General features: G+C 37.5%; 11 protein-coding genes and 1 pseudogene across 51 annotated transcripts; 7 read left to right on the top strand and 5 right to left on the bottom strand.

Moving 5' to 3' along the window:
- The first annotated feature begins 9,393 nt into the window (after window positions 1–9,393).
- LOC103989009 (3-oxo-Delta(4,5)-steroid 5-beta-reductase) lies at window positions 9,394–10,875 on the top strand. Its single transcript, XM_009407733.3, has one exon. It carries the CDS (start codon window positions 9,455–9,457, stop codon window positions 10,667–10,669), a length of 1,215 nt encoding a protein of 404 aa, XP_009406008.2. The 5' UTR covers window positions 9,394–9,454; the 3' UTR covers window positions 10,670–10,875.
- A 4,435-nt stretch (window positions 10,876–15,310) lies between these two features.
- LOC135585360 (protein DWD HYPERSENSITIVE TO UV-B 1-like) lies at window positions 15,311–29,393 on the top strand. 17 transcript variants are annotated; one of them, XM_065188374.1, is made up of 12 exons: window positions 15,582–15,653; window positions 16,915–16,981; window positions 18,253–18,341; window positions 18,425–18,495; window positions 18,598–18,657; window positions 18,836–19,092; window positions 19,926–21,378; window positions 21,564–22,010; window positions 22,085–22,279; window positions 26,137–26,193; window positions 27,429–27,491; window positions 27,570–29,393. In XM_065188374.1, exons 7-12 carry the CDS (start codon window positions 19,996–19,998, stop codon window positions 27,618–27,620), a joined length of 2,196 nt encoding a protein of 731 aa, XP_065044446.1. In that variant the 5' UTR covers window positions 15,582–15,653; window positions 16,915–16,981; window positions 18,253–18,341; window positions 18,425–18,495; window positions 18,598–18,657; window positions 18,836–19,092; window positions 19,926–19,995; the 3' UTR covers window positions 27,621–29,393. The 17 variants fall into 17 exon arrangements, with proteins under 17 accessions (XP_065044435.1, XP_065044436.1, XP_065044437.1 ...); XM_065188373.1 differs by having other exon boundaries at window positions 18,591–18,657; XM_065188370.1 differs by having other exon boundaries at window positions 18,425–18,507.
- LOC135676797 (MFP1 attachment factor 1-like) lies at window positions 28,531–29,393 on the top strand. Its single transcript, XM_065188381.1, has one exon. It carries the CDS (start codon window positions 28,531–28,533, stop codon window positions 29,128–29,130), a length of 600 nt encoding a protein of 199 aa, XP_065044453.1. The 3' UTR covers window positions 29,131–29,393.
- A 2,947-nt stretch (window positions 29,394–32,340) lies between these two features.
- Window positions 32,341–41,636, bottom strand: LOC135676794 (protein IMPAIRED IN BABA-INDUCED STERILITY 1-like). 3 transcript variants are annotated; one of them, XR_010514428.1, is made up of 10 exons: window positions 40,628–41,547; window positions 38,477–38,761; window positions 38,050–38,367; window positions 37,693–37,920; window positions 36,249–36,346; window positions 34,375–34,489; window positions 33,817–34,290; window positions 33,575–33,707; window positions 32,672–32,856; window positions 32,341–32,597 (listed from the first exon to the last, which is right to left on the bottom strand). XR_010514428.1 is itself a non-coding variant. In XM_065188362.1 (9 exons), exons 1-9 carry the CDS (start codon window positions 40,988–40,990, stop codon window positions 32,831–32,833), a joined length of 2,031 nt encoding a protein of 676 aa, XP_065044434.1. In that variant the 5' UTR covers window positions 40,991–41,636; the 3' UTR covers window positions 32,341–32,830. The 3 variants fall into 3 exon arrangements, 2 of the variants coding, with proteins under 2 accessions (XP_065044434.1, XP_065044433.1); XM_065188362.1 differs by having other exon boundaries at window positions 32,341–32,856; window positions 33,575–33,698; window positions 40,628–41,636; XM_065188361.1 differs by having other exon boundaries at window positions 32,341–32,856.
- Window positions 41,637–46,661: 5,025 nt separating this feature from the next.
- Window positions 46,662–53,773, bottom strand: LOC103989004 (probable leucine-rich repeat receptor-like protein kinase At1g35710). 2 transcript variants are annotated; one of them, XM_018827046.2, is made up of 12 exons: window positions 53,552–53,773; window positions 52,223–52,370; window positions 51,235–51,306; window positions 50,463–50,534; window positions 48,192–48,263; window positions 47,980–48,123; window positions 47,604–47,684; window positions 47,457–47,528; window positions 47,266–47,337; window positions 47,072–47,143; window positions 46,893–46,987; window positions 46,662–46,836 (listed from the first exon to the last, which is right to left on the bottom strand). In XM_018827046.2, exons 1-11 carry the CDS (start codon window positions 53,634–53,636, stop codon window positions 46,897–46,899), a joined length of 981 nt encoding a protein of 326 aa, XP_018682591.2. In that variant the 5' UTR covers window positions 53,637–53,773; the 3' UTR covers window positions 46,662–46,836; window positions 46,893–46,896. The 2 variants fall into 2 exon arrangements, with proteins under 2 accessions (XP_018682591.2, XP_009406000.2); XM_009407725.3 differs by having other exon boundaries at window positions 46,662–46,987.
- A 7,016-nt stretch (window positions 53,774–60,789) lies between these two features.
- LOC103989003 (uncharacterized) lies at window positions 60,790–77,396 on the top strand. 5 transcript variants are annotated; one of them, XM_018828321.2, is made up of 3 exons: window positions 60,792–61,033; window positions 61,723–62,657; window positions 75,442–77,396. In XM_018828321.2, the coding sequence occupies exons 2-3, from the start codon at window positions 62,516–62,518 to the stop codon at window positions 77,037–77,039; spliced, it is 1,740 nt and encodes a 579-aa protein (XP_018683866.2). In that variant the 5' UTR covers window positions 60,792–61,033; window positions 61,723–62,515; the 3' UTR covers window positions 77,040–77,396. The 5 variants fall into 5 exon arrangements, with proteins under 5 accessions (XP_018683868.2, XP_009405999.2, XP_018683866.2 ...); XM_018828320.2 differs by having other exon boundaries at window positions 61,712–62,657; XM_018828323.2 differs by lacking the exon at window positions 61,723–62,657 and having other exon boundaries at window positions 60,790–60,984.
- Window positions 77,397–78,380: 984 nt separating this feature from the next.
- On the bottom strand, window positions 78,381–82,588 carry LOC135677802 (SNAP25 homologous protein SNAP33-like). Of its 2 annotated transcripts, none has more exons than XM_065190205.1 (9): window positions 82,525–82,588; window positions 82,345–82,431; window positions 82,214–82,255; window positions 81,033–81,262; window positions 80,697–80,953; window positions 80,367–80,460; window positions 80,165–80,286; window positions 79,996–80,093; window positions 78,381–78,740 (listed from the first exon to the last, which is right to left on the bottom strand). In XM_065190205.1, the coding sequence occupies exons 4-9, from the start codon at window positions 81,160–81,162 to the stop codon at window positions 78,641–78,643; spliced, it is 801 nt and encodes a 266-aa protein (XP_065046277.1). In that variant the 5' UTR covers window positions 81,163–81,262; window positions 82,214–82,255; window positions 82,345–82,431; window positions 82,525–82,588; the 3' UTR covers window positions 78,381–78,640. The 2 variants fall into 2 exon arrangements, with proteins under 2 accessions (XP_065046277.1, XP_065046278.1); XM_065190206.1 differs by having other exon boundaries at window positions 80,697–80,944.
- Window positions 82,589–89,629: 7,041 nt separating this feature from the next.
- Window positions 89,630–95,042, bottom strand: LOC135676793 (uncharacterized). Of its 2 annotated transcripts, none has more exons than XM_065188358.1 (5): window positions 94,424–95,042; window positions 94,295–94,331; window positions 91,648–91,808; window positions 91,292–91,555; window positions 89,630–91,184 (listed from the first exon to the last, which is right to left on the bottom strand). In XM_065188358.1, the coding sequence occupies exons 3-5, from the start codon at window positions 91,799–91,801 to the stop codon at window positions 89,764–89,766; spliced, it is 1,839 nt and encodes a 612-aa protein (XP_065044430.1). In that variant the 5' UTR covers window positions 91,802–91,808; window positions 94,295–94,331; window positions 94,424–95,042; the 3' UTR covers window positions 89,630–89,763. The 2 variants fall into 2 exon arrangements, with proteins under 2 accessions (XP_065044430.1, XP_065044431.1); XM_065188359.1 differs by having other exon boundaries at window positions 94,895–95,042.
- Window positions 95,043–97,546: 2,504 nt separating this feature from the next.
- On the top strand, window positions 97,547–105,155 carry LOC135585536 (uncharacterized). 8 transcript variants are annotated; one of them, XM_065188352.1, is made up of 11 exons: window positions 97,548–97,793; window positions 98,221–98,438; window positions 98,708–98,822; window positions 99,441–99,530; window positions 99,708–99,893; window positions 99,978–100,145; window positions 100,796–100,906; window positions 103,564–103,642; window positions 103,734–103,822; window positions 104,697–104,832; window positions 104,908–105,155. In XM_065188352.1, exons 1-8 carry the CDS (start codon window positions 97,623–97,625, stop codon window positions 103,621–103,623), a joined length of 1,119 nt encoding a protein of 372 aa, XP_065044424.1. In that variant the 5' UTR covers window positions 97,548–97,622; the 3' UTR covers window positions 103,624–103,642; window positions 103,734–103,822; window positions 104,697–104,832; window positions 104,908–105,155. The 8 variants fall into 8 exon arrangements, with proteins under 8 accessions (XP_065044425.1, XP_065044424.1, XP_065044422.1 ...); XM_065188350.1 differs by having other exon boundaries at window positions 103,560–103,642; XM_065188356.1 differs by having other exon boundaries at window positions 97,549–97,793; window positions 99,978–100,097.
- An 830-nt stretch (window positions 105,156–105,985) lies between these two features.
- Window positions 105,986–117,201, top strand: LOC135585338 (protein RIK-like). Of its 4 annotated transcripts, none has more exons than XM_065188348.1 (13): window positions 105,987–106,273; window positions 107,061–107,122; window positions 107,255–107,295; window positions 107,507–107,605; window positions 107,720–107,754; window positions 107,831–107,906; window positions 112,285–112,413; window positions 112,486–112,572; window positions 112,886–112,976; window positions 113,065–113,182; window positions 113,657–114,179; window positions 116,248–116,581; window positions 116,674–117,201. In XM_065188348.1, exons 1-13 carry the CDS (start codon window positions 106,206–106,208, stop codon window positions 116,805–116,807), a joined length of 1,797 nt encoding a protein of 598 aa, XP_065044420.1. In that variant the 5' UTR covers window positions 105,987–106,205; the 3' UTR covers window positions 116,808–117,201. The 4 variants fall into 4 exon arrangements, with proteins under 4 accessions (XP_065044421.1, XP_065044420.1, XP_065044419.1 ...); XM_065188347.1 differs by having other exon boundaries at window positions 105,988–106,273; window positions 107,061–107,167; XM_065188346.1 differs by having other exon boundaries at window positions 105,989–106,273; window positions 107,061–107,295.
- Window positions 117,202–120,495: 3,294 nt separating this feature from the next.
- Window positions 120,496–133,772, bottom strand: LOC135677516 (tRNA (guanine(26)-N(2))-dimethyltransferase 1-like; annotated as a pseudogene).
- A 673-nt stretch (window positions 133,773–134,445) lies between these two features.
- LOC135585330 (protein DROOPING LEAF-like) lies at window positions 134,446–138,105 on the top strand. 6 transcript variants are annotated; one of them, XM_065190199.1, is made up of 7 exons: window positions 134,446–134,717; window positions 135,759–135,893; window positions 136,132–136,228; window positions 136,326–136,374; window positions 137,497–137,572; window positions 137,655–137,735; window positions 137,821–138,105. In XM_065190199.1, exons 1-7 carry the CDS (start codon window positions 134,499–134,501, stop codon window positions 137,884–137,886), a joined length of 723 nt encoding a protein of 240 aa, XP_065046271.1. In that variant the 5' UTR covers window positions 134,446–134,498; the 3' UTR covers window positions 137,887–138,105. The 6 variants fall into 6 exon arrangements, with proteins under 6 accessions (XP_065046271.1, XP_065046275.1, XP_065046274.1 ...); XM_065190203.1 differs by having other exon boundaries at window positions 134,468–134,596; XM_065190202.1 differs by lacking the exon at window positions 134,446–134,717 and adding an exon at window positions 134,765–135,088.
- The last annotated feature ends 4,258 nt before the right edge of the window (window positions 138,106–142,363 follow it).

Here is a 142,363-nt window from a genome sequence, read left to right as displayed (position 1 = left end):
ATCAAAAAAGTATTCAAAATTTTTGATTCTTGAATGACCGTTATTTTCGAATCCCAATTTCTAGAAAGCGATCGTAAAATCTTATTAACAAGTTCAAAATTAGAAAAGTATTTGCCAAAAGCTTTTAAACCATTGACGACATCCATAAAATAAGTGTACAAGTCAATAATGGTTTCGCTCGGTTTCATTCGAAATAGTTCAAAATCGTGCATTAAAAGATTGACCTTCGAAACTTTTAATCTACTAGTGCCTTCGTGAGTGGTTTCAAGAATGTGTCAAATTTCGAAAGTCATTTCGCAAGTAGAAATCCGATTAAACTCGTTTTTGTCTAAGGCATAAAATAGCGCGTTCACAGCTCTAGCAATTAAAGAAAAAAATTTCTTCTCCAAAAATCATTCCATTTGCTCATTAGTTTAGAAGATTTTTTTAAGTCATTTTCAACAATACTCTGTAGATTTAAATCTAGAGAAAGCGAGAAAACTCTCATTCGAGTTTTCTAATATGCATAGTCTATCCCATTAAACAAGGGACGAATGAGAGAGTGACCTTCTTGAAAGCCGAAAAGAGTCATTTCTCTTGGGTGTTAAACCAAATAAGAAATACGAGGCTCTGATACCAATTGTTAGGAAAAGAGTTGGCACTAAGAGGGGGGGGGGGGAATTAGTGCAGCGGTAAAATACATCGGTTCTGAAAACTTTTCATACGATAAAAGCCAAACTCGGAAATACTTAACTTGAAAGCGTGTTCGTAAATGTATTGAAAGCAGTAAGCAAGTAAAATGGTTTGCAGTAAAGTAAATTGCTCAAGACGAAATGCAAACCAGATTTTAGAGTGGTTCGATCGTCATGACCTACATCCACTTCGTCGATTCCTCTTCCGTCGAGGCCACTGGCATCCACTATTAGTCTTTCTTCAATAGGCAAAGACCAATCACCTTTTACACCCTTTTTCTCCTTTTCACGGGTTTAGGATATAACCTTTACAAGCACACACACTCCTCCTAAATAGAATTCTAGACTTAAATTAGAGGAGGGGATTTCTCAAGTGATTGCAACAGCGTTTCTTCACTTTTAAACTCTCTATGCTTATGTTGTGTTAACCAGGAATGAGAGGGGGTATTTATAGGCTTCAAGTTGATTCAAACTTGGAGCCTAAAAATGTCTCATCCCGGGTTTCCTAGGTCCGAGCGGTACCACCGCCTGTGCTAAGCGGTACCACTGCCAATGTCAGTCTGACACTGACACTGACACTGCACTAGGCAGTATTGTTGAATCTCGGATTTTGATGATGAAGTCAATTGTCATTTGTTGTCTAATCTATGTGTTGAGATAAGTGTGCAGGATTAACTACGATGAAAGTAAGACAAGCAGCAGGAGTTGCGCCGGAGTCAAGTTCATGATCACGTTGGGAGTTCGAGAGTTCGACGGAAGTTCGGACGGTCGTCGGAGGTTCTGCGGGAACAGATCCGAGAAGTCCAAAAGCTTGCCAAGCGAAGCTCGTCGAAACTCGCCAAGTGGATCGTCGCAAAGTCCAGGAGTTTGCCGGAAGTCCGCAGGAGCATCACCGAGGATTCATCGGGTGATCGACGGAAGTTCGCCGGAAACTCGCCGGAAGAAGCGATTGACGCACCGAAGCAAAGCTGCAGAAATTGTCTTAGATTTAATCGTAGTTAGCACGTTGATTAAGTTGGAAAATGGGAGGTGATCCCATTAGCTTAATCTTGGGGCAATTGGGCCCCTGAAAGATTGAAATTGGGCCGAATGGAGCTAACCATTCGGACCCTGATTGCACCAGGAGGTGCAACCGCCTAGGCCAGGAGGTGGCACCGCCTGGGCTAAGTCTCCCAGCGAGACTGGGCGGTGCAACCGCCCCAGCCAGGAGGTGGCACCGCCTGAGCTCAGTCTTCGAGCAAGACTGGGCGGTGCAACCTCCCTGACAGAGAGGTGGCACCGCTTGAGCTCAGTCTTCGAGCTCTGGCAGAGAGGTGCAACCGCCTCAGTCAAGAGGTGGCACCGCCTGGGGCTCAGTCTCCGAGCCAGACTCAGGCGGTGCAACCGCCCCTGACAGAGAGGTGCAACCGCCTGGGCTCAGTCTTCGAGCTCTGCCAGGCGGTGCAACCTCTCCAGTCAAGAGGTGCAACCGCCTGATCCCGGAATTCCGGGATTTGATCGTTTTGAGCTCCAAATTTGAATTGGGTTGGGGCCTATAAATACCCCACCCATTCAGCACTGAAAAGATACAGACCTACACCGAAATCTTGATCTTTTCTGTGATTCTAAGAGCTCAAAAGTGTTGTAAAGCCTTTAAGTCTCCTCCTTCTGTTCTTCAAGTTTTGAGTTGTAAAGTGAGGAGAGAAAGGTCTGTAAAGGTTGTCTCCTGAGCCTGTCAAGAGGAGAGAAACTGTAAAAGGGCAGTTGGCCTTCGCCTATTGAAGGAAGGCCTCTAGTTGACGTCGGTGACCTCGTCGGTGGAGGAAGCCAAAAGTGGAGTAGGTCAAGACTGACCGAACCACTCTAAATCTCTGGTTTGCGTTTATTTTGAGCACTTTATCATTACGGCAAACCTCCTCCATAACTACTGCTCTCTGCGCTTTTACGAACAAGTTTCTAAGTGTTGTTCCTTCCGAATCTGCATTCAGACGTAAATCGGTGTTTTCGTACATTACAGTTTACGTTTACGTTTTGATTCTGCAAAACTGTCTTCTGCGTCTTCACGAACAAGTTTCTAAGTGCTGATCTTTCCGAATCTGTTTTCAGACGTAAACCAGTGTTTTCGTACGATATTTACATTGCAGTTTACGTTTACGCCTTGATTCTGCAAAACTGTCTTCTGCGCTTTTACGAACGAGTTTCTAAGTTCAGATCCTTTGAAACTGCGTCTAGACGTAAAATTGCGTTTAGACGTAAAACTGTCCAAACTGTGTCTAGACGTTTTAGACGTAAACTAAGTTTAGACGTAAATCTGCGTTTAGACGTAAAACTACGTTTAGACGCAAACTACGTTTAAACGTAAAACTACGTTTTAGACGTAAACTGAGTTCAGACGTAAATCTGCGTTTAGACGTAAATCTGCGTTTAGACGTAAAACTACGTTTAGACGCAAACTGCATTTAGACGTAAATTGTGTTTAGACGCAAACTGCGTTTAGACGTAAACTGCGCTTAGACGCAAACTGGGTTTAGACGTAAATTGCGTTTAGAAGTAAAACTGTGCTTAATCTTAAGTAATCTTAAACTCGGCTTTTACATCGAAATTGTTTTTATCGAACGAACGCAGCTTTCATTTTTAAATCACTGAAAGATTTCCGCTGCACTAATTCACCCCCCCCCCCCTCTTAGTGCTCTCGATCCTAACAATTGGTATCAGAGCAAGGTTAACTCTCTAACGGATTAAAACCCAAGAGAGATGACATACGCCGGAAACCAAGAAGGGCATTCTATTACACGTCCACCCATGTTTAGTGGGACGGACTACACCTACTGGAAGACCCGAATGAGGATCTTTCTTATTTCTATGGATTTTGAACTGTGGAACCTTGTCGAAAACGGATTTTCAAAGTCTTCTCTTCCAATGATCGATTGGAATGAATTGGAGAAGAAGGCTTTCGCTCTTAATGCAAAGGCTATGAATGCCTTATTTTGCGCACTTGATAAAAACGAGTTTAATCGTGTTTCAACTTGTGAAACTGCATTTGATATTTGGCACACACTCGAAGTGACCCATGAAGGCACAAGTAGAGTAAAAGAGTCAAAAATCAATTTGCTGTTATATTCTTTCGAACTTTTCCGGATGAAACCGAGTGAAACCATTGGCGACATGTTTACCCGTTTCACGGATGTCATCAACGGTCTAAAAGGACTCGGAAAGAGCTTTTCGGATTTTGAGCTTGTTAATAAGATACTAAGATCCCTTCCTAAGAGTTGGGATCCTAAAGTCACTGCTATTCAAGAGGCAAAAGATCTGCGCAACTTCCCTCTTGAAGAACTAGTCGGGTCATTAATGACCTATGAAATGACTTGTAAAGCTCATGAAGAGCAAGAAGATATCCTTCCAAAGAACAGGAAGGATATGGCACTCAAAACTTCTGAATGCCACTTGAGAGAAAACTCAAGTGATGAGGACTGTGATGATGACTTGACACTTCTAACAAGAAAGTTTAAAATTTTTTTTAAAAGAAACAAGTTTAAGAATGATGAAAAAAATAAACTTGAACCCAAGAAGGACCAAGTAATCTGCTATGAATGCAAAAAGCCGGGACACTACAAGAGTGATTGTCCCCAAGTCAAAAGGAGAACTTCGAAGAAGAAGGCGCTTCAAGCAACATGGGATGACTCGAGCGCATCCGAAGAAGAGGAGTCCAACACCGAGCAAGTTGCTCATTACGCCTTAATGGCCATCAAAGATGAGGTAACAAATTTAATAGATGCAGATTTATCATTCGATGAATTATTAAATGCTTTCCATGAATTGTTTGATGAGTGTAAGACTATCAGTAGTAAATACAAATTGCTAAATGATAGTCTTATTTGTAGTTTCGATAAGTTAAATGCTGAACATCATGACAATTTAAGCCCATGCATAAAATGCCATGATCTAGAAACTCTCCAAAAAGAAAACCTGCTACTTAAGGACACCTTGAAGAAATTCGAGGTTGGTAGCAAGTCATTAAACATGATCCTTACAAACAAGGGTCACGTTCCCAAAAGAAGTGGAATTGGATTCGTGAGGAGTTCTCACCAAAATCCAACCACCTTCATAAAAGGCTCCATCTTACATGTTCAACACCAAAACAAATGCAACTTTTGTTGCAAATTTGGACACAAGACACATTGTTGTCCATTCAAGAAAATAAGTCCAAACAAATTGATTTAGGTTCCTAAAGGAACCATGACAAATTCTATGCAACATGATAGAAAATGTAGATCTATTTGTGAGGCACCCAAAAGCAAATGGGTACCTAAACATCATCCTTTCTTGTAGAAAACTAAACCATCGCAAGCTAGGAGCAAGAGATGGTACCTTGATAGTGGATGCTCAAGGCATATGACCGGAGATCCATCAAAAAGGGGGAGATTGTTGAATCTCGGATTTTGATGATGAAGTCAATTGTCATTTGTTGTCTAATCTATGTGTTGAGATAAGTGTGCAGGATTAACTACGATGAAAGTAAGACAAGCAGCAGGAGTTGCGCCGGAGTCAAGTTCATGATCACATTGGGAGTTCGAGAGTTCGACGGAAGTTCGGACGGTCGTTGGAGGTTCTGCGGGAACAGATCCGAGAAGTCCAAAAGCTTGCCAAGCGAAGCTCGTCGGAACTCGCCAAGTGGATCGTCGCAAAGTCCAGGAGTTTGCCGGAAGTCCGCAGGAGCATCACCGAGGATTCATCGGGTGATCGACGGAAGTTCACCGGAAACTCGCCGGAAGAAGCGATTGACGCACCGAAGCAAAGCTGCAGAAATTGTCTTAGATTTAATCGTAGTTAGCACGTTGATTAAGTTGGAAAATGGGAGGTGATCCCATTAGTTTAATCTTGGGGCAATTGGGCCCCTGAAAGATTGAAATTGGGCCGAATGGAGCTAACCATTCGGACCCTGATTGCACCAGGAGGTGCAACCGCCCAGGTCAGGAGGTGGCACCGCCTGGGCTAAGTCTCCCAGCGAGACTGGGCGGTGCAACCGCCCCAGCCAGGAGGTGGCACCGCCTGAGCTCAGTCTTCGAGCAAGACTGGGCGGTGCAACCTCCCTGACAGAGAGGTGGCACCGCCTGAGCTCAGTCTTCGAGCTCTGGCAGAGAGGTGCAACCGCCTCAGTCAAGAGGTGGCACCGCCTAGGGCTCAGTCTCCGAGCCAGACTCAGGCGGTGCAACCGCCCCTGACAGAGAGGTGCAACCGCCTGGGCTCAGTCTTCGAGCTCTGCCAGGCAGTGCAACCTCTCCAGTCAAGAGGTGCAACCGCCTGATCCCGGAATTCCGGGATTTGATCGTTTTGAGCTCCAAATTTGAATTGGGTTGGGGCCTATAAATACCCCACCCATTCAGCACTGAAAAGATACAGACCTACACCGAAATCTTGATCTTTTCTGTGATTCTAAGAGCTCAAAAGTGTTGTAAAGCCTTTAAGTCTCCTCCTTCTGTTCTTCAAGTTTTGAGTTGTAAAGTGAGGAGAGAAAGGTCTGTAAAGGTTGTCTCCTGAGCCTGTCAAAAGGAGAGAAACTGTAAAAGGGCAGTTGGCCTTCGCCTATTGAAGGAAGGCCTCTAGTTGACGTCGGTGACCTCGTCGGTGGAGGAAGCCAAAAGTGGAGTAGGTCAAGACTGACCGAACCACTCTAAATCTCTGGTTTGCATTTATTTTGAGCACTTTATCATTACTGCAAACCTCCTCCATAACTACTGCTCTCTGCGCTTTTACGAACAAGTTTCTAAGTGCTGTTCCTTCCGAATCTACATTCAGACGTAAATCGGTGTTTTCGTACATTACAGTTTACGTTTACGTTTTGATTCTACAAAACTGTCTTCTGCGTCTTCACGAACAAGTTTCTAAGTGCTGATCTTTCCGAATCTGTTTTCAAACGTAAACCAGTGTTTTCGTACGATATTTACATTGCAGTTTACGTTTACGCCTTGATTCTGCAAAACTGTCTTCTGCGCTTTTACGAACGAGTTTCTAAGTTCAGATCCTTTGAAACTGCGTCTAGACGTAAAATTGTGTTTAGACGTAAAACTGTCCAAACTGTGTCTAGACGTTTTAGACGTAAACTAAGTTTAGACGTAAATCTGCGTTTAGACGTAAATCTGCGTTTAGACGTAAAACTACGTTTAGACGCAAACTACGTTTAAACGTAAAACTACGTTTTAGACGTAAATTGAGTTTAGACGTAAATCTGTGTTTAGACGTAAATCTGCGTTTATACGTAAATCTGCGTTTAGACGTAAAATTGCGTTTAGACGCAAACTGCATTTAGACGTAAATTGTGTTTAGACGCAAACTGCGTTTAGACGTAAACTGCGCTTAGACGCAAACTGGGTTTAGACGTAAATTGCGTTTAGAAGTAAAACTACGCTTAATCTTAAGTAATCTTAAACTCGGCTTTTACATCGAAATCGTTTTTATCGAACGAATGCAACTTTCATTTTTAAATCGCGGAAAGATTTCCGCTGCACTAATTCACCCTCCCCCCCCCTCTTAGTGCTCTCGATCCTAACAGGTATCACCGCCTAGCAACCTACCACTGGGCAATACCACCACCCAGACTGGTGGTACCATCGTTTGGCACCTTGCCAGGGGCGATACCATCGCCCAGACTGGCGATATCATTGCCTGATACAATCTCAGAGACTGTGCCACAATGGTGTCACTTCTTGGGTCATTATTTGGGCCTTTTATTGGGCCTAACACAATCGTTACATGAGCCAAACTAGCTCCTAATTAGGTTGGCCCAAATCCAAACCCAATTATGTGCTAATTATGAAACTCAAGGCATATACTAAGCTAAACAAGTCCCTAGGTCTTGGTTTCTTCCGACGATCTCCCGGCAATGTTCCAACGGACTTCCGGCAAGCTCCTGGACTTCTTGGCTGGTTCCTGCAAAACTTCCGACGAATGTCTAGACTTCCGACGAACCCTCGAACTCCTAACGAAATTGCGTCCTTGACTCCGAGACTTCATTTTGCTTCATGTCTTGCTATCGTAGTTAATCCTGCATATGTAAAATACACTTTGATCTAGACAATTATTACTAAGCATGAATCATGTTGTTCGGTATGTCATTAGTCCATTGATGCTTCGTTTGATTCTAAGGCGCATCGTCCTCTCTTGTTGCCTATTGCCCAATCGATCAGTTGACTTCATAACTCCAATATTCTTAGCGTAATATCTGCTCTTCTTAGCCCGATGCCTGAATCCATGGCCCAAAGCCTTCTGTCGATACGTCAACTGATCCTCTGGCTCGACGTCCAATCTTCTAATATGTTCCATCGACCCAACATGATTCTTCCTTCTTTAATTGTCTCATTTGATTGAAGCATCCTACATCACTAAAAACGCAGATCAAATCATAAATACTTATCAATTGATTTCATCATCAAAATATGAGATTCAACACTGCTTAGTATTGTTAATATTTTTTTAATTTTCAGTATAGTCTCCTAATGGCACTAGTCCATATTTCAATAGCGAGTAGACCTTTTTCTATTGTTAGATAGAGCGAATGAGATATATTTTTAATATTACTATATATTTTTAATAAAATCTATAATTATTTTTGACTTATAATTTGATGGATAAATACATGTGAAAAGACGTTCCTTTAAAAAAAAGTCCATGACATAAGATAAGATTAATCTCTCCCACACAAACTCTCCCACACATATAAGATCAGAGTAAATTAACATTTTATAATCTCTCATTTAAAGTTTGATTTTCTAATCAAAATCAATTATGCTTTAGAACCAATTTTTTCATGGTACCAATTAATTATCGTATAGAATCAAATTTATGCATGGTGCACTTGAGGTATAAGATAGTGATGGTAGTAATTTCGGACTTCTCACTATATCCAATTATAAAAAATTTTAATATTATTTAAAATAATCTGATTCTACGAAATAATTTTGAATTTATCGATTCAAAATCACTAACTTAAAATGCTTAAACGCAATACGATGATACACCTATTTAATTCTTATAAATCAATACAAATATATTTTTCAGAACCCTTGAAGGCCATCCATCCATCCCATCCTCTACTATTTGGTCATTGTAATGTGTATTCTACCTGTAGTTATGTTGGCCAGCGTCCTTGCTAGTACATCTTTTATATGGAGCACATTTTCTATAAATATTCAGAATTATTGATGATAGTGGCACATTTTAGTTTATTTTATGAGGAAAAAATTAATTAGTTATATATAATTTGTATGTTTGTCTGGTCAAATTTTAGTTGATTTTTAAATAGCATTAATTCATTTAATAAACCTAGTCCAACCAAGCCCCAAATTGTGGTGGGATCAACATGGTTGAACCAAACCTTCTACCTAAAGGTTCTAATGTTAAATATCATTTTTCTATTTTTTTATGTTATATATTGACTATAAAAAGAAGGAATGCTTCTTAGTAAGATTAAGTGGTTGGCAATATTTTTAACAGATTTATCCCTTTTTTATATAGAAATTTTTTTTCATTAAAATCATATAATTCTTGTATAATTTCAAAAACAATAGTTAAGTAAATACTTTCTTTAGATGGAAAGAATATTATGCATTATGCTCTGATATTTTGGTATTATTATACTGCTATTATGAATTAGGTGGCATTGATATGCAAATCGCAAAGAGTTAGGGATTGATATGCAAAAGAGTGTCTTTATTTATTTCGCCATCCCATGATTCATTCTATTCACTCTGCCCTCGCAAGGAAGTAAGAAGAAAGGGCTCAGGAAAAGCGACAAACGCTTCGTCGGCATGAGCTGGTGGTGGGCAGGCGCCATCGGTGCGGCGAGGAAGAAGCTGGATGACGATTTTTCCGCTGCTGCCCCCAGGCACCAGAGCGTCGCACTCGTCATCGGCGCCACCGGCATCGTCGGCTCCTCCCTCATTGGCATCCTCCCGCTCCCGGACACCCCCGGTGGTCCTTGGAAGGTCTACGGCGTCTCCCGCCGACCCCCTAATCCCAACGTCGTTTCCTCCTCCGCCTCCTCCGACAGCGCCGACATCAACCCCATCCGGCACATCCAATGCGACGTCCTCGACGCCGCCGACGCTGCTGCCAAGCTTTCCCCCCTCTCCGACGTCACCCACATCTTCTATGTCGCCTGGGCCAGCCGCTTCACCGAGGCCGAGAACCGCACCGCCAACGCCGCCATGCTCCGTAACGTCCTAGCCGCCGTCCTCCCTTCCGCCCCCAACCTCCGCCACGTCTGCCTCCAGACCGGCCGCAAGCATTACATCGGCCCCTTCGAGTCAATCGGAAAAATTTCTGCCCACGACCCGCCCTTCCACGAGGACCTTCCCCGACTCAACGTCCCCAACTTCTACTACGACCAAGAAGACATTCTGTTCGACGAATTGTCCAAGAGGGACGGCGCCGTAACCTGGTCGATCCACCGCCCCGGAACCATATTTGGCTTCTCCCCGACTAGCCTCATGAATATAATCGGTACCCTCTGCGTATACGCGGCCATCTGCCGGAAGGAAGGAGCCCCTTTGAAGTGGTTCGGCAGCCGGACCGCGTGGGACGGCTTCAGCGACGCGTCCGACGCCGACCTCATCGCGGAGCATCAGATTTGGGCAGCCGTCGATCCCTACGCCAAGAACGAAGCATTCAATTGCAGCAATGGGGACGTGTTCAAGTGGAAGCATTTGTGGGCGCTGCTGGCGGATCAGTTTGGATTGGAATCTGTCGGGTATGAAGGGGAGGAGGGCCGGTTCCAGCTGGAGGACGCCATGCGGGAGAAGGAGTTGGTATGGAACGAGATTGTGGCGGAGAATGAGCTGGTGCCGACGAAGCTGGAGGAGGTGGGGACTTGGTGGTTCGCGGATGCAATTCTTGGAGTCGAGATGCCGCAGCTCGACAGCATGAACAAAAGCAAGGAGCACGGTTTCTTGGGGTTCCGCAACACGCTAACGTCTTTCAATTCTTGGATTGATAAGATGAAGGCTTTCAGAATCGTTCCTTGATGCCTCTATTTCATGCATTCCTTGCGGTTTAGTTTGGTTTGCACATGCTGTGGCCAGGCATCAGTCTCTCATCATGTTCTCAGGTATTGTTGTTTCGGTTCTTGCTAGTTCTTGTTATCGTCAAAATATTGCTGATTTGATTATGGAATTGTACTTCAAACAATAAGAAACTATGGAAATAAGCAGGCCTTATTGGTGTTGATCTCTGGTTTTGGAGGTTATGTTGTATCTATTAAAAATATTGTTTCCTGTTGGAAGTCATAGCTTGTAATTTATATCAGACACTTTTCCTTCAAGAAAATATTTTACTGCATTGTTTATCAGAACAAATTACCTATTCTAATGCTCATCAATTCCTCTCAAGTAGTACTGTACCACTACATATATGTATGTATGTATGTATATATGTATATATACATATGTATATATGTATATACAGTTCATTCCCTGATATAAAGAAATCCAGTGTAAGTCATCTCCCTTTTTTGAATCTAGCTCTGCAAAGTTTTAAGTACAACCAATGCAACTTGAATAACTTTCTTCCAGAACACTAGCATGGCTTGTAGGGACTACATATTGCCTCGGATCATTGTCTCATCTTTTGTTAGATTACTTCTAAAAGCATCATAGGTTTGTCCCTGAATGTTCCGACTTTTGATGGCCAGTAATTGAGAATGCTTGGTTCTTAAGGGGCTCTAAATTTTGCTGACAGGTAGTTGAATGCTTGTAAGTTATTTTTGAATAGGTTATTTATAATTGGTAATGTTTGGGGTCGTTCACTCTAAAGCCACATTGACTGGTACGAATACTAGCATGTGCATACAAGATGCATTAACCCCCAAGAGTAAAAAGTGTGGTAAATATAGCTTTAAAGAAAACAGAAAATTTTGGAAGAAAAAGAAATCTAGGAGTTGGGCAATTGCTAGTGAAAGGAAAAAGTCTTCTGATTGTATGTTCTGCTATCATGCCAATCATGGACTGCAGAGTAACCAAGGGAAGAAAAGTATTTTACTTGAGTAATTCTCTATTAATTTTTTTAAAAAAGTAATTGGAATACTATTTTTTGCTATTCAGCTTATGTACTGACTCCACCATTTTCCATGCAGTTTATTGTTATGGTGGTGTGAGTTTTAGTAGACCTTAATTTTTCTATTATAGGAGAACATGTCACTTAAGAATTAGCTTTCCCTTGTAAGCATATCTCCCAAATCATCATTTATTGTGTTATATATTCCTGCAGTCCGTGTTTCTGGTTTCCCTTCTTTTCTTTTTTACAAATTCTGTTTGTCGACCATGTTGGCTTATTGAATTCTAATGTATTTTGTTATTGTTAGTTGTCTGTAGGTTTTATATATGGAACATTCTGTTCAGTTGTTTTTCATGCTTAGCTAAGATCCTTCCTATTTTATCAGTTGTTTGTGGTCACTAATGACTACCAAAAAAATTTAGGTTTCCTATTGCATTTATGATTTCATCATTAGGATCTAACAGTCTAGAGCTTCTTTTAATTATGTATCTATGGAGATTCAGGCCCTCTGCTCTTAAACCTCTTTGTCCTCATAGCTCTGGTAGGGTGGAAGAATTTTTGCTAGGATGAATGGGAATTTTTCCACACATACATACATTTGGTTTGGTATTTTAGCGTTTAAGTATTATGTGATGATCAGGTCCTTATCTATTGAACGGACTTTGTTTCAAGTGCTCCTTTTCATTTAATATAGGTATATTATTCTGGCACCTGGGCTTTCATCTTTACAGTTTTTCTGAATGATTTAACAAAGTTTTAAGGCTGTTATAGCTCTTTCATGATACTTTATAATAAAACATGGGCATTATTGTTTGTTGTTTCCTTTTTTTCTCCATCATTTCTGGTTTCTATAAAAAAGTTTTATCTTTCATGATACTTTATAATAAAACATGGGCATTATTGTTTTTTGTTTCCTTTTTTTCTCCATCATTTCTGGTTTCTATAAAAAAGTTTCATCTTTCATGATACTTTATAATAAAACATGGGCATTATTGTTTTTTGTTTCCTTATTTTCTCCATCATTTCTGGTTTCTATAAAAAAGTTTTATCTTACGTCAAGATCAGACGTTTAGCATAAGATTTAATTGTAGATCATGTAATCTTTTAGATACTATATTCAGTATTCTATTCACACTGTACTTTTGTGTCCCCATGTTCACCTATCACCTGTTGTACCTTCCTAGTTAATGACACAAAATTTGAATTTACATCTTCAAAATAACATATGAGCATCTAGAAGTCAATTTCTCTGAAACAATTTGTGCCAACAACCAGTGCAATTTCGTCAGGGCCATTATCTTCCTCCAAGTGAGCTGAAGAGCATCAAGCATGTCGCTAGAGTTTTCTTCATATGCGCGATTGTTGGTACAAGTTCAAGCTCCTCTAGGTTTGTATGTCCTTAGGCCTCCGAGTAATTCAATGTGATATTTCTCTTGAGACGTTTGTTCTCTGAAGGTTCTACATTTATTCTTTCTCCACAAGAAGTTCTTATCTAGTGAACTCTTTCTGATTCTGGGCTGCAGCAACTCTTTCTGCATGCATTCCTGCACATTCTTTTTCCTTGATTTCTTTAGAGTTTTTGGAAAGAAGAAAAGTTTTGCATCATAATAAACATTCTATCACTTGTGATAATGTGGCTATGTTGTATTAGGGATTTCTCATGCTGATTATTTTATTTTGATATTTGTATGTCTTATTCCTCTGCATATCTCATTTATAATTAAATGATTTTCATATGGATCTTTGAATGGTTATAATTTACAAATTGGTCAGATTGTATTTTTCATGTCAAACCTTTAATATTATTATTTTGATAAATTTATCTCTAAGAACCATGGTTTTAAAAGGTTCTTAAGATCATTCCTCATGAACATTTATAAATTCCTGCCTCAACACTAATTTTATATGGGTCTTGTGATTGGTTAAATATTTGGTCTTTTCTTTTCCCAAACTCTTTAACTTTATTCTATTACATTTATTAGAGTGTATGATTTTGTATTACGTGGTGGTTCAATTTGTTTAAATTTCCAAGTTTGAGGTCTAGAGTAAGTAGATGGACATTAGGACGCTAAAAAGAGTTTTTAACTAAAAGCTGTGGAATGTTTTTCTTCCTATGGTCTAAAATCTTCATATTTTCTCTACGTGATGCCATGGCTAACTAATATATATATATATATATATATATATATATATATATCGTAAAAAGTTTTTAACTTTGAGAGTTTCCTTTATAGTACATCAACTTTGAAAATTTTAATTATTTTGTCCTATTGGCCATGCCCTTCACCTAGTCTTTAGCCATGCTCACGCCTCATCGATCATCCTCCTCCATTGCATCGATTGTCTCTCATCATCGGACTAGCCCAATAGCAGAGACACAATGACCTCGTTGGATTAGCAACAAAGGAACAACCTCCGCGACCTCATTAGAGTAGCAATATAGGTTGTAGGTGACAATAAAAAATAATTAATGATAAGAAAGGGACGTGAGAAGATTGTGTAACCCCTCTACTACTAGTGATGGAGGTTATGAGTCAGGGTTGTGTAACCTCCTTACGAGTAGCAATAGAGGTTATAAGGGACAATAAAAAATCACCCCTCCTTTCTCGCTCACAGCAAACGATGTGGGGAGTTGTGAGCCATGGCCACGGAGGTTATACCTTTATCGCTAGGTTCAACAGGGTTTGACTTGACCATTGCACCTATGTCGCTAGGTGGATCCAGTGGAGAGACTTGCTAAAATATAAGGGAGGTCATTGGATAGAAATGATGACGAGTGTGATAGAGGTGACGATGAGTCCAACTGAGACAAAGGTAAAATGAATCTTTTTTATGAAACTAGGAACACTTTTATGAGTAATTCTCAAAATGAGAAGTTTTTTTTTTTTTCAGGATTTTGTACACATAGTTTCCATAGAGTTAACCCTATTGGATTAGCACATAATGTACATATTAAGTCAACCATGAATTGAAAATTAATATCATCAATAAACTCAAAGAGTTTAGACGAGGGAAAATGGTTGTAAATACTTGTGTTTCACTCGTCCTCGGAAAACAATTTTCCATTTGGAGTATTTTGATCTACCAAGTTTGTTCGAACCATATTTGACTACTCTTTAATTAGGCAGCAAACGGATTCAGACAACAAATGTACGTCTGAATCGAATTCGGTGTCGTAATGTCTACACCAACTACGTCTAATTAGACTACTCTGTGTCTACACCAACTTTTGAGTTAATATTATTCCAAACAAGTATCGAGAAATTAGAAATAATGTTGTGTTAATCAAAATCTCTGTCTGTCTGTCTCTCTCTCTCTCTCTCTTCTCTCACCGGTACGAAGTAAAAGCTTTACTTTATTTTTATATTTTATTTAATTTTTATTCAATAAATAAACTCGGAAAAATAGCATGTGGGAAACTAATCCAATGTTTTTGAATCGGTAGAATTTCTTTTATTAATGAATCAAAATTAATTTGGCCAAACTGTGTTTCGGAAATGCTTTTATTATTTTGAAAACTGATACTTTCTTTAATCATTTTGGAAATGAGGTGCAAAACTCAATATTTAGGATTTTCCTTAGAAAATCGCCATTATTATGACGATAATGACAATAATATGCCATTATTATTATGATAATGACAATAATAAGAAAACTGATACTTTTCTTGCTCTTCTTCCGCGGCTGCCACCGTGCACTTGCTGCGTCCGGCCCACCAAAGAAGATACACAACGCATGTGCACAATGCGGAAGTCAGCACCTGATGTTGATCTTTGTGCTTATCCATCCCTCCCACCTCTGACAGCGAAACCTCCTTCCAATCATTCTTCTTGTGTCTTTCCCTCCCCGTTTCGAGCTCGTCGTTTGCTCGCTCGCTCACTCCCTCCGTCGTCGAAGGTAGAACCAAGGAGGCGAACGGATCATCATGGCCTCGGATCTCTCTCAGCTAGAATCAAGGTTCCCTCTTTCTCAATCCTCGCTTCATCTTTTGGTCTACCTCAGTAAACTCTTGTCACAAATGCGGTCTTTCTTGACCAGTTTGGTTCGGATTTCGGCTACATGATTTGGTTGTGACCCTCATGGCTGTCTTGTTCCTGTTTCACCTTGCCTCTGGCTTTCTCTTTTGAACAAGCAAACTTGATTAGTACCATTTGCGAGAGTCTGGAACGAGCGGAAAATTAGGACGACGAAATTACTCGAAAAAGAGTTGTGAGATTGCGATCTGGCTGTGGCTTTCTTATCAATATAAGTCTGGATGTTGGACATTGGCCTTCTTTTAGACCCATAGAGAACTTGGATGATTGATATAGCATTTTTCGTTTACGTCCTCAAGTGTAGTGCTGTTTACAAGTCTTTGCATAGATCATAGCATTTAGATAAACAAACACCTACTTGGTTATATTTCTGGTCACCCAGTTGGAGTGTGCCTGACTTGTAAGCATGAGACCAACTGTGGTATCAGTTGTTATTGCTGTGTTGTTCAAAAGGTTTTGTTTTGGGATACCCTCATTTGCATTATATAACATAGTACATGATTACATGCCGTATCTTCTGTGACTGGATATTAACATGGTACACCATAGTGCAGATTGATGCTGTTTATGATGGATGCAGCTGCCTTGAATCAGCATGTCATCTTGTTATCGTGTCATTAGGCCGGTGTAGAGGCTGTCTTGAATATAGCTTGTTTATGAGTCAGTATAATCATATCATCTTGTTTATGTGAAAATATTGTTGGAATATACCTACAATACTATATGTTCAACATATGACATTCTGTCATTATGTTGTTCCTGATTTCAAACTCCAATTGTGCTGATTTCTGCATGGAGAATAAGTGTCTCAAATATAGCTTTACTTTATTTTTCTTTTAAGTGCTTTTTGCCAAGCATTTGTCTTGTACTTCTGCTCTACCATAATATGTTTTTCTTTTTAACCAATACATCCTTGATGCAAGGGCCTGTGGTATGTTCTCTGAAGAAATATTAAGCATTTTGATTGTAATCAATATTCTTAATGTCCATCAGTATTAGTTGTGAACTTTCTCATTTTAGTATCTCTTGTGACATGTAAATGTATCGACAATCAAGTTGTTTTACACTTTTTTACTCCGGTTATATGCAAGAAGTAAAGATTTATGAAGCATTTACTTTTGGTTCTTGTTTTTTTCATATTTTTCAAGTGTTTAACTTCATATTTGACTATTTTTGTTCTTAAGGTACTGTAATGCATGCCAGAAGCAGGAGGTTCTACCTAATTCTTCAATCTTATCGTGTCTATCAAAAGTAATTTTTTCCAATATATTGGATGTATTTTATTTGCATCTTGCGTTTGAATGCTTCAAACATTATTTTATTGTCTTGTTTTTATCTTAATGGGTGTGCAATTTGTAGGCACTATAGATGTAACTTCAAATCATTTTGGTTAGTTGGTAGAGGCTTTCTGTGTGGGTTCAGGGGGATAATATCCAGGGTTAGCAGTGATTCTCTGATTTTCCTGGTCTAATACATAATACAGTTTTGAATATCCCATGTTCCAAGCATATGGTGAGATGGAGCTGGGATGTACTTCACACTGCTCTATGGTATACTACAGATCAATCATTTTCCTAGCTACTTGCCTTAGCAAGTTGGCCAAGGAGTATCTACTTCTTTCTTAGCAGTTTCTGCTAGCGTGGTGTGATTTACCAAAGATCCAGTTGGTTCAGCTACTTGCAACAGAAATTGCCATTAAAAAATGTGTAATTGGTGAACACCATAGGGCAATATTTAAATTTTTTTCTTATTTTGGTTACATAAATTTATGAAATGTGATGGATCATTTCTTAATCTTTTAGAGTTTTAGGTTAACACATGATAGTATTCATTTCCTTGTCTTGGAGAAGGGCATAAAAGTTAACTTATTTGAGCTTAATTGGGTGAATTACACTTTTACTCTGCTGTCTTCTAAAAGTTGTGATTCATTTAATTGAAACGTCATGAAAGTGTATGTGAAGCTATTGGCCACCTTGAGAAAATAAAAAAATATGAACTTAGAATGTGTTTTTCATACTTAAGTTTTAATAACAGAGTGGATGAACAATGGATAAGTGACAGCCTTTTTCTGGAATCCACCATCCATGGACTTTCGGAGCAAAGCAAAGTCAAATGCTTCTATAACAGTTATGAAACTAGTGTCCTTTCTTTTGTAATGTTAAGCAATATATGATTTTCCATTTGAAACACCAACCATGCAATGATGAGACATACTTCTGTAGTGATGCATACCAAAATTTAGATACATCTCTTTAGACAACTGGGAGTTTGTGCTTCATGGTTTACTTGATAATTTTCTGTTATTTGGTCATATACATCTTTCCCCTTGCTCTTCAATTTATGATTTCAGTGAAGAGTTCTGATCAACACATCCAACCCTAATGGGGACAAGCCATGTTTCCTTGTGCCACTGTCTTCTCCAAGTCATTGGTTGTATGCATAATCAGACTAGTATACTTATGTAATTTGCATGTCCTGATTCAAGAGTACCAACGTTTCAGATGTTCTATCACCTCTTTCAGGCTTTTGGCAATAACAGTTATGTCCAAGCTGCTTTCTTTCTATCTTTGGATATGGTTACCTATTCTAAGTATCCTTTCCCGGATTTGAGGTTAGTGTGTCTTCATCTTGATATTTCATATGGTGAACTTCTACTAATCTTATTTACAAGCTTGCTCAAGCCATTAGCTGCAGGGTTGTTACTTGTTAACTGGGGGAACCTGAACTGTATAATGGAACTTCTTTTTGGTGTCTGATACAACAATGTATGAAACTAGGTATCATCCTTTCTGTCAGATAATTAGGTCATAAAAGTATCTCAATACTATTATCTGTAAACCATTGACATTCTTATACTTAGTCCACAGATACACTTTGCATACTTTGAGGCTTGAAGGTTCAAAACCTTATTAAGATGCAGAATATGAGTAAGTCCAAATTTGGTTGATCTGATAGAGAAAGGTTTAACTCTGTATTTGTCTAATCAGTCAAAAGGGATAAAACTTGAAATTGGTTTAAGTTGTTATCTGGTTACATATTTTTATTCATCTTTTTTCCTTTAGGTCTTGTGCTATGTAAGGTCTAACATTTACTACTTTGCTCAAGGTGAAACATCAGAAAGTGCACTTTGAACAATGCTCTTTGGAAATCTTGATTGACAATTTGACATTTTCCGACATTCCTCCACTTATAGATACTTTATCAGGAATCAGTTCATCTGATGTTGATGCAGTTGATGTAAGTCAGAAATCATCTGATGTTTCAATAGATGGGGAATCTCTACTACTGTTACTTCGTGCAGTCAACCATAAGCTTCGGGCTGTTAATTTCATTAATTCATCATTTTGGAAAGATGTTTTGCGGTATGTTGCTTAATGTTCACCAGATTCTTTTTGACATTAAAGGTCTCTAATAACATTTGATCACGTAACAATCATCTACAACATTTTCTTAAATGCAATTGTAACTGTAATGACTATTAGTAAAGGGTAAAGGATATTGTTTTTAAGTAATCGAGATCCACCATTTTCCACTATGACAGTGTTATGCAACTTGAATATATACCATTATTTTGTGAATCTAATTCTGCCAGATATAATAATAAGTTTTTTGATTTTCAATGATACTGTCATGTGACTTAACATTGTTTTTTCTTTCTTTTGTTGAAATATTGATTTGAGCAATAATGATAACTATTTTCAGTTATTTTCACTATAATGTCTAATAATGAACGGGCATGCCTCTAAATATTTGTTCATTAAAATTGTTGCTCAAAATGAGCTAGAGGGCTGCTAGCAACCTGTTATAAGCATTAGAACTGGTTAGTCCAGTTTTGAGTTATATCCATTATAGTGGGCCGTTCTACAACCGTGATACCAGAACAAAGGTTATTCATTTGCTAAGAAGAATGAAGCTTACTGTTGTCAGTTATGCTATTGCGGATCTCATAATTTTTAAAAACCATTTGGAGATATCTTGCAGAGGTAAGATTCTGTGTTCACAAAAACGAGGAAGAGTCCATTAATCAACTATGGAAATACCACCACATTGTTCTATAGGAGGGTTATATGTTGTTGTTTTAAATGTTGTCTTCACATTATGGCATTTCTTGAACTTGATCTAAACTAGGTGAAATATTGCATGTTAAACATTTTCTATTCGCTGACATAATTACTCTACTCTCCATTGCTTCTAGTGATATTTTCCAGAGAGGTACAACGTGCCAGGTTTTGAACTTGCGCTTCTCTCCTATTCGGAAGCTCAACATGACAGGGAAATTCATGGAATTACACACACTTAATTTGGATTTTAGTGTTCATTTGAACAGCTTCCACATCAATTGTTTTAGTTGTATGCCAAAGCTGATGCGGCTCTCAATGTGTGAAACAAGAGTAGCCAATCTATGGATAACAAGTGCTGCACTATCAAAACTTCGTTCTTTGGTTGAACTTCGCTTTCAAACTTGTTTGTGCTGCTTTGATACTGGGCCATGTCCAACATCTGGTGGAGTGATCAGACTGGGAAATGAGAAGATTTTCTCTGATAAGCAACAATTTTCTTCCTACTTAGGATCAAGATGTGTGGATAATGATGACATGTTAGAACAGACTATGGAACACTCTACAGATGACACTCTTGGTAGACTTTGCTCTGATAATCTGTCATTTTTAAATCATGATTCACTGAAAAGCACTACTCAGGTGTTATCAGATGAAAGTGATTCAGAATTTTCAAGTGATACAAAAGAGGTTGACAATTTGAGAAAAATATCTGATCCTGTTATTGAGTTTAATAACCAGGCCAATTCAAATGTCATAGTAAGCCCATCGAAACATTCTACACCATCTAGCATTATTTCTTCAGTACCAACTCTTATTCCAACTTTTGAGGAGGTAATGTCTTCAAGTAGAAGACTAAATGATAGTAACTCTTTTATTGGGCATGCAAATGCTGATGAATTTTGTTGTCAGCATAACTATATTGATAATTTCACTATCACTGAAGAATTTTCTAAAGATGAAGGATCTTTGACTAATAGTCTGAAGGTAAAAAATGTTACAATGACCTCACTGAAGAATCATATTTCTAGTCATCCTTCACCAATTTGTTTTGAGACATACTACAAAGAATATATGATAACATCACTGCCAAATTTATTAGTTTTAGATAATTTGCCTATTGGAGATGTGGAACGGGAGCAAGCCAAATTAGTCTTTAAGAGATATTTTGAGCGTGCACCATATAACAGACGAGGAAAAGATTCTGTTGTCAGTATCGTTCAGAGGCGTGAAATCAGCAGTGGTGTTTTCTTTCAGAGATCTTCTAAAGTGAAGCAACGGTATCTTAGAGAAAGTAATCACTCATTCCTCAGGTCACTTTCTGCTGCTAAAGTAAACTCATCTCCACAGCCTCATTCACATTCAATTTCCAATTTTAGAAGTGGTCCAAGTGAAGAGACAAAGAGCTTTCGTCCAAGACAATTTGAGTACCATCCTACAGACCCAAGACTTATGGTATTTGGAACACTAGATGGGGAGCTTGTGGTTCTTAACCATGAAAGCGAGAAACTTGTTGGTTATCTTCCATCAGTTGGTATGACACTAAATAGCATTTTAGGCCTTTGCTGGCTTAAGAAGCATCCATCTAAGGTGAGCTGACTACTGGTGAACATAAATCTGCTGCTTTTAAGGTTGATAAATATACCATGTTTTCCCTATCTTTTCTTGACAATATTTACCTGCTTTACCCACACTGGCTGTATCTATATCATGTTCATGTCCTAATTTTTCCACATCACTGACTTGTCATTTTGGGTTTATGCTGTTAACTCTAGCTCATCGCTGGTTCGGATAATGGTTCTTTGCAAATGTATGATGTTTGTCGAATGCTGTCAAAGGTCACTGATCGATATTGCAATATGGATGCTTCTATGCACACATTTGATGATTTTGAGCAGTTAACATCTGTCCATATAAATTCAAATGATGAATATATTCTTGCAAGTGGATTCTCAAATCATGTGGCGCTCTATGACATGTGCAGTGGAAGGCGTTTGCAAATTTTCAAGGACCTTCATAAGGAACATATAAATGTTGTCAAGTTTGCCTACCATTCACCCACTTTATTTGCCACTGCATCCTTTGATAAAGATGTCAAGATGTGGGACTTAAGGCAAGGTACGTCACAGCCTTGTTATACAGCTTCAAGCTCTAGAGGGAACGTGATGGTTTGCTTTTCTCCTGATGATTACTATTTACTTACATCAGCCATAGACAATGAGGTAAACTTGTATGACACATTCGGTTACATTATGCTTTGCAACCATATGTTGATGATCTTAGCAAGTTTTTCCAGGTTAAGCAACTATTGGCTGTAGATGGAAGACTTCTGACTTCATTTGACATTACTTCTACTGGAAATGCTCAAAATTATACTCGATCTTACTATATGAATGGAAGGGATTACATGATAACTGGAAGCTGCGAAGAGCATGTTGTACGCATATGCTGTGCTCAAACTGGAAGGAGGCTTAAAGATGTTCATCTCGAGGTTATTTAGAACTGCAAATTGATCTTTCATCTCTCTAGCTTATCATGGGCCATCTGTTTACTACTGGATCTGAATTTTTCTCATGGTTTTGCATAATAAGAAAAAAGCATAGTACAACCTCCAAATAGATTCATGGTTAGATTTTAATGACTTGTATTGTTGGTGATCTTTTGTTGTCATCCTGAGGGCTTAACACTAGTATGTGACCTGATAAAGGGGCATCCATCTTAAAAATAATGGATTATAATTGAAAATGCTTGATGCTTTACATGCTGGTGGAGTTGATTTCTCGAATTAAAGTTTCTTCGGAAGTTTGTTTGCACCTTGAAAACTGTTGCGTGTGGTCTGCTAGAGCCTATTGTTTCTCCTTCAAGGTTTACATATTTGGTTGCTAGTGCTGCTACATGGATTTATTTGTTTCCTTTGTTATATCTAATGTCAACTCCATTATGGAGTTTATTAGCCATCGTAAATTTTCATGTTCAGTCTCGTTGGTCCTTAATTCCAACTCTTCTTTATCATTTTTGGGTCCATTTCTCAACTTAAAATTGCATTTCCTCTATTATGCTTATATGTGCACTTAAGACTTAAGAGTGTGGTTTGTCCTTGGTCAATCTAATATCATATTAACATCTTTAAGAGGAAAGTCCAAATAGAGGACTCAAATTATTAAATGTGATCTATATACTCTTTAGGTTATATGATGTTCATTTGCCCATCCATTATCTTGACCAAAAATATGAAGTCTAAACTTTTGCATCACTTGATGGATGATACATGGATTTGTAATCTTATAATTTATCAATAAGGGTAAATTTTAGAAGGTGCAGAACCAAATTAACATTTATATAGTTGATTTTCAAGTTGGCCATGGGCTTATGGACTTACCAAGAATCTCTTGTTTTTTAGTTGGTTGACCTGAGACTAAATTTATATGCGAAAGACAATTAAAGATCCAAATCACTACTTGATGCATTGGTAAACATGTTTGTGTTAGTCTATTATTTTAGTATAAATTACACCATTAGTCCTTAAAACTAGTGCTGGATGTCAACTGGGTTTCTAAAATCAATTTGTGCCCATTGACTTCTCATCATGATTTATCATTTCAATCAAATCCTACTATTAGGATCTATCAACAAATTTTGACTGAAAGCTGATATTAACCCATGACAGAACTTAACATACCAATCTAATAAAAAAATCAATTATAAATTGTCTATTGTGTACCATATCGGGCATGTTGGATGATTTTTCTGCTAATATTTGTGTTACGTTAAAAAGTCAAGTCCAACTGCGCAGTCAGATCAACTTTGCGTCAAGGCTTGTGAATGGAAGCTAATGAAAGGACTTGATCAAAATATAAATTATAGTTAAGGGAGTCAATTGGCACCAAATAAAGTTTTAAGGCTCAATTGAAGTTTGCTCTATGGTTCAAGCACTCTATATATAGTCTATCCTGATTTTTAATATAAGGCACTTTGGAGGATCTGAAACCATATTTGTGAATTATTGGTTTTCAAATCAGTGATACTCTTTAGATAAAAGGAAAACTCTCTTTTTTTGGGCAACCTAAGACTAAGCATGCTATATATATTTATTATCTTGTGGATTCTGTATAAAATGTAAGACTCTCTTTAGATCAGGAAATCATATCTTGTGGATTTTGGGCAACCTAAAACTCTCTTTAGATCAGGTGCTATCAAAGAGAAACAATAAAATGTATTAGAGGGGTAAGTACTCCATTGGTAATTTATCGAATGTAACTGCATGCATCTCCTTTGGGCATATATTTTTTTTGAGAAAATTTTGATCTTTCAAAAAGATCATGTCAATTGCTTATATACAAAAAGATATATATGTCAAGACATAGTTATGATTTAATTGCAGGGCATCCTGGTAAATCAAATGTATACTTACCATGTCACTCTAAACAAAAGAACTTAAACATATAATTCAAAATTAATTGTGTAGATGCTAACACTGAGTATGTCTTCCTGGGTGGGTTTATATGATGATATTGCTGATGGAGAACATATTTCATATTGCTTGGTACAGTTCTTACCAACGATCGCCATTTCACTCGGATTGGTATGGGATGGGCTGTACATACCAATTCGAGCATAGACTGGTACGTGGACTGCCCCCTGTTTTGAGCGGTCCTCTTCGACCCATTAAAACAGATTCCACTCCAACTCGTTTACACATTTAGGTCTTGTGTTTGTGAGCCTTCTTCGCTCGAATGCGAGCGCATCTCGCCTTGCTATCACCCATCCCTGCCACCGTCTATCATTCGCCGTGCACCGTCAACGCGGACGTTCCTACTTCTTTTCTTCTCCTTGCTCTTCTTCCTCCTCTTTTTCCTCCACCGCATCCTTCCTCTTCCTCTTCCTCCATCACCTCTTCTTCCTTTCTTTTCCTTCTTAATCCTCTTACCCCTACTTTTTCCTCCACCATTTCCTCTTCTCCTTTTCTTCCTATTCGAAATACCAGTATGTATTGGTGTAAGATTTGTCGGTATTAGTACTGACCAGTTTGTACCGGTCCGATAGATCACCAAAATGGGTCAGGTATTGAAATCAACGATCCTTGGTTCTTACTATCTTAATGTCTAGAGCTACATCACATTGGATAGAGAAAGCATAGCTTAGAGGATTAATTAGATCAACCCTCATTTGATGAATTTCATCAATTAACCAATTTGGAATGCTGGAACCAGTTAAAAATAATAAAAAAGGTTAACTAAAACTAGACATTGTGTATGGGATCAATCCTGACCGATAAGATGAGTTGAAGCTGACTGAAACTTCAAGGTCTACCTATCTTGGTCACAACTCAAACTGTGACTGTTGCTGATGGTCCAATATTGTGACCAACGAGCCAAATCCGGTAACCTTTCCAATATGTTAATTGACAAAGCCAAGTTGGACCCATGAAAAATTGAATGCATGAGAAAATATGTGGATCTTGCCATTCCCTCTATTTTTCCCAGTTTATTGTGAATAGAACTCCATTTTATGTTCCCCTATTACAAGTTCCCACCAGAGTCTTTCCTTCATACCTTCTTGCAATGCATCATCATAAATTAGTGATTTGAAATTGCAATCTCCAAATGCAGGATCCTAATAAAATATTTGCAAACACAAAGTTCCAAACAAGGCTCCCCTCATTTACAGAAGTTGCATATTCCTATGCATGTTTTACCTAACACAACTGCATTTACAAATGTAAGGATCCAAATAGCCCCTAAATGTTTACTCTCTCATGTTTTTTAGCAGCTTGATTAAATTTAGATGACTATGAATCAATTTTTTGTGATGATCTTACCATTTTTCTTTCAATTCCCTACTGCTAATACTAACTGGAAAAAAAATCTTCTTTTTTGTGCAATTTTCTGCTTTCAGTATCAATGCAGGTCTAGCATATATAAAACTTAAACATCCTCTGTAATGTTCCTTTTTATTTATGGTCACTTTGTGTAATTTTGTTAATCTCCACCTCAATCTTATGCAACTGTTGCCTTAAGTTAACTAAATAGTATCTTGAGTAATATGCAATCAGATTAATCATGTATTCTTAATTTTTTTTTTAAAGTAATATCATTGGCTTGTTTCTGATATATTTTTTGTCTGTTTAATTGACAATTGAATCCTGACTCATTATCTGGAATTCTGGATTAATATTATTGTACTCAAATTATCTGCAAACCTAGTGTCTTTGTTTGGATAATGGATGGCATATAGCATGTCACATGCTCGACACTCTTTGGTGATATCAAGCCTTACTGAGAAGGCTTAACAATCATCAATTTTGCTCATGAAACTGTACTAAATATAATAATTGCTCACTATTTGCAGGGACGGGGTTCAAAAAATTCTATATTCATACAATCTTTGAGGAGTGATCCATTTAGGGTGAGTATTTATTTAGGTCTTAAGCAAATAGTTTGTCTGATGTGACTCCTGAAAAATGGTAAATTCTCACTTGACACTTGCCATCACATTTAAAACTCTGTTGTTGCTTTGAAACATAATTTTTCACTCTTTCCTTAAAATTTTAATCATCTGCACCTAAGAGTTCACTGGAATTATGTTGACAAAATAAAACTGCTGATGTGTTCTTTCAAGTGAACGACATCAGGAAATCCTTATGGCGTATTAATTTACACTAATTAGTTTCATTATCATGGACAACTTAAATCCCTTTTTACACAGTGTAACAGCCTTTGTTTCAAGTTCTACCAATCCTACTTGGGAACTTATTAAATTTTTTGTTATTTCTCTTATGTGACTTTTTAGTTCCGGCGCTTATGTTGGTCTAAGTTGTGTGAATGGTTGCTTGAGTTATTAAATCTTAACAGTTAATGTAGAGGTTGTATGGCACAAAATTTCCAAATTAGTACGATGGTCACTTCCTGATGAGGAAAATAAAATCTATTTCTTCTTTCTGCAACCATATAAATCTTTGAGGTCATGTATATGTTGAAAATTAAGTTTAAGTTATTGTTCACTTTGCTGTCTTTTGCTCTTAGTTTATCATCACTTCTTGGTAGTGTCAAACTGTCAATGCTGCAATTGGGAAGCAAAAAGTAGAGCTTGGGGTATAGAGTGATCTATAATTCTATATATAAATTGTTTTTCCGAGAGGTTGGAGTCTGAGCAGGACCAAGATGCCCCTACGATGAGAACAAACTATACTAGGATTATATTAGAATTTATATGATGACCACGCAAATAAATTAACATAGTTAATCAATTTTCATATGAAGATCATTCTTTTTTTCAGATTTTGAAGACAGTTCATTCCTGCATGCTTGAGATTGTAGGCAGTCCGATAACAGCTTCAGTTTATGATTGCTTCATAGTTCATATTACAAACCATAAATTGTCAATCTAACTGCAGTGAAAGAGCTTGTTCTCTCTAATCTTCATTGTGATAGAATATCTTCTTTCTAGGTGCAAAACATACCCTTACAAATTATATAATTTGTGTCAATGAAGCCAAATATGAAACCACAGAACAGCTTCAGTTCAACCAGTTTGAATTTGCATGAAAATTTTATGTATTTACTTAACAAAATCCATGGATGTTCTACTAGATCTTATTTTTATCTATCTATTATAATGGAGTATCTTCCTGTCCAATGCAGGCTTTTCACATGAGTATTTTAGCAGCTCATTGGCACCCATTTACAAAATCAGAGATCATAAAGGTACTTCAATTTTTTCTTTAGTTGCTACCTCGTCTGGCCAAAATCTGCAGACTCCAGCTATTTTGGAATTCTCTGCAGGTGAACTTGTTGCAAACTGAAGAATGCATCGAAGAAAGCACATCCGGTTAAAGTGCTCTAATGCTCTAGTTCCGTCACTGGTGAAGGGTTGATCATTTGATGATAACTTATTTGGAAGATGAATATTGCCTTGTCAAGCAAACTGAATTCACTTCTGGCATATTATGGCAAATATCTCAGGCTCTTTGAGCCCTTTCCTTCATGGGCTCTACTCCATAGTTGTATAATGTGTGGAAAGATTGAATACTTTGTGTACATATATGTGTTTCAGATAGTGCTATGGTCTAAATCGTGCTTCTTGAAATAATTTTGAGATGTAAAAGATTGTTGATCAACCAGAATATGAACTCGTTTGTTTTGAAAACAATTTTGAGATGCCATTGAACCAATTACTGGGGCATTGTTCTCTATAGGTTCTTCAAACATGGAGGTTATGTGAGTACAAGAAACTGTTAATAGCTCAGCTGATGAATCCTCATTCCTTTGTCACTAAAGATGCAGCAGTGGTGCGTTGGGTTCCAATTTGTGTATAATCTACAGCAAGGAAGAACTCAAACTACCAGTGTTAGAGCTGTGGAGGATTCTTCTCCTGCAAATTGAGAAATGCCTTGATTTGAATTTTTGTTTGAAGTTAGATTGTTAGACATGCCACAGGTGATCTTATGTTTCATATTTGGCCAACCAAAATATGTTTCATAGTTGTATCAGCCTCTATCTAGATTTTGTTTCCATCCTTTCATGAAGATGTTGGTTCTGAAGGTAAATGGTAGAAAGATGGCAGCTTCTCACGGACATTCTATCGAACACCTGCTAAAATGCCTGAGGACCGCTAACCAGTGGAAAGTTGCGGTTCCCTGTTTGGTGTCTCGGACGACGCAGTTGAATCCAGTGTCGGAAATATTAGCTTTGTATTTAAGCGGCATTCGCCCCTTTCCTGTCCGACCAAACCCTCGCCGGGGAGATGGCTGAAGACAGCGAAGCGACAAAGCACGGGTCCGGAGAAGCGCCCGCAAAGGGAAGCAACGAGGCAGAGGCCTCCGCGACGCCCCCTCCGCCTCCGGCCTCCAGGCTCCCATCCGTCTCCCTCAACATCTGGCCGCCGTCGCAGCGGACGCGGGAGGCGGTGATCCAGCACCTGATCGAGACCCTCACCTCTCCATCCCTCCTCTCCAAGCGCTACGGCGTCCTCTCCCTCGACGAGGCCTCCGCCACTGGCCGCCTCATCGAGGAGGAGGCCTTCGCTGCCGCGGCCACGGCTGCGGCTGCGGACGGCGCCCACGCCACCTCCGTCGACGAAGAGGTGGAGATCCTCCAGATCAACTCGAAGGGGATCACCGCGGCCGCGGACGGCGCCCACGCCACCTCCGTCGACGAAGAGGTGGAGATCCTCCAGATATACTCGAAGGGGATCAGCAAGCGCGTGATTGAGACCGTCAAGAAGAGAGGTTCATCCGTGGACGGCGCCGCCAAGGTGACACCGACGCCCGCCGATTCTGACGCACCTGCCACTGCTGCCGGTGAGGAAGCCTCATCTCTCGAATCAGAGACTCCACAAGCTTAAATTTGGGCTCTGGATACTATATCATGGTACTCTTTCCTTTTCTGTTTCTTGAGTGTTTGTTACATTGTTCTCAGATGAAATGCTTGTCTTGGTCTGGAATTTTTAGTTGGTGGTGTTGTCGAGGATGATTGCATTTTGTGGATCTGTAGACTTGCAATGCTGCATTGAATTGCTATATGGTGATGTTTAGAGTTTATGACATAGTACTGCTACTCTATATCAACTAAATAAAACTAAGGGAGAATGTTCAATCTCTTCCTCTCTCTGGTTGGAGTAGATAAAATTGGGGTACTGAAACTTTTAATCTTGTCTCTGTATTTATATTTTTTTTTTGTTGTTGCTGCCTTTCTATTTTTGGATCTACACCAATATTTGTTTTTTTTTTATAATTTCAGTATTTATAGCATTGCCTGCTTTTATTTCTGTTCTTATCCTATTATTGCTGTTATGTTTTTAAATAGCGAAAAGACTACATCATTTGATTACTAGGGAATCAGATATTACATTGGGGTTATTACCAAAGTTGATTGGGAATTCACTATCCCCACTTAGAGCTAATCAAATTAGCTCTTGCAAAGTTAGCCATGACATGAGCTGTTGTTTAAATGTCGTCGGATAATAACAAAAGTTGTAGGAAATAGATTGACATAGCAGTTTAATGTCGTGTATTAGACTAGAAATAGTCAGTCCATGGGCATGATTTATCCTCCTTGATCCATCTGATGGCTAGTTGAGAGTCAGATTTGATGATCAGGTTTTTGGCTCCTAATTGCAGAGCCCTCTCGAGGCACTCTCTAATTGCCCGGCATTCCGAATGAGCCGTAGAGGAAACCATGATGTGTTTGCATCCTGCAGCTAGTATAGAACCATTAGGAAGTTTTAATAAATAGCCTGAACCAGCTGGCTGGGTTTTAGAGCTGAATGAACCATCACACGCAAGGGTGTGGAACATTTGTAAGAAGGTTCATAACCATTACTTGCATATCTTCATACTATGTTCAGATTATAATTTCTCCTTTTGTATGCTTAGATTTGTCTAACCAGCAAGTGGGACCTAATCAATCTAGACGTAGCTGCTTATGTAAAGTAGAGGAAACCATGATGTGTTTGCATCATGGTTTCCTAACCAGCAAGTCGGGCACTCTCTAATTGCCCGACATTCCGAATGAGCCGTAGAGGAAACCATGATGTGTTTGCATCCTGCAGCTAGTATAGAACCATTAGGAAGTTTTAATAAATAGCCTGAACCAGCTGGCTGGGTTTTAGAGCTGAATGAACCGTCACACACGCAAGGGTGTGGAACATTTGTAAGAAAGTTCATAACCATTACTTGCATATCTTCATACTATGTTCAGATTATAATTTCTCCTTTTGTATGTTTAGATTTGTCTAACCAGCAAGTGGGCCCTAATCAATCTAGACGTAGCTGCTTATGTAAAGTAAAAAAACTCGCATAGTGAAACAAGAAGGGAGTAATAAAGAGTTGACTGCAAAGATAAGAGACTAAATACAGATTACTATAAGATCTGAAGTTACCTCTAAATTTATTGAAGTCGTATACATCCTAGATTTTCGACTCAGTGTGACAGCTTAAAGACTCTGTTATGTAATATTTGACTCAAAAGTGGGAACTCTTGTTAGCTGAAACTCAACAATGTTGAAACAAAAAAAGTGTAAGGAATACCCACCTAAGGTATATCCCATTTCACTTATTCCATCTACCTTTAATTGACACCACTTAGCCGCCCAAGCACCCTATCTTTTTGTTATCCACCTACATTTTAAAATCATTTTTGGCAAACAAATAAGTCCCTATAAATTTTACCTGCTAGGTATCTCAGCTGTACATCCTTGGTCATTGCAGTGTCCATAAGTATAATGTGCCTGAGATGGTTGCTTGGACCATCCCAAATAATGTGGCACTTGTAGGGGAAGCAGCTATTCACTTATCCCTTGCTAGTATCGCATTTCTTGACAAAATCAACTCGATCAATGTTTCTGCAGCACCAACTAATGTCTCACTGGCGTTCACTTGAAGAATTTTTGGAAATGGTGTATTAATTCTTCTAAGAAGCAAAAAACCAAAATTTACATAATCTTCCCCACTCATGGACCAGTAGTGCTTCTAGGTTCAATCCAAAGCTGAGACACTCACTCTACCATGAAATGAATGGTTCATTCTAACCATAGTGATTATTAGGTTGTATTAAGTGCTGTGCGAGAAATTAAGATCCATCTTGTTTTTGTCGTAACGAAAAAATTCACTCTGGAAATATTAGTTCAAGATGGGAAGCTAGAGGTAGAGGGTATTGTTGTGTTCTAGGTAAGGTAGCAGCAACACCAAGTTAGGTAAGAGATTCTGAAATATTTCTAAATGGTGAGAAGGGTACATGCTATTGGCCACAGTTAGAAGAATGTTTTTTGGTAGTCAACCTAGTTTATTTTTTACCCATGAATAGTTTTGTGGCTGCTCCATTAATCCCATCAGTCTTTCCACTCTATTCTTATTTATCTGCACGCTTAGTTGAAGAAAAGATATCTGATTTTGTGCAGTTGTGAATGATATTACATACAAGGCAACAATCTCAAACATCAATGGTTGAACATTGTACATCTATGACAGCTGTTGTCTGGTTTTGCTCTTCCTGTGCCAGTCTCTTCTGTTTTGGTTCAATAATCTCATCTTGCTTTACATATTTGAAACCGTTTATGCCCTCATAAAAAATCTGAAATCTGTAGAAGATTTATCAGTTGCTGGTAGTTTTGTTTAGATTTATCAGATGAGTTGAATCTGAAAGCCTAACACACTTCTTGCCAGGAACTACAAATGGCAGTGAAAGCCTAAAAACTCATAGTCCACTCATGATTTTTTTGGTTACCATAATTGCTTCCAATGCTTACTAAGATTCTTTGCTTCAGGTTTCTCTGGACTACTTAGGTTAATCAATGCTAGTCACAGTGATCAATTACTTCAAATATCTTTAAAACTTCTATTATCATAACAAAGTTTTCAAAGGGCATCAATATTTATGATAAGCTGTGATCTTAGGTGGTGTTTATGCAAAATATCCATTCCTATTACATAAAAGACTCAAACATTAAATATTTCCAAAGCCATAACTAACATATTGAAAACAATGTAGACTCAATTCCCGCACTGATGATGATGATGCTGAAAACAAAGCCTACTTTATATCTCTCTATGTATCCTTAAAGAAATTTAATCTCCATTTGAAGCATTAGGAACACAGAAATGAAAGAATACCTTTGGACTTTTCTGAAGAAAAAGGGGCTTCAGAGTGACCATTAAAATGATTCAACATGAAATTTTCTTGACCATATGCAAAAAATCAGCAAGTGATAGGCTAACGGCTAAACAGCTACTAAAAAATTCTGTACAAGATTGTTAAAGGAATTTTACATTCATGGCATTAGCTCAGTGCCCAGCAACAACCCATTCAATGAATCTGCATGAACGAACTATTTATTATTCTTCACCAAAATCAGCAGGCAATATACTTGAGCTAAGAACAGACGCTACCTTTCATTTTACAATCATCTCATGGCAAGAATAGCTGGGAGAAGCTGTCTGTCAAATCTAATTTTGTTTCTGCAATTAGCCAAGGCGTTGCTTGACATAGGTGATACTTTTTGTCTGTCCTGGGGCTTCTTCTCCTACATAAACAAACACCTTTGCCATCTACTTTCTTTGTCTTCTCCCTGCAACTGCAAATTAAGCTGTCAGAGCCAAGGAAAATAACAAGTTGTTTCACATGCCATCTAAACACTCCAATTGATCAACAAACTTGTGTATGTATAAACAAGATACTGAACATTCCATTCTATTAAGATAATTAGCCTTCTCAGTCAGAGTTCTTCACAAATTTAATCAAGCAACAGAAATTTCATGAGAATCTTAAGTTGGAAATGTTTCTTCTGTGGATCAATTGTCCAGTCCATATGGGAGCATAAGTTGTGGAATGGTCGAAGAGGGAAGTAAAAACAGTTTAAATATACATTTTTCTACATCCAGATCGACTATAAGTCGTCCAAGAAGACTCAACTGGAATAAGTAAAAATTCCAGAGGTGTTCAAGTCTCATACTGGAAACAAATAGTGAACTAAGTTGAAATATTATTCTGCTTCACACTTGTGTATTCAGTATCAACAAGGATATCACACCTACGAATGGGTTAGATCAATATCAAAGTTTGCAAGATACCCATCTGGTATGGTTCAATATAAATGGTATTTACCGGTCGAACGGTCTTTTTCTCAGGCTTTTCGTTTTAAGCTCAGCATGTAATTAAACCAACACATGATACATCAGCACAGTTTAGACTGGTATCAGTTTGGGCCAAGTCAAGTACTTAAAAGAGTTAAGGACCTTGATCATAATATTAATTGAATGATGAAATGAGACGAATAAACTAAAATGGCAGACCTCTTTGAAACCATGATCTCTGAACTGCTTGACGAATGTAGCGTTCATGCTTCTGCAGAAGCTCGTCAACCTTGTGAGACTGAGAAAGCAGAGGCCCTGAGAACTCAACTCTGTCTCCTTCATCCTGACGACCCTGAGCATTTTCAAATTAGAAGAAACAGCAACATAAACAATAATCATCGCTGACAGACTAAACATGCAAGCTAAAACAAAGCAAGGAAAGTGTCACATCCAACTCCTACCAAAAAATTACGTTTTGCTGAGATCGGATCTCCCCTGAAAAGCACTTTGGAGAAGTCCTGAGAATGGTGTATGTCGGATGAGTCAAATGAATCTGGGCGTCCTAAAGTTGCCCACTTCTTGAGAATCTTGCATTTTGCTTGTTCATATGTGTCATGGCCTTTGGAGCCAGCACTGGTTTCATCTGCATCTCCGTTCTTGTGCGTACCGAGTTCCAGAACAGCTTTATCTGGCACAGTATTGGATGGATCTACAGCACCAGAAACATGGCTTTTCGAGCTAGAACTACTGTGAGATCTATCATATGCACAAGCTTCTCTCTGCCTTTTAGCCCATGCAAAGCCACTAGAAGCAGAAACATCCAAGGGACCCGAGAAAGCAGCATCCTCTTGACTTAAGAGTCTGGCTTCACCATTTACTCTAATGTGTTCTTGTTTTACCTTGGACCTCGTAACTCCATGACGATTGACCTGTGACTGTGTACATGAAAAGCAAACACATGAAAATAAAATCCACCAACTATCCTAAAACTTAGTTATGGAGTAAGATGAGAAAAGGACCTCTTGGCTCTCTGCTATTTTGCCTGGTGCATTACTTGGTTCTCTTGAAGCTCTATATGCCCCTGGTTGTCTTGTTATGGCTTCTGGCCCATGCCGTCGTCTTTCAATCCTTCTCCTGAAAGGACAACACAAACTGATCAAAATGGCTGCAGGAAAATGAGCTCTCTACATTCTTTGAAACATAGATTCCTCTTTTGAGGCTAAGGATGTAGATTTGTAAACAGAAAGTCCAGCGTTGAGAACCATATCAGCTTCTGTAAAAGTGATACCAGCTGAATTAAATATCAGATGTGATTGGCTAGATCAATGATTTTGAATGGTAAATCTATGAAGAATTGCAGATAATGGCCTGAAACTAAACCTACACAGAATGGGAAATGTCTGTTCTTTTCTAAGCGGACAGAAGTTTTGCTGCCTAGGTGACAACTATTTGGGATAATGTTATAATATCCCAACTATGTGGTAATGACAATGGCAATAACAGCAATAACAGCAAGGCCATGATGTCTGAACTATTTGGGGGCTACATATCTACGTGAAGCTGTGGTCCGACAAAACACTAAAACGCAAGTCATAGGAACCTAAATATTTGCCAATCAAAACAGTAAAATTGAGCTTTATAACCTCTTGGAAATTAAGACTTCTTTCATTAACAAGTAAGCATGTAAGAAAGTCATTGAGGCCAAAACAGATTAACAAATATAAATCGCTCCAGAACCATCAATTGTTTGACAAAAAACAGATAAATTAAAGCAAATTGACAACTAAAACAACCTTGATTATAGATAATAAGAAAAGATCAACAATCATTCAACATCAAGGAGTACAGTCCAAAAAATAATAACCATAAGATTAAATAAGGTTAAAAATTTCAGTCAGATCCTAGTTTATACACCTTGTTAGACTGATACGGTACCGAGATATAGGATGGTATACCATCTTGTACCACCTAGTATCATTGAGAAAATATTTAAAAGATAATATCAATTGGTACCAAGCTATATAGACTAGTACTGGTTACTGGTTGGACTGATAAATAATAGTTGGTATGCACCGTTCTGGCCGACATATGAAACCTTGATATATGTAAATCAAGGAAAAGGATATATAAGAGCATATAACATAGTAACTATGGAAGAATAGATACATAAGAAAAAAAATCAAAGAAAGGGATATAGAGCATGATATAAGAAACCTAGTTGTCGGCGGAGAATAATGAAGAAAAGATATAAGCAATAACAATGAAAAGAAGAGAAAAAAATTAAAGATTAGCAAATCGCATGACAAAGAAAATTAAGGACTGGGAAAAAGAAGGAAACAATTAAAGAAAATTTAGTAGTAGTAGTAGCAGTAGTAGTACAAGAAGAAAACCACACCTTGTCTTTGTTATTGATGGCTATCATTTGCCATATGTAAAGAAGAGAACACAAGAAACAAGATTAGCAATCAAAACACAAAGAGAGCTGCCATCTTTTTTGTTGATAGCTACCATTTTCCTTATGAACTAATGGTGATTGGGAGAACAGTGGTGGTTGCCCAACTGAACATAGAAGGAGATTGCTTTTCTACCTAGTTCTCTCTCCCAATGACCAATGAAGATAGGGAACAAGGCAAGAGCCCAATGAGATTTTGGATGAAGTGAAGCATGAGTTGCCTTCTCTAAACAACTTCTCTAATCACCAAGATTCTGAATAATGAGAGATATGTGGTACCATAGAAAAGGTATAAACACATACAATTAGATGAAATTGTCACTAGCTGGCAGCCAACAAGACAGCAGCCTCGTTAAGTCCTTGGTGGAAATTTGACAATATTAATTGTGTTAATTATGATTCAGGATATGATGTCTGATGTAAGTAGTTAATTAAGATTACCTGTGTGACTCCTCACGACTCTTTGCATCGATCTCTTTATTAGGTGGATATTTTGGCAAACTTGAAGGCTCATAGGCATAAGGCTTTGTTCTGAAATACTGAAAGCATATGGAGGAAACAGAATAAGAACGATCATTAAAATAGGAGAACAGTTAAGATAGAGATCTAGAAGAAAAAATGGGAAATAATGCAAATTACAACACAAGAAGCAGTAATCATTATCATCGATATTTTTAGATGGAAATGACCTAATCTGATGAGTATTCAGTTAATAAATTCTTTTTTCTATTTTTTCTCTTTTTGACAAAAAGGTGCTGCAAAAGGCTAATATCATTCTAGCAAAATACTGCCCACAGAGATACAATGAGCTATCTTGATTCTTTGGTCACCCAGAAAAGAAATCCTTGTGACATCTTAAGGCTCAGTTGGTCATATAATCTACAAGATCACTAGCCTAGTAGTAAACATGATCAATAAGCATTTTACACAAAAGAAAACAGATGTTTATGTATCATCTGCACAACTCTATACATCCTCAAGGTACACTAACTTCTTTAGGAAATTTGGTAGCAATATGATGCAAAACAATGCAATCTATTTTTCCTGTCTTTCTACTATCTTAGCTTGAGATTCTGCACTGTAATATAAATCCTCCTTTTGTGTCGTTTATGAATCATTAACTCGGAGAGGAGATGAATTTCTTGGACAATTGGATCCAGTGGTACAATAAGGAGGAAGGAATTTTATAGTCTCGTTTAATTTAATGGTAGGACTACATGGACACAACCAATATTCACATGAAGCTGAGCTCTCTAACTGTATTTGATTCGATTGTTGAAACTTCTTGGACCTTGGTCATGTTTGCATATGATTCCTAGTATCATAGGATATTTCGTGATTTATCTGTTGAAATATCTAATTACCATTAATATCCTCAAGAATTCGCATATGATATTAACTTTCTGTACTGAAGTAGCCATGTAGGACTCACTAACTCACAAAGTAAATTCAACCACGGCAATGTTGTGGTTTGGCAGATTAGAACAAGGTTGTTTAGTTATACCTATATGAAAAAAATAGCAACAAGAATGGCTAAAAAATATCACAGAGTGTGTGGGAATGTTTAAGCTATCTGAATGGTACTGACTTCAATGTTAGCCAGCTTAGAGTAATGAATTTTCTTCAAAAAAATATTTCCCTTCAATTTGTATATGGCTTTAAGTTTTAGTTATTTAGTATGATTAAATTTGAGGAAGAAATATATTAATGGGAAAATAAATCTGACATGAAACAGAATTTGATAAAAATGTTATCATTGTGGAAGAGTAGCAAATTAAGAAAAAACACAAAGTTTGACTAATATAGCAAGACACTAAAATGGCATGCCGACACTATGTACGAATCAGGACAACTCATGTGAAAGCATTTAATATAATATATGCACCTCAGATGCAAGAGCAGATGAAGCAGTGCCACGCTTGTAAGGCTCAACAGACAGAAAAGTTTCTAACAAATTGATAGCTGTTGCTGGCAGATTCTTGAACATATCCTGAAGACAACTCTCATAAGGATGATGAGGTTTGAATATTGTAGCATGGGGCAACTTGGACTTCTTCCAGTACTCATCTGGAGGGGAACCACAAAGCTTGAATATTTTATGTAATTGTTCAACCTGATAAAAAGAGGGAAAAAAAGGGTCCCATGTCATCAACGAGAACTACTGAATCATGACATATTCATGGTTCTACTCAAAAAAGATAACTGCCATGATCTTTTAATGGCAAGTGAGTCACATGATTACCTCAGTTCTTCCTTGCAGAATTGGTTTCCCAAGGAACATTTCTGCAAATACGCAACCAACACTCCACAAATCCACACTCACTTCATAGTTTGTTGAACCCAACAGTAGCTCAGGAGGACGATACCATAGTGTCACAACACGGCTAGTCAGTGGTTGTTTATGTTTGGTACTGCAGAAATTTGCCAGACCAAAATCAGCCATTTTGAGAACTCCATCATTATTTACTAGAAGATTTGCACCCTTGATGTCACGATGTATTACACCATGTAAATGGCAATGTTCAAGTCCAGATAGCAGTTGCTGCATGTAGCACTTAACCTACAATTCATCAACAGACAATCAAATGCAATATGCATCTCAGTCCAATTGACTATAATGAGAGAGATAAACAAAAAGCTTTTATGGCTAAATTATCACATGGACAAACCTGTGCTTCACTGAACTCAATGTCAGGACAAGCTGACAGCCCAGCAAGATCATGTTCCATGTACTCGAATACAAGATATAGACTACATGAGAGCCGAGAAGTTATCAGTCCTTCGAGTTTCACAACATTTGGATGGTCTAGTCTCCGTAGTATCAATATTTCTCTTGCCATAAACCTAACACTCTCTGGCTCAAAATTGTCAAACCGCACCTTTTTTAAAGCAACAACCTTTCCCGTGTCAAGATCTTGTGCTCTAAACACACTGCTGTAGGTACCTTGTCCAATCTTGACATGCAGTAGACAGCAAACAAAATTTAGCCAGAAAATGAAGCAAAAGTAAGCACCAACTTCAGTGAAAAATATAGCCATGAGATTATTCAAAGATAGGCCCAAAAACACAGGTCATTTGTTACATATAAAAGGACACAAGATAGACAAGTTAAAAATGAAGTTTATTTTCAGTGAAACATTTTTTATCCCCAATCAACCTATTTTCATCTGATGCTTATTCTTGTTTCCCAATCAATGAAGGAAAATTCAGTGTAATATATAGGAACCAACTTCGTGCAAGAAAGAACTGATAAGTGCACTGATATTCTATTTTGTATGACAGATTTGCAATCAGGTATTCATATATATTTATGCAATTATATTAGTCATTGCAGGATCTTAAGTATTGAGTGAAGTGTCTATCTCGGGTATATAATACTGATTTGATGGTTCCTTGATCATCATATTACAATTCACTCTGAAGCTTCCTTCAGTTGTGGTGGTATATTCCATTTTATCCTATTGGACCTGACTGGCCCCTTTACTTTTTCAGCCTTTAAAAAACCTTCCCCTGCTTGCAAAGGAAGAAACTTTTGATACTTAGTTGACATCTCAGTTGTAATATTCTATGGCTCTAACCATTTAAGTAGCATAATTACCTATAACTTATATGAAATAAGCTTTTTCATAGGACTCAAAATGATAGCATGCCATCAAAATCACAAGTACATTTCCTACAGGAGCTACAAGGTAATCACAATATCGGATATACCCCGCTCAAGTCCCTAAAAACTTCATTAAAACACCACCATAAAAATTCCAAATCCTCCAATGAGCTTCTGATGTGAGAATAATTTGAAAAGATTCTTATCCTCGTACGCATGATTCCACACAGATAGGCTAGTAAAAGTGTTCCGGTATTGTTTACAATGATCCCTAATCTATTTAGCCTAATAACATACACAAATGGATCCTGTAACATGGCCCAAAATTTAGCTAGTAGTAGGACAGGGTTGAGCCTAGATACAAGTTCATCTTCTGATGATTTTCCATAATGGGGCCATTAGGGTATCACAACAGCCTCTTCCAAGAGCCTACTACAACAGTTTAAGAACATATGCTAAAGCATACGAAAAGGCACTGGTCTCAAGAGGTAAATGATCTCTTATATACGAAAAGAGCCATGTTGCTCTGCTCTGGTAAGTTCGGCCATTAAAGATAAAATCTTGATTAGATTACTAATGGAAAGATTGAAGAACATGAGATGAGCATCTGAGTGACAAAAATGATTAATGGGCGCAGATGAAAAACAAGAATAAGTATGGTTAAATCTGAATTAGATAAGTATTGCAAGGATCCAACTGATGCCTAATTATAAGAGAGAACAAAATATATTCATTCAAGACCAAATCGGCAACGAAAGGTGCTTGGACTTGTGTTGAATATAAGCAATATAGACAAAGAAATAGGAGAAGGATATTAGCGGCGTCGGAGAATGTCATCTGAGAACAGCATAAGAAACAGTCCTGACCACAAGCATTCCAGAAGAGGGTCATTGATATGATTGAAATCATCCTCATTTGTTCAGATGTTGAACTTCATAAGATAGGGCATAAACCAAAAAAAGGCTTTTTCATAGATCGCATGTGAAACTTCAAAACCAGAAGCAGACTAGGAGAATATGCAACAAAGAACGCCACATTTGATCGGGAAAGGGATCGGTACATCACTTCCTTGTTCAATATGCCACGATCTTATCAAGAAACAAATCACATGAATGGATGACGTAGAATAAGACACGACAAGGCATTTGATTTTCACTCTAGAATGAGAGCACGAGTTCAAAGAACCAATCGAAGGTCATGACGATCTTGATATTACCTTCTCCAGCTTCTCAAAGGAGTCGGCTTTCAAAGGCACCCAACCCTGAATAGCCTCCCCGGCGACGGCGCTGAGCCAAGCAGGCCATCCGGCGGCGACCTGCTCCCCCTCAATGTACTTATGAAAATTCCCCAGCCGAAGGCTCTGTAAACTGCCACTAATTGCGCTGGCCTTCCCAGGATCCCCCTGTCTGCAGCCAGCCCCCTCGCCCTCCTGCTCCTCCTCTCGGCATCCCTGCCCGGCGCGGCACCGCGACGAAGAAGCCGAGACCGCCTCCGATCCCTCGCGGTGGTCCCTCAGAACGCCTGAGGAGTCCAATGCCGGGGTCACTGAGACCGTCTTCTTCGACGCCACGCAGCCCATCACCGCCCCGGCTTCGCCGGCATCGGCCTGACCACCGGCGGTCACGTAAGGCCCGGATCAAGAAATCGGCAAACGACGACCAGGCGAGGAGGAACCCGGTGGAGATGAGACCGGAGAGGGCACGGGAGGTCCGTCAGAACACAAAAGGTGAGATCCTGGAGCTGCTTTCCTGTGTCTATTCGTGAACTCGATCACTAGGGTTCCTTTTTCTTGCGAGATTAGCGGGATCTTATAAAGAGAGGAAAAAGGAGGGAGAGGATAAAGGAAAACGGCCCGAACGAAATCTATTACAAAAGACCATGTAGCCGTTGCGACAACTTTGCATACTGTGGCATTTCTCTGTTTTCCTTTAATTTCCTATTTCTCACTCTTTCTTTTTTTTTTTCTTACTATATTAATTTTTTTATATTAGAGGATAGACCTTTATATAAGGATAAGACCACTTAATGGGAATTTTAGTAATGGTTTCACCATTTTAGTTGTGGTAAATATGCATTCTCAACTTAAATTCAATCAATTGTTTTTTTGTTTTTGGTCAATGATGGTTTGGTGTATCTTGTGTTAGTCCTAATAATAATAATAATAATAATTACTATTATTATTATTATTTATGAGAATAAGTTTGAAGGGAAGTGAATATATTAATTATATAAATGGGGGGTATATTTGGGGGCATCATTTGACAAAACGGTGGGAAAGGAACATGTGTGGCCGTCCATGGATGACTTTTAGTCAGAGTCAGTAGAAAGAGGGAGTGTGTGTCTCCACTTAAAATATTTGTTTGTGTGTGAGAAAAAGTGTGAAGGGGAAGTGGAAGGTGTGAAAAAGAAGACTGACACACCGAAAGCGTAGAGAGACAAACTCCTCCTCCTCTTTTCCTTCTTCACTCATAGCTGCTGACTCATGTAACCATGATTCTATTGGGTTGAGTTGGGATGAGACCCACAGGTTGGAGATGCAAGTGTTTGTGAGGAAAGAAAAATAGTGAGAGTGGGGTTCAGCTGAGGTACCGGCAACCATCAAATGATGGTGCTGTCTTTTCCGGTGTGATTGCTTTTGTTAGAGGCATCTCTTCCAGCTTTAGTTGTCGTAAAAGTTGCAGGTTGGGCTCATGTACTTTTTCTTTCTAGTTTTTGGCTTGGATGTGTAGTTCTTGGCAGGATAATTACCCTCGCAGCTTGAATCGATTTACAGGATAATTAGAGTCTCTCCACTTAGAGATTTGATATCCTCATCAAAAACTCAAATAACATTGACTCTCCTGCAGTGCTGTCATAATGTAATACATCATAACTTATAGTTTGAATTACTTACTAAGATATTTTAACTTAAGCTAATAATAATGATAAATTTATTTAGCTAATATTGAATTTTTATTTTTTTGTTTGTCTTTCTGGTCACCATATTTTCCTTCAGCATTCTATGTCAACAGAAACAAGATTGATTAGTGCTTTGTCAAAATTGTCTGCATGTCTTTCAAGTAGGTAGTCAGCTTGCTGCTGTTCCTGGGTGAAGACTAAAAGTTGTAGATGTTGACTTAATTTTTGTACTTATGTGGATCTGCTTGTTTTTATAGGGAGAGTTTTGCTCCAAGCAATTATTGATGTTTTCAAAACATTTTGAGGGCTATTTTTTCTTCCTATACATTAATTTTGATAGGACACAATGAGATTGCATGAGTGTCCAATACAAAATAGACAATCACTGATCAGATGCCCAAACTACCTCCAATTCTATAGATGATTCAAGTAATATATATGTATATAAATATAGAAGACCATTCTTGATGGTGGTAGGTTGCAGCCTCCTAATTATTCATTGCAGGTACAAAAAGTAAGAGAGAAATGCAATTTATTATGGTAGATAAAGTCATGATAGCCAATATCATATTCAATCCTATGAAGGGAAAGAAATCAAGTGCATGGGAGTGTTTTAGTTACTTCAATCATGCATAATAAGAGCATTAGTTTGACCATCCATGGAGACACTTTTTATTACCACTTATCTCCATTAACAACCAACACACTCATTCCATGCCATATCAGTTGACATACCTTCCATTCCACATTTATGATCAACTTTTTTACCTACTAATAATGTCTCTTCCTGCAAGCACAGATCCAAAAGAATGGACTTTAAAAATGTACAAGGGAAAATTTAAACTATTGTAGATAGAATAATAATAAATAGAAAGCAGTGAAATGTGCCATTCTTGGACACTGGGGATTTTAATTAAATTAGGATCATTATGATGCCTGTCTGTCTGTCTTTGACAACAACATCAGTCTTTTGATTTAATAGCCCATGGAAGAGGATAGGATCAAATGCCATAACTTAATCTGCCATTATGCACTTGTTTATAAAAAAGATGTACATGTATTTGGACTCATGTGTTAGGAACTGAGGATGCTTTTCCATCCATGTGATGCCCATATGGCATGCACCACCATGTCAATCAATGAGAGAGTTTGGATATATGATGGGCAATTTCCAATGAGCTTTTGATACCATGATAAATGATGAGTTTGAGTTACCACTTAATCCCCAAAAGCTTAAGTTATTAGAATCTTGTGTTTGAAATTGCCAACAATAGCAACATTTCTTTTAAGAATTCTGTGTGCATACCAATCATATGGTAAATTCATTGTGATAGGTTTTGAAGATTGCATGGCTCTAAAATATTGCCTCAGATTTAGTTACTTCACCTACTAATCCTAAACTAATACAGCAATAACTAGTAAATCCAATTATTCATGATTTTTAAGATTTTTTTCTTAATCGATTATGACATTTAAGAAATTTCCCCCAAAACAGCTTTTAATCATGGTGTGTTTTTTCTATCATTTTTTACTAATTTTTCTGTGTCTTTTGCTAAATATATAAATGAATATGTCTGCAGTAATCATTTCTACAAGTTTTTTTTAACCTTTATTAATATTGCTGACTAATTCCCAATTTTATCAATCTTATATATGTCTTCAGTAATCATTTCTACAAGTTTTTAACTTCTAGAAAAAAAATATATAAATAAAGACATCATAAGCTAAAGATTTGATGTCCAAAATGGTAGTTTTGAGAGCCCAAAAGATTACAGCAACTCCATTAAGCATGCCAATGAGACTGGCAGTATCAGATCTAATCCAAATAGTGTTATCCTTCTCTCTCAGCTATCCTGAAAGCCTCCAAGAAAATAAAACCTTCCACTTTAGAAGGGGTGTTAATAAGGTAGAGAGCATATCCATCCATCTTCAAGGAGGGGACCATCCTCCCTCCTAAAGATATCAATTAATAGAGTAGTGAAATGAGCCATGGCAAGCAAGTATAAGAGCAAGCAGGGAACATATCAGAAAAGTCACTTTGTTACTACTGGTCACCAACAGTAGTGCACAAGAAGTAGAATTCTTAATGGAGTAGCTGAACTCTCTCTCCCTCTCTCTCTCTTTATGGTGTTCAAGGATTCCCCACACCTTCAAATATGTACATGAAATATGAAGAGAATCTTCTACCAAGCAAAATCAAGTCCCTGTTTCACTATTTTATGCACAGTCACCTTGTTGACAATGTCAACCAGCAAAAGATATAAACAAGGCCTGATGATCCAGAAAGGTAGGTTGGCAAGCAAGCTACTTTCTTTTTTCCTGGTCTTTTCCTTTTGCACATGGACTCCCAATTCCCTCCTCTTTGGTGACTGTTGATTTGTAAAAGAACTTTTCTCCATGCTTCCTTTTCTTTCTCGACCATATTTGATTCCCGCGGTAGCCTAAAATGAAGTCTCAGAACAGGCAATGGGGCATAAACAGTCGAAGCATTCCAATTCAAGGCTCTGAAACCAAGAAAAGCACATGATTGGGTCCTCCTTCACACTGGCCTTGAGAAATGCTGCAGATCTCTTTTGGAAAGAACAGGTTAAAGCTGCTCATCTAACATTGAAGAACTGTAAGAATAGCTGTTATAATATGGCCTGTTATATGTTCCCCAGCAAGCATCTATCAAGCATATATACACAAGAAATGTTTTCCTCACTAGATGAAGGAACCATAAATTAAGAGATAAGACATCCATCCAAAAGGGAAAAAAATTCCATCAAGAATATATTAAGGGAATCCTTTGGTTAAGTATAATCTTCTCTTTTGACACAGTAATACGTCAAAATAAAAAAGAAAGAATGTTCCTTTCTTTTGTTTCACACCCAAAATCTAGCTCCAGTAAAGGTCTTGCTAATTCATATAAGAAATCCAATCATTGGTTTGTTAGATTGGCAGCTTTCAGCATCAAACAATAATTTTGCAATAGCTGTTAGTAATCTGTGATACAAACTTGGATGCTAAAAGTGATTCGGATCATAGAGTCTGATGAATATATTATTATTAATTTAGATTTAAATATTTAATATCAATATTTAGGTTTTTAATATGTGAGCTATCACATAATATTAAGATGAATAGATGTTCGAGCAAAAAAGAATTACCATGATAGAGTATACGTCATAACGCGAATTCATTACTAAGCTAAGCCTCATGTGCACCATATTAAAATTCAATCCGGATTATAATAGGTTTTTCATAAGGATATAAAATTGTTTAGGAGGATATTATAATATCCCTAGTTTAATTTCACATAGAATTAGAGTTTAAGAGTGAGATGAGTATATTCTTACTAACTCTGACTTAAGATTCAACAAGTTAATAGGTTAATTATTATTATTCTGAATCATGACATAATTGATCTTTCTTTAAGGTCTGGACTGCCACTAATACTTAAATATAATCTGGAATTCTGATGTGAGATATGCCTCTTTACCATTGGCCGGTCACCATTAGATGGAAAAATATTCAGACCTTGGAATTCAATTACTACCATAACTTAAACCTGCAGAATGGAAATTAAACTATATTGATATCTTTTTGTGCTGTGTTGACTGCATAGGATGACTGGAATGCTGTATCTTGTACCAATGAATTGACGGATCTACCCCTAAAGTTTACAGAATCTTACCCTTTTTTTTCCCGCCCGAATGCAGCACTCTGGTCATGGTTAAAGTGTTAGAGATAGTTTCATCAATCGAAGTGACAAAAAACATCAGTCATCGTGGAATGTGATTGACAAGTAGGAGAGTTACGGAGGTGACCTCTCCTGACCGATTCAATTATCCATTTAATCGAGAATCTAGATTGTTGGGATGATAATGTCCTTACCATCTAAGAGCATTCATTCTAGAGTACTAAGATGACCGAGCTTTCATGTCACACGTCGGCATGGCTCACGGACTAGAAAGAGACGTACCCGTCATTCGTGACCCATCGGACAATTAATGCTGACGATGGAGGTGACAACGCACCTCGCAGAACTATTGAAAGCCCAATCGCGGTGATTGTAGCTGCAGGAAGTAGAAAGAGAACAGCCGAGGCCGGGAAAAGAACTCCACAGGATCGACGGCCAGGATCACCATGCAGGCTAATGCTGCGTAAATCATGCTTTCCCAAACAGGATCGACGGTCAGGATCCTCTATTATGAAATATATTCCATGTACATGTAAGTTTCACCTATCGACATCCGTTACACGCCATCGACATGCATGCGACTATATATGCATGTCCTTTCATCCAAGAAGATGATGATGATGGGTTGTTTCAACCCTTTATCTGCAACACTTGGACCACTGCACTGTCAAACAGGTAATCTAGCAAGTCTTATTGATTTCAAAAAGCTCAATTTCAAATAAACAACATAAAAAGTACAATCAAGAACATCTCAAACAGATAAGAACTTCTAATTTACATGTGAGAAATTTAGTAAAAAAATTAACTGCACCAAATAATATTTGTAGGCTAATTAGGACAGTAAGATGCATAGTGGCAATGGACAATCCTAAATCTTAAGGTAACAACAAATCAAAGAAAGCCTACTAGAACAAGAACTCTGTGTCGATCAGGTCAAGCACCTTGTGATTGCCCTTTGGCTTTGCCCCAGGTTTGAATTGGTTACCCTCAATATACCTGCATCCAATTTTCTATCATGAATTTATTCATAGTATAGTATATGTTGTTGTTCAAACACAACTGACAACCAAAGAATCTTACAGTTCTTTTAAGAAGGAGTGCTTGTAAAACCCATCAGGGATTCTCCCCGTAAATGCATTATGGTCTAGATACCTGAAAAAAGGAAAGTAATTGAGCTCCCAGTATCCATAAAGCTTCTATTTAGTTTCATGAGATGGAAACCCAAAATAAATACGAATTATTGCTTAGGATTGGGCATTTAGACAGTGACTCACAAATTGGTCAATCTTGGAATTTCAACAAGCTTTGGAGTTACTGGTCCAATCATCTTGTTGTATGACAAATACCTGTAAAGCATGTATGAAACAATATATATATATATATATATATATATATATATAAGAAGATGATTTATTAATTGTGTTAGTCTAAGAGTGTTTATTTCACTTAAGATAGAAACACTTACAAAATTTCTAGGTTGGTCAAATTTGCAAGCTGATCAGGTAATCCACCACTCATTTGGTTATTATTCAAGTACCTAACAACACAGACAATGATATAGATGTTAGTGAAGTTGCATGTCATAATTAAAACGAACAAGACATCCACATACAGATTACGGAGAGAAGGAAAGCCAGCTCGATTGCGGATAAGATCCCTTAGTGTTCCAGTCAAGTGATTGTTGCCTACATCACTGGGCATAAAGTTATGTGGTTAGTACACTACTCTGTTTGCTCACCATCAAGGCATTGTAAAAAATGATAAGAGGGAGAAGCTTCAATATCCAGCAACCATACTGGATGATCCTTTTGAAGCACCATCAATATGCAAAAGAACAACAGCATTTCATACAAGCAAAGATAAACAGATATCAACAAAGTCATGCAGACATTTGTGCACTTAAACACATAGGAACAAACTTAAAAATATGTACACACACAACCAACATGCATATTTATAAAGATGCACAAAGAGGGAGAGAGCAATACAGGTGGCGTAGGTATTTTAGGTTTCCCAACTCAGGAGGAATTTTTCCAGTAAGGCGATTTTCATGAAGATAGAGATAACGAAGTTCTTGAAGATTTGCCAGCTCCACAGGAATATCACCTTTAAAATTATTGAAGCTCAGGTACCTACAGAGTTTTCAATCAATCATCACAGACATCCAAAGAAGGAAAAACCAAATGCAAAACATACTTACAGATGTGTCAGTTTTTTCAATTCACCAATTTCAGGCGGAATGGCATCTTGCAGCTTATTCCATCTCAGGTTCCTAAGAAGCACAATAAGAAGCATGGAAAATGAAACTATAATTATTTTATTTATTATCAATCAGGTCAAATTAGGTATAACAACTGTTGGTTACTGAGGACAAAGTCACTTTTCACACAGTTTGAGTAACTATCCCAAAATAAGAATATATACCTAAGTGCTGCTTATTCGCAATAGCTATTTGATCAGCTAAAATTTCTGAAATACACAACTGCCAACATTTGTGCAAAACAAATTAATTCAATTTTAATGGGTTGAAGGTACAAGACAGATTAGTTAAATTTTCAACTTATAGACCCTCCTGGTAAACTTGTTGTGCACAGTAAACAATACATTGTTAGATTCAATTCACAAGACAAAAGTCAATTTAAGTTCGTAAGACAAAAATCCAGAACATGTAATTTGCAAGTGGAATGGATGGATTTTCTTCAGCAAGAAAATAGTGGTCACCAGCAATTCAGTTTAGCACCATAGGAAGGTCCAAGATTGGTCAGATGTCAGTTACTCTAAATTATAGTTCAGAAAAGTGCATAACCCAATCTATATTAAATTAATACATAATCTGCAAAATGGGCACATTCCCTTGGTGGTTAAGACCAATTCTACTACTCACTAAGGCTGCAAATTCAGCCATTTGTCTTCCCCAATAAGATAAAGAAATATTTTCATACATACTCCTGCAGAACACCAAAATATTGAGTTTATCCTTCAAAACATCAAAATATACTACTGTATGTCCTCTAAAAGTGAGAAACTACCAAATTCAACCCTAGCATTAATAGTTATTTGTTTTAAAAAAATAAGGTTGGTTGATCTCAATTAAGCTCCAACCCAGGTTAAAGACGTGTCTAACTTAACAAATAACCAATTTAGCCCAATCTAACCCAATCCAGACCCCTACCCTTAAAACTTAGCCAACTCATCCCTATTCCCTTATTGTAAGTATTTTCTATGTTTTTTGTAAGATTTGCATAAGTCTATACATTTTGATGAATATATACAAAAGAAAAAGATAAAAGATGGGAAAAAAATTGCATGCTGTTTCTACAGGATCACAGGGGCACATATGAAAAGAGCAAATGAATTTTTTTCTTGTAAAAACCAATATGCTGCACAAAAGAACATCAAACAGAAACTAGCAGAGTCGCTTTGCAAAAAAGGTCAAATGCCAACAGTTCCTCAATGGGAACTGATCACAGAAGCAAATTCAACACTTTTCACCTTTAGAGTGATGCATGATATTTGAAGTCTTAAGAAATAAAATTGATATTTAAGAGTTCTATAGGGATATATATGAATTTTTTCCTAAAATAATCCATAAAAATTTGGATATTTTGGGAACTGGAGAAGAGTAGGACTAAGTGATAAGGTATATCCTATGCATACTCATCATGCTTGTTGACTCTCGAATAGAAGTACATGATAACAGAGCCAAAGTGTCAATTAGTAAAGCTAATAACTTGTCAAGAGAAGAAATATTACTCAATAACATAACCTGATAGGTGCAATACTCAGCAGAAACCAAAAAAGAAAATAAAATTGTCAAAAAATATTCAATAACAATTGTTCTCAATTCAACCAACATGCTGTCTTCTCAAACATCACTTCGGTCCATTTTATTTATTTTATTTTATATCATTTTTTTCAAACACTTGCATTTGTAGCAATAGGCCCCTCTTTGGATTCATCTTTAACATAAATGTGATATTTAACAACTTAGTTGTTCAATTGGATGGTTCTTCTCGCAAATACAGTAGGCTGCCTTAAGTGTTGTGGTGGAAAGTATGATATCTGAGTGGACATCTAAAGTCGTTTACTGTTATGACCAAGATTAAAATGAACCTACCTCCATAAATTCAATAAACTTTGTTCACAGTATTTTTGGACTGCTTGACTGGCATTTTCTTTCCCAACTTGCTTACAATTCTTGAGCCCAAAAATTCATCCATCAACAATGTCAATGAAATGTGTTAGTGAGTTACTATACAATCAGTGAGCTCCATGTGCACAGACATGCTTGAATATTGTCTTTAAATGAGATAATTTTAGAAGTAGAGAGGGATTATAAGTTAGCAATGCCTACAGATTAAAACAAAAAAGAGAGGATCCAACATAAAAGATCTAAATATGGAAACATAGCATGCAGAAGATACATAATTTAAAATTAATTCCCTAACAGAGAAGCTGTGAAGGAGTATACAATATTTTGAGGTGTTTCAGCTGCCCAATCTGAGGAGGGATCGGCCCAGTCAACTTGTTATTGTGAAGATCCCTGTCATTTAGATTATGTAAAGGTTAAAAGACTGCAGTCTCTAAAATGAGTAGTCACATCCAGATGAAATTCCATTCTAATAAGCTGAACTACATTTTTTGAGCATGAAGCAAGATAAGACTCCTAATCAGCAAGGTACATGCTACGGAAATAAAATCTAAAGGTTCAAAAGTCCACTAAAGTGACCTTTTTTCTTAAAAGACAGTTCCTGTATTATATGATTGAATGCAGTATCATGTTCATGCTAAGCATCAAGACACATTATTGGTTCTCCAATTCAGCCAAAAGTAACAGATGCAAGTACAAATCCAAAAAAGGCATCCTTATATTTCCAATTTTCTTAAAAGGTTTCACTATATCATATTTACATTACACTCCACGTTAGATGATGCGATAAGCCCAATATGTGGTCAAGCTATCTGGGGACTCGAGTAGATATGTGCATGATGTAAATGCAATAAGAAAGTAAATGACAAGAGAAGTCCAATGACTCCAATTCCATATTTGACTCAAATTTTATGAGCAAAACCACAAGCAGGTGTAGCATTACACCAGAGTCCTTAAAATTACTTCTGAACATGTAACCTTTCACCACTTGAGGTCAAGGGAATTCAGTACCAAAAAATTCTACGGGAATGAATTACTAAAAGTGATGAAAATTCATAATCTGAAAATGATGTAAAGTGGAGAGAGTTCTTACAGTCTTGTAAGATCCAGGAGATTTGTAACAGCAATAGGGAAGGGACCAACAATTGATACTGCATAAACTTCCCTGCAAGCAGAGGTCTAAGATATAAGCTTTGCAATGAATTAAGTCTCCAATAATAATGTCTTGTCAACAGAAAAAAAAATTGAACATAATGGTGTGATATTTATGCGAAGGACCATGTCAAATGTTTGAACTGCTTGCATAAGCAAAACCTTGTCACTGCACGCAGAGCATAAAACATCAAATTGACTATTATCTGATAAACTAGGCTAGTGAAGAGGTCAATAAGCAGCATTGCACTTTTTTGCATTTGTTAGTATTCAACAAGCAATATTTTCACTAAAAGTTGCCATCAGAAGCACAACTTACAGATAGCAAATGGAAAGATGCACTGCTTTCTTGAGAGATCATTTTTAAAGATCTCATTAATGTTCCAGTATATCAGTTTGCCCATACGGACTCACAGTATTCGTCGTCCAAGCACTATACTGATAGTATTAGTCCTTGCTGCATACTAACACAATAAAGGAGGTAGCGACATTAGAATTTAAATCCCCATGTGTGAGACCTACAGGATATACTTGTAAAAAGAAAGACAAGGTTATTTCTATCTCAAATGATAAGTTCTCTCGAACTTATGTGTTTTTGTATAGCTTGTAACCACATATTCTTTGTTTATTTTTGAATAAATTCTTAACATAACAAGTATCACAACTGGATATCTTGCATGGTATAATTTCATACTGAATCAGACCATCAAAAAGCATTATAATCAAGAACGTAAAATAGTGGATATCTTTTTTTAACCAGAAGCTGTCACAAAAGCCAAATAGATAACTTACAAATTGCATCTGAGCAAACTAAGGCAGAATCATTTATCATCTTGTCCATCATACAAAGAGAAAAAGCAGATAATAGGAGTTTAAGACATTTTATATATACATCAATATTCAGGGGAAAGAATAGAAATTTGACATACAATTCCGTAACAACCCTGTAATCTCCTTGTTGTGAGCATGTAACGCCTGACCACGGAGGAAGGTCACCATCTCCACAAGGATCATCTCCAACCCATGCATAAACCACTCGCCAACCAAGTGAAGCCTTAATTTCATTCAGTGCCTTTACTGCATGAAAAGATAGTTTCTCATCTCATGAGAAGGAACCAACAAATTCTACACATTTAGATTATACACTATCAATGCATATTCTCATCTTAAAAAATAACAATTCAACCTATAAACTAAACATAATGAGAAATGTACTATCATAATGAACACAATAGTCATTGCGGAATAGCCCAAGTGATGGTATGGACACAGACATGGAGTATGTCACTTAACTTCATGGTATGTGTGAGATAGACATATGATTATTCGATTCATTATTCTTGAATCATGTAATTTACTGAATTTTGATCACTTAAGGGATGTGACTAGCGCACGAGTCTCCCGCCAATGGAGGGTTTGGGAGAGTCAATGTACACAGTTTAGCCTCCCACGTCAAAAAGGAGCGCCTGACTGTTGTACCAAGACCCACCCTCACATACTCTGATCACTTGCTGCAATTAATTATTTTTTGTCTTACCATGTAACTAACTATACATCTAATTGAATCAATAACAATAGTCGCTGAAGACCTGAAAGCTATGAAATCATCCATTTTTCTTTCATTTTAGGTTTTTTTGAAGAATTTTAAAGAAGAAATTTCTGTCGAACCTTTTTGTCAGTTAATATTAATAAAATCAAATGTACATTGCTGAGATTGGATCCCAGTCCCAACATTCTAAATTGTGCACCATAGTGAACCGAAAAGCAAACGGACTGTAAATTGAAACCAGAAATTCAGGTTGCAGCTTACAAGGAGTAAAGGATCCTACTTAGTAGATAAAAGGTATACAGTATCTAACTCGTTGTACTGGATAAGCTAAATCTGGAGAGTGGAGACACGTAAAGTTGCATCGATTATTGCAGTTGATAGTGCCCTTACCACCCAGCTTGTGATTTAAAGTGACAAAATTTGATAAAAACCAGGAATAATTTTTTGTTTTGAAAAAAAGCCAGCTGCAGAAACGAAAAACAGATTTTGGCCATCTTTCCTACTCAAACAAAAAAGGCAACTATTTTACCACGTCTTGCCCTTGCTTCCAATCTCAAAACCCCATTAATCCATCGCATCAAAGAGCAAAGAGAACCCAAGCAAAATCACCAAACTCCCAAGACACTCGCCTTTCTCACTAAAATAGAGGACTCGGGACGTAATGCAACCCAGATCTTGAAATGAATGCAGCAGGAAGTGCAAGAAGTACCGTCTCTCTTCACGGTTTTACATTGCGCGAAGCCGAAGAGAAAAACGAAGAAGGCAACTGAGGCCAAAGTAGCGGAGCCCGCCATCCGACGCCCCGATCTTGGGAAGAAGAAACCGATGGTTGCCCGGGCTACCCAGATCACCGATCACCGTCCCCCGCCGCGTTCCGAAAGCTGCATCTCCCGTTGGGTGTCGGTAGCGGCAGAGAGCTCAGTGTCGGTGCGATCAGAGAGATCAATATAATAATATCAAAAACAAATATAATTCTCCCACCGGTTTCCCGAAATACCTGCCTCTCTACCCGCCTTACTCACTGGATGGGTCCGCTGCTGAACGAGAGAGGTGAACCAATAACAAGGCCGGTAAACCATTCATTTGCTTATCCAGTGCGAAAAACTTAATATTATTTTGATAGCTTTACACATGCCGTTGTAGAGAATGACAATAGCGTGCTTACGGTGGATAGTTAGAAACAGCTAATTTCAACACAACTATGGCATTTGGTACAGTGAGGTGTATAAAATCGCATTGGAATAATTTTTTAATGTGATTATATGGGAGTCACCTCTATATATATATATATATATATATATATATATATATATATATATATATATATATATATATATATATATATATATATATATTTATATATATACACACACTACAGAATCAACAAACTTATGGGAAATTAAGTAATGATGGAAGAGAATAAAAAGAAAAGAGAGAGAAAGAGAATCAAAATAACATAAAGAATAAAGGTAAAAAAAAAAGATATGCAAAACAAGTATACAAATTTAAACTCAAAAATTAAAATTTTTAATTCTCAAAAAATAAGGGGCAAGGGGACTGATTATTCTTATTCTTATTATAAAATTGTGATTTGATCCGAATTTATTTTTTTGGCAAGATTAATACAAGTTGAAAATTGAATCTGATAACTAGAGTTGGTCAAAATGCTAATAATCTGTCACTAGGAGACTAGGAAATTGCATAGTTAGATCATCGACCCGAGCCTGATAGAGTTAGCTCATCAACTTCGTTTGGTCTAAACAACTGATAAAAATGCTAAGCTAAAGTTGATAGTAGTACACTCATCAGACCCTAGCATAATGCATGTGAAGCGCAGATCAAGACCTAGTATAGCCCAAATGCTAGGTCGACTCTGATACCAAATATCATGACCCGAGCCTGATGGGTTAACTAGTCTATCAACTTCGTTTGGTTTAAACAACAGACCAAAATACTTAAACTAAAGTTGATAGTAGTACACTCATCAGACCCTTATAAGTCAATCTTAGTCATACTCACTTTCAATGTGGGACTAATCAGGGATATTACACATTCTCTATCCAATTTTCTAGATCTAAAAATTAGTATTTTATAATTTATTGAAACCTAACTAGTCTAAATAAATTCAGTACTTAACTAGATAGGTTAGTGTCTTTAACTACTGAACCAAGCAAAGATAGAGCTATAATATTTTTTATTTAGTGACACAAAAAAAATAAAATAACTATGTTAGAAAAATTTAGTAACTATATTCCACTTCAGTTAAATTGGATTTCAACGAGAATATGTTCTCTTTTCTTTTATAATAAAGGTATTTTGATATTTTTATAAAAGGAATATGTTCTCTTTGGAAAATGACGCTATTATTAGGAAAAACCCAAAACCTAAGCCTTTTTTTTTCCAACAACTCGCCTTGTTAGACAAACAAACTCTCTTAATTGACGGCTAATTAGTATATGTTGAGAGATTCTAATGATTATTGCATTACTGTATGATTGATAGATTGGTTCCAAACTTATTTTTTAAAATATTAAAATCTAATTAGAGAAACAGAATGTTGAAAATTGTAGATATTTAAGGAAGAAATGTACTTCTTTCAGCAGCACAACATGTTAAGGAATCTTTGGAAATTATTAAGTCTGGACTCTGTGATATAAAACTTTGTTTTGTGTTGTAAAATATTTTATAGCACATCAAAATTAGGCCAGTGCAAATTACATATAATTATTTGTAATTTACAATGATTCGTAAATTCTTAAACCATATGAACTTAGTAATTTAAGTGCATGTGTCAATAAAATGAAAAACTCCAAAAAAAAATATTCCATTACCAATATCTTAATTATCAATAATATATTTTTTGGATAAACTTATCCTAAATTTTCCTATAAAACATGCTTCTCGAGTTTTAAAAGGATAATATGTTACCACCTCTTTCTAAGTTAAGAACTAAGCAACTTTGAAGGAAATATTATTTAATTTTTTCTTGAAACTATGAAATGTTCATTAAAGAAGAAAAAATAGACAATATATCTTCTCTCTTCCCGAGTATGATATCACAATCAATTATAAGACAAGGGAATATATGTATACACATATATTATAATACCTTATGTAGGAAAACCAATATTGTATTTTTCAAAATGGCAAAAAGGGGTTAAGTTAGGATCTTATCCGAAAAAATATTCTTAAGATTTATATTGACAATCTCCGCTATTTGCAATCCCACTTTAAGAACTTTTAGTACTTCTAACATATGCCTCGAACATAAATACCCTCAATTCATTAATCTTTTTTTTTAATATAATAATTTTTTAATTTTTAATTGTCTGATCAGAGGGGACACAACTAAGGTTTCAATGCGACTCTCGCGAGGATGATTAACTAATAGATGAAATATGTTATATGAAGTAAGGATAATTGAGGGGGTATGAAAAAAAAGAAAGAAGAGATAATGAGAGGTAATTGAGATGATCTATTTAATAAAATTATATTTATTATTTTTAATGGTTTTATGAAGTAAGGGCCAATGAGATTGTCATTAGCAATCTCCTTTTTTTTTTTTTTAATTTCATATCTATCCTTTCAGAATTTAAAATGACATATTTATCCCTTCATTTTTTTTTAGAATATTTAAATCATATATATGTATATTCATCCCTATAACTCCCTATTGATGTTCATCCACTAAACTCAAAGTAATCATTAAATTTCAAGTCTTAACATATTAAAAATTTGGGTACACATAATATATGTTATATTTTTTATTGATTTATTAATTTATTTTTTAAATTAAATTTAGATGGATAAATATAAAAGTTACTAATTTAATAATAGTATATAAGTATTTTCTAAGAGTATTAATATAAATTACTCTAAGTTAATGGGAGAATATTAATTATAATGATATTTTGATAAGTGTTTTAGTTTTATAATATCGATAACATCAAATTTTTTTTAACTTAAATTCAATATATGCATTTAAAAGGATATATGATTATTTAAGTTCAAGTTTATTATAATAATTTAAAACAATCAATAGATAAAGGAGTCTTGTTAAAAACCGATAATCAATTAGTTGTTATCATAAAAAAGGAGAGATTATTAAATCCTTGATGATGAAACTAATTGATAAGTCTATTAGACTAAATATGTTTTTGAGATATATTATATATGAAATACTTTGATCATGGACTTAGATCATCTAAGTAGTAATTATCGAGTAGAAGAGTTGGATATTGCATTGAAAAGTTCTCATGCTAAAAATTGGATGTCGAGCTGAAGGATTTATTGACGTTTTGAAGATCGAACTTCGTACTATAATTCAGGCATCATGCTAAAAGGATCGAATATTACGTCGAAAAATTAGATGTCATGGAAAAGTCGACATGTCGGTGGAATGAGTGATATACCGAAGGAAATGATGATGTATTGAACATTCGTACAAAGTGTCAGAAGATGCTGGAATAACATACAACATGCTGAAAGCTTCGTTAATGTGTCATATGCGTGGTTGATTTATCATAGTCTTGATCGAAGTCATTATGGGTCAATTTGAGTTGTATTGATTCAAAACCATGCCAACTTGTCAAAGAATCCATTGGGCTTAAACTAGTATCGAATTGGACCTATTAGAAGGTCAAATTGGTGACCTAAACTAGGCCTAAGCAATGGTACCGTCAAGCCCAAGTAATAGTACCGCTTGAGTTAATCGAAAAGCATTATTCATGTTTCTAATAATAATAATGCTCATGCTGATAGTAGTACCACCCATGGTGGTGGTAGTACCTTCTAGGCCGACAGTAGTATTACCAGAGCCAAGATTTGTGGCCCCATTATGGTGGTAGCACTTTTCGGTGCTTGCGGTAGTACCACAAATACCCTAAATTTTCAGAGATTTAAAATTTTAACCCCTTTCTTGAAGTCTTTTGAGACCTATAAATACCTCACCTAGGCTTGGTTGATGGAGTAACTATTTCTTAGTACAAAAGTATTGTAAACTCTTATTTCGAGCATAGTTTGAGTCTTCCCCCTCTTGAGTTTGGTTACAATTCTATGTTGTAGGAGATGAGAGATCTTATATAAAAAGATAGTCTAAAGGTTATCTCCTCTGTCTTAAAAAAGATAAAGTTATAAATGGATAGTTGATCTTTGCTTATTGAAAAAAAAATCAATAGTGAAAACCAATGGCTTCAAGAAAAGAGGAATTAGAAGTGGACATAGGTTGAAAAAACTGAACCACTATAGATCGATTACTTCTCTTTTACTTTACTTTACTTATGATTTAGTTTTATTCTTTTTGCTTACAACTTTAACTTGGTCAATCATGTTTTCGATACATGTTGATATATCGATTGAGTTTTAAAATTGATTAAAAATATTATTGAACTAATTCACCCCCTCTTAGTACCTTTAAGATCATAACAATTATATCCAATATTGATTGCTTCCCCTAGGAAATATTTTATCATTGTAGGTTTTCCTGTATGTGTCAGCTTGATAATAATCTTCACAAAAGAATATGGATTATCATTCTTATACCTAATAACAACCATAGCATGAAAATATAAATTTTTTAAAATATCAAAATGCCGAGAATAATTTTTTTTCCTCAAATCTAGCATAACCATCTCAAAGGATGTCTACATTTATAATTTAGTATGATTATAAGGAAAGACACTATAGTACAACCCTTATCCTTCGCCTTATAAGTGAATTTTCGATGATACTTATCAAAGTTGATTTTAAAATATTAGCTATTTTACGATGGATGTAGAACTTTTTAGCAACATTCATAGTAATTTTGATCATAAAGGTAATATTTGAGTCACAAACATCATTTGGTAAAATATTTGAGCCACAAACATCCTTCAATAATGAATTTATACTTTTTAATGTATTTAGCATTCTATAACAATGCGCAAGGAAATACGTAAAAGATCATTTCTCCTTCTTAATTTTAGATATTCCTATGAAACTTTCTCTGTAATTTTTTTTTCTCAACTTTTGCATTGCTTGCATTCATTAAACTTGTACATAGAGGATCTAGCAACAACCTTAAATAGTTTTATAGTCTCTTTATCTTGCTTATCATTTACAAGATTTTTAGATAGATGAACTATGTAATAGCCATGATATGTTTGGGTAGATCTCTTTCACAAATTTTTTTTAGATTTTGATCATTAATAATAGTCAAATTTTTATATCCCATAATACATACTTGATGCAATTACAACTCTCTTAAATCTCTATACTCAATCTCCATCATAGCAAATCAATTGAAATAATCTATTACAACCATCAATAATTATTGCTGTCATCAAAACATCGGGATATTTCTCCAATAGATGTGTAATATCGATACCAAAAATAGGTTGCATATATAAAAAAAATCTAAGGCAACCTCAGAAAGCCCAAAATATTTTTTAAAAATAATATTTTTGATGAAATTATTATTTGGACATGACTCTCACAACTATGCAATTTTAACTCTCTTAAAAATATAAGCCTTCTTATATGAAACATTAATTTCAAATCTTTTTTGAATATTAGTAATAATCATCTTTGAAATATAATCAACATTTACCATAACTTGATCTTTGATTTAACTATAATGAAAGAACTATTGTATTCCTTATGCCTATTTAATCTTGATAAATTACAATCATGCTCTTTATGAACCTTGATAATTCAAAAACTATTAGTTTCATCATGAGCTACTATCATCCATTGATAATTAGAAACCTTACATTTTGTTTTTAACTATTAACTTCTAATTGCAACATGCTTAATCTCAAAATTTCTATATATTCTTTTAAGATTTTTTGAAATTTAGCCATATGTAGAAAGATATTATTTGAGTTACAAGATAATATATATATAAAAAAATATAATAACATAATTTTAATATCATTCAAATATCATACTTGACCAACAAATATATCATTGTATGAACAATTATCGTCTTTAGCAAAAGGAACTTGTGTGTTTAACAACATATCCTCATCTTTACTACAATCATATTTAGCAAGTACTTATTTAATATTATCATACATATTCTCACTTAAAATAACTCATTCACCAACAACATCTAATACATCATAAATATTAGGGTTTATGTCACCTTCAAACTTTTATTATAGTATTTTTTCAGCCAATTCATTTTCGAAGATATTACTATCATTATCTTCATCACAAGAAAATTAATTATTGAAGTCTATAAAAAGAGGTTCAATACTTGAGCTATGATTTTAATTCAAACTTGATGATTGTTTATCAATATCATAAAGAATTGAAAATACTTTATCGGGAATAAAATCCTCCCTACAATGAGATTATTAAAATTAAAAATATTATTTTTTAAAAATCAATAAACCAATGACAGTAAAATCAACAAGAAACAGATATTATTTTTGAAAGACATCAATATACTTACATGATTTTTTTTTGTTTTCTTGATTCAGGAAAAAGAATAAAAGACAAAATAATAAGAAGATGTAAAACTTTTTTTTTATTGAGATCAATACTCATAATAATAGCTTATTGTACACTGTGCCACTCACTTTGCAAGTCTCTTTAACAGAGTTAAAATGTTAAATCAACAGTAAACCATCTCAACCTGAATCGATCAATAAAACCTTAACGAACCAACGATCCAAAAGTCACTGTTTTGGATGAAAAAAAATAGGTAATTGGATAAAATGGTTTTCCAAGAGATGCTGTTTAGATAATTTATTTTCATAAATTATCTAAAGTTAGATGTTTATTTTCATAAATTCGTCCTATATATATATATATATATTTATCTTTTTTCTTTTAAATTCCCTTTTTTTTTTGAAGGATCGATCGGACGGTGCACGGTTCTTATGCGCGAACATAGAAGAAGAAGAAGAAGAAGAAGAAGAAGAAGAAGAAGAAGAAGAAGAGCTAATATAAAAACGTAGAGAAAGATAGGGTGTTTTCTGCAAAAGGAATTTATTCTAATATTTATTCCATGATGAATCAGACGGTCCGCGCTCCGCGGTGCTCGTATAGCAGATGGTGTTCGTCTTTTGCTTCTCATCCGTCGAAGTCGTGGCGGAGGCCGCGTTTCTGCTGGGATTTCCATCACTTCCTGCCTTTTCCCCTTCCATTTTTCGGCTGGTCAGATCCTCTCCTCGGTGCATTCTAAATCCCCGTAACTCTTGAGAAGGTCCTTTTTCTTCTTCTTCTTCTTCTTCTTGATTCTTGGATTCGAAACCAGTCTCTTGACGTTCTTGGAAGGTAATTGTGTTATTTCGCGTCTTCAATGATACGAGCTCTGTGTCTTGGATTCGTCGAGTTTTTGACATTCGGTGTCAGGTTCTGATGAAATGGTGGTATGGAAGATGAGGATTATTGCAGAGAATTCTTGATTACACGAGAATGTTTCGTGTGGCTTGGTTTGGATTGATTTATTGGTTAGGGTTTCTGTGATCTTGAGGAGACGGTTTTGGAAATTTTGTGAAAGATTGGACATCGTTTTCTATATTCTGAAGAGGACGGTTTCGTCCTCTTCTGCGAATTGGTACCGGGTTTCGGGTTCGTCATCTGCTACTGCTGGATGTAATAATTGGTGATTATGGTTTGAGTTTGATGGTTGGTTTTTTATTCTTCCTTCCATCTTGTGATTTTAGGTTGATTTTTGGTTTGGTTTTGTGAATACATGGAATTATTTTCTTTTTCTTTCTTTATATGATCAATTGGAGAGAAACTGGTTTATGATCAAATAGTACACTTGAAATGCATTTACAAGCTCTTTAGGTGCTAAAGTTATATTGTACTTCACAAGATTGCGATTAAGTAGTTAGCTGTGTTTGAGGCAGTAAATGTCAATTAAACATTATTATAGATATGTGACAGGTCAGGGAAATCTGAGTGTTGGGACCCCGGGATTCATTATGTACCGAGTGGAAGACCCAAACGCTTGAAAGCACAATGAACATTCACATCCTTGCTTTCTTCCTTCTTGCCACCTCCACCTCTCTCTTTCTTGTGTATTTGCTTGTCTTCTCTCTCTTTTTCCCCTTATTTTCATTTTTTATTTGGACAATTTTTTATGCTTAAAGAAAGCATTTACTGTTTATCTTTTGTTGGTTTCCTCAACTAGTTTAGTTGTGGTTTAGAGCATTATCTTTGATGAATACTTGACAAATTGATGAAAATCAAATTTTATTTCGCTGACGTGAAAAGAAAAGGACTGACCCGTATCACTTTGCATTGGTGGTAAACTCAGGTTCAAGTTCAATTGATATTTTAGGGTTGTCACATAACATCATACACAATTGGGATCTTATTTCCTAGATTGACAATAAAGTAGAAGAACGAAATAAATAAAAATAATATTGCAATAATCATCATCTTGTAGGAAAGGAAAGACATAATGCACAAAGAAGGAAGATTACTTTCCAGAATCATCATCTTACAAGAAAGGAAGAATATCATGCATAAAAAAATAATATTTTCCAAAACTATGCTAGAAGCTTATCTTCTAAAAAAATAACTAGATACAGTGTGTTGACTTGTCTTGATGTGTTTTTTATTTTCTTTCTTGTTAGTTACTTCCTGTTCTTCTTGTATTTGTGGTCTGTATAAAGAGGGCAATAATTGTAATGAGATCATTAGTCTTTGGATGCCACGTGAGTGGTGAGAGGGCATGGTTTCTCTATCAGTCGGAGGACTTGGAGTGAGTCTAAGACTATGCTTTGCTTTCCTCTGCTCTCTGAAGCCAACCTGCAATGAAGACACGTTGATTGAACTTGCAACGTCTCTTAAAGCTCTCCTCCTTGACCATCTTGGTACGCATTGAATTCCAACACTTGTTCCTTATTTTTTAAATTAATATTTCTGAAAATTTGATTTTTCTTGTTTCCTCCCTCTTTCCGTTTTAGTTTGTTTTTTCATTTATTACCCACCCCACCAATTCTCTCATCATATTAAGCATCACCTTTAGGGTTGCCTTACATCATATTTGGTATCGATGCTTTTGGTTTGGCCAAGATGTTCCATCGTCAAGACCAATCCTTATTTCATGAACTTGAGGCAAGTTCCTACATAGCGGAGGCGTATGATGCTAGACCAATTTAGTCTATAACTTATTTAAATAATTTTGATTAGTTTAGGGGTTATTTTGTATATATCATAAATTGCCACATGGCAACATCCATAATAATTATAACCCAGTTTCCTAATCTACTCTAGGGATAGAAAAAAAGTAAAAAGTGTGAAAAATTTTAAAAGAATTCAAATTATGATTGTGATTGAAGATTTTGTAAAAATTGATCTCTACGAGGATGGAAATATATCAATTAAGAATATTATCTTCTTTGGAGGAAACGTCAAATCATATATTTTTTTAAAATTATAATTGTAATTTTTTAAATATTTATTTTCTTTTCTTGTACTTGGGCTAGAAACAGATGTTAGAACATTCTAATGCATCAGTTAGAAGATCAGTGAATTGAGTTCTAGTGGCGCAATACCATAATTATTTCCCGATGAAATGATTTCATCTTCTTGCGAGACCTATGGAAGTGCAAGCCCTTTATTCTAGGAGTCTTCTTCAGCAAGTCTGGAAGTTATCCATTTATTTTCTATTATCTTGTCACTATTATCTTCCTCTTCCTCTAATTCTATTCCTCTATCATCTAAAAGAAATATTTTGTTACTCGTCCTCCATCACAAATTCTAATATAGGAAGGTTTTTTAAAGTCCATTGCCTTGATCTCCTCATGGTTTCAATGTCTTAGAATATCAAAGGCCTAAGTGTGTTGGACAATATGAAATTTGTTAGTTTTTTTAGGGACCTATGCTCATCGTATTGAGGTTAACCATGTGCACAATAGGTATCAGCTGGACCATGATTAATGGGAAACATTTTGGGCTGCTGTATGATATCATGCGGGTGGAGATAGGTGAACCTGGTTTCTCTTGGAGGTTAAGTGTGGGGGTTTGGGGGAGGGGGGAATGGCCTCCCCTAGATACATATTTGAAAGTTTCGAATTGAAACATATACTAATAAACAAAAGAGTATGTTTTTGTCATCAGCCATTTTGTACTTGTATCACCCACCATTCAGTTTGATATGTCACAAAATAGTTTTGCATTTGATTAACCAAGGTAAGTATATCCTATATTCGATTATAGAATAGTAGGATGACCATAAATATCTACAGTTAGATGGTGCAAAGATTTTTCAGAAATGTTTGTTAAACAACAGCCATTCTAAGGAATAAATTGGTGTTGATTTTTTATGTTAATGGTAGATGCATAATAGAGATGCTGGTCAAATTTTGGTACATACGAAAAGAAAATCATAACTTCTATGCAGAAGAGGTAGACAATGTTTGGCCGTTGTAGAGTTCAAAAGAATTGGCAATCATTGCAGTATGGGTCAAATGGGTTAGGCAACACTGTCTAGTAGACTACCTTACATAAAGGGTGACTTTAATATCCATGCCAAACAAAGTACGAAAATGCAGAGTTGGGGGCCACTTGGAGGTCACACATATGGTGAATGGAATGTAATAAATAGATGATTTTAGTTATCAATGTTAAAATGAAAAAAAATAAATGTCTGATAATACTGAGTAGATTGAATTATAGTCAGTTGCATTTCTTCTTACTAGACTGAAAGGTATAATAACATGGAATGTTCATAATGTTACGACGAAGTGCTGATGTAGAACCATTTAATAAATGTACCACTGTGCCTAAAGGTGTATGATGCAATGTCTAGTTACATAGATGCTATGCATGCAAAAATGGATCTGACACAAATAGAGCTTAGAGTAGTAAGAGTAGGTAAATTAAGCATAGAATAATAAACTGTAAACAGATTGTGTTTGCGATAAATATACTTAGATTTTTATATTGATTCCAATTCTGAAGTTCATGAACCAAATGTGTCAAGGGATTCAATCATTTTTATTTCGTTCTTGTGGATCTCAAAACTTAATTCAGATTGAGATTCTGTTGATAAGCTAATTATTCTGGATTTATATCCTAGGTGGATCCTATTTGATAACAAGATTACAAAACCGAATATGGTTCAGTTTTTTATCTATCTGATAGGGTACCAGCATGTGGAATTGCCGACTTTGCCTGGTTTGGTCTGGGATGAGTTGTACTGTGTTTGTAAAGCTCACAGTGCGGGGTTTACTAGGTGGTAAAGAGATCAGTAACGAAGGGTACTGGCTGGTAAGCCTATTGTTTGGTGTTGATCTTTTGTTTGTATCTCTATGTCTCTCTTCATCTCTCTAATTTTCCAATTGTTTCTATGTTTCTCTTTCTCCGTCTCCTCCTTCCCACATTGCCACCACCACCAAGTCATCACTATTGTTGCTGCCATAGCCTCCTACCATCATGCGTCTGCTCCTCCTCATCTCCTAGTTGACCCATATCGGTCTTTAGTTTGCTTGAATTTCTAGCAAGTCCAATTTTTCTTTGTTTTTTATAAAATTAGATCCTTGGCTAATTAAATATCCTAGCGTTATAGAAAAGATCTTCTGTCCATCTTGATTTTTTGAAGGCAAAAGGTGATTTTTTGAAGGCAAAAGGTGTGATTTTGTAGTTTGACAGAAATTTTTATGTTATGGTGACCAAGGAATGCAATATCGTGCGAATGAGTAACCGATTGTGCTGGTCCAATCTGCGATCGGTACATACCCAAAAACCCAAAAATACCTGAAAAATAAAAAAAGCTTAAATTGAAGACTTTCAATTATAACTTAATGCAAATTTAGTTCAATTTAATAAGAAAATGTCGAAATAAGGAATAATGGATTTATCTTTTTTTTTTTTATGTTGAGGAGCAGCTTTGCGGCACGTTTAGGATGGTTCTTCCCTTGATATTTCATCATCTACTAAGATACGAGTTGAAATGTTAGGTTACATGTTAAGACTTTAAGATTTTAGTAAATTCAATAATAAATGGAAGCAAATTGTGTATACATGCTTCTATCACCAAAATAAATGGTGGGATTCTACAATCGGTGAATTAGTGTCTTCGTTCCTATGAATTCGTATAGCAATTTGGCATATCTGTTAGACCCAATCTTGAAATTGCTCCCATGACAAGGTGTACCGATAAACTATATGTCGTTGGTGCATCAACGTAATAATGGTTGTTGCCTGATCGTCCTGAACAACACGTGTCTGAGGAGCCTTCTAAGGCAAGTATGATAGTGCCATGTATGGGTGGAGAGGCTGGAGTACGTTGGAACTTTTGCCATTGCTACTAACTTGTTGTTCCATATCATAAGAATGATCAGCTTATAAAAAGAATGACCAATTATCACTGTACTATTATTGGCTGCAAGATCATCGATAAAATGATAGTTGTGAATACGACGAGCTTCGCTCCGTGTCTATATCGTAAAGGCTCGATCACATCTATTCAAAGTTATCGATTGCCTTGCCCTTCCCCTTTTGTGTTGAACCTTAAGCTCTATAATTGCATGCGTAAAATGTTGCTCCTCGATCCATGCATCATGCTAAGGCTGAGTAGATGGAACCATCAACATCCCTAGTATCACCGCCATTGTCGATCGAGGGCGATACTAGTGCTACAGTGTTGCTACATTGTTGCTACAGTGTCGGATCGGTAACATATGGTCCGCGTACCGGAAGTCTGTCGGACCGGTACGTACCGCCCGTACCGGGCTGTCACGGATAAACTTCTACACAGGATGTTTGATGTAATGCTTATGTATGTCTGTGTCCTTTGGTTTGTTCATGTCTTGTACAGCATGTAGGGGGACGACCGAAGGCTTAATAGTCCCATTTTAGTTGGGTTGGTGGCCTCTTTAGGCTTGTAAATAAAGGTTGTGTCATGTGGACACGTGCGAGAGATTTTCGGTCTATAATGGACCATTTTACCCTTTGTTGTGCAACGGTTCAGAGCTTGTAAGGTCTGTTTGTAATTTGCATTGTCTATGAAGTGTTTTTCGGAGATGTTTGCTTGTGGATCCCGATTGAGGTGTTCTCTCTAACCCGTTCTCTCTTTTGGTGGTCCTAAGGGACAATGGGAGGCTTCGGGGAGGCTGACCTTTGCGGACGGACACGCAAGGGTGCCGCACGACTTAGGCAAAACCAGCTAAGTCCGTGACAGATGGTATCAGAGCGGGACAAGCACTCATAGAAACACTTAGCATGCAAACGTGGGGGACCTAGCGGGGCTGCGTTGAGGGCAGTCAGCACACGCGCGACCGTTTGAGGGAAAACGGGCATGGAGATGTAGGGAAACGGAGTCGCTCGGAGGAGCGGGCATCTGAGATTGGCATTCAGAGGAATGGCCAACCCTTCGCGCAAGAAGCACCACGAGAACAGACAAGCTTGGAAGAATGTGGAGCGCACAAAGGTTGGGATGGCTGAGTTTGAGCTATGGCTCAACGTTGACAACTATACTTGATGGTGCTCAAGGCAAGCGAGGCGCTTGGTAAAGGATGAGACCATCCAAGGTGGAATGAGTTGCTCAACGACCAAAAGAGTTATGCAAAGCTCACAGAGGTGAGGGGAATTGCTAACTCGAAGAATTTGGTACTCATGCATGGGCTTGTATACGGACGATGGAATGTTCGTGGCCATCCCAAGGCGACCGAAACTCGGCACCATGGAGCATTGAAACTTTCTCTTCGGCATGTGAAGAATACGTCTGTAGGATGCTGAAGTGTGCAACGAGTTCAGCATGTTGCTAGACCTTGAGTGGTGCAGCGGGGGCTGTATTGACGTAGAGTCGCAATCTAGCAAGTGCGTTTGCAGGAGGCAGAACAATGCACAGTTTGTTCAGCAGATCGGAGTAATCCAAGGGGATGGTGGTCTCCAAAACGAAGAGAGATGTTGCTCCAATGGGACAGTTATCCAGGAGGGATAAGTCCCGGCTCTCCAGAGGGAGAATCATGTGCGACGGACCGCACATGTTGAGGAGGAGTACCTCAACAAGCAACAACTCCACGAAACTCAATGGACCAAGCAAGCGGCAAGGAGTCGTCGCATGATCTCGCTCGAGAGAATGCATTGGTGGATGCATTACGAGATCAAGTGGGGGAGCGACCCAAAGTAACTTAAATGAAGGCACACTTGGAGTCGATTTGGAGATCGGACTCAAGGGAGGACTGACCCGTGGAATGGTGGGCGCGAGGGCCACCATCGACTCAATGCAAAAACGAGGAGCGGAGCAACTTGGGTTTAACTTGGCGAAGTACCCAAGCCGCATGAAGGGAGCCAGCATAGAAGTTGGAACATGGAGCAGAGGCACAGTGCTTTCCTTAGACAGAGGTCAAGGACATGAACTCTTGCAGAGGCAGGAGTAGAATCATGCTGTTCCATGGGTCCTTCATTCTGACGGAGTGGACTCATCTTGCATGGTGCCAAAGATGAAGGGAGCTTCTGGGCACATGCACCTTATCTCGGAGGAGCATTTGATGGAGGAACTAAGGCGACTCAATTTGCGGAGGCGAAGTTGGGTTCAGAAGGCCTTAGCACGGGGCAAGAGGACGCAGAGGCGGGTACTATTGAAGAATATGCCATAGTGTTGCCATTCAAGTTGCCATGAAGGAAGCGGTGCGCAGCGGAGATTGTGCTGGTAGGGGCATAGGGCCAGGATCCAGACAATGGTGCACTAATTGCAGCGAAGTCGGGGGACTTCGGGAGCTACTAGGCGACGGACTGTCCTAGAGCGGTGCTTTATCTAGGTGTGACCCAAGAGTGGGTGGATGAAGGTCGATTGCCAAAGGAGCGAACAAAATCGAAGGTGGAAGAGACCCTGCGATGTATTGGCAGAGGCCACACATGGAGGGTTCACAATTCGAGTTTATTCCACAAGGATCAGAATGCAATGGAGATGTCACCAGGAGGCGACATGGTGCAGCGGATCGTGGTGGAACAGTTCGTGGCAATGCGATACACACGACCTAGTCCCGTGAGGGACTAGATCATACGGAGGTATGATCGGGAGCTACTGGAAGCTCCACTTCGGTGAACAACACAACGACAAGAAGGGCTATGGATTCAAGGAGTGAAGGCCATGGTACCGCAGAGGCGGGTCTTCCGTGCGTGCTTCGAATTTTGCATCGGATGAAAACCTTGGTCATCAGCATATGGGGGCTGTGTTCCACCAAGGGAAAAGTTCGAATGCAAGTACCAGTGAGTTCCATGGGAGGGACTTGATCATGCAGAGGTATGATCGTAGCAGCTGGAGAGTTGGACTGCTCCAGAGCGTATATTCGCTTAAGGGAGCCCGACAAGTCAGAGGACAAGGTCGAGTAAGCGAACGTTGCTACCAAGGAAGCTAAGGAGAACAGAATCGATGCAGACCCTATAATGTGATGGCAGAGGCCATGCATGGGAGTTGCAGTCTGTCTTTCCATCGACCAAAGGAGAGCTGCTTGGAGAACACAGAGGTGTTGAAGCAGGGGGTCGAAAAGGGGCGAGGAAGCGACGACGAGTCCAGAGGGACTTAGCTACCCAAAATCAAGCATCAGTTAGAATGTAAGTGGACTCGGAGGAGTGCCACAGAGGCATATCTACTGATTGTGAAGAAAAGGGATGCAGATGCGAGACGACGGATAGTAGTGTCATGGGCATGGCAGCGCCATGGTACCGCAGAGGCGGGACTTCCGTGAAAGTCATTGATCCCTTGCTCTCACGGAGGGAGAGCGCTTGGTCGTGAAAGGGGCCGAAGAGGTGGAGCATGCAGAGGCAATCTCCAAGTACCGAGACAAGGCTGAAGGGCAGAGGCCGAGGAACTTCGTAAGACCGGTGTCAATGAACTTCTCATCAAGATAGCCGAAAGTGAAGGACTTCGGGTCATGCAAGAGTGCATAACCAAGGAACGAAGCAGGCAGTACACGGTGCTGTACCTTTTCTACTCAGTGGAGTAGGCGGCAGGGTTGATGGAGAAGACGGTACAATCCCAAAGGCGACCAAGCCTATGAGAGAATTACTCCAAGTTGGGGTGAAAACTTCCTGCATTCCAGAAGTTCAATGGCATTGAGAAGGTGAATCACAGTAGCTAACTCAACGCAAGGAGTGCAAACACTTCAAGTGCTTCAGAAGTGTGAGCAAAGAGCAGGCGAAAGCCAGTAACCAGCTCGATGCATGGAGTACAACCTCGAGGAGGCGGGCGAAGTCAAGTAACCTTTGCCTTCTCAACTCTTAAGAGAATGGGTGAAACCGAGTACCCCAATTCTCTTATCTATCCAGCAGAGGAGCTCTGCATATGTTCAAAGACTCTTCAAAGATAATGGAAGACAATAGTTGTCAAATCCTCACCAACGGTGATCAGTGTTACTGAGAGTAGATTGTCCGCTTCATTTCCCAACGAAATGTCAATCGAAAGCGGAAGTGATGCGAACCTACTTGGATGTGACAACTAAGTGAAAGAAGAGTCAATGAGCAAATTTTGTGGAGGAAGGACCCAAAACTTCAGAAGTTTACGAGACGATGCTCGTTAAAGCTCCAACAAGCATCCACCTAGTTCAAGCAGCATGAGGAATTTGAGAGACTGGCGCAGTAAGGATGGTCTTTTCCTTCATCTGGGGGATCCGCAGGAATCAACAAGGATCAACACAACTCAGCCAACCCCACACCAGAGTCAGAGTCATTGGTGAGTTGAAGCAGCATGGCGGATCAAAGGTTCGACTACTCAAAAACAGCAGCGGAGAGCAGCTAGGAGCCAAGAGGCGCATTGTAGCTAGAGCAGAAGATTGAAGACACAGCAAAGGCGAGGAGTTGCAGTGTCGACAAAGGCTTCAACGAGGATGTCGAAGGAATAAGTGGGGGAGAATGTCACGGACAAACTTCTAAACAGGATGTTTGATGTAATGCTTATGTATGTCCGTGTCCTTTGGTTTGTTCATGTCTTGTACAGCATGTAGGGGGACGGCCGAAGGCTTAATAGTCCCATTTTAGTTGGGTTGGTGGCCTCTTTAGGCTTGTAAATAAAGGTTGTGTCATGTGGACACGTGCGAGAGATTTTCGGTCTATAATGGACCATTTTACCCTTTGTTGTGCAACGGTTCAGAGCTTGTAAGGTCTGTTTGTAATTTGCATTGTCTATGAAGTGTTTTTCGGAGATGTTTGCTTGTGGATCCCGATTGAGGTGTTCTCTCTAACCCGTTCTCTCTTTTGGTGGTCCTAAGGGATAATGGGAGGCTTCGGGGAGGCTGACCTTTGCGGACGGACACGCAAGGGTGCCGCACGACTTAGGCAAAACCAGCTAAGTCCGTGACAGGGCGGTACGGTCCGGTACTGCAGACCATGCTAGTATCGATGTCACTACTGTCTCTATGCATTGATTGGAGTGTGACTGTGATAGAGATGGTGTCTCATTGTCGGATTAAAATTGTTACTTGTTGCTCTTTCCAAGGGATCGATAGATGCTATTTCCTTCCCCTTTGCCTTGGCACGTTGGGCGGACGACTATGATTGTTAGGTGTCATGACCTCAATTAGTTTGACTCGAGGTTGTCGGGTTCCTTTCGCCATGTTCTGACTGAGGGTATCTTCCTCATGCTAGGATGTTGTTCCTCTTTTTCTATTGTTTCAATGATAAAACAAGAAAGACATAGAAGGTATCTTGCCTCATCAAGTAAAGGATCCCCTAGGTTCTATTGCTTTGACCCATTCTTGCATCGGTTGAAAATCTTTATTGTAAAATTAGAGATCGAAGAGAACCACTTGATGTCATCATTTGTGAAAGTACATGGGTGACCAATTTTGTCTAATCCTTTCATGAACTTGTAAAAGACCACCCTTCTGTTGCAACACACTAAGAAATTGATGATGCTCATTCTAATCGGTTCGGTCCTACTATCACACATAAGTGTCACCCCATATAATTTGATTTGCTTCTTGAATGATTTAATCTAATCTTTGAATTCTGTCATCTCATTTAGATAAACATCGTTATCTCCTTCAACGTAGTAGATTGGATGCCTGTGGCAACCATTTCAATTAATGACACCATGCTTTGAAAATATGAACCTTGAGCTATCTATGCTTGAATCCCGTGGAAGTTAAACCACTTTGCAATGACTTTGTCAATATTTTGTTTCTTTTCTATTGTATCTGCATCATCAATTGAAGTCTATTTTGCTGAATGTGGTGCATAAGCTTGTGGATCAATATCGACAACTTCAAGTGTTGACCTCCAGCCAAGCCCTCTAACAAAACCTTGTATGCCATCCTACCTTATGCTGTCAATCTTGCTCAACCAAGGAGGAGTGGCAACTAGCTACTTCATGCTGACACTCCTTCCCAATCCTTGTGGCCTAGTGGCACCATCACCATTATGCTCCAGCGAAACATAGCTACTAGCTGCAAGGTCTGGGTTGACATCATCGTGATGACTCTGGTATAGATGGGTTCCATTGTAGCCCGTTTATATTCTTCTTGTTGGTCGGCCTTCCTTTAGATTGCATCATACTTTGCCTTTTGCAACTTTTCTTAAAATGATTTTCTCATTCCCATTGGAATCTTGGTGCATTTTGCCACATCGAGATACCTGTCAACCAAATGTTGTTTCAACCAAGTGATTTCTCTAGTCTAACTGACGTAGTCACAATGAATACACTGTCAATGATGACAGTTGTTGTCCAAACGATGGGCATGATCCCAAGCTGGATCATGCATCTGTTCCTCTGGGATCATTTTCCTATGAATATTTATTAAATTAATAAGCTGTGATAATGCATTATCAATCAAGGACTCCAACTGAGTCTAAAAGTAACAAATTTAGACTAATTGGCTCTAGTTAGAATTACTAGACCATAATCCATAATCCAACAATTAATGAACTTAAAAAGAAAACTCTTCTTTAAAGAGAAACACAAGAAATGAACTTTAAAGAATCAAGATAAATACCGCTCGTAATCCAACAAGTAATTATAAGCTGTGTTTATACCTAATTACCCCCAAATTAGGTTTATATGTTACCTAATGGCCCTAATTGCCCCTAAAGTTAAGATAAACAAACTAATCATAAGAGGAAGACATGAAATTGGGCTCTATATAACCTTAATGACAAAATAATTCTAAATTAGATAGAATGACACTAATCACACTATTAACATACAACATTTAGCCCTAATTACCTCAAATTGATACTAAAAATAAGATATTGACCCTAATAGTATCTAATCATATATAAAATGACACTAAACATTATTAACTTGATATAATTACACTAATAAGGAGTTAATCATGTCAAAGCTAACTAGAACTAGATTAATGGCCCTAATTATGCCTAAATTAGATAGAATGACACTAATCATACTATTAACAAGCTGCGTGTAGGTCTAGGTACCCCAAATTGACACTAAAAGTAGGAGATTGACCCTAATAGTGTTTAATCACATATAAAATGACACTTAACATCATTAACTTGATATAAATTACACTAATAAGGAGTCATGTCAAAAGCTAACTAAAAGTGAAATAATGGCCCTTATTATGCCTAAATTAGATAGAATGACACTAATTACAATATTAACAAGTTGTGTTTAGGCCTAATTACCCTCACATTGGCATTAAAAGTAAGAGACTGACCCTCATAGTGTCTAATCATATATAAAATGATATTAATCATCATTAAATTGATAAAATTACACTGATATGGAGCTAATAAAGAGCTAATCATGCCAAAAGTTAATTAAGAAGTAGAAAGAGAATACAACTAATAGATCTTCCACCAAATGACTTGTTAGAATGAGTAAATCCTCCCAATTGAAACTCTAATCACCAAAGACCACCCTTAATGGAGAAAGAGAGTGAGAATGAATGATAAAGAGAGTGAGTGAGAGAGATTGAAAGAGGGGAGGGAGGGGTGATATTTAGGGTTTAAACTAGGTTAGAAAGTGGTCCAATGGTCAATTCAACGGTCAAATTGACAGTTGGACCCAGCGATTGAAAGAGGCGCTCGGGCGCTCGCCTAGGCGCTCGGGCGAGGCGAGGCCCGAGCGCCTCGCTAATGTCCCAGGCGGCACGCTTCAAACAAGCGCTCGCCCGAGCCCAGGCGCTGGGCGCTTCGGGCGAGCGCCTGGGTAAACCAAGTGACCGAACCAGGATTTTAGGTCTGGTTCGGTCCTGGTTCGGTTGTTAGTTGGTTCAATCGAACCAACTAAACCGATATAACCCTAACCCGCTGCCGCTGTCGCTCCTGCTCCTGCTGCCGCTGTCGCTCCTGCTCCTGCTGCCGCTGCCGCTGCTCGCGCCTCCTGAGAGCCCTCCCACGAGCCTTCCCTCTGCTCGCGACTCTCGCTGTTCGCGCCTCCCGCGAGCCCTCCCAACTGCTCGCGCCTCCCGCGAGCCCTCCCGCTGCTCGCGCCTCCCGCTCCCTTTCCCTTTCCCGCCGCTGCCGCCGCTCGCCACTGCTTCCCGCTGCTCTTAGATTTTCTTAATTTAATAGCATATTTTTATTTAAAATTTTAAATAATTATATTTATTAATTATATTATATATTTTTATATTTTAGCGCCTCGCTTCGCTCGAGCGAGCGCCTAGCGCCTCGGGCATTTTTGGACCTTAGCGCCTTTTGGCGCCTAGCGCTTTTTAAATCACTGGTTGGACCAAGATCAATCACACCCTTTGATTGGTTTCAGTCGAAATCCTACTATTAGCGATCAGTATAGGTTAGTAACGGTTAAATTTCGATTGTTTTGCTTGGTTCAAACATGTATCGCTCGGTATGATCCCACTTTTTAAATACCACCCGATATGGAGCAGTCCACATTTCAGACGATGGGCAGACCGGTACTTACCGCCCGTATCATACAATGTCGGGTGGTACATCAGTCAATGGTGGTGACTGTACGAAGTTACCAGAAATATAGAATAACAAAATGTTTTCGTGTGCGAACAATTTGGTGCAGTTCTGATAGAAGATTGAAGTGTGGCAAAATTATGCTTAGAGGAGATACATAAATATCTTGGTTATCATCGGTTCTGATAGATGTATCTATGCAAAATATGCTTCTATAACATCTGTACTGCGACTTCTGCTACAACTGTACTTTGACAGTTGTTTGGTATCAACCTCTTTCATATGCATCTCTCCAAATCAAGCTTCTTCCTTGTTGTGCAATGAGTCACGTTCATAGTTATTTAGTCATATTTGATGGAGCAAATGCCAATTTACAACATTTTAAAGATGAGATTAAATTACTTTGGTAAACCTTACTATTTCCAAGTAATATTTACACTATTTAGTGATGTACAACTGATAAACTTGATTAAATTAGCTATTAGAGCCGATCAGTGTTACATGGGTAATATAGTTTGTCTAACTTAATTGACACCTTCAGTCAATGATATATTCTGGTTCTCCAACTATTATTGTTACATGCATTATAATGTTGGTCCACTATAATAAACATTTAAATGATGAGATATCCACATGCTTCTTTTTAACAATATCTTTTTTTCTCTATGCTATTTTGACTTACATACAGAATAATTAGATGCCATCTATTTCAGAAGATGTGTCTGATTATTTGGTTGATATGTATAAATGTTTCATACTTCAATGTCTCTTTGATCTCATGCTTGATAATCATGTTCTTTTCCATAAACATTTTTGTCACAGTGGAATTGAAGATGTCTTGTGAGGATAAAGCAATGGCCAGTCGAAGTCCTTCACCGAAAGTTACAATGACAGGGATATCAAGCTCGAGTGGCATCATCTCCATTAATTCAGACAGAGAACCAACTCAAGCACTTGACCAGCAAATTGGGGTCTCGCATGGACATGTGGCTATCCTTTGGGACATTGAGAACTGTCCGGTTCCAAGTGATGTCCGGCCCGAAGATGTTGCTGGTAACATAAGAATCGCTCTACGAGTGCATCCTTTCATTAGGGGAGTTGTTACAGTGTTCTCTGCTTATGGGGATTTTAATGCTTTCCCCAGACGATTGAGGGAGGGCTGCCAGAGAACTGGAGTTAAACTAGTAGACATCCCAAACACTAGAAAAGATGCTGCCGACAAGGCTATCTTGGTTGATATGTTTCTTTTTGCTCTAGATAACCAACCACCCTCGTCAATCATGCTGATATCTGGCGACATAGACTTTGCTCCTGCTTTGCATATTCTTGGTCAGCGTGGATACACCATAATCCTTGTCATCCCTTCAGGAGTCGGTGTTTCTTCGGCTCTCAGAAATGCAGGACAGTTTGTATGGGACTGGCCTTGTGTAGTCCGTGGTGAAGGTTTTGTGCCTCCAAAGACTTTTCCCCATGGCTACATCATGAATTTCAGGAATGAGGATAACCCTGACATGGAAAATGGAGAAGAGACCATTGTTTATCAAGGACTCTCGATAAGCGAAGATCCCACTTGGGGTAACTTTAACCAAGCATATAGCTGTATGCCTTCACAAGTATCTAGAGAACGTAGTGGAGCTTCTCAATCATCAGAGCACAATATCAATAACTCAGCAGCTGGGTCTTGTTTTACTTCTTCAAGATGTGAATGTCTTCCATCTGTTCAAGTACATCAGAATTCTTCCCTGGATCAGGACTGGTGGGTTCAACCAGGAGATCTTCAGGGTTTAAAGGGCCAGATAGTAAGGCTGCTTGAGATGTCTGGTGGGAGTTTGCCTCTCGTACGTGTTCCTTCAGAGTATCTCAAGGTATTTAGGAGGCCGCTCTATGTGTCAGAGTACGGAGCTTACAAACTGGTGAATCTCTTTCAGAAAATGGCTGATGCACTATTTGTAGTCGGGAAGGGGCATAGAAAGCTGTTGTGTCTTCACAATTCTGCTGGTAGACATATAAAAAAGTGCCTGGGTAGTCCATCTATCGTGATGACAAATGAAAAGGGAAAGAGGGTTCCGGAAGAGAGCATCGATATCAGCACCTGTCCACAATTAGGTAGCTTCTCTGATGAATCCTTGGAAGATGAGAAGAATGATGATTTTTTTCTAGGTTCAACCTATGATTTTGAGGACCAGCTTACAAATATCAGACAGGAAACGCAAGAGCTTCTTGTTTGTTACTCCTGTCCAATTCCCCTCGGTGCTTTTGCAGCTCTCTATGAGCAGCGTTACAAGAAAGTCCTCGACTACCAGAGCTTTGGAGTGGATTGTCTAGAACAATTGATTGAGAAGATGAGAGATGTTGTGAAGTTGCATGAGGATCGGGATAGCAAGAAAAAGTTTCTTGTATCCAGTTTCTTAAGCAGATAAGTTAACTTGAAAGTTTGACTTACCAGAGAACAAATGATAGGTTGAAAAATGTCGTGAAGTTGTAGGAGGATCAGCAAAGCAAGAGGGAGTTTCCTGTATCCAAAATTTTTATGTGGATAAGGTCATTTCTAGTGGCCAATTCGTCACTGCTATGTTCTCTACTTCATAATCAGCAAGTCAAATATTATGTTGTGCAGTAGTATGCGTCTGGTGCCAACAATGACACCTATTTTTTTCCAAGTGTCAGTAAAGCATGTCCAAAGGCACAAGCTGCACTTTATGTACTTTATGATGTTAGCAAATGAGATGCCAAATGGAACTCTACATTTTCAAAAGTGGAGAATTGACTTTATTTTCTTTGATGTGATTTTGGTTGTCTTAAGATTTATTTTGCAGTATGTTTGACTGAATAAGAAGATTCGTCGGCTTGGAAACCAAAATATTTTGGGTTTATAGTCACGGTTCAATCTTTATATTCAACTGTATCTTCAAGCAATATTTGCTAAAGTAAATTTTGGTTATTAACACCTAGGGCTGTTTAATTGTTCTTTGTGGATATTTACGTGGATGATTTGGTCTATCTTGTTTAAGCCAATTTGGAATAGTGATCTATGTTGAAGCCAATATTAGTATTGGAAACTTGTTGTGGCATCTCTCTGAAATATAATTGTCACTGTTTTAGTCACTGCTGGCTGAAGCCAAGGAGAAAAGAATTTTGTGCTTGTAAAAGTTAATAAAAGTAATTTGCAATTTGGCTTAGATGTTGCTGTTGACATTCATTTCAGGTTTGATGCAAAAATTTGTTTGGAAAAAGTTATTGAGTTTGGATTTTGAGACTAAACATGTAGTAACTCTTTTTTTTTGGGGGGGTTTTGTTTGAGGAAACTAATGTAGTAAAAGTTTCTCCATTTTATGGTTCTCTGTTTATTTTTTCTCTTTAGAGCATTTTATGTGATTCATTTTGCATTTATCAATAAATTTAGTATATGTTGGTTGAAACACATTTGTATGACTTTACACAAGCAAACATATTACCAATGCTTCTGCATCAACAACTGTATTCTTTTTATCTATCTATCAAACGATTACTTATTTTGCTTTCTTCCCTCTGAACTCGACTCTCTCATAACTCGTAGCTCACTCGCAGCTGGAGTTTAAGCTTGCCTTTGACTTCAACAAAGCAGCCCGTTTGAGCATAATAGGAGCTCAAGGAATCTGATAACTTCAAATGATTACAGCCTCCTAACATGATGATGCCAAAATACACCTCTTTCTTATGTGCACTCTCAAATGAGTCTGCCATCATCACCTTTCATGTGTTTGAGAAACTTGTAGGGAATATGAATCATCTTTTTGCTGAAATCATTAATGAGCAGGAAGAAGAGTGCAGTAAAACAGGTGTACAATACAAAGCTGAAAACTCCAGAAATCATTAATGAGCAGGAAAAATGTAGTGCAGCAATAGGCGTGTGTAGTACAAGGCTGAAAAGTTTTCATATGACAGAAATAAAAGGGGTTGGTGGGGGGGGGGAGTAAATGTAAACACAACAACGACTTGCAGCTTCGACCGGTGGTATATTCAATGATGGAACATTTGCGCTCTATTTCCCGAGTAAGTGGCGAGCACGTTGGTTGGCTCCTTTCACCCTGGAATTCAGCTCATCCACATCATCGTGCAAGGCATCCAATGCCTTGTTTTGCCTGCAAAGCAGCCAGAAGATTAGGGGTGTCATCTGAGAGACAGAAACCAGTAAATTATCCCTGGCAACTTGGATCTGCCTCAACAGTTCTTGAACTCAAGGTGAATGAATGAAACAACTTTTTCTTCACTTTGATCAAGCTTTATTAAGATATGTAATTTTTTTATGCAAGAAGAGAGATATCAGTAAATTATCCCCGGCAACTTGGATCTGCCTCAACAGTTCTTGAACTCAAGGTGAATGAAGCAACTTTTTCTTCACTTTGATCAAGATTTAAGATATGTAACTCTTTTATGCAAGAAGAGAGATATGAGCGTCACAGAACTGCCAAATGCTCCAACCACATTGGTATGATGTGAACGGTACATGCAATAAATCAAACGATTCTCTGTTTCACCTAGCATCTCTCTTCTCAGTTAACATACTATAGTTTCATCCAGTCTTAACATTTCACTAGCATTAAGCAAAAATAAAAAGGTTGATTTCTCTACATGAAAATGAACATGGAAAAATGTACACACAAAACCGTATAAAGAAGATGCCCGGACATGTGGAAGAAGGAAAAGGTTGCATAACAAAAGATCTAAAAGATTATTGAATACTGAGGTGACAAATATCTAAAAGCCATTGATGATACATACTGCATCCATAGGGCTAACATGAACATAGAAACTGATTACTAATGCGATGACCGATGCTTTCCTTTTTAATTAAAGATTGGTTATGTTTGACAATAGTTCTCACTTAACATTTGTGATTATGTTTATGATTATTATTTTTTTTTTTTCCTCGTGTCAAACAAATATGTATGCTCACAGATGCATCTAGGAATCAAACATCCAATTTTTGCTCTCTTTTCTCTCCTAATAATATGTTTTATCACTAGAAAATATGATAAGGAAACAATATAAACCTTTGAATTTGACCAAATCTCAAATTAAATTTTGTCAAAGTCTCTTAGAAAATGCTACACAAAAAGCAAGGAAGCAACAACATCCTCTACACAGCTACATGAGGTAGGAAAGCTTGAAATCCTTCAAGAATTTGAATGAGAATGCTAGCACGGAGATCAGTTCTACTACTAATCCTCTATCAGTGACTTCAATCAATTTATGCTATAGCAAGATGACACTAACTAGTCAAACAAACATCAATTCTCACACTAACCAGCTAACATTTATAGCATTAACGAATTTATGTGCGAGCGAGTAGATAAAGAAAGAATATAAATTCAGAAGAATAAATTAGTATCCGACCTGTCCATCTCTGAACCCATGTCAACAGCCATGCCCTTAAGCTGGCCCAAGACATCGCTTAAATCTGAAAGGGTGTCATCTTGCTTTGCCTTCTCCATCTACAAGAAATCCAAATATAATACCGAATAATCCAGACACTGCTCATCTTAAAAGTCATAAGAACACCAACCTGGACTTTATCCATAGCAGATGTGGGTTCAGAATAATGCCGTGGATTTGACTGAGGCTTTGAAGACAATCCTAACTTTTCTCTCTGTTCCATGTGGCTTACCTTCTTCGACAATGAATCATCTGAATGCAGGAGTACCAAATCAAGCACAGACACCAACCAAAATTAGTCTTGTTTTACTGGTTCTTTTATATGTACATACCTGTTGTAGGAGCCGGACCCTTTATTTGGTGAGCTTTATTTGGCTTCCAAGGTCTAGAGAAAAAGCCCCCCAGACTCCCCAAAAGTTTCTCACCCTGCAAAGGATGACATGACTCAGGAAATCTCCACCATGAGTACCAATAAGTTACCTTTCTATCGGCTTATACAACAAGAACAATATCCGGCATAATTACAAACAATATCATATGAAATGTATGAATGCGGCACACATCTGGTAGCTCATTTTCAGATTGACTTTGTGTACCTATATTATGATCTTGAATGTAAAAAATTTGATGCGCAAAGAGATATAAAGGTATAGAACGCATACCCGACTAAGGTCTTGATCAATGCTAACAGCAGTTTCATGAGTACGAGTGATCTGCTCCCCTTGCTGATGCAGCATCACGAGTGTGTTTGAAGCATCTTCCCTTATGACTTCGGCAATCTTGAGACAGTCATTTACTTTTTGTGTAGTTTCTTCAGCCTTGTATGCAGCATAACTTTCCAGTTCCTGCACAGATTGGTTCTCCAACCCTCCTTCATCACGGAAATCGTTCTTATATCTGTTTCTTGCAGCTGCAGAAGCTGAGTATGAATATGAAGAAGATGAGGCCTTTCTTCCTTCATTTTCATCATCTAGAGGAGCTTTTCGGATTTTTCTTACCAGTTGCTGTGCCTGAGGAAGACATTCCATGTTTAGGATTCATTTCAGATTCAGAATCTGAATCAAAAGGGTTGGGCTTCGATAAAGCAGGGTCAGAAGAACGTTGCTTGGCACCCCTAGATACAGGCATCTTGGTGGTGTCGGATTCAAGCAAAGAAGTGATAGGTACAGATTCAGGAACCAAGGATTTTAGTGACCCCAGTCAACTGTGATCTCCATTTTTTTTGTACCTACCAACACAATCAGAAGGCAATCAATGGATCTTAGCTATAGGGCAAAGAGAGATATTAATAATAATCATGTAAACTTTAATAAATAAAGATAAAGGATTTACAAGACAGAGAGTATATTAATGAGAACCATTAACAAATATAAACTCCATCAAGAAGATTATGCAGATCTGCACAGCAAGCCAATGCATCCAAGAGCAGTTTCACCACTGGATAATAACTCAAAACTAAGCATGTGGTGGAGAAGATATATGAGAAACCCACCAGGATGATCATTTACAGAAATGATAAGCTAGGAAAAATAGTGATCCAATTCAGTATCTGGTAATAGACCAAATAAATAGGGGGAGAAAGGGAATATGAACTACATAAATCATCTCATCGAAAGATATGTGGACGACGAAGGTAAATAATCAAACACAACAAATTACACGGCTTGATAACACATTATCTGAAATCTTATTACATTAAGAAGAGCATATCATATTCACAAAAAAAAGAAATAATACAGCATGGAAAAAGACTGAAAAATGGATAAAGAGGAAAGACCCAAGCCAACGTATATCCCAAACATAGAAAATCTTATAGCAACAACGTTTGAAAATGGTAGAGAGACAAGCTGAAAGAAACAAAGGGCAAATCTTAGTACTTGAGCACCGGAATAGCTTTACAGGAGAAAGTCACATAATCAAAGAAGGCAAGGAACATAGACCAAGACAAATTAAGAGTCACATAGACTGAGACAGTCTTTTGAGAAGAAGACAATCTCAAATCATAATCCAAGTAGTTGATAGAATACAACTAACATCAACAAAAAGATCCCTGAACAACATTAATTCCTCAGAAAAAAAAGATATATCGTCAAAATCAGAAGAAATCACAAGAAAATGACAAAGGAAACACAATTTCCAAACCCAATTTGAAGAAAGACATCATAGCAAAAAGACATACCACTTCTCTTTTCGTCTCCTTCCTTTTCTCTTGTGTATCAACCTAAAGAAACAGAGGAGCAATGATTGAGGTCGAAAACCAAAACCATATAAAGGAAACAAATTTCAAATCGAGAGGTCTGGAAACTAAACTCGTGATGTAATTCGAGAGGGTCAAGAACGCGAACAAGAGGAAGCCTCCTCCTTTTCTTCGTCTCCGATTCGATCTGGTCAAAACATCTGCAAACAAAACGGGAATTAGAGATAAAAAACCGGGCCATTGGATGTATCTCCCAGGACGTCAAGTGAAGGGGGAGGACAGAAGATTCTCACCGAAGACGATTCGACGGGAAAAGGTGACTCCTTTTCTCCTCCTCTTCCTCCATTTCGTTTGCGCACTTGGGGGTTATATAACAGGCGGTGGGTGGGGGAGAGAAGGAAAAATTGGACCGTTAGCCTTACAACACGGAGGGGAGAGAGAAAAATTAGGGCGATTTATCGTAATTTTCCTAGAAAAAGACTAAGAAAAGCCCTCCATTTCTTATTCTCTCTTTAAAATATTATTTTGGTCTCTTCTTTTTGAATGATCAGATTAAAAATATTATAAAAAAATAAACTTTTTTTTTTACACATCCATAGCTTGAAATTATATTAATTAATACGTATCACTTTTTTATAAAGGAAAGAAGTCTATATTAGGTTAACCAGATTTATAAATTCAAGGTATTTAATTTCGTTTTGTACCGGAGTTTCGACGTTCGTTCGGTACAGTACAAAACTGTATACCAAGCGGTATACCGTTCGGTATATATATATATATATACATATATATATATGTATATATATATATGTATATATATATATATATGTATATACATATATACATACATATATATATATACATATATACATACATATATATATATACATATATACATATATACATATATACATATATACATATATATATATATATACATATATATATATACATATATATATATATATACATATATATGTATATATATATACATATATATATATATATATATATATATTTTTTTTTTTTTCGCTCCGTCCGGTAGCGGGTGATCTGCGTACCGGTATACCATCGGACCGGTACATACCGGGTGGTATCATTTAATATTACCTACCTTGATAAAATCCAAAGCAATTGGGTTCCTACGAGAAAGACCAAAAACATGCATAACTATTTGCCCTACAAAAATTGTCATGATCATACACTACAAGATTTAAGGATCTATCCGGACAACATAAAGCTAAGAAAACAAATATATATCCAAAACTTAAGTGTAGAGTATTCAACAAACATATTGCCATGACGAGGCATAGCAAGGAAAACCACTCTCCAAAATGATGCTTGAAAAATCGGATAAAAATATATATGGATAAAAATAATTAATTATCAAATTTTTTTCTCTCAGTTGTATGGATATGTTAGAAGGCAATGAATAATTAAATCACAAGCACACAAGAATATCGATAATTTTTAAGTGAAAAACTCCTTTAATGTGAATGATAAAAATCATGGGACCTCTCCTTATTCAAATTAAAATCTCCACTATAAAAATATTGTTTATAGTAGCAAAGATCCACGAATAAATTTATTTCATAATAAATTCAAAATCCACAACTCAAATACCCATCAAACAGAAATAGAAATCACATAGGATAGATATTGTTAAGTATCATATTAAAGAAACACTACTAGTCTAAAATATGTTTACTAAAAATCAACCAAATCAAACTATAAATGACAGTCCTAAATGAGATGAAACTATTTGAACTAGAAAACCAACAGCATAGTTTTTGTTGAAGCAGTAAAAAGAGATACTTAAAGACCTTCAAACTCGATCTTTGCCATTCAGAATGCACAACCAAAAGCCTTATACTTGCTGATAAAGTTTCAACCAAATCTAACGGTTGAATATTACCCAATAATGAGTCAAAGTGAACTGATAGGTGATAAAATAATTAGTGAATAACTACTGTTCAAGAAGTCAAAACCCTATGAAGAAGATCTCCAAACTAGATCATCACTATTCAAAATGAAGATCGCTAAATCTAAAATATCTTTAAAGATTAGTACGATTTGATAAAAACTTATTGTCATATCGCTAGAGATAAATGGCTGGATGAATATTAGAAAGACGTAGAAAATTTTCTCTCTTTATAGTGGCGGCTGCAAAAGTACGAGTTATGTCTCTTGAATGTTTCAAAATGTAATCATAGTGATTTGGCTAAAATATTTATTGTTGGGCTTTCTCACATTGGAGTGACCTAACCCAACAAATGATTTGATCATCCAAGATTCCTTGAGAACGAATTCACCACCTCCAAGACTCCTTTCGTCGTGCACTATTTCTTTTGCCATCTCTTCCCTATATATCTTCATCTTCCTCCATAGTTTGTTCTCTTTCCACCCCTCCTCTCATATGTATTCTCTTCATCTCCTCTCCCACCTATCACCTCTTTTTTTTATATCATTTTTCTATATTTTTTTCATTTCTCTTCTATTAGAAATCGGTTGTCTGCCCGTTCACCGTTGATCATTGTTGTTTCTAAGGTTATCTTTTCATCATCATCTCTTCTTGTTATTGTATCTTTCTCATTAAAATAAATATTATTCTGACTATCATCGTATATGAATGTTAATATTCTTGCTTAAGTAACTGAATATCATATTTATCTATTAATATTTTATATATTATCTTGTGTTTTTTAATCTGTATGAAGGTTTATGTATATAATATTAGTTGATGATATTATTTTTATCATATTTTACAATATTAAAGTTTTGTTTTTCATTTGTTTAAGATTTTTTATTTTTTATTAATTTTGATATTTTAGATTTTTTACTATATAAAAATTTAAATTATTTAAAAGTTTTAAAGTAATTTTATAATTAAACATGAAATCTAACTGATTGATGCAATTGTTCAACTAGTGATGTCAATTTGCATATATTTCTTTTTTTTAGACAAGGTCTACACTTAAAAAAAACATAAAGAGGAGATATACGAAAGAAGAAAGAGAGAACTCTCATGTGGAGCAATTCATTGTCACACAACCTAACAATCAGAAATTAGATGTAGGAATTAGGTTTCATATTCCCATTGGAACCACCATAGACATGAATATAAGTAGACATTATAGTTTTGACTTTCTTATCATCATCGTTGTACTCTAAGCTGGTGTCGCATAGAACAATCTTGCTGCACACTAGTTTTATAGCTTTTGGCGAGGTAGAGGTCCCTTTGATATTTTTGAATTCGATGCCCTTAATCTTAACTAGAGAATGATCCTAGGGATGATGCATAAATTTTAAGACTTAAGTCCAATTAACAACTATGATGATACATATAATAGTAGTAGAAACAATAAGGTATATATTTTCGACACAATTAGCAAAGAAACAATAGTTTTGATCTATAATAATGGGGTTATAGACATTGTTCATAATAATGTCTTCAAAGAGAAAATTGGTGACTTTCAATGTAGATGAAGAAGATTATCATGTCCTAATCATCGATCTATTTATTATATCGGTTAGAGTGCATTTTCTCACCATCAACCCGATGACATTTTTCTCATTAACATTCTTGTCAAAACTACCAATGCTAATATTATGTCTGAGGCTATACAATATATTAAAGATGATCAAATTGGTGTAGCTTGAACCGATGGAGATACAATCATCAATGATGCTGATGATTGAGTTGGCAACCTAGATATTGATCAGGTTAGTGATATTAACACCATCAGTGTTGGGGTAGTCTCCAAGAGCACTGATCCTAAAGGAATCATGGGTTATATTTGTTGATTCAAAGATATGTATATGGAAGAATTATCATGTGTTACTTAATGTGCATATGTGCATGAAGGTTTATATATATAATGTTAGCTGATGATATTATTTTTATCATATTTTATGTGAGTGAAGTTTTGTATATATTTATTTTTATATTTTTATATTTTATTAACTTTGATATTTTAGATTTTTACCATATAAAATTTTAAATTATTTATATTATTTTAAAGTATTTTTATAACTGAAGATGTGACCGATAGACACAATCGATGGAAGGTTTGACTAAATCACTTCTCGATAATATTAATAACAATACTTTATGGTTATAAAGTTACTAAAATTTAGTATATATTCTTCAAAAAAATATGAAATTAACTTGAGTTTGTAATCTTTAATTTTCTCTAGATTATTCTTCTTAGGTATAAAGATAACAAACGTCTTCCCTCAACTAGGAGGCAGAGATTACGGTGAAAAAGTTAAAAGCTTCAACGATGCTATTACTAAGGGAGTCCCAGTAATTCAAATTTCACATTACCATCCGATGAAGTATCATTAATTTCGATCGGGTTAAATGGTTCGATAGCTTATCAAAGAGCTTAGGAAAGTAGAAATGGAATCCCAATAATGAGAGGAAAATAGATTCATAGGGTGTCACAAGATAAATATACTAGTTTGAGAAGTTGGAGAGAATATCATTATCCTTTCGATAAGCATACCGGTCTCAAGCTTGAGGAGATTTATGCAATTCTAATGATGGCAACCTTATCAAAGAAGGGCAATGTTTCTATCACCTTTAATTTTGGCCTTTGTGGACCATTTTATATGAAGTTATTTGTTTAGAGCAATCAATTGGTTAAGTAGGTATAGCAGCCTGGTGCATTTTCTGTTAGAAAAAATATCAACTTAATATCAAAATGAGTTCTTCATCAAAATATCAACTTAATATCAAATATCAACTAGAGTAACATAAACAGTAAAGCAATAAATCAATCACACAGTGAGACCAAAATTTTGACATGAAAAACTCAATGCGAAAAAAATCACGGGACTGTAGTCCACCTCAAACTTCCACTATTAATAGTAAGAGGATCACAATAACATTAAGATGATATATTTTGGTTCAAAGAATAACGTATCTTCGTGGATATCGTAATAAGGGAATTTTAGATATCACAAAATAGGTACAGCAGGAAAGTATCTCAAATAGGATAAACTACATATCAACACCGTTAGGATTATACAGTTTACTATAAAGATTCTCTATATATAATTTGCGCCGCCTAGTTCTCTCGCTGCACTCACGCTTGTTGCACCAGTTCGCTCACCTTGCCCTCAACTACGTGCCTTACTTTTCTTTTCTTCGATTTGGGCTCAAAAAGTTCAATCGTCCAAACCCCACTTATGCACGACCCAACATTTTCAGGAGTCAATAGACCTAGAAATTTCTTGTCAGTGTTAGCAATAGTCTTTGGCATGATAGGTGATGATAGGTGTAAAACAACTTGGCATGCAAGTCCACAAGCAGGTTGTATGATCCCCCAATGTTCCTCCAGAAGGAAAAGATAATATCCCTAACCTCTTGGTATTTCAACCAATATGTCTCAAACGTAAGAATCTTGGTTTTAGGTTCATCATTCACAATATAAGAAACACCAATGAGAAGTGATGCATGATGTGAAATTGATCAACAAGATACGGAACAGTAATTTTTGTCCAATCTAGCCAACACCACCCTTGAAGTTCCAAATCGATTATTAAACCTAGATAGATGAGGCCATTGCTAAAACTGAAAATTTTGAATGTTGATGTCCGAGAAAGGTGGAAGGGTCTGCCTCCAAACTTGTAGGCAATATGGTCTTAGAGTCACCGCTCATCAGTATCTGAAAACAAGTTCCAAAGACTACGGTGAACCAGCGGAGAAGTGCTAGCTTATCTTGTGTAGGGAGAAGAGGAAAGGGGGGGCATACCTGGAGCCTCAACTAAGAGATCAAGGCTTTACGGGTTTTTATCCACAGCGACAGCGACAGCGACAGCTTTGAACGACGCGGCTCTTCAGGCCACGAGGATGCCACCAGATCTACCATTAGCGGGAACAAAAGTCTCCAAGCTTCCCAAGGAAACGACAACTAGTCTTCGTTCAGGTGTGTTTCTAGCACAGAGATGATACTCGAGCAGTATGTCTCAATGCGGCCCGGCACGACGCGTGCGGCCCCTCCTTCTTGGTTGCACCCGTGCATTTCCAGGCAAGGCAGAGCATGAGGTTTAATGTGCTTGTGCAGCTTCACCTACATACAGATTGGAGAGTTTTCTTCTTCTTGCTCTGTGCAGAGCTGGGAAATCTCCTTCTGACTATTAACTAAACTTGGTGTTCGTATAACTATAACTCAAGTAAATCACCATTAACCATGATTGCTAATAGCTAATTTCTATTTTTAAAATATATAAATATAAAATACATAAAAAAGTGTTCTTAATATTCCTAAAAGGTGCCAATTTTTTGTTAGAGCTTCGAAGGCGATACCTATAGATGATAGCCAACGTTAGAAAGATATATATATATATATATATATATATATATATATATATATATATATATATATATATATATATATATACATATGTATGTATGTATATATGTATGTATATATATATATGTATATATATATATATATACATATAAGTTTTTAGGTTTTTGTTTAAATTAAGAATGATAAATAAAAAAAAATTCATATATATTTTATCAAAGAAAAATAAATCGGAAAATCACTCAAAACGGTACATCATTTGAAAATTTTTAAGGAATAAAATTATGTTGTTAACTAATATTCAAAAGTTCTTCCTAATAAATCGTCTAATTGGCATCGAGGATTATATCTCGCCGGTGGGCCTTTGTTTCTAGCAGTTGACCTTATCAACGCAAACTAGTGCATCATCGCTTGCACTGCGCCCATTTAGGTCCCTGTTTACGTGGTGGGCATCCGTTCGGCCTTTCGAGGTCAACGCTGACGTTGACTACTTCAAATGTGGAGCCTCCGGGAAGACATCGCCCACCTGTCAAACGTTGACTTCTGCGGTGCTTGAATTAATATTGCATTGACGGACTGACAACTGTTGCCTCGAAAGCTTCACACCCACGTGTCACAACCCAATATAGGCACGTGCGAAAGTCGGTATCGGTCCAATCTTGTATTGATCTCACCATTTCCATGGATCGAGTTTTTTGGGGTCTGAACCTACCCCGCTTGGACATTGAAACATCTGCTACCAAGAGATAATAATAGGAATCTCTGCAATCGAAATCTGGAGGGAAGGCAGACATGAAACGACCAAAGAACCCAGAAGATATTTAGGGAAAAGAACTCACATAAAATAACGAGAAACAGTTCTGGACACACTGCTTACTACTAGATAGATATTAAATCTTAAGAATTAAATTTGGCGAGGTTTCAATTTGCTTCTCCCCCCCCCCTCCCTCTGAACGGTTCTCCCAGAGGGTAGAGGAGGTTTCACTCCTCCATTATTAAACACTTTTCTTTACAAGACGGCGATCTAATAACAAAGGAAAGGTGGAAAGGCTACAGTGTCCGACCAGCAATCCCTATCCTAGACCAAGTGGGAGTCATAAGAATTTACTCAATTGGGATATCAATCATAGTGGGCGATACAAGGTAAAGCAAGGAAAAAGGAAAAAAATTATCCAAGACTAGCCATATTGGCATGAACCATAACTGCCTTTCTCTTCATTTGTCGTCGCCGGGTTCTTTTCCAAACACCTCCTCTATCAGGTTATTTGTTGATAAGAAATCATCTTTTTCTGCCCCACAGCTATAACTCATATCCCATGCTTTTGGATCACAGTGGCCATCATAGAACCCATCATCTGTTAACCGACTTAAACTATCATTCTGGTATTCTTTGCAGAAATCATGATCCTCATTCAAACCATGTTGAAGGTCAAAGATACCGAGAGGATCACAGGAATCAGAACCATTATGCTGGCCCTCAAAGGATGTGCATGAATCATCTTGAATGTCTTGCTCCTCTGTACAATTATACAGACTGCTTTCTGTGAACTGCATGTTAGAGATAAGGTTTGTCTGACTAGAAATGCACCCTTTCACAGCACCACAGGTCCCTTTTTCATTGTTCCTAGCGAGGGCATAAAAATCACAATTCTCTATGTCATCAGCTGTTTCAGATATTTCTTCCTCCTCGGTTTCATCTTCCTCACCAGCATCATCATCATCTTCATCTTCATCTTCATCTTCATCTTCATCTTCCAGAGGAGACTCCACTACAGAATCTTCATCTTCTCCCGTTGCAAATTCACCATGATGACTTTCTTGCCATTCATCATCATCACTGTCTACATGCAGGGGGTCCAACCTATTCTGTTTAGCTCTCTTCTGAAGCATGAAAACATTGAAGTAGTAACTTACTAGTTCTTTACTACTTCTAGCTGGAAACACCTGAGGCAGTTTATCCCAAAAGTTTTTGCCCAATGATGCAGGATTTGACAACACAATTTCATGGAATAACTGTTCCTCCTCTTCGGTCCATTTTTGAGCTACAACCTCACCCATATCGCCAAAACCCAACTCTATAAACTTGTCCTGACCTAACTGTTTCTTCAGCTTTTCTCTTGTTTCCATCACGTGCTGCCTCACACATCTTATTGAACCCTCATCTGGGCATCCGCAGTCCTTGCATTGCAAGACTAAAACATTTGAAGCCAATAAAGCAGATTCAGGTAATGGCATTGCGCATGTCCCGACCCATCTATCACTTTCAACTTCATCAACTACATGATTTGATGACGGTGGAGTTGTCTTGGAAGGCAATGTGGAAGCAAAATCCTCATAATCCCCAATATGGTTATTAGATCTCCACTCTGGAATATCAACCTGATGATTCACTCCAATAGCAACATGTTTCCTTTTGAAGTAATCAAAAACAGGTGAACAGATCTCTTCAACTTGATCAAATTCAACTGCTTGATGGATATTACCCATATAACTATGATGGGAAGGTTCTCGAGCAGTGTCCAAACCAGCTTCTCTGCTATTACCCTGTGCAACACAATGGCTGGTAGTTGCCTGATTAATAGCATCCACAGCAACAGAGATTCTTGTATCTTTCAAGTCCTCAGCAGCAGCAGCAGCTAAAAACACATTTTTTCATAAAAAGGTCAGAATATTTTAATATCTTGCTTCAGAATCTTATATATTATCTGATTAAAGCAAGAATATAGTTCAATATTCAGATTACCTAAAGGTGGTTTCTCAAAGGCAAGGAAGCAGTTGTCTTCAAATGAACCCAATTGCTTTGAATGCTTCCTTGCATATAGGCAAGTTTCGTCATCACAAAACAGCCTTTTGCCATTTTCTGACCAAATGACTTCACTGTTGTTGACCACCATCCATGAAAAGCTAGGATTGCCATTGAGATCACTACGAAGGTTGTCATAGGGAGGATCAGCAGTCACATTCTCAAAATCTTTGTGGCAGTTCGAGAAACCCTTCTGCTCTTCATCTTTACATCAGGGAAAGAACAAAAAAAAAACATAAGGAGATGTAGGCTAATTACTCCCTGTAACTTGCATACTAAGTGTTCCCTTTAGTTACCAGAAGATTGTGATTTTGAAGGGATAGCCTCACATGCAGAATCTTCAGCAAATGGTGAAAGTTGATCATCATAAGCCAGATGTCTTTCATGTTCATAAGCAAATTGGTCAGACATGTGACCAGAAAATGGCTGTCCATTTTGGTTGAACACCATATTTAACCTACAAAAGTAACAAGCAAAGTAAGTCTAAAAGGTGCCAACAACTAAAACAACTTAGGAGAACAACAATTTCTATGAAAATAAAAAACAAATGTTAAATGCCCCCGAATGATAAAAACATGGAGAAACATTTTTATATATTCCAAAAAGAGGGTAAATTTGGACATTGACAAAGAACCTCATGAATAACTTGGAACATCTCACTCGATGACTGTTCCATACAAACTGAACCAGATAAAAAAGTGAAAAAAAAAAAAAACATACAAGCAAAACACTGTAACGTGGTTCAATGACTACTTATTCTAATGTAGGAGAACAAAATCTTGTAGATCAAAAGAATGACCTGATTCTTATAATTAAGTCCATCAGCAGCAATTAAACAACAAAGACTTACCCAAAAACACATCTGGTCAAAGTCCAGTGTGTACCAGTCTAGTAATCAGAAGTAGGCATGAAACTCTGGCAAATTAGAAAAAAAATAGACTATAGGGATGATAGTATATGTTATCAATAACTAAGAAACAAGCAATGATCTTTTTGACTATATAAATCCAACATACAATCAATCATGTTTCCTACTTAAAGGTCTTAGTCAGCATCCAGACATAACCAAAAAATAACATCCAGAGGCAATATTAAAGACTCCTGATCAATTCATCCAGATATCCACACTGTTCCACTTCTAGATTTATGACACTGTAATTCTCAACTTCTTAGCGATAATGTCTGCTTATACTGTGAATATATAAAACAAATGGTTCCTTATAGTATTACACATGGTTTCTTAAAATATTACATGCCTGACACTTTAAATTATCTTATTCATCAAGTTCTGAAAACTTATAAGGTGTCACATGTCAAGTCTAAGTAGCACAAGAAAATTCCAATTAATAACAAATTCATCATTCGGCATCAAATTTAAGCACGCCTTACTCTGTCAAAAGATCGCATGACACCAGCAAGTCCTTTGAGAGCACTACGATAGTTGGAGTTTTAGGTCTATGGCTATGGCTTTTGAAAAAGATCTCCTTTGTCCTAAAAGTACCCATACTATACACCATCAAAATTTACCAATCTTTGCAACGATTAAATTTTCCTAAATTTCCCTCCATCATCCACCTGAACAACTTTGCAGTGTTGGATTACAGAAGAAAAAAATGCTCACATCTGTCATGAAGGTGAAATTAGAAAAGAACATGCCAGCAATTTGTCTTTCACGGTCACCAATGCTCAAATAGCCAGAAAGAGAACTACCATCCAATCAAAGCTAAAGCAAGCAAATTAAGTGCATAGAGACAGTGAATTTACATTTACAAACAACAGGAAAAATGAAGCCATCAATGAGAAATAATGAAATATCAAGAACAAGCTTTTCATATTAAGAAAATACATCTTCAGCACCAAAATGCCCCAAGAAGAAACAATGAAGGAGCAACCCAAAGACCACAACAACGAATATCCTTATATGATAAATTATCCATAAATAGCCAAAATGTAATGAGCTTAACACAAAAAGACTCCTCCAATAAATAGCCAAAATGAAAAGAATTGGCAATCCAGTTCATATTTTATGTTTTCATTTTGCATTTGTGTGCTGCAGAATTTTTCCTCTGTGTAGACAATTAGATTTCTTTTCATTGGCGGCAATCATCCTGACAGAAGGCATGGGCATTCAGCATTATGCATTTACAGAAAGAAAGGTGATGGATTAAATACTGTATCAGCTTAATTATAGCCTATTTCACAAACAATGATAATGTATGTCCTGTACAAGTTCATTGGCACTACCATATGTTAATCATATACCTCTACAATTTAACAACTGTCTTGTAAATGAAAAAATTTATTGCTGCATTGGTCATTTAATTCAATGTTTCCAACACTATGATCAAGCAAATCAGCATAAAGACTTCCATCCATAGGACAACACTCGATACCAACAAGGCCATTTTTGCTTGAAAAAACAAGGAGGCAATTGTAACACTATATACTCATTTGACCAGTCGAAAACCATATCGGAAAGGACATGTATCGATCACACCAATAAATTACAGATATCTCATATATTTTAAATCTTTTCAGCAGTACACATCGAACCATACTGTATTACCTGATAGATACCAGTACGAGAAGATTTTAGCAAGGATTCCAGTACCAGTATCTAAATCCATAGAAGTAATTGGATATCAATGGGCAAAAACCAGAGTTTTACATCCCAGTAAATTGTTCTCTTGTATAAGTAACCTAATAGCAAACAGAACAGGCAAACCTTCATTCAAATAATTCAAGTGTTCAGACATGTAATACTAGTGAAAGCCATTTCCAAATTGTCAACATTATGAAATGTGAAAACCAAGTTGCTGCAGCTAATTTAACTATTCTTTCAATAACGTAAGTAACTTGTTTAGGACAAAAATGTAAATCTAATTTAGCTAAGAATGACATAAAACTAAACACAGGTTGCTGCATTTCGTGACTGTTATTTACCTTTAAGGAGTAATCCACCAAAAAGAACTAGTGTGCCCTGGGACATCAATCAACAAAATTTAGGTTGCTATATAACACAGATTTAAAGAAATTTGAGAAAAACAAGAAGAAAAATATGTATTAACCTACCAACAAGCTGAAACTCCCAGAATTCAAAGTGATTAAAAAAAATTGCAAATCCTAGGTCCTAATTTCTTCCGGAAATAAGACCTATCGATTGATTCGATAGATGGTCGTGATATACCCCACCCCCGGAGAAACAGGCGGAATCGGGGAGATTCCGGCTTCACAAAAGATAACAATAGATTGAAAGAGGGGAAACGCGGCAAAATGCAGACGAAGATAATGGAAGAAAAGATGTAGGAAACGGGTCTCAGCAACCAAGCGGATCCAGAACCCGAATCAAACCCTAACCCTAGATTCGATTTCGATCTACCTACCAACGAGCGAATCGGGATCAATCGAGCTACGGCGAAGGCAGCAGGCAGATCGAAGAACGTATTGATGAAACAAGATCCGGAGACGGGGATCGAAATCGAGGCACGGAAACCCTAACCCTAGAAGCCGTCATGCACTTCAAAGGAAGGCGAGATGGGGTACCAATCGGAAGCGGAGGACGAGGCCGGATCAGCACGGGATTGGGTTAAGAGATTTGAAGGAGGAATCGGAGGGGAATCTGGGATGGAAATCAGTGAATTTGGCGGCGAGGACCGAAAGAGGGCAAACTGCTCGCGTCCGTCACGTTTTTCTTGTTGTTATTATTATTATTTTCTATCGTGTGTGGGTGCGCGTCTATTAAGCGCGTCTTAAGACGATGGAGTTTACTAAACTACCCTCCTCGTATTTTGCGGGAGTACGGGAATGGCAATTAAAAGAGCTCATTAATTGATCGTTAAATAAAAGCTCTTTATTTTCGGGTATTGCGGCATATCGACGACACTAAGCTGCTTGCTTGCTTTCTGTCGGATTGGTAGAATTATTTATATACAGAGGGAGGTGGGATGCTTATAAATAGATTTATTATATCTATGCGGCCACGTAGGCGTAAACAGAGCTGCATGGACAAGAAAACACAGTAACAGCAGTTGAACGTCAAACTACTACTGTGATTCCTGCCAGCTCAGTGATCACAATGAGTCAATCAACAAGCCATTAACCGTTTGGAATTGGAAATTGAGCATCACAATCTTCTTTAAAATTATCAAGAAGTTAAAAGAAGGAATGGGTGCTGCACAAATATTGAGCGCCTTAAACATCAAGGGAAATCGAGCTTATAATATCACGATCCTTTAATCTGATATCACCTCTCATATAAAAGTTTTAATGGAGAAAAACAATATCGCTAAAAAATATATAATTTAAAAATAACATCTGTTATTTATTATTTGTAAAATAAAAGTATCAATTATAAGGGCTAAAGAAACAAAATAAAAATACGATTAAAAAAGACATCTTTTTTTTTACTATTGGAATCTCTTACGAAGGTTTGAGACTTCTCACAACAGTTAGATAAAGTTTTGACGAGGGACTTTGATTGTTGGAAACTTGAGAAAGATGGGGATATAGTTGGAGGTATGACTATATTTTATAAAATTCTTTCTTTTCTTTTGGCTTCTCTTGCTTTTAAAATAATTCTTGGAAAGCTTTGGGGGTTGAGAGATAATAATTCTTGAGCTTTTAAAATATTAAAATCAAGCTTTGTTTGAGTTTTATCTTCTTGAGTTTCTAGTTGAGTTACTAAATTTAAAATCTGTGAGATTCTTAAAAATAATCAAGTGTAAAGATTTTTTCGTCAGCTTTGAAAATGAGAATGTTGTGAAGGATTGTTAATCTTTACTATTTGAAAGAAAAATTAGTAGTAAATGTTGGTGGCTTTTGGGAAAAAAAATCAATAGTAGACATAGGTTAAAAAGATTAAACCACTATAAAATCGATTTGCCTCTCAATCTTTACTTGTTCTATTGATCATGCTTATTTCTCGATTGAATTTTCTTTCATTACTTGTCTCTGATTGAAATTTTAGAGTTCTTAAATTGAGACTTTTTTTTTTTTTTTTTCATTCGTGTGTGGGGTCATCGATAAGTAATCGGGCTAGATTTTTTTAAACTAAACAGTAAAAGATCCAAAAGATTTTTTAGGCATGTTCCTACCACATGAAATTCTATATATGAATTACTTAAAATTTTTTTTGAATATAAATAATTATTATATATTTTTATTACAAATAATGTGTAACATATAATTTATATATTATCTATTATTTATTATCTTATTGTTTATAATTTTTATCTAGTAGTAGTGAGGAATTGCGGTTAATAAGCCGATGACCTTCTCGAGGTGGATTAAGGGTAGCACAGATCGCTTCGTTGGTGAGGGGAGAAGAGAGAGGCTTCGTTGAGGCTCAACGAAGATCGCGAGTTTGACGCGGTAAGGAATAGCTATAAGGAGAAGCAATACAATAATTGCAATGACTTGAAGTTTGCTGATTGACGACAGATCAACATATGCTATCGTTGGTAAACACACGTTATTGCGGCCCCATCCCTTCCCTCTGTACAGCACCCGCCCGTGGCGTCCCGTCGCCTCCGCCGATGGAAGTCTAGGGCGGCGGGAGAGGGGCGGGGGGGGAGGGAAGGGTAAAGGGGGAAGGGAGGAGGGGTGGGAGGCGACGGCCGACGCCGCTCGCGATGGGGGCGAAGGCGACACGTGGCGCCACTCGCCGTGGGTGACCGATGCAACGCAGGAATGTTTTTATCAAGTGATAAAAAAGGATCAGTCCAAGATAAAAATTAATGACGGATATTCTAGAATAAAGCATGGCTTCTAACCTCGAAAATGATTGGTACACTTGTTGAGGCTTACACGTGCATCCAGTTAGCTCAATGGTAGGTTCGTGGGTGGCTAGATTTGCTCTTAAATAATTGTGAATGGTCAGGGCAGCACGTCAAGAGAAATAAATCACTTTCCAATTTCCAGAACTATTTTGGTAATTAGAATAAGTTATCAAAAGGAGGCACGAATAATCCTTCTACCCACCCGTCTACCACCGCACCGTTCTCTTCTGGTGCTGATTGATGGTCGGTCCCGCTGCTGGCCTTTTGGTAGATTCGGCGGTACGAATATATGGGGCATAGTATGGATTGCTCTTAAAGGAGCCATGTGGTTGTCTGGGAGGGTGGTGGCCCAGAGATTCTAGCCGTCCGATTTTGATTTGACGGTGATTTGCAATACCTTGTATAATTCCTCCGGAGCCGCCTTCCTTACCTTTCTCCCTCAAGCTACTTCGATCGCCGAGATATCGTAAACACCACGCTCCGCTGCTTCAGCCATGAAGAACGACGACGACGCCCCGCCTCTCGCCGTCCGAATTGGAAAAGAACCCGAGAGTAATCCTCCGGAACGTTCCTACCGTTCTCAAAATGTACAGCGGGGAATCTTGGAGGAATCTCCGGTCGGAGTCACTGTCATCACCGGGTACCTCGGCGCCGGCAAATCCACGGTCCGTCTTATGTCCTTCCATCGCCGAAGTAATTCATAGATTGATTATTCCGACTTCAGCTTGCTAAGATTTCTTGGTTAATTAGGGTTGTGCCATGTAATATTTTCTCCCTTTTGTTTCTAAGAAGAAAAGTCTATATGGGCAAAGAAATGAATTAATTTAGTTGGATGATTTATGGACTCTTTCATGGCTTTCACATTTATAGTTTGGAAACCAGGAAGTTGCCTTCGCCTCCCTGCTCGCTTTTGTTCGATTCTGTACAGTTACTGAAACTAGTAATCGTACATCAAGAGTTTGATATTTGCAGTCCGAGAATTCATCTAGATGCCCATTTTATTTCTAAAAGTATGCTGAAAATTATTGTTAGCAAGTTTATACCTAAACATAGGGAACAGATTATAAAGCTGCTTGTATTCTGAATTTCCAGTTAGTTAATTACATCCTGAATGCGCAACATGGAAAGAAGATTGCCGTGATATTGAATGAGTTTGGAGAGGAGATAGGAGTAGAGAGGGCGATGATCAATGAGGGTGAAGGTGGTGCGCTTGTGGAGGAATGGGTGGAGTTGGCCAATGGCTGTGTTTGTTGCACCGTTAAGCACAGCCTTGTACAAGCTCTGGAGCAGCTTGTTCAGCGGAAAGAAAGGTTAGACTTCATGGGCCATCATGCTACAACCTGTTCTACATTTGTTAGTAATGTTGTGTAATAGATCCATAGGGATGCCTTGTTGGTAAAATTTTCCCAGGTACTGTTTTTTTTGGATGTCTCTGCTACTGAGCTTGCCTATCTGATTTTTGAGGTGTAAGGAAGAAAAAAAAGGGGAAATGTGGAAACAATTAATTCTTTCTTCCCATCCTTCTTCAAGACATGAGGTACATATATTATATTGTAATTTTTTTGTTTTCCTGCCTCAGACTCGATCATATATTGTTGGAGACAACTGGACTGGCTGATCCTGCTCCCCTTGCCTCTGTTCTTTGGCTGGATGATCAGCTGGAGTCAGAAATTACTCTTGATTCTATAATCACAGTGAGTTTGCTTATTTCATATAACCAGTTACTTTTCTCTTTGGAAAATGAAACGAGGGTCTGTTTTGTGTTTGTAATTGATGTCAGATTGATTGTATTGATATGCTAGTTTGTTCTGCTTATCCCCTACTTGATTACCATGCGACAATAGGTAATCACATCTTACTGCAGTATGTATTTTATGTGCTTTGATGTTTATTTATGTTCACTGTTCTGATGATTTCCCATGTCGGTTGAGTTGATAGAATTTCTGCTATCTGTCATATACAAGTCAAAGTATGATGCGCATAAGTGGTGTCTACTGTCTATAGTGCTTGGTTCCTGTGAAAGTTATCTTAAACAACTTTTCTTTTGCAAGATGGTATACAATAATATAATTCAATATTCATATACTTCTGGAACTTTTGGTCTTTCTTTACTGGTTATCTCAGATATATACATTTGTCCATGAAGTTCTTCAACTTCTTCTCTTGAGCAAACCAGAATGGAAACTATTCTTATCTAAGTAATCCTCCTGTCAAATATCTGAGGTTTCCTAGTCTGTAAAACTTGTTTAATGCTACTCTATTTTCCTACTTATTGCACTCATTTACAACTTTTCTGTTGCCTCCCCAAATAGGTTGTGGATGCCAAAAACTTACAACGACAGCTTGAGGAGCATCTTAAGTCTTCTTTCTTTCCTGAAGCATTCCTTCAGATAGCATTCGCTGTATTTCCTCTGCTTACTCAGTTGCAATTTTAATTTGTCATTTATTTCCGTATTCTTTGGACTGCTTCATGTATGGTGTTTCTTCTTTTCTTTCACTTGTGAATTGAATTAATTTGAAGAAGGAAATGCAAAAATTGTTATCTTGAATTTCATTAATTTCCCTTCTCTTCGATGTAGGATGTCGTGATTTTAAACAAAGTTGATTTGGTCTTGCAAGAGGGTTATGGGCTTGATACTTCATCCATATTGGAAGAACTGGAAAAGAAGATCTATGATATCAACTCACTTGCCACTGTCATACATAGTGTTCGTTGCCAAGTTGATCTGTGTAAAATTTTGGATCGGAAGGCCTATGGTGCTAAGGTTTGAAGATGAATGCTATGTATCCCAATTGAATCTGCGACTCAGGACAAACTTGATTAAGGTGTTTTTGTATATTTATATCAGAATATAGCTCATCTGGAGAAACTTTTAGAAGACAGTAAATCTACATTTAGCAGAAGCCGTCATGATAACACTCTTCGCACATTGTGCATTTATGAGGAGCAACCAGTTGATTTAGATATGGTAGGGTCTTATTTACCAGCAACATGGGTGCCTGTTTCTTTAGTTCTGGTACTTCTTACTTCCATTAAGATCCCTAATAGCAGTTGGATGCAAGCACTAGTATCATATTATCTGTTTTTGCTTGTTTCTGTGTCATTTAGTGACAATAGAACATTAACTAGCTTTTAATGTCTATATTTCAAATTATTAATGCATGGTAAGTAGTTCCAGGTTTTCAATTAATTCACCAGGTTACATTGATGCTTTAAGATCCAACTGAGTAATCGATAATCACTTTGATTAATTTGATTCAAACCATGGAGCATTGTTCCATGTGATTATTTCATAAACTAAAGGCAGCATGTGTGACAGATAATATGCTTTTCAATAATTAAATTTCCAAAGAAAAGGATATGATGTCTATCAGATCAATGGTGGCCATGGCCCTTGGCAGAGATGAAGTGCACAGAATAAATTCATTTTCTAAATATATGAGCTGAGACTTGAGACTTTTATACTTCTATTACAAGTTTTCTACAGAAGTATCAACTTATAGTGGTCTCAGTTTTTTTTTTTTTTCTGTAAGATGCCTCCTAGATCATGGATTAACCCATGCTATTGTGAAAAACAATGCTACTTTATGCAACTTTTATTATGATGCAATGAAGATAATTTTAGGTTGGTCTTGCATTCCTCTAGTTGACATTATTTTCATGCAGGTTCGTTCTTGGCTAGAGGATCTTCTATGGGAGAAGAAATCTAATATGGATGTCTATCGCTGCAAAGGGGTTTTAAATGTCCTCAACTCTGATCAACTTCATACCCTCCAGGTTTCTTCTAATAATTGAATGTGTTTTTGTCTATGGCTAATTATGGGTATGCTAAGAAAGTTGCATAAACTTACCTACCTCTGTCCACTTTTGAGACTGCAGCCATAGTTCATACTTCCACAGTTTTGTCTTATCTGAAATGTGTACATTACCAAAGTTGACATGATTGTTATTTGAATTTCCTTATTTGCTAGCTTTAAGGCTTGAGCTTCGCACCAGATACCTCCACACCACAAAATCTTTTGGCATGTAAAAAATAAATCTGAACGGCTATGACATTACATATCTCTTGCAAGTTTTTACAACCTTTGAAGTCTATACCTTGGGCACCCAAGAGCGCAACATGGATTTCGCTTCATGCTATATCATGCCTAGATATTGTGTATAAACATGCATTCCTAGTATCGGCATATTCCTAAATAACGAACAGACATGTAGGCAAGTATTGCAATTTTGGGTACTGGACCAGTGCTGGTTGCTGACACTGGTATGAGTCCTGTGTTAAACAGTGTAATGACACATGGGATGCCGGCAGTACCAGGGAGGAGGAGGCTGAGGAAGAAAACAAGAGGATAGGAGGAGGTGAAGGAGGAGGAGAAGAGGAAGTGGCTCAGAAGAAGAGGGAAAGGAGGTACATGAGGAGGAGATGGCTGTGGAGAAGGATGAGGAGGCAGTGGCAGACGAGGATCGGGACAAGAGGAGTACCATCGGTGTACAGTGGGAGGTGGGCATTGAGCAGCTTGTGGTGTGTGGTGCAGGTCACAAGAGGCTTTGGTGGTTGATGGGTGGGGGTTTTAGGGATAGAAAAAAAAAAAAGATGAAACATGGTTACTGCCTGGTTCACATGGCTTATCAGGAGGTAAGCCCTGTACGAGTTTCAGGCGAAATTGCATTCTTTGCATGTAGGTGGTACCGTGATATAGGCATGCACACTCACCTTGTGGTCATGGTTTGTCATTGATATTATGAACCACAAAGAAAAGTATCTAGAATTGGGAGCATGTGATTCATTCAACTGCATTTAAGTATTCTTTGTATTTTTTTTGTCTGCATACAATGGTTATATTGTAAATGTTCTAATAACCATTTTAATCATCCTATATAGGTACGTCACTAAGGGAAAAAAAGACAGTTGATAAGATTGAAGAAGTTTAACAATATATTGCATATGCAAATTTTCAGTATCGTATTATATTCAAATAGGATAAAAGAGTAAGTTCTGCATTGTCTGGACTAGCTTTAGTGGAGCACCACTGTGGAGCATAAACTCAGCTAGAATTTCTTTATGTTGATCAGCAAAACATTACACAACAATCGACTCTTTATATCTTTTTTCTTTATAGAAGCACGCCTTCAACAGTGGTTAACTTTATAATTCCATAAAATGCAGAGCTCATTATTGTTCATTCCTCTCCTTTGTTTTACAACTTTTGTAAGCGGAGATTTGAGTTGTTACTGTCAATTTGTCCATCTTCCTTGGAAACAATTATTTAAGCTATCTTTTTTGAGATGATAATCTGTTTCAAGTACTGATGATGTTTCTTTTTTAACAATTGTACTCAGATGTATAATAAGCATGTAGTTTAGGATATTATCTTCCTTCCCTTTCTGTTCAGATTGTGATTGAGCAAATAGTGTACTGAACCTAGATATAATATTAGGTGGTTTGATTAAACGAGGTGATGCAATGATTAATTTCTTAAGTAACCTAATCCTAGTTGAAGTTTCATAAGTAAGATACGAAGACATTCAAGACTTGAGTAGTCGACTGGAGGTCCCAAAGAACAAATATATGTTTCAACCACAATGATTTCCTAGAAATCCTTAATGCAATTGTGTATGAAATCCATAAAATGCAATATGAAGCAGTTTTGGTGCTATTACTAAATAAATTATTTTGGCCTTCGGCTAATGACTTTGAGGTGGTTGTACAAGTGAATTATCATGAGCAGCATTTTCAAAAGCAGTTTGGATGCTAATACTTGGTAAATATTGTCCCTACTTGCTTTCCTCCTCTCCTTTCACTGACTATAGGGTTATAATTCAGACATGATTGAAATTCTACTCGAGCTTGAAAATGATGATCGAGCTCCTAGACTTGATCCAGGGCAGCACATGCTCAGCTTATTAGTAGTTTGTTTATCTTGTCAAACTAGTCGAGCTTGAACCTGAGCTATGAAATGCGGCAAGCTCGAGTTCAAACTCAGGTTGTTACAAAATCAAGCTATTGTTTTAATTTAAATCAGGAAAAAATAGCTTGAGCTCAAGCTTAAGTTGTCAAAAAAAAAGCTATTATTTTAGTAGAGGTAAAAATAACTAATTTAAATAGGCATAATGTCCAGCATTGTTACATGATAAATAAAATCATGATCCATCATGCACTCTCATTGATATTTCCATCTTATTTTTTATAAAACACGAATTGATACAACAATTGATAACAATAGATGACTGTGATTTATTTGTATAAACAAAATAAATATTTTCTTCTAAATTAATTGTTTGCCACCACAAGAAACTCTGGCATGTAATTCAATTTATACCGTCAATAGACATGCTACTAACTACTGTATGATAATCTTAGACATCTGTAATTATGGTTAATTGTGTTCATACATGAACTTAGTTCCACAGACATGTACTTTTTTGGCAGGCAGTCAGAGAAATATATGAGATTGTACCAGCTCGCAAATGGCATCAAGGAAAAAAGCAAATGAGCAAGATAGTTTTCATAGGAAAATCTCATAAATCATAACCAACTTTTTATTTTGTTTCTCTTCATGGAGTTTGTGGTATTTAGGGTCATCTATCCTTTTTCTTTTTCAGGTCATAATCTGGACATTAGCATTCTAGCTGATTCTTTCAGATCTTGCACAGTTTTGACTTGATATGCACCTGGAATGCTATGCAATTAAGGTAATGACTAACATTTTGGTCTTTAGGTAGCCAGAATTCCTAGAATATACCATGATTTTTTTTTCAGTTAATTGATGTTCTTCAGTTGCTGCACTATAGGTTGTAATATGTGGATATGTTTATTCACAAGGGAGTGCATTTTTGCTTGTGCTTGTAGAACAATGCAAATAGTCAATCAGCTTTTCTTCTTATTAGTTCATCAAAGCTTTGTATAATGTTTGAAGAGAAATGCAGTCAACAAACCACTTGTGACATATTATCTGCACAAGATACAAGTTATGGTTAAATTCCAAACAATATTTCATTTGAGAGCTGAGTTTTTAGATCCAGTCATTTAAGGTTGACAAATTATGGTGGTTTTGAAGAGGACATATTTGTACTAATTCCAACTTTGGTGCAAAATTCTCTCTCTATAGTATGTGCTCCTTTCTCTATACTTAAATTTCATGGTGATTCTAGCGGCTTTGATTACCTTTTGGTACCAATTTTGGTTTAGATTATATATTTATATTCTATATTGGTAATAAGCTCAAAGTAATCTTGTATTTCAATTTAACTGGGTCCTGGTATTATATTTCCAATTTCTACAAGGCACTACGTGGATTTCTGTTATCGAATTAGAGGTTACATAAGATAGAAAGTCCCAAGTGTTATCTAATTAGAAATTTCTGTTTTTTTTCTTTGCAAAAATAGTTTTCAAGTTAAAGCCTTTCAGTTGATGTTTGTGTATCATAGTAACAGATATAGTCCAATTAAATTGAGAATTCATTGTTATGAATTGTTTGGTTTTGTTGAATAGTGGGGCAGGAGGAATTATGAATTTGTAAGAGAAATCACATGACTATTGCATAAATTACTGTCTTCTTCCGTGCAGCAAGGATTCCACAAGTCTTCAAATTTCTTAGTTATACTTACCAGTCTCAAGCCTTGGATTTCCAATGTCATGCTATTACACCCAACAAATTGTTACTTTTGGGCAATCAAGTGAAACCCGAAGCACCAGTGTGCAAGTGAGCATGTGATAATTTTCTCTTTTTACACCAAATCCTTTAAAGCTAATCAAAAGCTGGAACTTCTTTGGGCAGGATTCATGCTCGGAGAAATCTCATTTATATATATATGGTGAAACTTGTAAGCTAAGGATGGAAGATGGTTGAAGAAATGTCCCTCCCAAGAGAGTGAATGTTCTATTGTTGTTCTATTAGCATATATGTATTCACTGATCATGCAGGCATAGCAGTGAGCATTTCTGAATGTTTAATAGCTAGTGCAAAATTTAAGCTCTGATCATATATCAAAATCCTAAACCCAGTATGGTCATGCTATTTTCTAACGCATTGTTCTCGTGGCAGACACACTTGTGGTTGGACTGAACCCAACTCGATCTAAGTTTGTTACTTTATATCTACTGATTGAGCTGGTATGCTGACATCATCGCATTTCCTTCTACTGCATTAGATCTCTGCGAGGAAGAAAATAAAAATACTCAACCAAAATCGATTTATTTTGCATGCTTGTCGGCCCATTGTTGGGCCGACGTTGGTAGCCAATGCCATGCACGAGCCTCCATTGCAAAATCTCGATTAAGGGATAATAATTATTTTGTGATGCGTTTATTGGCGGCTTGCGGCAGCCACGTAAGGCGCCACATGCAAATTTATTGTGTTGTTCTTTTGAATCTCCAATTTGTTTCTAAAAAATGCCTAAATTCTGAATGTGATTTGATCCACCTAAATAAGAATATTTTTGATATTTTTTTAGATTTGTTTTTACTTAAAATTAAAAGAAAATTTATTACCTCATATAGGAAATTAATAACCTGAGACGTATTACTTATGTAACTCATTACTAAATAGATATCTGTTCCCAACGGAGACGAGATTAATTCGCAGTTATTAGGAAACCGCGCTGTTATTTCAACATCGTCCTATCTGGTCATCTCCTGCCGTAGATGATGCTAAATGGACGGTTCAAGATCACGCGAAGTTTCCGGAACCCTCGAACTCTCCTAGCCTGTGCCGTCCTTACTCCTACACGTGTCTTGGTTCTTACGCGATGATGTTGGTGGACGAACGAGATTACCCGACGTAGGAAGGGAAGGGCAGATCGCGGTTGGGCATGCGACAATATATGCGACGTCAAACGGAGATGATCGGCCGCGAGACGGCTTCTTAAATTTCCCAAATTACCCCCACGCTGATCCATAATGGTCTGTCTATTCGTTTCTCAGGAAGGCGAAACCCTAACGAGATCTCCCTCCTCCTCTGTCTCCGCTGTTGTGCTGGCGGAATTTGCCCCTTTGACCCTCCACCCTTTTCCAGTCTGTTCCGAGTCTTCTCCGATCCTCTATTGATATCGTGTTTGGTATCTTGGTGGTAGAGTGATGACGGAAGACAGGAGCCCTAAAGATCCCGATGAATCGGCGGTGGCGACAAGCGTCGGGAGGCAAAGGTGTTTCTTTCTGGAAACCCTTACGTGGATATTTTAATACTTCTACCATTTGAATCTGCTCAATATTAATTTATGATATAAGCAAGTTTTGGGTTTCGGAGGGTCAATGATTTGTTTTGATTTCGATGAAGAGTGTGGTTCATGGTGCCCGATTAATTCTTCACGGTTTTCGGTTCAAACTAGAACTCACTCCGATGTCCTTTTACGGATCGGAATTTATCCTATCTAATCGAGTTTGTGTACCTTTTTGTGGTTGTTGGGATTAAATACTGGTGAAATTGGTTGTATAGTGGCTTATTGCAAAAGGAGCTCTCTGTCACTCGGAAGAACAGAGTCAAATTTAGTATGATAACTTGCTAACGCAAACACATGAATCGGAGATTTTGCTGCGTCATTTGTGGGATACTTTTAAGGATTAGATTGTTTTTATTATCTTAGTACTACATTGTCTTATGTGATATGAGTTCATATCATTCTCCATGAGAACCAGAGCGTATAAATATAGATTGGATGCTTTTATTTGGCTATGTTTATTAAAGTTCTGGATGAACCTCTGTTTGAGGCTTGAAATTTGTGATTTTATCTCTTATCTGTTAAAACACAAAGGGAAGACTGCTGTATATCTAAGTTCTCATTTGTTGGGAATGCATAAAGTTGCAATTTCCATGCTTTTAATGTGGAAGTGACAGAAAGTTGCAGCTAATATACGATTGAAGAAACCAAAACTGGTTGCTTAAGTATTTCTTTCTCTTTTTTTCTAAAGCAAATTTCCAAAAATACTTGACAGGAAAAAGAGAAAGTGGGATCAGCCTGCTGAGCCGCTGCTATCTGCTGGAATAGCAGTTCCAGGTGTGCCATTGGCCCCAAATACTATCTTGGGGACCACTCTTCCTGGTGCTGTTCCATTTTCTGGGTCTCTTTTGACAAATTCAGTTCCATCAACTTTTGTTTATCCTCCTCAATTAGTACAATCACTTGCAGTCCCACAAAATGCGGCTGCAATTATTCAAAAGTTAAATCAGGTATTTTTCTTGTAACAAATTTTTTATTGAACGTGAATACCTATGTGCTAGGCTGCTTAATCTGTTTGGCTTTTTAGTTTAAGTGATGTATTGAGGTTTTAGAGTATTGTTGTTTAAGTTCAATTTGTCAGCAGAACTTCTTACAAGTTCTGCTGCATCCTCATTGGTCCATATGTATATTGTGTTGCTTGACTTTTTCTTGTCCTTGCAGCCAAAAATTCAAGATGAGCTAATAGCTCGAGAGATTGTAATAAATGATGCAGAACCTACTGCAAGATACAAACTTACTAAACGTCAAACACAAGAAGAGGTGAATCCTTGATTTAATTTAGTATGATTTGCATCTTTATTTCATGCTTTAAGAAAATCTTGGTATGGTATGATTGATGTTTGCAATTTTACAAGTTCTCTTTCACTTTTGCAGATTCAGAAATGCACTGGTGCAGTTGTCATAACAAGGTACTAATGCAAGTGTTTGCATTATTGATTTCCTATTTTGAGTCTCATGTATTTTTCTTGCGTTCTACCTTTTCAGAGGCAAGTACCGTCCTCCAAATGGATTGCCAGACAGCGAAAAGCCACTATATCTTCATATATCTGCAGGGGCTCATGTATGTAGTGTTTCTTTATTTAGGATGTAGTTTACACAAATAATTGGCCAAGGTGGAAAATATATTTAGTTTTGCAGAATCTTTTTGATGTCTTCATTCCATGACTTGTTTGCTTTTATAATTGGTGTCTTTGGTGTAACTGACCTGAACATATTAAAGAAGGTTTTGTGTATTGCTTTTAATATGATTGATCTGACCATTCCAAAAAAAGTTAGATGGCTTCCAAGGATGACAACTATTTTTTTGTTGTTGGTGTTCCATCTGTCTAATTAATCAACCAACTTGGCTGTGGATTGTCAGTGGATTCTTGATCTGTGTCACCAAGAAAGTGAAACCTAAGAAATTATAGAATTTATCAAAGAAAGTGAACTAATTTGAAAAATATGCAAAAATAAAATTATGGGATGTCCTCAAGCTCAACAACTAGCTACTGTTTTTAAAATTTAAACATGCACTATGCTAATTAAGTATGAAAGTTCACTAGTTCTGTGTGAACTTTTCCTTTTTGGAACTATGAACTAATCTGACATGTCTCCTCCTCAGACCCCTGTTTGTCATTTAAGCATTGCTTTCTAGGTTAACATTTGCTCAATATAGCTAACATTCAATCTTATTTGTTTTGTTCAAGATTTAGCTTGAATAAGTTATTTATTAAGTGAAATTTACCTGATTTTGTGGACACCAGCTGGATACTTATACTATTAAAATGGTCACATGTTACTTTGAACAGGTGGGCTTTAGTTGAATAATCTTGTAATTGAGATTTTCTGAATAAATTTTAGGTCTTATTAACGATTAGAATGATCTGGCTGATAATTATTTGATGTGGCTATGGTCTTGAATGATGATGTGGTGCTTGGGAAAAAGGTTGCATTCAAGCGGATTTTAAAGTTTTTATATGCAGGGTAATATATTCAGATATTGAATAATTTTAGAAGGCATAAGAGGATATACAAATGAAGTATGGAAGTGGAGATATTAGGGAGGTGGCTAAAAGCAATTTTAGGTTGAAATCAAGGAAATAATAGAAGTTATGAAGATGCTCAGAGCCTTATGTTGATTGGAGCCATCATAAGTCACTTTTTATCCATTTTGTTCTCATTTTTCAGGTTTAATTATATGGCCTTCTCTTTTGAGTGGACTAGACAATTATTTGCCTCTGATTGCATATGTTGGTTTTAGATTTGGTCCATTATACCCAGTGATTTAAAAAGGCGCTCGGGCGCTCGCCTAGGCGAGGCGAGGCGAGGCCCGAGCGCCTCGCTAATCTCCCAGGCGGCGCACTTCAAATAGGCGCCACCTGGGCGCTTGCCCGAGCCCAGGCGCTGGGCGCTTCGGGCGAGCGCCTGGGTTATCCAAGGCGATCGAACCAGGATTTTAGGTTTGGTTCGGTCCTGGTTCGGTCTCTGATGGTTAGTTGGTTCAATCGAACCAATTAAAATTAATATAAGTGAGAACCCAACCCTAACCCTCGCCGCTGTCGCTCCCGATCCCGATCCCGATCCCGGTCTCGCTGCTCGCCGCTGTCGCTGCTCGCAAACGTTGCCTCTGTCGCTGCTCGCCGCTCCTGCTCCCGCTGTTGCTGCTTGCCGCTGTCGCTGCTCACAAACGCTGCCTCTATCGTCGCTCGCGCCTCCCGTTGCTCGCCGCTCCTTCTCCCGCTCCCGCTGCTCGTCGCTATCGCTGCTTGCAAACGCTGTCGCTGTCGCCGCTCGCGCCTCCCGCTGCTCGCCGCTCCTGCTCCTGCTCCCGCTCCTACTCTTGCTTCTGCTGCCGCTGCTCGTCGTTGTCGCTGCTCGCGCCTCCCGCTGCCGTTGTCGCCGCTCGTCGTCGCCGCTGTCGCCGTTACCTCCTTACACTCCGTTGCGGCTGCCGCTTCCTCTTTTCTCAGTCAGCAGGCTCAGTTCCCCCTTACACTTCCTTCTTCTCCTTCTGTTAATAGTATACAGTATACTGTTAACAGTATATCGTATACTGTTAATATTATTAGGTTTAATTGAAATTATTAATTTTCAATACTGTTAATAGATTTTCTTAATTTAATAGCATATTTTAATTTAAAATTTTAAATAATTATATTTATTAATTATATTATATATTTTTATATTTTAGTGCCTCGCTTCGCTCGTGCGAGCGCCTATCTCTTAGCGCTTTTTAAATCACTGATTATACCTCATATTTTCATGGTGCTTGACTGTTTGGATAGTAGTTTGCTAATCAAATTTGGAATTGGATGGAATCGAATTTGACCAAATTTCATTCCCCATTGTGTATGTAAATCTCACTTTAACCAGCTTATAACTACCTTCATTAAATAAGCAGTCAACTTGACCAATTGAAATATCAGTTGACACTTGCTTAATCCTGTTTTAGCCTGTTAACCAGATTGAAAATAATACAGCAACTACATGGTAGTTGTTAGAAGAAATCATAAAAAAGGCCTATTTGATTTTATATTTGATTTGCATACCAATCTTCGTGCATAGTTAAAAAAAAGGGACTGGACAGTGATCAGATCAAATTTTTTTTATCATGGATCACAGTGTTATTGGTTGAACTGTTGCATTTATTGATTGGACACAGATATAATAAATTGTATAAAATAAAATAATTATATGTTATGTTAAAATATAAAACATATTAGGTAATATAATAAATATTTTTTCTATGATATAGTGAAAGAGGATGGTAGTGCTGATGTCACGAGAGCAGACACATTGAGAAAACTTAATAGTAAATAAAATGACAATTTTTTTATCCTTTATTCTTGTAATAAAAAGAGTTAATGACCTTGAAAATCCAATATCGTTGATAACAATAAAGAATTGAAGTCATTTTAGGTTTTTCAAGGTTCAGTTGGTTTAGCTAGTGTACAAAACTGGTTGAGGATCTAGTTTCTCGTTTTCTTGGTTTGATTGGCCAATCCAGTTCATATTTTATTATTACATTAATGATAGATGACATGGTTTGGCTTACTGATCCGTACTGGTGTAACGACTAGCCATCGGTATGGTGTGTATCGACATACTAACACATGGTATGGTGGGATATATCGACAGACTAGTAGATACCTCCCATACCGATCCCCTATCGGACCAGTACATATTGCCTATACTAGGCGGTATGCCATGGTATGATGAACCTTGGATAGATATGAGTTTCTTCATAATTTTATGGTTTAGCACAATTTTAAGCCTTCAATGATGTAACCATCCAATATATTTTTTTGGACCCATGTTATGTGATGTTCATTGATATCACAATTGCTTGACCTTAAGCTTGCACCCCAAATTGGTTGGTCTACGTATGTAAGAAGATATTGAAATTATGAGATTGTGGTCAGAAGAAGGATAATAATAGGTAGAAGACCTGCACGACTTTCATGTCCGATGGGAATAAGAAGGCAATGTCTGATTTTCTAAGATGTTTGAGTGATGTTTGTATATCATGATAAATCATATTAATAGTTAGCTAGCTTATCTATCCTATATATCATTTAAGGAAATTTGTTTGCACAATACTTAAAGAATATAGAGAAAATAACAGGAAATTATAAGCGAAATAATATAAAATTTTTAGTTTTTAACTTTACTACAATCATGGGGAAAATTAAATCATACAAATGGTTGTAGCTCAGTGCTTATGATGGTTCGCATTATCGGTCCGTATCGGTGTACCGATCAGCTGTTGGTACAGTACGTATCGAATTGTACCGAGCTGTACAGAGCATATCGACACATGGTACATTGGGGTGTACTGATGTACTGTCTGTATCGGTCCTCTATCGGACTGGTATGTACTGCTCGTACTGAGCGATATGCTTCAGTACGTCAAACCTTGGTGCCTGTGCATATTAAGATGTGGTTCATGACCTGCTAAGTCATTGAAGGGAGTAGGCTTGAATTACCATAATGGTTACATACTTAATCTATAATTAATGCAAGTCTATAAGAATGTGGGTGTGTTTGGTATACACATGGTTTTTATTGGTTTCCAAATAGTTTCTGCCTTATTTATTGATCTGGCTTTTTTGCCTTTTTTATATTGTAGGTTTAAGTGTCTTAAATGGATGACTTTTAGATGCATTAGATCTTCATCAAAAACCTCTTTATTTAGCATTTTAATATTTATATTTTGTTAATCCAACATTAATGTGAGTCTACAAACTTGTGGGTGTTGTTGGTATACACGTCTTATATTGGATTCCAAATGGTTCCTCTTTTTAATCACTGATCTGGATTAGTTTTCTCTGTTCGTGTTGTGGATTTGTTTAAATGTCTTGGATAGATAAATTTAGATGCATAAGATTTATGTCAAAATTATCTTTATTTAGCAATTTTATATTTATATTTTCATTAATCTGTTATTGTACTTTTAGTTAAAAGACACTGCTGAGCGCATAAAAGCAGTTGATCTTGCAGCAGCAATGGTTGAGGAAATCTTGAAGCAAGGCCAGAGTTCCCTGATGTCTTCTACCCCTCTTCAATCGGTTTTGTTAAATGGCCCGGTAATCTATTGTCTATAACATCATTACATGTAAAGTTTGTGTTGATCTGACGTTTGTGTGTTTGGATGACAGGTTATTCAAGCTCTGAGTATGTGTTTGTTTCTGGGTTTTGATGCTGACCCTTCATTAAATATTGCAACTCGTATCCGTGGTCCAAATGTATGTAAATTTCTTGCACAAAATCTTATAGTTATTATCTCTCTGGTGTCTTCATTTTGACCAAGTTACTTTTGGGACTTCAACTACTTATGACTTTGTTGGATTATCAATTTTACTAATATGTTTGACAGCATGTCTGCTGCACTTCATAGCATTTCTTGTTCTATTGATGTTCTGTTTTATTCTCTTTATTGGAGCTTTTCTTTTCATCTTTCACTATTTCAAATATTACTAATATTTTTAAGCTCTCCCTGACATCTCCATGTGGAGAGATTGTTTTTGTGTCGCTGGTGGTTCGGACTTGTGTATGCAGGACCTCTATATAAATCATATTATGAATGAAACAGGAGCTACTGTTGTATTAAGAGGAAGGGGGTCTGAACATCTTGATAGTTCTCATGAAGGTTTGGTGCCCTATTATATATGTATTATTTTTACGTAAGTCCTATAGTTATATTGCTACTGTTGATTTCTTTTTTATCTAACATGCAGAAACATTGCAACCCTTGCATTTATATTTGTCAAGTACAAATCCGAAAAGTCTGGAAGCTGCAAAGATTTTGGCAGAAAATCTTTTGGACACAATTGCATCTGAATGTGGTGCTTCAAGGTTTGTAAACCTAAATTCTTGTTTTCGTCTCTTAGATATATGGGAAGGGTTCAGGTTTTTATACCTGCTTAAAAGCTTCGTAGCACTGAGTACCTAGTACCTGAGTTTCTGATGGTGATTATCCAAATCTATTTTCCATCCACATTATTTGATGGTCTCGTATTCAAGACTTTCAAACCTAACTTTCTAAAAGTGGTTGTGTTCAACTGCACTTCACATTCACTTACCTGAATCGTGAAGAGACTCATTTCACTAGTTATTTTATCCGCTGATGATGGAATCAGGATTTTATTTGTTGCTAAGCAATGTATGTTACTAATGATTGTGAGAATTGTTGTTAAGGTCTTTATTTGGCTACCTGAATGTCTACCTGTGTAAATGTTGTAGATTGTAGTAGCCTACATGGACTTATTTTATCTTTAAAGTTTCTCTTTAATTTTACATTTTGACAGATTTATGACACCTTCATCGCAGGATCTCATCCACTAAAGTCTATGGTGCTGTGCCTCCCCCACAGCAATTGTTGTTGGGAACAGAAAGCTCATCAAAGGTTGCATCTGCTGGAAATGTCGATCAAATTGCCATCTTTCCATCCACTGCCACTTGCTCTATGGTGGCGACACAGTCTTTTCTACCTGGTGGTGATCCACTGTCTGCAGTTTCCATTGTCTCATCTCAAGGGACAGCAGTCCAATCTGGAGACGTGTTGAAATATGGGAATCCCCAAAACTTGGTTAGCTATACCGTTCCTGCTGTCACAAGAGCAACATGCTATAATGGCTATGAAGGAATATATCCCCAGTCCACGCCATTGCAGCAGGTGGCTTTAGCACTTAGGCAAGCATCCACTTCATCTGCTTGTGTTTCATCGACAAGTTGCTTTGTGGACACAACTGAGCGGAAATCGAGTTTGAATGCTAAAGCAGATGCTCGGCCTCCACAGAAACGTAAATTTCAGGAGATACCAGTTACTTCAAAGGTTTCAACTGCATTTCAGGTATAGTTTTTGTTTATCCCAATTAGGAAATGGTATACAATTAACAAACTCAAGACATTCTTTATCTTAGTGTAGTATATGAGACATACATTAGAAGATATTCCTGTCCTTTGAAACCTTAAATGGCTAAATTGGCATCTTATGAATTAACTTGTTCCAGTATAAAGCAGTTGTCATGCTGTGCAATGTGAACTCATGTAGGTGAAGAGATTAGGGGTGAAGAAGGAAGATGCTAAACAGAAAAGAAAAAGGGGAGAACAGAATCTCGTACTCAAAAAATCAATTTATCCTCATGCTTTATAATGCCTCATATTTCCCATCTTATGAGTTACCACATAAATTACGTCTTGTTTGAGTCTACAATTAAATGGGTATTTTAGTTTCAAAAAGGTAATTCACATAGACTCTACTGCTCAAAAGGAGACATCTAGTGGTTATTATTATATAATATTTTTAGATAATAGTAGATATAAACAATGCTCATAAGGAGTCCTATTGAAACTAAAAAGGCCTGCCTGCCATCCACTCCAGAATTGGAGTTTTCCAAAAAAACCCTGCTAGTGGAGGCTCCGAGGGATAAGAGACAGGGCTGAAGAGAGAACCAACAAAGATCTTTCATGTGCATGATCTTGAATGCTATGTACCATAGACATATACTCTGATTTCACTTAAATAAATAAGGTTAAAATTATCTGGATTAGAAATGCTATTATTTTCTATACTATGATCCACTAAAATAAATAAGGGTAAAATTACTTAAAAAAAGAAGCTATAATATGACCCAGCATATGCTCCTTATTCTTTTGGGTTGCATTGAGGAACACTCAGGTTATCATTGTTAACAATGTTGATTTGGACCCAAGAAAAGCTTGGTGCTTGGCCAGTGGCTTGAATCGTGTTTCATTTTCTTTCCTTTTCATACTGTTTGGATTTCAGTTATTTTCAACAAGTTAAAATCATCTTCCTTGCCACCAAAATACTGAGAGAAAAAATTACGGCCTCTAGAGAAGAGAGGTCTTAGGAACAGCCTCCTTTATACAGAGGTAAGGTTGTGTGTCTGACCTCTCCAGATCCGGCATTTGTTAGGAGTGTTGCTCCTTCACGTATATGGATATATGTATATAGATATGAAGTTGTTCATCACTTGATTGCATTTACTTGGATAATAGTGAACTGCATTGGTAATGTTTCACGTGTTGATTACTATCATCAATTCAAGTTACAGAGATGAACCCTGAAGATGGTTTTTAAACATATAATTCTTCTGTACCTGGCTCTTTTTTCAATATTTGGTTTCTTATCATTATAGAGACTAGAATTTGAAAATTGTAAATTACTGTTTGATGAGATAAGATTCTTTTGTAAAATATATGTCCAAATTTTATATCTTATGAAATGCTCTCTTTTTTCTCCCTTGATTCATTTTGTCATAGTGGCTATACTGATTTTGCAACAATTGTTCCAGGTATTTTCTCTGACCTTCTCTGAAGTTGACAGGCTGATAGCATACAACCGTTGGACTTGCATTTATGTTGCGAGGTTTAGCGCTGCAGTTTGATAAATCCTGGAGCTGCTAGTTGACATCAAGTGAATGAGCTTGATTTCTCTCCATTACCTATATTCTTACCCTGCTTATGGACATTCCATATGATAACAATTCCTTCTTTTTTGCTTTTCTTCTTCACTTGTGATTCTTATCATCTAATGTGATTTACCTTTTTTTATCTTGAACTTCATGACTTCATGTCCATTTGATCTATTTGTTCTCATGACCTCTTTAATCCCTTGCTGATGATGTGCTGTGACCACAACACACATGCCTCCTCTTTCTCTCCCTTCTTTTCTTGCCTTCCTCCACTTTTAAGTTTATGCAACACAAGGATATAAGTTACTATAGAATCATAGATATTTGGTTTTTTTGCTCTCTTGTTTCTGCACTGGAGATCGACTATAGAGTACATTCATATCTTGTTTTATAAATTACTTGATTTGAATTCTTTTGTGGATATCTTTATTAGTTTTGAAATGCTGGTATTGAGAAAATGGATTTTGTATTGTGTTTCTTCAGAACTCACAACAGGGGTCAGAATTTCTTAAGCCAGGTTCTGAGGATTCAAGTGTGAGGGTTTCTTCCATGCCACCACCAAAGAAGCTAGTAGATCCTGGATTAAATGGGACGTCACCTCCTCCAAGGAACATTCCTCCCCCACCACCAAAGTTCTTATCATGTCAGTTACAACCTAGTTCTGATAAAGGAAGCAAGGCTTTAGAGGAATCAAGTGGTCCCCCACTATCGCCAAGAAACATGCCTCCACCACCTCCCAAGTTTTTGGGACCCCAGCTGCCACCAAAAGCTGGAAATGGTAGCATGGATACCAAGAAATCGACTGTGCCTCTCTCTGGTAATAAGAACAGTGGAACTGCACAATGTTTTTTGTACATCATGTTTGCCATCATTTAAAATACCTCCTTTTTGTGGCGTGCTTGCTTCTAGATACGCTGCTGAAGCTTGCAGAATATGGAGATGAAGATGATGATGCGGATGCATCTGAAGATACCCCAACAAGCAGTGTTGAATCGCCAAAGAGCCATGCAACTAGGACCCCTAAACCATTTTGGGCTGTATGATTTTAAGTTGTACAAGTATGGCTTTTTAGAAAAATGACAAGGCACTCTGGTTGACAAATGTTACCGCAGATAGCAAGCTATCATAGAACCTAAAGGATGCTGCAAAAGACGCATGATGATGACTGAAAGATGGCCTGCTTGTGTAGGATACTTAACATGGTTGCATAGTATCTGATACATGGCTGAGTCCTCAACATTGGTGAGTTTCTGAGAGGTTATAAGATTGGTGAGCTCTCATGGTGGAGGAAACTGTCTTTTCCTTTTACCCCTGTGGTGCTTCATTTTTTTTTTGCGTAGTTAGGTGGATAATTCAGGATATGATTAGTACAAACACATGGACCTGGATCAATATAGCTTGTACTTGAGCCATGATAATTCTGGTCTGTCTTTTTAATCCTTTCTGTGCAAACATTATAGCTTATGATGGATCATGGTGGTTCTGTACCAGTGTGTACAAGTTATGGCCTAATTGCATATACATGATTAGGCTATCTCTTCAGTAGCTTGCTGTGGATTATTTTGAACTGTGCAACTGCCTAATTGCTGTCTTACGTCAATTTCTGCATCCATGCCTTAACATGCAGATTGTACCGGTGCTGCTTCCAACTTAGTATGGGTAATGAATTAGACAGATTGTACGGATCATTACATCATACTCCTTTTTAATATTTTACTGATATGATTTGATATGTTATTTGATAGCTCGGTGTCATGTCACCTGAAATGTCATTAAAATGGGTATTAGGTTTGACATGAAAATTCAGGTTTATTTTCTTGTATGATTTTATTTGATCATCTGAATTGTTCTAGGTTTGTCATTATTTCTATTTTCATCTCGTAATTATATTCGGAACAATGAGGGAGGGAAAAGATTTAAGGAATTGAGGATGGTGGGGTTTCAGATCCACCCGAAACTGGCTATATTAATTCTACGTGTATCTGTTTCAAATCATGTACTTATTATGTTCGGTGTTTGAATATTAGTCCTGCCTTGTTTAGCAGCCATGTGAAAGTTGATATGACGTAGGAGTTTTTATTTTAATTTCTTTTGAGTGTTACCTTATTTTTAATTTTAGATTCTTACCGTGGCGTGGGACCATGGACGTTTAGAGTCACACTGAGAGAATCCCCTCGGTTCGGTTTGGGTTCAAATAGTTAGCTTTCCTTTTGAATATTAAAACAATGATTGTGTTTTTAGCTTTAGCATCTCTTTTGGGTCGACCCAAAGGTCATTCACCTTTGAAAGGGGGGGATATAGGTCGACCCAAAGGTCGTCGGCGTCGGAGTGGCCAGGCTTTCTTCGGTCGGAACAGGAGAGGGGATTGATTAAAGAAGAAAACAGTGTCATCAATTATTATTATTATTGCATCTTCTTGGGAATGGCTAGTTCCTGACGTGCCACATGAAGGTCATATGGAATTTGATGCCTCTGGTATAATACTCATTAATGAGCCTTGGGCCCTAGGGACAGTGTGATGATGCATTGATGACCTAGTTGTGGAGTCTGGTGTAAGCTGGTAGAGATTTGTTAGGACTCAAACTGACACCTCGATTTTGGTAAAATTGTCTTTTAAAAAAATGTTGAGATTCCTTTTTTTAGGGTGAATTGACCATGAAAAATGCTGGTCTTGTTCAGGAAGGCTTTACCATGGAATTGGAAGTAGTGTAGTGTTGTTCTTCCTTCTCCTTTTAATAAATGAAGATTGCTACTCAATGCCTTGTTAATAGATAGAGTATTTAAAATTTTTTGTAACGGATGTGCTTTTTTTTTTTTTTTTGACAGAAACACATGCTGATGAGACGCATGTGAAAAGTCTTATTCATACTTTGTGGTGTGTTGATTGGTTTTGCTCGATTGATGGTTGGGGCTTTAGAGAGATGGCATCGTCTATTAGAAATATCTTAGCCTACGTGATATCAATTCATGCTTAATGTATCCATTTTGTCGTTCAATTTCTAGATTGTTCTCTATGGTTACTGTTTGTTAGTCTTAGTTTGTCAAAACGCTTTCGTTGTTGTCTATTAATCTTTCGGATGTGCCTTGCTGTTTTAGCTAGAGATTTCAATTGTTTATTGGATGGATGTTCAAGACAAACTTGTGGGTTTTACATTTTTGGGTACTTTAAAGATTTAGTATTTTTTTTTTTTTTATACTGACTCGAGTTTAATGGACTTGGGATTTTTGAGTTCGAGGTTCATATGATATAACAACAACCATTAGGGTTTGGCCAAGGTGTTAGTAAAATTGGATAGGGTTTTTTTTGGTAACTCTTGCTGGATTCAACTGTGTTTGGTAACTCTTCTTCTATTTGTCATATGGCAAGTTTTGCTCTAATCACTACCCATTTTTGAGTTTTTTTTGGTAACTCTTCTATTTGTCATATGGCAAGTTTTGCTCTAATCACTACCCATTTTTGAGGTTTTTTTTGGTAACTCTTGCTGGATTCAACTGTGTTTGGTAACTCTTGCTGGATTCAACTGTGTTTGGCAATTTTACTTAAAACTCTACTTTAAGTATAAACTCATACATGTATGATGAGATTCTTTACCCCAATCAAAGAATGAATCTTGTGAAATATGAATTTTTTTTTTTTGCTGTGATACTATTCTGCCAAGTCTTCTATTTGTAGTTTTTTTCAACATTAATGAGGGTAGCCCTCCTTTTAAATATTTGGTGCTATGATATCGCCTTGTCGTTTGCCAATTTTCGCTTTTGAATTGTCGAATACAAACTAACTATTCAACAAAGGCTGAGTTGTTAGCAAGCAAAGTAAGTTGTTTTTTCTTAGGTTAGTCGGGTTACCCTCATCAAATCTATTCTTATGGCTTCCCTAGTTATTAGTTCATATGTTTGTTAGTAATTTCTTGTATGCCTGCCTGGATTTATCTTGAAATGTACCACTAATAGATTGTCTAGAGATTTCTTATGACAACAAGGCCCAAATAATCGTGGTTTTCGTCTTCTCTCTCTCGGTATACTATTACTGCTCCAATAGATTGTCATGCTATTATGTTACTTTGCATGCTGGAAGAATCCACGCTTGTTATATAAATAGGTAGGTACGATAGTATTTGGTGTCTGTCTGTATGCTAAATATGGTTTATTATCTTCTCGGTAGATCACAATTCCTGATTCACTCTTCGGTTGAGTTTTCACTAGATGATTCTTAACCTTCAAAACAAAGATACAACAATCAATAGAGAAGACAAAAAAAACAGAAAAGAAGCAACTTATTCTTCAATATAAAGGATCAAAAAGTAAGAGCAAGTATAGGAGGTCAAAGAAAAAATTGGAAAAAAAAAAAAAATATATATATATATATATATATAATTTTATAACAATAAACAAACCATAATGTTATAAATATTTGGGATCCGTTGATGAAATCTAATTTTAAAATACAGAAATGAATTTTAAAATGCACAAATGAATAGCTCAGAGCATTATTAGTATTGCAAGGAATTGAGAGCCATTATTATTATTAGTTGAAGGAAACAAGAAAAAAACAACCACCAAGTGGATCCACATAACTAACTTAACTGTTAGAAATATGATAATCAACATTTATCATAGCATAGTAAGTACATACATCATAAGAGCAAAGGGTGGTGGTGTACATTTGAGAATTGTTAAATAACATAAAATTTTATGTTAAATAACATAAAATTGTTAAAATGTCATGAGAAAATGGAATTATTACTATGTCACACTATATATACTATAGCCTCAATCAGAAAGAAAGAAAACCAAGTAATCTCTGAAAAGAAATACTGAACCATACAATCTTTTAAAGTTTTAAACATCTACTACATTAAATTACTTCCATGTGTCGACTTCAATATAATCTCGACTCAATTCATTACTTCCATGTGCTATTATGATACAACTAGAAATAAGATAAGAAAGCTAGTTGTATTCATCTCCCATGACTTTTCAACTGGTGTCAAATTCACCTATTTTATGTTCAGTACTCTATTCGGAGAAACAGTTTTGGTAAATAACATCAACCTGAAAAAGAATAAAATGATCAGTAATAATTTAAATATCTCAATGGATGAATTAAAATAATATTTTAAAACCTCTGATATTGCTATAAGTACAGCTACAATCTTTTTGTATGCAGGATGCTTATCCTTTGCAGCTTAATATTTTGTAACAATGGAAGCTCTACCCATTCTTGGTCAGGGATGGGAGCAGACCATATAGGTCCACCCCACCCATGCTAAAATTCCTTCCACAGTCAGGTGCATTTTTTAGGAACAACTGTGTTGTTCTAGATAGTGTAGACGAGAGCCAAAATCAGAATTGCAGGAACATGTAACAGTGAAAATATAGATGACAGTATCAAAGCAAAATGTCATATTTGAACCATGAAACAACAGTTAATTGATATGATACCTTAGTAACAGTCCTCCCAAGGCTTTGTAAATGAAATGAATCACAACCAGCACACTGATATATGTATGAGAGTTTTAAGTGGCGTGATCTTCATCATCCTAGCAGACCTGAGAAAAAACATACACAGAAAATTACCTACACACTTGTTGTGGGAGAGAAGCAGCTACACAGTGCTCATCAAAAAATATAATACACAACATCTAAAGATGAACCAAACTGTTCAAAACATATTTGATTAAAATTGTTATATGTCACCACATAGAGCATGGACAACAGACGTGAATATGTGCACAAAAACTTGCATATAAAAATCCATCGGCACAGACATGATGAGAACAATGTAATGTCTGTAACGGTTTGCATGACTCTGCATTGCGAGGGCATGAGAAGAATAAAACCTGTAAGATGACACTATTTAGAGAAGAGAGTTACAAATCAGATGATGAACCACACCTCAACACAAGCAAGAAGCATCCTCAAAGTCATCTCATTATCACGGACTTAGCCGGTTTCGCCTAAGTCGTGCGGCACCCTTGCGTGTCCGTCCGCAAAGGTCAGCCTCCCCGAAGCCTCCCATGGTCCCTTAGGACCTACAAAAGAGAAAACGGGTTAGAGAAATGCCTTACTCGGGATCCATAAGCAAACATTTCCGAAAACACTTCATAGACAATGCAAATTACAATTAGACTTTACAAGCTCTGAACAGTTGCACAACAAAGGGTCAAAATGATCCATTACAGACCGAAAATCTCTCACAAGTGTCAACATGATACAACTTTATTTACAAGCCTAAAGTGGCCACCAAACCCAACTAATATGGGACTATTAAGCCTTCGGTCGTCCCTCTACATGCTGTGCAAAGCATGAACATACCAAAAGATACGGACATACATAAGTATTACATCAAACATTCTGTTTAGAAGTTTGTTCGTGACATTCTCCTCCACTCATTCCTTCGACGTCCTCGTCGAAGCCTTTTCCGACACTGCAACTCTTCGCCTTTGCTAAGTCTTCAATCTTCTTCTCCAGCTACAATGCGCCTTTTGGCTCCTAGCTGCTGTTGTTGAGTAATCAAACTTTGATCCGGCATACTGTTTCAACTCGCCAATGACTCTGACTCTAGTGTGGGGTTGGCTGAGTTGTGTTGATCCTTGTTGGTTCCTGCAAATCTTTCAGATGAAGGAAAAGATCATTATTACTTTACGCAGTCTCTCAAATGACTCATGTTGCTTGAACTGGATGGATGCTTGTTGGAGCTTTGACGAGCATCGTCTCGCAAACTTTTGAAGTTTTTGAGTCATTCCTCCATAAAATTTGTCCATCGACTCTTCTTTCACTTAGTTGTTCCTTCCAAGTAGGTTCGTATCACTTCCGCTTTCGATTGGCATTTCATTGGGAAATGAAGCGGACTATCTACTCTCAGTAGCACTGATCACCGTTAGTGAGGATTTGACAATTATTGTCTTCCATTACCTTCGAAGGGTCTTTAAACCTGTGCAGAGCTCCTCTGCTGGATTGATAAGAGAATTGGGGTACTCGGTTTCGCCCATTATCTTAAGAGTTGAGAAGGCAAAGGTTACTTGACTTCACCCGCCTCCTCGAGGTTATACTCCATGCATCGAGCTGGTTACTGGCCTTCGCCTGCTCTTTGCTCACACTTCTGAAGCACTTGAAGTGTTTGCACTCCTTGCGTTGAGTTAGTTATTGTGATTCACCTTTTCAATGCCATCGAACTTCTGGAATGCAGGAAGTTTTCACCCCAACTTGAAGTAAGTCTCTAATAGTTTTGGTCGCCTCTAGGATTGTACCGTTTTCTCTATCAACCCGGCCGCCTACTTCATTGAGTAGCAAAGGTACAACACCGCGTACTGCTTGCTTCGTTCCTTGGTCGTGCACTCTTGCATGACCCGAAGTCCTTCGCTTTCAACTATCTTGATGAGAAGCTCGTCAACACTGGTCTTACGAAGTTCCTTGGCCTCTGCCCTACAGCTTTGTCTCGGTACTTGGAGTTTGCCTCTGCATGCTCCACCTCCTCGGCCCCATTCACGACTAAGCGCTCTCCCTCCATGAGAGCAAGGGATCAATAACTTTCACAGAAGTCCCGCCTCTACGGTACCATGGCGTTGCCATGCCCATGGCCCTACTATTTGTCGTCTTGCAACTGCATCCCTTTTCTTCACGATCAGTAGATATGTCTCTGTGGCACTCCTCCGAGTCCACCTCCATTCTAACTGATGCTTGATTTTGGGTAGCTAAGTCCCTTTGGACTCGTCGTCGCTTCCTCGCCCCTTTCGACCCCTTGCTTCAACACCTCTGTGTTCTCCAAGCAGCTCCCTTTGGTCGATGAAAAGACTACTGTAACTCCTATGCATAGCTTCTGCCATCATATTGTAGGGTTTGCACCAATTTTATTATCCTTAGCTTCCTTGGTAGCAATGTTCACTTACTCGACCTTGTCCTCTGACTTGCCGGGCTCCCTTAAGCGAATATGGGCTCTGGAGCAGTCCAACTCTCCAACTACTTCGATCATACCTCTGCATGATCAAGTCCCTCCCATGGGACTCACTGGTACTTGCCGAAGAGAAAGTTTCAATGCTCCATGGCGTCGAGTTTCGGTCACCTTGGGATGGTCGCGAACATTCTATCGTCCGCATACAAGCCCATGCATGAGTACCGAATTCTTCAAGTTAGCAATTCCCCTCACCTCTGTGAGTTTTGCATAACTCTTTCGGTCGCTGAGCAACTCATTCCACCTTGCATGGTCTCATCCTTTACCAAGCATCTCGCTTGCCTTGAGCACCATCAAGTATAGTTGTCAACGTCGAGCCGTAGCTCGGACTCAGCCATCCCAACCTTTGTGCGCTCCGCATTCTTCCAAGCTTGCTTGTTCTCATGGTGCCTCTTGTGCGAAGGGTTGGCCATTCCTCTGAATGCCAATTTCAGATACCCGCTCCTCCGAGCAACTCATTTTCCCTACATCTCCATGCCCGTTTTCCCCTAAACGGTCGCGCGTGTGCTGACTGCCCTCAACACAGCCCCCGCTAGGTCCCCCACGTTTGCATGTCAAGTGTTTCTATGAGTGCTTGTCCCACTCTGATACCATCTATCACGAACTTAGCTGGTTTTGCCTAAGTCGTGCAGCACCCTTGCGTGTCCGTCTGCAAAGGTCAGCCTCCCCAAAGCCTCCCATGGTCCCTTAGGACCTACAAAAGAGAAAACGGGTTAGAGAAATGCCTCACTCGGGATCCACAAGCAAACATTTCCGAAAACACTTCATACACAATGCAAATTACAAACATACTTTACAAGCACTAAACAGTTGCACAACAAAGGATCAAAATGGTCCACTACAGACCGAAAATCTCTCACAAGTGTCCACATGACACAACCTTTCTTTACAAGCCTAAATCGACCACCAAACCCAACTAATATGGGACTATTAAGCCTTCGACCGTCCCTCTACATGCTGTGCAAAGCATAAACATACCAAAAGACATGGACATACATAAGCATTACATCAAACATCCTGTTTAAAAGTTTATCCGTAACATCATGATGATATTTTGCTTTCAAAGGATAAGAACCATACCTATTACCCATATCTACAGGTAAAGTTAGCTAAAAATAGAAATTTCTAGTTTAAAATTCATAAGAATGAATTCACTTAGATTAGCAGATTGCAGTATTGCCACCACAAAGAACTGACAAACCTGTAGCTGTGCACATTAGTAATCCACCATCAGCAATTGACTGAACAGCAGAGTCCAAGAAAGCAGAAGGTGATCCATAAGGATCAAGCTCAACCTAATACCAGAGTCATTTTCATCATTACAAACTGAAATTTATTAGATTTAGCATAGATCAAAATCTGAAAATGATAAATTATCTGACATCATTAATGGAATAATAATGTGTCATACGCCAAAGTTAAATCTGCTTTAATGGCAAATCCTTTTTCTTTCTATCATGATGATTCAACCACAGAACGAATTCAACATGGAAAAATTCCTGAGACTTGAAGCAAACAAACTTAATGTCCAAAATAATTTCTGTATACTGCTGCTATAACAACTTGGTCTGTCTTCAGTGTACCAAGTGACTTGTACAATGCTGTGGGTTGGGTGATTTTGTGCTAAACTGTTTGATGGCAAGTCGAAGGGCTGTACCAATTGTCTTGAGTTGAACCATCCTAACACAATTCATATTGAGCACCTTAAAACGGTTAACCTAAGGCTAAATAAACCTTGAGTGTATACCAAGCTGATGGAAATCTTCCAGAATCAGGCCACATCATAAAGAAGGTCCTCTCCAAAAATATCACTTCCACAAAGGAAAAGTTGAAGAGGACTAAAACAGAACAGGAAAGTCAGGACCATTTGAATATCAGGAATCCACTTGATATTTCCCAAATCAATCCAACTCCTTTAAGCAGAAGAACAGGAGTATATTTTCAATTAATGAGGCAGGCCAAGGTTCATCCAAGAATGATCTTCTCTGTATATAAGATTCCTTCAAACATGTGAGATAGCATATCACCAAAAACTTGAGGTTACAAGCTCACCAAGTTTCTTCTAGCTCTTTAATGTGTCTTCATGAGATTACCATCTTCTATATACTTTTCATTCATGGGATACACAATAAATGATTAATGAACTGCTGCATGGACAAAGCATCAATCTAATTTATTGGAACTGTGGATTATGAAAGAATATAATGACTAAAGATCATACAATTAGAGATAAGAATGATGATAAGGTCAATCTGTAAAGCCCATAAAAGATGGTCCAGAAGCTGACCAGAAAAACTTTTCTTTACCTCGTCGGGAGGGTGTTGTAATCCTAGCACAATTTGACTTGATCAGGCGATCCTACCTCCCTCATAAATAATAGAATAAGGCACAAAATAGAGTGGAGAACAAGGAAAATACATTTCCTGGAGACTAGGCTAGGTGTATAAGTAGGAACATGCTAACCCACAAGCACAACAGTGGACTTCCAAGAATTGCAAAACTGATAAATTGCTTGAATAACCTGTGTGAGTTACAGACTTAGCCTAAACTTGCTTTCCACACTTAGGTACAAGAAGAAGCCTCATATCTGTCCATTCAACATAAAATTCTTATAGCAAACAACAGGTCCATAAATAATCTTACTTCTGGAAATAGATTAAGTACAAGGAAGAAGAAACACAATATAGGATAATTTCTTTGATTTTGGCAATCGAACATCCCCAGGTTTCAGTGCCACATGTTTTTGAGCAAAACTTCAACAAAGATGAGCTTAAAACTAATAATTTGCAAGGGTCCAAAGTTACCGCATCAAATTCTTTTGGATGGGTAAGCATATAAACTCGGGCATCGGCAAGATGAGTTTCCACCTTTGATGATGCCAGAGAGCCATTAAACTGTATATTTCTTTTGCAAGCTTCAATAGATTCTGCAGCAATGCATATGACATGATTAAGCATCCATTTCAAGCCTTGCCTAGAAAATCTACCAGCAAAGAAATTAATACTATGTAAAATTAAACAATACATTCGTCATAGTCGAGAGCGACAATTTTGCCAATGCCATCTATTTCGAGTGCATATCTCCGCGATCGTAATCCAGAAGCAGCTAAAGCCTGCAGATTCCTAACCAAAAAATATTTCAACTTGGGCATAGCAAACATAGCACATTATTCCATTTTAGATGAAGGCTAAAGATCAGACCACCTTGTAGAAACTTAGATTATATTTATCAACAAAGCACATTATTCCATTTGCAAGGATAGGTACAAAAGATAACTATAGATGCACCTCGAGAACCGTGGGTGCTTTGAGTTCTTGAACTTTTGAGGCAGGAATTTCCTGAATTTCTCTTAAGTTGCCTTTGGTATACTCTGAAGAGTCTAGTTGGATTTGACAATCTCCATCTGATAAATAATCAGAAGGCCTGTCACAAGGGACCTCTGATGCCAATCCTTTCCTGCTCAACATAATAGCATGTTCTTCCTTGGGTTTTGAGATAGAAGTCCTTAAAACAGCAATGGAAATGTCTCTGTTATGAACCTAATGATCATACATCACTTTCATCAGCAACTAGAATACATACAGGGGAACATCGAAAACCAAATTCATGTTGTTCAAGCAGCAGCACCAATCGTAACAACACAGATTTTCATGTTGGCTTTCTCTATCTAAGTCAACCTTGTTCCAACTAAACGAAGCCTAATCGTGGTCTTAAGTGACATTTCTTACATTGACGAGAGGAATGCCAAAAATAATAAAGTTTAGGAACCAATTCTTTTAAGTCATTAAAATGGACAGGTAATTATCCGGGAATATGAACAAGTGATTATGACCCCAATGGCAGACCCCGGGACTAATTTCCACTCATTATTATTTACTTTTAGTATTCTTTTTAACAATTTATCATTTAAGGATCCCAACATGACACATTTTTACAATATAATTTAGATTAACCACTAAAACGAACACATGCTCTATACCATGTATGCTTTATGACGTAGATGACCAAAATTTAATCTTGTCCAAGGTGAAAAGAAAAATAATAATCTTTACAATCTCAGATCAAGAAAAAATGACTTCTTCTAACGAATTAGAAGCACCGATAGAAATCCAACCTAAACAATCAACAAGAGCAACGGGACAACAAGAAGCAATTTCTACCAAATGGTTTTTCTCATTTCGGAAAAACGAACTCGCACAAGGATCATTACCTGGGCCTCGTCGTAGAATACGCCGTTGGCAGAATCCATAAGAATCTTCGCCTCTCCTTCCTCGACGACTGCGTCTCCTCCGGGCTTCCCTCCCACGTCGCCCCACACCGATTTCTGGGGCCGAAGAAGAGGATGAGGAGGAGAGTGAAAGACTCGATTTTGATGGCATCAGCGGCAAGCTCTTGGCCGCCCTGACTGAGAACCGCATCGCTTTCGAATTGCCGCATCCAAATCCCCAACACGATCGCGCGGAGGGGATGATTCCGAGGGCATTTGCTTCGCAACATTATAAACCCTATTTCTTGGCCTCCGGCGCACGTTAACGATCAATCATACAGTTCCGCTAAAGTGAGCGTGGTTGCCAATTCAAGGTTATGCGTGGGGGTATTACACTTCAATTTGAGTAGACAAAAACTAGAAGATTGACTCATATGTTATTTGGCATGGTTGATTAATACGATAATTAACTAATAATGTTAAATATTAATTATACTATTTCTCTCTCTCTCTCTCTCTCTCTCTCTCTCTCTCTCTCTCTCTCTCTCAGAGGAACAGGAACCTGGACCACCATTGTCCATGTTCTTCATGTACAAGGTCATATGAACCTGTGGTCCGGAAGAGAGAAGGCATAGTCCAGATGATTGGTCACTGATTGGTGAACAGTACTGGATCCACTGCAGGTTGATGACAACTCCAGTCAGCATAGGATTTCTTGTCCCTGGATTGGTTGATATCTGGAAAGAGAAACGATAACTCGACATCAGTCACGTCTTTCAAATTTCAAATGGCCTCCATGAATCTCCTGCCAAACATTTCTAGATGCTGCTATGAGCTTAAAAAGGTTGAGGAGGAGCAGGACATCAGAATCAATGTAAAGCTTGTGCTGTCCATCCATTCTACATGAGAAATGATATGTTTCTGAGGATAATTACAGCGACCATCCTATGGAGCATCAGAAACATGGTTTTCACTGCATGGCTACAGGGACCATCCTATGGAGAATGCAACTTCAGGAACATTTTCCAAGCTGTCCATATCTCCTTCACTGAGAGAGGTAGGGCTGCATGAGGACACACAGCCTTGGTCTTATCATCTTATGTTTGGCTGGTGTAGACTTCAACCATGGCTTCTGCATTTTGCCTTATTATTCACCTCTTGTTCTACCAAATTGCTAACCTTTATACTATATATATCCTTGTACAGAAAACAGCATCACAAATTCCATGCCTCAGTATCACTCAACCTGCATATTGCAGCTAGCATTTATGTATAGACACTCGGACCATGAGAAAACTTTGATCTCTTGTCAGATACAATATAATTACATGGGAGTTTGGGACATTGATCTCTAATCAAATGCTTGTGGCTTTCCACTATTTAGCTCTTTTGAGTCTAGTAAACTCTGAGCACCATACATCAACTCTGACTAGTAAGACTATTTACTGAATCATGTCGTGTGATCTACCAATAGGTGGATATTGCCATCCATTCCATCAAGCAAAATAATTGAATCTTAATTACCTTTTTCCTGTCAAAATGTGATTTGTTCTTGCAGATTGTGATCTTAATTAAATTGGTTTGCTGGATTCTTGCCCAGATCTTAATCTGAATACATACAGGTTTCTACAATTAAGGAAGCATGGGAACAATTTAGGGAGAAGGGAAAACGTTGTAAGATGGGACAAACTAATATACCAAAAATTACTAATAATCGTTAGAAGATCAAATGCAAAAGGTTTCGTAGATGATTTAGGATGTATTCCTTGTTAGGAAGCAGAAAAAACTCATGATTGTCGTTCCTTTCTTTGCCAAAGTTTCAATTAAGATCTGGAGCCCATGGCTGCTAATTAGATGCCATTCAAAGGAGAAGTTGATTGATTTTGATCACATCCAAAGGCAAAAACACTGATGCAGGATGTCATATGGCATAATCCTAGAGCATCCACAATACATTATGTATATGGATGGAGAGAAATCAACTGAGTATAGCAATCCATGCAAAGTTCTTCATGAAAGTAGGTAGAGGATAAGATGCTGCTTAAAAAATTGTTTGCAGAATGGAAAGAAGAAGATAGCAAAGTGTGTGTATACTAATGCAACTTTGAGGATTTTATTTTCATGTAGATGCTAGCTAGCTTAGCTAGCAAAGAAGGTACTTAGATCAAAATCTGCTTTCATAACTCAATTCTTTATCCAAATGAAAATGCTATAGATGGGTAGTTAAATGCCGGGCTAGAAATGCGTTATAAATATAAACATTTTTTTTTTTTCTAGTGAAAAATTAAAGAAAAACACAATAAAAAAATGTCATGCTGTGCACAAAGGAAAAGGGAGGAATAAAATGATTAGTTGATATCATCAAGTTATCACTATTCCCAGAAAAAAATAATCAATAGGGCCCAACATTAATTGTACAGAAGCTAATACCAATTAGTAGCGGTATTCAACATAAGAGACTTCCATCAATACAAGATCTAAAAGGGATCAATGTGATCCTTGTAAAGAAAGAGGCACTTAAAGATAGGGTTTAGGATGCACTAATCTCATGTTCATAAAATCCTGAAAATTCTGGATGAGGAGGACTTATTTTGCATGCATGTGGATTGATTTTTTTTCGCATGCATATAACATTTTTAATGGTAAAACATGCTCCAAAATTAAAGTTCTTTTTGGTTCCAACAGTAATGTAACTTTCATATTCAACATATTATTTAGTCACAAAAATAATCTTACCAATGCGATCCTACATTATCAGCTAAGAATCCATGGCGAGACAACAAATCCCGACATCCATGTGAGACCTAATGCTGTGGGAACTATCAGCATTGGGACCCCTATTTTTATGGTCCGAAGTTGATCATGCATGTGGATCCATGAAAATGATATAAAGAGATTGTGGGCTCACCTGACTGTTGTTTCTACCCTCTTCATCACAAAGATATGAACTTGATTTATTCTTACTGAAGATAACAACAGGTATTTGATCCAAGGAATTCTGTTGGTGCAAAGCCATCCTCTTAATTACACACATAGAAAGACAAAACAATTAAACCTGTCTTAGTAGCACTCATTTAGCTTCAAGAGGCAGGACATGCTATCCATATCAATTCGGGCTTCATCTTGTGGGGTTTGACATGAATTTTCTCAAGTATGGCTCCTTATAGCCAACTATTATTGGATCAGAAATGGATCCCCAATCATTTCTTAAATGTTTGTTAACTCCATTTCTAAATTTAATTAGTATATGCACTTGATAATAAGTATATAATTTATACATATATGTAAAGTATATAAATATAAAGTATGATATTACGGGGAGATCTCGATTGGCATAATTTTAAGCGTCATGATATTTTAAATTTCTCAATCAGTTAGTTAATTTGTCAAGAAATAAGTCTAAATTGTGTTACATCGATCGACTTAGCAGATGGATTTATAATCTCGTAACTTTGGATCATGGAGTAAGTCGAAAGCGAACAATTCAGGAAGCTATTATTCTTTTACAAGTCGGAAATTAATTGAATCTGAAGTGATAAATGTCACACACAAATATACGCACGCATATATACGCCTTTTTTTATTTAAATTAGTTGTGCTGTCTCATACTCAATTATCGTTCATGAATTATATTGCAACGTTTTATTTGGCATATTATATCGAATTTTTCGAATGAAAGATCAATAAAGATTCGGAGTGGAAAATTATAATTCAATACTTGGTGGTCACCAAAATGGAATTTAGAAATGAATCTAATGTCCACATTTGAATTATTTGAGTTCTTGGTTGGAAACGTTTACACGCTGATCCAATCCAAATCTCTCACGTTCATGGAGAGAGGAAAACCTAAAGAATTGATCTTGGATGTAAAATGATGGAACAACAAACATCCCATGTGAACAATTGGGCTTCTAGTTGTCTTTGTTGGACTACTACACCTCAGCAACCAAAACCTGATCTATCCTTGGAGTGGAAACCTCAACAACTAGGCAGCTAATTCTTTCTTTATTTCATGCTTTCTTTTTGATGAAGATAAATAGCTAACATTTTGCTCAAACCAAATGTGGGCTTCTTTAGATGATGACAAGGTGAAAATTTGAATTGTGGTCTCCAATGACAAGCACTAACTTGTCGTTGAGTTTACAAGACAATCATTATGAGCCTTCATTCTGGCCACTGGATACATTTGGACTAAGATTTTATTGCAAGATTTCTTGAAGACAGTTAAGTGGGTTAATTGGTGGTGGTTGTTGGCAGCATCTCCCAAACAATATCATCATGTTGGAGCTCAGAGAAGAAGATCTGACCATGCCTTTTTCTTTTTGTCATCTCTTGTTTGGTATACTATGCACTACCTTCATATTTTCCCTTAAATTTCTTCTTTTCCTTTCATAATTTGGATGATCAACCAGAAAAAAAAGGAATCGTTTGTGTTTGACCGACACTCCTTTTGTCAGTCAAATGGAGCACATAGTGGAAAGCCAAACCATGAATGTAAATGTTAAAGACTAACGCAGTTACTTGTGAGCAGTCTGCAAGTAATAATCTGAGAACTACATGCCAAATGCTCACTGTGTACCAAGATGTCATAAACATGGAGCTACTCCATTTTTCGGGAGTAGAGTTTGATTTTATGTAAAAACTACTACTGAACTTTCTAGTTCTATCAATTTGATTTGAGTTATTATAAAAAATATTTGTTTTTTTTTTTTTTTTTTTTTTGTTTGCATATGTCAGTTTAAAGCTAAATCATACACATCCATCTCCAAAGTTCAAAGAATTGGGATGCCCACATATTGGACATCTCATCCACCTTCCAAATCTAAACCCTAGTCAATTGATGACAGTTCTGTTATTTTGATAGCAAGGAAATACCCCTCTAACCATGGGAGTTGGGCTTGCTAGAAGTTTGCCTCTTCACAGTCATTGTTCACAGATGCTTTTCACGAGAGAGAGAGAGAGAGAGAGAGATCACACGATACATACTATTAGGCCTTAAAAGCCTCCTAACCCTAGCGCTTAAGACGCAGGCAGCATTGCCTTCCATGGATATGGTACGCACGGAAAGCAGAAGCGAGCACCGTTCGGCCTGCTTCGCAATTACTACACACCAGCGGGGGTCGCAGAACAACTCCAGCGACGCGCTGCACGCGAGCATGTGCGCGAGTGCTCCCCCAACATCCAGCCTCCACCCCACGAGAAGATCACAGAATCAACCAAATATAAAAATGTTTCAGAGCAGATCTTTACTCGGTATGGTAAAAGCCATGCTTCTGGCAGCAGATAAGAGTACTGCTTGCTCATGAGAGTGTGGACTGTGGACTGTGGACTGACACCCAACCAAGCAGAAGAGAATAACTTCACAGTGCGCCATTAGGGTGAACAAGTGCGTGCAGGTTGGGATTTGGGATGGCAGCAAGCCTTCATCTGACCTTGGCTGTCTCATCAACCCTGCTCTTTCCCAAGATGAGAGAAAGTGAAGCCTGGCTCGCACCTGTTGATCCTAGCTAAATCCATTAAAGGCGCTTGACCAAGCACCACCACCACCGCCTCCCCCATCGAGCAGTTTCTTTCCCGCAGAGCCTATCGAGTCTGGGCGGGCAAAAGGCTCTCTATGGTGGAGAAAAAGGCGTGGTTACACGAAGAGGGCAACAGTGAGGGTGCGTTGGGGGGTGTCCCTTCTTTTACCCCTTTGGGAAACCGAGGAATCGTCACATCACTTCCCGCACTCACTGGCCCCTCAGGACAGTGACAACTGATCCCCTCCACCTTTTCCCTCCCCTTCTTAAACTTTCTGCACTCACCACCCTTCTCGGGTGCATCTTCTCGTGATATGTTGCTCCTCTTCATCGCTCAGCATGTCATGATGTCTCGTATGGATCTTGGCCTGGTTTGTAGCCTTCGAAGATTGCTCTGTAATGCGGACTGATGGAGACTGGCGCATGATTCCTGTATGTTTTTGTTGTTGTTGGATATGTGTTGCTCGAAGCAAGTGCCTGCCCTTGGAGCGCAACATGACGCAGCTTCTGAAACTTGATCGTACCCTTTCTTGTTGAATGCGTCTTTTCTAAATCTGGGAGAATCACGGAGGCTCATCATCGATTAATAGAAACTTGGTAAACAGTGTTTTAGAAGGTGGGACTTTGATCTTTCTCATCTTTTGCTGCATGTATCCAGAAGAGATCATAAAGAACAACGTATCAAGTCAAACACTAAGTTCTGTTCATTTATACCAAGTGACCCTGAAACAAAATAGGAGCACTGTTTCAGGTGCATCTGTAGACACATAAAAATCAAAGGCATAGATGTGAAAGCATGGTAGTTTATCTTGGTATCATGAAGTCAAAAAACCTACCTAGTAACCCTACCAGATACAGTAATATAGCTTGTCACCCAGGAAGGGGATAACTTTTCTATATGGTGGTTTGACCAAGCAGTGATTTGAGAAGCTAAAAGACATGGAGTCTGACTTCGTAAGATACTGAGAGATGGTAAGCACCATGGCAAGATATCACGAGATATAGGAAGCCATAAACCCGTTCTCTCTCAAGCAGGGTTGGCTGGGCCGTACGTTCCATGAGTGGGGGTTCCCACGGGCATTATTGCCAGAATAGAAACCCTAAGCCATGGCGCATGCCCACTGCAGTGAGCATCTCTTGGGCACGGGAGAGGAGGTCTATCACCCTCTTCTTCTCCCCCGGCTTAGCTTGTCTCTTCTTCTTACTCATGGATTTGGTCTCTCCCACTGAGCAACTGTGCTACGTGCGTTGCACCTACTGCAACACTGTTCTTGCGGTAATTTTTCTTAAAGTAGGAGACTAAAAAGAGGCCAGTCATGATGCTTTAGATGTACAGGAAAGATGTCCATTCAAAAAAAAAAGAGCATCTTCTTCAGCTATATGAGCTTGTTCTCTGAGCAAGTTTCTCTGTATGAATTCCCTGTTTTTTCTCTGTTCTCTTCGATCTGGCATCTGAGGACCAGTACTTTCAAAGCAAGCCTTCATTTTCTTTTCTCATACTTTTCTGTTCACTTTTAATTATCTCCCTAACCATGAATGATGTTTTAGTTTGAGAAGATCCAGATGAAAGTACTACTTTGCTTTGGTTTTTCTACTGTTCGTGTTGATGGTTCTTATGCTGTCCATGCCGCTGTTAATTACGACAAAGTATTCCCGTCGGCTTCTAGGGTTTTTCCTCCTCTTCCTCTCTCTCTCTCTCTTACAAAGTGAGAAAAAGAAAATTGTTCAAACGAGATCCAATCTGTTTGCATGCATGAGGAATCTAAAGATGACTCCTTGATTATTTTTCTCTTTCCACGCTCTAATTTTTGAGTCTCCTCAGTATTTGCAGGTTGCAGTTCCATGAAATGCAGCTGATCTTGGTCTAAGAGCATGCATAAAGCAGATCATAAGCACCTTCCTCAAACTTCGAGCATTCTAGTTCTGTTCCTCTCTCTTCTTATGCTGAATTCTTCTTTTACCTGCTCATGGCAGTGTAAGATCATACTATATGGAAGCAGACTTTGATATCTATTCCCTTCCCTTCCCCTCACCCAAATTCATCAGCTCTTCTTCAGCTAAACAATTATCTACAGGATATCCACTTGATGCTAACAATTACTCTGTGGATGAACTATAATATTCCTATTTCTATTTCGAGTTGCAATCTTTTGGAAAGGCAACATGGGATTCCACAGAATTGCCAGCTCTAGATAATATGGGGGAAAAAAAAATGCACATTATTGGGAAAATAAGAGCCAAAGATACCAGAGGGTGAAAAGAGCTACCGATTACACCTTTGATCTGGCGTGGTGACAAGACTTTCACTTGGCTGCAGGTTGGAGTTCCATGCAAGCGGATGATGGATACAATAACTGTGAAATGTGGTCACTGCAACCATCTCTCCTTTCTCGGCCCCAGACCCATTGTGCAGTCCCTTACTCCCACTAATCATCATCTCATAGGCCTTCAGGTTCACTTCTTCTCTATTAAATTTCTTGTGCTTAGACTAATGTGACAAGATGATGCGTACCGAACAATATATTTGTGATGCGTTATAAATTGAACAATATTTTAGGATCCATTGCAATCTTGTCTGTCTGCTTCCTTCCATCTCTTTTTCTGCTTGGTTTGATTCTTTTTCTTTCGGGAAAAGGCAGTGATATTTTAGGCACTTTATCTTGTATGACGATGTTCGTTATCTTGATTAGGGTCCTTGCACTGACTGCCTGAGAGGACAACCTTCACCACCATCATCAACAACTTCAATTGAGCAAATGATCCAAAGCCCACAATTTGTCATGAAACGTAAAGATTCTCTCTTCTTTTTTTTTCCCTTCATGTTTAGTGTTTTTCTTCTTTTTTTTTCTGAGGAAATATTGATTCCTTCAATTGTTGATGGCAGCTCCCGAGAAGAAGCACAGAATGCCTTCTGCTTATAATCGCTTCATGAAGTAAGAATCAGATACGATATCTTCATACGAGTGCTGATGTATTTTCTTTGTTGCATCTCATGAATGAGCATATCATCAGATTTGATCTGGTGTAAACATCACCAGCCAAATCCTCATATGTTCTCGTAGCAAAACGGCAGACTCCCTAAAGACATTCTCAACCTAACATCAGACACTTTCCACCATCCTTCACACAGATAATGTAGCAAAGTCCTCTTTTCTCGATGCTGCTCGAAAGAGCACAGGAAACCTTTTTTGCAAAAATTTATAGCATTTTCTTTTTTCCTTATGAACCTTTACTAATTTAACCTTGCACCTTTACATTTCATCACATCGATCTTCCTCTGAGATTAATTCTGCATATACAATTTCTTTGCTTTGTACCTTATGATACGTATCATATCCTACTGGGGCAACTTCATTTGATGCATCTGAAACACCAAAGATGGAGTAAATGTGACTCAGATACTAAAATGGTTCTGCCAATAGATCCCTTGTACAACTTCATGCTGTGTGCTTCCTCTTGACCTTTTCCTTTATAAATGAAGCATGTTAGTCAATAGTCTTTACTCTCGTTACTTACAAGTCAGATGTTCAAGACACACAACAACATAATAGAGTAGAAATATTTATGTATGTGGAGAGATTAAAAATTGAACTAAAAAGAATTGTCCTATATGCTAAATATTGATAGAGTCAAATGACATATATTGAGTTTGGCCTACAATCTAATGGCTTAAACTTTTGGGTTGAATTAGAAACTATCCTGATATATATTAACCCACATCAATTTGACTTAGAATCATTATTAATGAATTTCTAGTGATGATCTTAAGCTCCTAGAATAGGGGTCTAGAGAGGATCAATATACATAATCTTACACCTACAAGCACATAAAGACATCAATCATTAGTAATGGAAAAATATTAGGAAGCGTTGTGTAGTGTTTAAACCAAGTAGATGCCTTTATAAGTTGTTATACAGAAGATAGTACAACACATTATGTTGCAGCATTGTGTATGATTGGAACTGCAGTCATGAACTGGCTACAGCTTGCTCTTGAACTCGATTATATTGTTGCTGGAGGATAAATCACATAACTCAAGAACCATATCATGACAGGGAGGAAATACAACGAATCAAGGCAGCTAAACCTGATATTCCTCACCGGGAAGCATTTAGCATGGCTGCAAAGAATGTAAGTTATCACACAATCAACTTGTTTCTGAAGGCAATACTAATGTCAGTATCTTGCATGCTTCTTGTCACATGAACTGAAGTGGGCTAAGTGTGATCCTCGTTGCTCGTCGACTATTGTTTCTCCTTCTGATACCAATGAACTGGCTCCCGTTCCAGATTCGGTAAAGAGAAAATAACTTTCATTTTTCACCATTAGAAGTGGTTTGTGTAGTTGAGTATTCGTGCCGTCTTGTCTTGATGACACAGGAAAGAAGCAGTTGCTCTAGAATGGAAAGCTCAAGTGTTTGCAAGCAATTGGAAAAGAAGGATTAGGTTCCGAAACAACATATGGAGCTCTTCCTCTTTCCTAGTGATGCAATTATGGTGTTAATTTTTGTTGGATCTTGTCTTAGATCTCTCTATAGTGAAACATCTTTAAATCTGTACTATTTCCCAGTTATGATCCATGTGTCCTATGGATGCACTGCAGATGAAGAGGAAGTGATCCATACATGTTGCTCAGATGTATGAATTGCTAAGATTTAAACCCAAGTATTGAGTGCCTCGTTAGAAATGTTTTAAAGTAAGAAGACATCCCTTGCTACTTGGATGATAAAACTCCAAACAGATCGATCGAAGTAGACAAGTTTTGATCTAAGAAGAAGGATTTGGAGCCCGTCAAATATATATTTTTGCAATCTGATTTTTATTGATTCCATGAGTTCAGTGTTACCTGCTCACCACCATCACTAGTATTTGACAATGCTTGGCAAGACAAAAATGACGAAACAGGATAAAGGATTTTTCTGCAGGGATGTACTCATTTATCTTTTGTGGACAAAGCTTGCACTTCAAAGATTAATAAACATGAACATCTGCACATAAATTGAGTACAAAAAGTAGCTGAGAAAGTAGCATTTCATACTAAGTTCATTGTTTCAGTCGGTGACATTTCAAGGTTCATTCTCTTCTGACATCAAATTCCTCTGTAAGAAAACTTGTACACATGAAGAAGAAAAGACATCCAATACTATACTCTGAAGTCTGTAGCCAAAGATGGTCGATATACCTCACTGTCCTCTCATGTTTAACTGGGTGCAACATTCTAAGTTGTTTTGGATGCCATCTATATGTTTGTCATTGATCCAATAATGCAGCCATAAGGCGATCCTCTTCTCTATTCCATTTTCTTATATTTTTTCTCAAAACCCTAATGTTATTTGATCATTCTTTTGGAATTTCATTTTCTGAAAATAAGTTATAGTTAAAAATTTCCCATCTTAGTTTATGATATGCAAGTCGAACACCTACGGAACAGTATGAAACTGCAAACAGATTACATACCTTTCTTTCTTATAATAAATAGAGTACATATAGCCGATCGACAGAGCTTTGTTTGCTCATATAATATATACTTATGAATATTGTTTCAAATTGCTAATATCATTTCCAGTTAGAAAGCGTGTGTGAAGATTAAATTTATTTGGATGCCATCTTTTACATTCAATTCCAACAAAACTATCACTATATATATATATATATATATATATATATATATATATTGTGCTTCTTCTTCCAAGGATGATATGGGTAGAGTATTGAGAAGACCTTTTCTTAAAATAAGAGGACTTTTCCCTAAGAACTTAAGTTGCAATTTCTCTTTCTAAAAATAGATTAATCATGAAGATGGATTTTGATCCCAAGATCTATCTTATGCTTGGGTTGCAAGGTGGAACCAAATGCCTCTATGCTCAAAACTAAGCACTAATTTTAGAGGATTGCAATTAAGATTCTGGCCAATCTTTCATGAAGACATCATAATTTTGACTTGAGCTCTACAACCTAATATGGATGAAATTAATTAATGGTAACATGCATGGAACAAAACCATTGAAGACTTGGGTTATCATTATCCCTCAATCACTAGATGTGATTTTGCTTTTCCAGAGATGGGGGATTCACATAGTTTGTAAAACTAGTTAGACAAATGTTCTTATATATGCATGCATAATTAAAAAAAAAAAAACAAAGAATGACAATACATCATGCATTAGTATGGACAGCAGTTTATGCTACTGAATTAAAGCATCCATGCCAGATTGATTATCTTATCCAAGACTTAGAATTTGTTTGCTTGACTATAAGAATAAAAGGAATCGTTTCATGTTAGTCAATAGTGACTACATTATTTATGCCATCTCTTTGCTTCCTTTAAATGACTTTTTATTTTTTCACACAGCTCTTATAGTTTTTTAAGTTAGTCGATTGATTACTTTTTATTAATTTTTAATCTAAAATAAATTATTCTAAAATTATTTATAAACCTAGATGGTTCTCCATCATCCAAACAATAAAAATATAGCAATTACAACCACTAAACCTAACATGAACTAATATGTTGGAACACCTGAACTCAGAATTCTCAATGTTATGTCACTGACAAACTGACTCTATTGCACAAAATACACATGCAAAGATGAAAGTGGTAACACATTGTTCTTCTTGACAATGCTGAGGAAAACACTAATTCTAATGTCCATTTTGTTATCTTTTTGGTCTATCTTTTGTTGCTGAGGAAAACAGTAATTCTAAGGGAACCACTTCCTCCTTTCTTGGAGAAAAACAAAGTGCATGGTAATATTCTAGTGCATGAATAAAATCAAATTTTGAATTTTAGATGACTAAATCACTTTCAAAGGAAAAAGTGACCACAACTGCCAAACACAAACTATACTGTCACAATAAATTATGGGACAGCTTCCCTTGAATGTTGCAGCAATGTACTCCTTGATGGATTTGATATTAATTAGGCAAAAGCCAAGTGTCATCAACCTGTCCTCCAAACCGTCACTTCCCATATCAGTGAGAAACGAGACATGTCCCGAGTAGAACTCGCTCGGTTTAAGGCTTACCTACAATTAGGTGGAGCAAATATGTCTTCTGAAAGCTTTTTTTGCCTGCTATGAGCCAATGACAATGATCGACGTGGAAATAAAATGATTTCCACAGTATAATCTACTTGCTTTGAACTTACTTTCCCTGTCACTTGTCCCTCACCACAACATTTAGTTACTTTCACAGAAGAACATCATTATGGTGCATGTCCCCCATAAAATAGACTTTCGATTAATTTGGTGGGTCATGGATGCTTCCACCTATTTACTTTGGCTCAAAGTTGGGCAAGTATCATATGCTGCATATCTTGGACTTTGAAGAACTTTGTATGCAAAATAGTTCTTGGCTTGAAACCATACTGATCTGATCATGTTGTTAATGGAGAAAGATTCCATGTCCTTTTCCCCCGAGAAAGAGAATTCTTTCATTCTTCAGAGTTCAAAAAAAGAACCATGTTTGAGATATGTGTTGGCTTTCTTGATCTCTTTGTCACATTTTCTTAGCTAATGATGCAAACAATTTTAAGCTAATAATGACCATATTAATGACAGTAACAACAACAATAATGTTGACAACAATGGTTCTAATTACCAGCCCAATAATTATTTGAAACCTATCAATTAAGCTGGTTTTCAATTTCTTAATTTGTTTTGTTTTGACCAGAATTTGATCAGGAAAATAAGGGATTGAAAATTTGCATGGTCTCATTCCTTCAAATTTGGGTTCCTTCTACAAACCAGCTGCTTCTGTGTGTGCTCTCATTGATGAACTGTTTGTAGTTCATCAATTCACCACTCTGCTTCTGTGTGTGCTCACTTTAGTCTACCTGTATGAATGCAACACTTGTTATCATAAATAGCCACCAACTCTGACCGTCTATAATTCATTATCTGTCCCCTTATTGAAGAATCCACATTGTGTTTTTTCTGTGTTTTCATCATGCCAATAGATTTGGCAATATATCTCATCAGATGTGAGTGATGCAGTGCCTCTGCATATAGCTGCAGCACATATGCTTTTTATAAATGAAACAGATCTGGATTATCTCGTAGGCTTATTAAGCTAAATGAACATATCAATCACATTACAAACTTTCCTTTGGAATTGGGACAAATGAGTATTCAACAACTGCTACTTTCCTTGGGAAGTGGGACAATGTTTGTGTCGTGTGCATGCAGCAGGTTCATGGCTTGAACATTGAAGCTCGTGACATCAAGCTCACCAAATACGGGATTTCAACAGCAGTCATAAAAACATTGAGCTGGTGTTGGAAATTCTTTGTCAAATCCATGAGACATCTTGGGAAGAACTTTCTTTCACTATAGGGAGAGATGAGTCTGCTGATGTTTTCACTATTCTTATTTGTGTGAGGATGAATCTGATTCCCAAAATCATATTTTCTTTCAATTTCCATTTGCTAAGCGGTCTGGTCCATCTATCAGAAGAAATTTGACCTCCAATTTCGATTTTTCAACGAGTGAAATCGAGGCTTTTGGCTTAAGCAAGGAAGCAATCTTCATAAATAGGGGGCAAGAACTCTTAAGAGCCTCGCTTATAGCTTCTGATTGTTATGGACGGCCAGATTTCTCCTGAGGGGCCTAGTGGGGAATTAGATTCTATCCTAGTGAAATGGAATAGGCCATCCCCTCGAATTGAACACTGAGAGGAGGGAGGGGGGGGGGGGGGCTGCTGTCTCTTCTTCTAAACAGGTTGGAGGAGCAGGCTTTGTCGTAAGAGATGATCAAAGTAGATGTTTAAGCGCTAGGAGCAAGTTTATTACTGAAGGAAACTACAGATTAAATAAGATGAAGGCAGTAAAAGAGGGGATTAATGCTACGTAGGGAAGAAGGACTTCAGAAGTTGCATAGAAGTGGATGCTCAAGGCTTGGTTCCGATCCTTACCAAGCAGGAACAG

Source organism: Musa acuminata, chromosome BXJ1-6 (genome assembly GCF_036884655.1).
Source record: "Musa acuminata AAA Group cultivar baxijiao chromosome BXJ1-6, Cavendish_Baxijiao_AAA, whole genome shotgun sequence".
Classification (NCBI taxonomy): Eukaryota; Viridiplantae; Streptophyta; class Magnoliopsida; order Zingiberales; family Musaceae; genus Musa; species Musa acuminata.
This window is presented reverse-complemented; position numbering and strand designations above follow the sequence as displayed.

Coding starts and splice junctions, on each gene's coding strand:
- LOC103989003 (XM_018828321.2), top strand. CDS start 62,516: ATGGTTTCTCTATCAGTCGGAGGACTTGGAGTGAGTCTAAGACTATGC. Junction 62,658..75,441: donor TCTCCTCCTTGACCATCTTG/GTACGCATTGAA, acceptor TTTTTGTCACAG/TGGAATTGAAGATGTCTTGT.
- LOC135676794 (XM_065188361.1), bottom strand. CDS start 40,990: ATGGGCTGCGTGGCGTCGAAGAAGACGGTCTCAGTGACCCCGGCATTG. Junction 38,762..40,627: donor CCTTTGAGAAGCTGGAGAAG/GTAATATCAAGA, acceptor CTGCATGTCAAG/ATTGGACAAGGTACCTACAG. Junction 38,368..38,476: donor TTGAGTTCAGTGAAGCACAG/GTTTGTCCATGT, acceptor GATGAATTGTAG/GTTAAGTGCTACATGCAGCA.
- LOC135676793 (XM_065188358.1), bottom strand. CDS start 91,801: ATGGTGTTCAACCAAAATGGACAGCCATTTTCTGGTCACATGTCTGAC. Junction 91,556..91,647: donor TTCAAAATCACAATCTTCTG/GTAACTAAAGGG, acceptor CCTGATGTAAAG/ATGAAGAGCAGAAGGGTTTC. Junction 91,185..91,291: donor CTTTGAGAAACCACCTTTAG/GTAATCTGAATA, acceptor ATGTGTTTTTAG/CTGCTGCTGCTGCTGAGGAC.
- LOC103989009 (XM_009407733.3), top strand. CDS start 9,455: ATGAGCTGGTGGTGGGCAGGCGCCATCGGTGCGGCGAGGAAGAAGCTG.
- LOC135677802 (XM_065190205.1), bottom strand. CDS start 81,162: ATGCCTGTATCTAGGGGTGCCAAGCAACGTTCTTCTGACCCTGCTTTA. Junction 80,954..81,032: donor TTCCTCAGGCACAGCAACTG/GTAAGAAAAATC, acceptor ATTCATACTCAG/CTTCTGCAGCTGCAAGAAAC. Junction 80,094..80,164: donor CTGCTATGGATAAAGTCCAG/GTTGGTGTTCTT, acceptor GATTTCTTGTAG/ATGGAGAAGGCAAAGCAAGA.
- LOC135585338 (XM_065188346.1), top strand. CDS start 106,206: ATGACGGAAGACAGGAGCCCTAAAGATCCCGATGAATCGGCGGTGGCG. Junction 107,907..112,284: donor ATATATCTGCAGGGGCTCAT/GTATGTAGTGTT, acceptor TTGTACTTTTAG/TTAAAAGACACTGCTGAGCG. Junction 116,582..116,673: donor ATCGACTGTGCCTCTCTCTG/GTAATAAGAACA, acceptor GCTTGCTTCTAG/ATACGCTGCTGAAGCTTGCA.
- LOC135676797 (XM_065188381.1), top strand. CDS start 28,531: ATGGCTGAAGACAGCGAAGCGACAAAGCACGGGTCCGGAGAAGCGCCC.
- LOC135585360 (XM_065188363.1), top strand. CDS start 15,432: ATGTGCACAATGCGGAAGTCAGCACCTGATGTTGATCTTTGTGCTTAT. Junction 19,093..19,925: donor TTTTGGAAAGATGTTTTGCG/GTATGTTGCTTA, acceptor CATTGCTTCTAG/TGATATTTTCCAGAGAGGTA. Junction 21,379..21,563: donor TTAAGAAGCATCCATCTAAG/GTGAGCTGACTA, acceptor TGTTAACTCTAG/CTCATCGCTGGTTCGGATAA.
- LOC135585330 (XM_065190199.1), top strand. CDS start 134,499: ATGAGTGGGGGTTCCCACGGGCATTATTGCCAGAATAGAAACCCTAAG. Junction 136,375..137,496: donor GCTTATAATCGCTTCATGAA/GTAAGAATCAGA, acceptor ATATCATGACAG/GGAGGAAATACAACGAATCA. Junction 137,736..137,820: donor TGGCTCCCGTTCCAGATTCG/GTAAAGAGAAAA, acceptor TTGATGACACAG/GAAAGAAGCAGTTGCTCTAG.
- LOC103989004 (XM_009407725.3), bottom strand. CDS start 53,636: ATGGCGGGCTCCGCTACTTTGGCCTCAGTTGCCTTCTTCGTTTTTCTC. Junction 51,307..52,222: donor TACAGGGTTGTTACGGAATT/GTATGTCAAATT, acceptor CTCTGCTTGCAG/GGAAGTTTATGCAGTATCAA. Junction 47,685..47,979: donor CTAAAATACCTACGCCACCT/GTATTGCTCTCT, acceptor CTTTATGCCCAG/TGATGTAGGCAACAATCACT.
- LOC135585536 (XM_065188350.1), top strand. CDS start 97,623: ATGAAGAACGACGACGACGCCCCGCCTCTCGCCGTCCGAATTGGAAAA. Junction 97,794..98,220: donor TCGGCGCCGGCAAATCCACG/GTCCGTCTTATG, acceptor CTGAATTTCCAG/TTAGTTAATTACATCCTGAA. Junction 100,907..103,559: donor ATCAACTTCATACCCTCCAG/GTTTCTTCTAAT, acceptor CTTTTTTGGCAG/GCAGTCAGAGAAATATATGA.